Source organism: Pisolithus orientalis (genome assembly GCF_024613125.1).
Source record: "Pisolithus orientalis strain OTSU chromosome Unknown F5J12scaffold_32, whole genome shotgun sequence".
In the NCBI taxonomy this organism is placed as follows: Eukaryota; Fungi; Basidiomycota; class Agaricomycetes; order Boletales; family Pisolithaceae; genus Pisolithus; species Pisolithus orientalis.
In genome coordinates, this window is record NW_026260813.1 from 31921 (window position 1) to 164818 (window position 132898).

The 132898-nt window shown below is 48.3% G+C and overlaps 34 protein-coding genes across 34 annotated transcripts; 20 read left to right on the plus strand and 14 right to left on the minus strand.

Moving 5' to 3' along the window:
- Positions 1–26805: 26805 nt before the first annotated feature.
- Positions 26806–27063, minus strand: F5J12DRAFT_725063 (uncharacterized protein; the record flags this gene model as incomplete). Its single annotated transcript, XM_051741589.1, has 1 exon — positions 26806–27063. A coding segment is annotated over one exon (258 nt), but the record flags the coding sequence as incomplete, so codon positions are not given.
- A 1476-nt stretch (positions 27064–28539) lies between these two features.
- Positions 28540–32977, minus strand: F5J12DRAFT_785008 (uncharacterized protein; the record flags this gene model as incomplete). The annotated part of the gene is made up of 19 exons (XM_051743154.1): positions 28540–28590; positions 28663–28689; positions 28937–29239; positions 29286–29387; positions 29440–29463; positions 29579–29644; positions 29775–29884; positions 29942–30222; positions 30430–30727; positions 30755–30950; positions 31046–31182; positions 31285–31388; positions 31440–31585; positions 31636–31798; positions 31849–32024; positions 32081–32491; positions 32537–32614; positions 32693–32777; positions 32841–32977. 19 exons carry the CDS (start codon positions 32975–32977, stop codon positions 28540–28542), a joined length of 2895 nt encoding a protein of 964 aa, XP_051597068.1.
- Positions 32978–39034: 6057 nt separating this feature from the next.
- Positions 39035–41792, plus strand: F5J12DRAFT_785009 (uncharacterized protein; the record flags this gene model as incomplete). Its single annotated transcript, XM_051743155.1, has 13 exons — positions 39035–39058; positions 39108–39194; positions 39232–39386; positions 39431–39542; positions 39595–39804; positions 40029–40293; positions 40768–40803; positions 40840–40867; positions 41069–41143; positions 41271–41392; positions 41453–41650; positions 41708–41743; positions 41764–41792. 13 exons carry the CDS (start codon positions 39035–39037, stop codon positions 41790–41792), a joined length of 1377 nt encoding a protein of 458 aa, XP_051597069.1.
- A 106-nt stretch (positions 41793–41898) lies between these two features.
- Positions 41899–43322, minus strand: F5J12DRAFT_785010 (uncharacterized protein; the record flags this gene model as incomplete). Its single annotated transcript, XM_051743156.1, has 5 exons — positions 41899–42161; positions 42207–42302; positions 42335–42850; positions 42895–42956; positions 43120–43322. The coding sequence occupies 5 exons, from the start codon at positions 43320–43322 to the stop codon at positions 41899–41901; spliced, it is 1140 nt and encodes a 379-aa protein (XP_051597070.1).
- A 134-nt stretch (positions 43323–43456) lies between these two features.
- F5J12DRAFT_785011 (uncharacterized protein) lies at positions 43457–44951 on the plus strand (the record flags this gene model as incomplete). Its single annotated transcript, XM_051743157.1, has 4 exons — positions 43457–43625; positions 43709–43740; positions 44139–44226; positions 44278–44951. 4 exons carry the CDS (start codon positions 43457–43459, stop codon positions 44949–44951), a joined length of 963 nt encoding a protein of 320 aa, XP_051597071.1.
- Positions 44952–48542: 3591 nt separating this feature from the next.
- On the plus strand, positions 48543–49697 carry F5J12DRAFT_906895 (NAD(P)-binding protein; the record flags this gene model as incomplete). The annotated part of the gene is made up of 3 exons (XM_051748837.1): positions 48543–48939; positions 49003–49205; positions 49263–49697. 3 exons carry the CDS (start codon positions 48543–48545, stop codon positions 49695–49697), a joined length of 1035 nt encoding a protein of 344 aa, XP_051597072.1.
- Positions 49698–49903: 206 nt separating this feature from the next.
- F5J12DRAFT_725118 (ChaC-like protein) lies at positions 49904–51375 on the plus strand (the record flags this gene model as incomplete). Its single annotated transcript, XM_051741594.1, has 11 exons — positions 49904–49957; positions 50008–50032; positions 50110–50180; positions 50275–50334; positions 50486–50520; positions 50559–50656; positions 50739–50752; positions 50809–50880; positions 51018–51051; positions 51108–51178; positions 51238–51375. The coding sequence occupies 11 exons, from the start codon at positions 49904–49906 to the stop codon at positions 51373–51375; spliced, it is 672 nt and encodes a 223-aa protein (XP_051597073.1).
- Positions 51107–53830, minus strand: F5J12DRAFT_850317 (uncharacterized protein). Its single transcript, XM_051746502.1, has 16 exons — positions 53613–53830; positions 53461–53555; positions 53369–53409; positions 53294–53314; positions 53202–53240; positions 53107–53152; positions 53046–53055; positions 52829–52917; positions 52570–52775; positions 52458–52513; positions 52317–52398; positions 52159–52265; positions 52021–52103; positions 51949–51959; positions 51798–51898; positions 51107–51730 (listed from the first exon to the last, which is right to left on the minus strand). The coding sequence occupies exons 1-16, from the start codon at positions 53747–53749 to the stop codon at positions 51595–51597; spliced, it is 1260 nt and encodes a 419-aa protein (XP_051597074.1). The 5' UTR covers positions 53750–53830; the 3' UTR covers positions 51107–51594.
- A 92-nt stretch (positions 53831–53922) lies between these two features.
- Positions 53923–56189, plus strand: F5J12DRAFT_850322 (tRNA methyltransferase). Its single transcript, XM_051746503.1, has 6 exons — positions 53923–54363; positions 54453–54670; positions 54718–54787; positions 54840–55045; positions 55094–55158; positions 55207–56189. Exons 1-6 carry the CDS (start codon positions 53940–53942, stop codon positions 55979–55981), a joined length of 1758 nt encoding a protein of 585 aa, XP_051597075.1. The 5' UTR covers positions 53923–53939; the 3' UTR covers positions 55982–56189.
- Positions 56190–56400: 211 nt separating this feature from the next.
- On the minus strand, positions 56401–58089 carry F5J12DRAFT_850326 (uncharacterized protein). Its single transcript, XM_051746504.1, has 7 exons — positions 57665–58089; positions 57536–57611; positions 57405–57479; positions 57302–57346; positions 57181–57245; positions 57072–57131; positions 56401–57019 (listed from the first exon to the last, which is right to left on the minus strand). Exons 1-7 carry the CDS (start codon positions 57903–57905, stop codon positions 56589–56591), a joined length of 993 nt encoding a protein of 330 aa, XP_051597076.1. The 5' UTR covers positions 57906–58089; the 3' UTR covers positions 56401–56588.
- An 857-nt stretch (positions 58090–58946) lies between these two features.
- F5J12DRAFT_785015 (uncharacterized protein) lies at positions 58947–60127 on the minus strand (the record flags this gene model as incomplete). Its single annotated transcript, XM_051743158.1, has 7 exons — positions 58947–59092; positions 59208–59267; positions 59317–59381; positions 59542–59622; positions 59679–59754; positions 59808–59954; positions 60013–60127. 7 exons carry the CDS (start codon positions 60125–60127, stop codon positions 58947–58949), a joined length of 690 nt encoding a protein of 229 aa, XP_051597077.1.
- Positions 60128–60800: 673 nt separating this feature from the next.
- Positions 60801–62074, plus strand: F5J12DRAFT_328266 (uncharacterized protein). The gene is made up of 7 exons (XM_051738919.1): positions 60801–61036; positions 61093–61174; positions 61233–61298; positions 61350–61397; positions 61460–61530; positions 61591–61650; positions 61701–62074. The coding sequence occupies exons 1-7, from the start codon at positions 60922–60924 to the stop codon at positions 61964–61966; spliced, it is 708 nt and encodes a 235-aa protein (XP_051597078.1). The 5' UTR covers positions 60801–60921; the 3' UTR covers positions 61967–62074.
- Positions 62075–63100: 1026 nt separating this feature from the next.
- F5J12DRAFT_906899 (uncharacterized protein) lies at positions 63101–64355 on the minus strand (the record flags this gene model as incomplete). Its single annotated transcript, XM_051748838.1, has 5 exons — positions 63101–63364; positions 63394–63453; positions 63524–63678; positions 63742–63898; positions 63963–64355. 5 exons carry the CDS (start codon positions 64353–64355, stop codon positions 63101–63103), a joined length of 1029 nt encoding a protein of 342 aa, XP_051597079.1.
- Positions 64356–67240: 2885 nt separating this feature from the next.
- Positions 67241–71095, minus strand: F5J12DRAFT_850361 (uncharacterized protein). The gene is made up of 13 exons (XM_051746505.1): positions 70880–71095; positions 70615–70819; positions 70373–70537; positions 69792–70169; positions 69589–69638; positions 69457–69526; positions 69378–69404; positions 69193–69321; positions 68820–69121; positions 68700–68754; positions 68572–68623; positions 67824–68456; positions 67241–67771 (listed from the first exon to the last, which is right to left on the minus strand). The coding sequence occupies exons 2-13, from the start codon at positions 70756–70758 to the stop codon at positions 67428–67430; spliced, it is 2349 nt and encodes a 782-aa protein (XP_051597080.1). The 5' UTR covers positions 70759–70819; positions 70880–71095; the 3' UTR covers positions 67241–67427.
- Positions 71096–72296: 1201 nt separating this feature from the next.
- On the plus strand, positions 72297–73287 carry F5J12DRAFT_725053 (uncharacterized protein; the record flags this gene model as incomplete). Its single annotated transcript, XM_051741587.1, has 3 exons — positions 72297–72437; positions 72515–72542; positions 72626–73287. The coding sequence occupies 3 exons, from the start codon at positions 72297–72299 to the stop codon at positions 73285–73287; spliced, it is 831 nt and encodes a 276-aa protein (XP_051597081.1).
- Positions 73288–73405: 118 nt separating this feature from the next.
- Positions 73406–73813, plus strand: F5J12DRAFT_745872 (uncharacterized protein; the record flags this gene model as incomplete). The annotated part of the gene is made up of 2 exons (XM_051742076.1): positions 73406–73629; positions 73661–73813. Coding segments are annotated over 2 exons (344 nt in total), but the record flags the coding sequence as incomplete, so codon positions are not given.
- A 1742-nt stretch (positions 73814–75555) lies between these two features.
- On the minus strand, positions 75556–78478 carry F5J12DRAFT_328767 (uncharacterized protein). Its single transcript, XM_051738920.1, has 7 exons — positions 78282–78478; positions 78073–78213; positions 77676–78016; positions 77490–77620; positions 76275–77417; positions 75989–76213; positions 75556–75917 (listed from the first exon to the last, which is right to left on the minus strand). The coding sequence occupies exons 1-6, from the start codon at positions 78340–78342 to the stop codon at positions 76051–76053; spliced, it is 1980 nt and encodes a 659-aa protein (XP_051597083.1). The 5' UTR covers positions 78343–78478; the 3' UTR covers positions 75556–75917; positions 75989–76050.
- Positions 78479–84754: 6276 nt separating this feature from the next.
- On the plus strand, positions 84755–85764 carry F5J12DRAFT_850385 (P-loop containing nucleoside triphosphate hydrolase protein). Its single transcript, XM_051746506.1, has 2 exons — positions 84755–84862; positions 84926–85764. The coding sequence occupies exons 1-2, from the start codon at positions 84810–84812 to the stop codon at positions 85527–85529; spliced, it is 657 nt and encodes a 218-aa protein (XP_051597084.1). The 5' UTR covers positions 84755–84809; the 3' UTR covers positions 85530–85764.
- Positions 85765–85973: 209 nt separating this feature from the next.
- F5J12DRAFT_895653 (glycoside hydrolase family 55 protein) lies at positions 85974–89594 on the minus strand (the record flags this gene model as incomplete). Its single annotated transcript, XM_051747851.1, has 24 exons — positions 85974–86174; positions 86240–86265; positions 86315–86450; positions 86504–86580; positions 86688–86808; positions 86857–86969; positions 87022–87032; positions 87090–87174; positions 87227–87512; positions 87583–87822; positions 87884–88022; positions 88072–88101; positions 88151–88206; positions 88243–88266; positions 88327–88394; positions 88447–88464; positions 88512–88528; positions 88583–88604; positions 88657–88805; positions 88862–88916; positions 88963–89078; positions 89132–89164; positions 89220–89273; positions 89329–89594. The coding sequence occupies 24 exons, from the start codon at positions 89592–89594 to the stop codon at positions 85974–85976; spliced, it is 2343 nt and encodes a 780-aa protein (XP_051597085.1).
- Positions 89595–90287: 693 nt separating this feature from the next.
- Positions 90288–92493, plus strand: F5J12DRAFT_328825 (uncharacterized protein). Its single transcript, XM_051738921.1, has 3 exons — positions 90288–90341; positions 90409–90603; positions 90662–92493. The coding sequence occupies exons 2-3, from the start codon at positions 90483–90485 to the stop codon at positions 92443–92445; spliced, it is 1905 nt and encodes a 634-aa protein (XP_051597086.1). The 5' UTR covers positions 90288–90341; positions 90409–90482; the 3' UTR covers positions 92446–92493.
- Positions 92494–92766: 273 nt separating this feature from the next.
- On the plus strand, positions 92767–94053 carry F5J12DRAFT_850404 (uncharacterized protein). The gene has a single exon (XM_051746507.1). The coding sequence runs from the start codon at positions 92953–92955 to the stop codon at positions 93784–93786; it is 834 nt and encodes a 277-aa protein (XP_051597087.1). The 5' UTR covers positions 92767–92952; the 3' UTR covers positions 93787–94053.
- Positions 94054–95322: 1269 nt separating this feature from the next.
- On the plus strand, positions 95323–96607 carry F5J12DRAFT_772173 (phosphatidylserine decarboxylase-domain-containing protein; the record flags this gene model as incomplete). Its single annotated transcript, XM_051742261.1, has 2 exons — positions 95323–95533; positions 95581–96607. 2 exons carry the CDS (start codon positions 95323–95325, stop codon positions 96579–96581), a joined length of 1212 nt encoding a protein of 403 aa, XP_051597088.1. The 3' UTR covers positions 96582–96607.
- Positions 96608–98247: 1640 nt separating this feature from the next.
- On the plus strand, positions 98248–100603 carry F5J12DRAFT_850425 (kinase-like domain-containing protein). Its single transcript, XM_051746508.1, has 12 exons — positions 98248–98310; positions 98361–98403; positions 98457–98710; positions 98768–98832; positions 98884–99066; positions 99113–99194; positions 99245–99352; positions 99401–99482; positions 99534–99644; positions 99695–99761; positions 99815–100081; positions 100134–100603. The coding sequence occupies exons 1-12, from the start codon at positions 98289–98291 to the stop codon at positions 100245–100247; spliced, it is 1398 nt and encodes a 465-aa protein (XP_051597089.1). The 5' UTR covers positions 98248–98288; the 3' UTR covers positions 100248–100603.
- F5J12DRAFT_329138 (uncharacterized protein) lies at positions 100533–103386 on the plus strand. The gene is made up of 3 exons (XM_051738922.1): positions 100533–101110; positions 101183–102305; positions 102355–103386. The coding sequence occupies exons 1-3, from the start codon at positions 100726–100728 to the stop codon at positions 103118–103120; spliced, it is 2274 nt and encodes a 757-aa protein (XP_051597090.1). The 5' UTR covers positions 100533–100725; the 3' UTR covers positions 103121–103386.
- A 1232-nt stretch (positions 103387–104618) lies between these two features.
- F5J12DRAFT_329143 (uncharacterized protein) lies at positions 104619–107401 on the plus strand. Its single transcript, XM_051738923.1, has 4 exons — positions 104619–104730; positions 104802–105940; positions 105990–107274; positions 107330–107401. Exons 2-4 carry the CDS (start codon positions 104847–104849, stop codon positions 107330–107332), a joined length of 2382 nt encoding a protein of 793 aa, XP_051597091.1. The 5' UTR covers positions 104619–104730; positions 104802–104846; the 3' UTR covers positions 107333–107401.
- Positions 107402–107411: 10 nt separating this feature from the next.
- On the minus strand, positions 107412–108937 carry F5J12DRAFT_850436 (uncharacterized protein). Its single transcript, XM_051746509.1, has 4 exons — positions 108814–108937; positions 107948–108760; positions 107722–107891; positions 107412–107673 (listed from the first exon to the last, which is right to left on the minus strand). Exons 2-4 carry the CDS (start codon positions 108670–108672, stop codon positions 107612–107614), a joined length of 957 nt encoding a protein of 318 aa, XP_051597092.1. The 5' UTR covers positions 108673–108760; positions 108814–108937; the 3' UTR covers positions 107412–107611.
- F5J12DRAFT_850441 (uncharacterized protein) lies at positions 108938–110761 on the plus strand. The gene is made up of 8 exons (XM_051746510.1): positions 108938–109027; positions 109082–109341; positions 109393–109561; positions 109624–109724; positions 109778–109862; positions 109956–110269; positions 110328–110597; positions 110652–110761. Exons 2-7 carry the CDS (start codon positions 109317–109319, stop codon positions 110477–110479), a joined length of 846 nt encoding a protein of 281 aa, XP_051597093.1. The 5' UTR covers positions 108938–109027; positions 109082–109316; the 3' UTR covers positions 110480–110597; positions 110652–110761.
- Positions 110762–110953: 192 nt separating this feature from the next.
- F5J12DRAFT_725041 (phosphatidylethanolamine-binding protein) lies at positions 110954–111662 on the minus strand (the record flags this gene model as incomplete). Its single annotated transcript, XM_051741585.1, has 3 exons — positions 110954–111127; positions 111174–111317; positions 111366–111662. The coding sequence occupies 3 exons, from the start codon at positions 111660–111662 to the stop codon at positions 110954–110956; spliced, it is 615 nt and encodes a 204-aa protein (XP_051597094.1).
- Positions 111663–111827: 165 nt separating this feature from the next.
- Positions 111828–112459, minus strand: F5J12DRAFT_895663 (uncharacterized protein; the record flags this gene model as incomplete). The annotated part of the gene is made up of 4 exons (XM_051747852.1): positions 111828–111920; positions 111976–112270; positions 112317–112379; positions 112446–112459. The coding sequence occupies 4 exons, from the start codon at positions 112457–112459 to the stop codon at positions 111828–111830; spliced, it is 465 nt and encodes a 154-aa protein (XP_051597095.1).
- Positions 112460–118697: 6238 nt separating this feature from the next.
- On the plus strand, positions 118698–119835 carry F5J12DRAFT_906909 (uncharacterized protein; the record flags this gene model as incomplete). Its single annotated transcript, XM_051748839.1, has 4 exons — positions 118698–118713; positions 118819–118973; positions 119055–119478; positions 119543–119835. 4 exons carry the CDS (start codon positions 118698–118700, stop codon positions 119833–119835), a joined length of 888 nt encoding a protein of 295 aa, XP_051597096.1.
- Positions 119836–122182: 2347 nt separating this feature from the next.
- Positions 122183–122718, plus strand: F5J12DRAFT_906910 (uncharacterized protein; the record flags this gene model as incomplete). Its single annotated transcript, XM_051748840.1, has 3 exons — positions 122183–122308; positions 122330–122557; positions 122605–122718. The coding sequence occupies 3 exons, from the start codon at positions 122183–122185 to the stop codon at positions 122716–122718; spliced, it is 468 nt and encodes a 155-aa protein (XP_051597097.1).
- A 2878-nt stretch (positions 122719–125596) lies between these two features.
- On the plus strand, positions 125597–125983 carry F5J12DRAFT_895665 (uncharacterized protein; the record flags this gene model as incomplete). The annotated part of the gene is made up of 2 exons (XM_051747853.1): positions 125597–125688; positions 125743–125983. The coding sequence occupies 2 exons, from the start codon at positions 125597–125599 to the stop codon at positions 125981–125983; spliced, it is 333 nt and encodes a 110-aa protein (XP_051597098.1).
- A 1095-nt stretch (positions 125984–127078) lies between these two features.
- Positions 127079–129144, minus strand: F5J12DRAFT_785033 (uncharacterized protein; the record flags this gene model as incomplete). Its single annotated transcript, XM_051743159.1, has 11 exons — positions 127079–127301; positions 127356–127459; positions 127506–127613; positions 127706–127897; positions 127947–128014; positions 128045–128066; positions 128093–128260; positions 128295–128321; positions 128382–128541; positions 128598–128841; positions 128892–129144. The coding sequence occupies 11 exons, from the start codon at positions 129142–129144 to the stop codon at positions 127079–127081; spliced, it is 1569 nt and encodes a 522-aa protein (XP_051597099.1).
- A 501-nt stretch (positions 129145–129645) lies between these two features.
- On the plus strand, positions 129646–130473 carry F5J12DRAFT_725140 (uncharacterized protein; the record flags this gene model as incomplete). The annotated part of the gene is made up of 3 exons (XM_051741599.1): positions 129646–130086; positions 130137–130208; positions 130264–130473. Coding segments are annotated over 3 exons (723 nt in total), but the record flags the coding sequence as incomplete, so codon positions are not given.
- Positions 130474–132898: the final 2425 nt, after the last annotated feature.

Here is a 132898-nt window from a genome sequence, read left to right on the forward strand (position 1 = left end):
TGGTGGTCACCATGACCAGGCACCCCCCCTGCACTTGCTATGTAGCAAGCCTGACAGTGGGGCAGTGCAAGCCAGGACAAGGGAAGACCAGGGCCTGCATGCCCTGCCACAAGAAAAAAAAGGTGTGCAGTTGGACAAGGGAGGACATGGTGGCAGGACCATCACAGAAGAGAGTGGGGACAGGGAGTTCCCGAGGGGAGAAGAAGAAGAGACTATGGGGGAAGGGGAAAGAGAGAGCAACAGAGATGGAAGAGGCAGATGATGAGCAGGAGGCAGGTGGAGAGGAAGACAAACCAGTGACCCCACTCAAGGGTCCTCAGGTGTGGGAGTCCACATGTGGTGGGTGGAGTGGGAGTGGGAGTGGCAACTGCAGGCCATGGAGAAGCAGGCTGAAGTGCATGAGGCAACTGCACTGGCCTTTGAGAGGATGGCGGACACAGCAGAGCAGATGGTGGCGGCTGCAGAGTGGATGGCCAGTGAGTGGGCACTGTACTGCACCTGGGCAGAGTGGGCAGAGATGAGGAGGAGGGAGGATGCACAAGAGGCCAGGATGGCTGAGCTTGAGCACACAGGTGGTGGTTGGAAGAGGCCTCTGTCGGAGGTGGCAGAGGAGCAGTGCAAGGAAGTGGATGAAGGTGCAGAGGGGGATAATGAGGAAGAGGAAGAAGTCAGGGGAGAGCTGGAAGGTGGAGAAGGACAGGAGGGTGGCAGAGAGCAAGCAATGGAAGAGTAGTGTAGATCTCTTTCTTTTCTTTTCTTTTCTTTTCTTTTCTTTTCTTTTCTTTTCTTTTTGTCTCTTTTTTTAGTTTGTATATTTTGTACTACTATGAAATAGACTTGTGATTCTGAGAAGTGAAATGGATAAGCAGAGAAAATTCTAAAGTACTTAAGGTAGTTTGACAGGGGGTGGAGTTGGCCCATGGAGGAAGGTTATGTGGGCAGAGTACTATGGTGGAGGTTGATATGGGCCAGGTTTGTGCAGATAGCATTCATGGAAAGCAGAGACTATGTTGGAAGCATGACCTAGCTCAGTTGCAAGCAACCAAGAGGTTTCTTCATTGGTGTTCTCATAACCAGCCCAGTGGACTAGATACAAGAGTTGACAGTGGCAGTGATGGCGGTCCACCTTAGAGTCAAGTATCTCTGACACCTCATACTCAAGGTTGCCATCAACATCTACTGGTGGAGGCAGAGGTTGTTGTCAACTTGGGAAAGGGTTAGCTGCTGCAGCTTCTGGTTGTGAGACATGGAAGACCAGATGTACCAAGCACATAGAGTCAGGGAGCTTAAGGGTGATGGAGTGCATACCTGGCCTGGCCAAGATGGTGAACAGACCTAAGTACTTTTCAGAGTTTTTCTGAAGGATGAGTGGAGTGGAAGTAATTGGCTTTGACATAGGCCTGTTCTCCAACCTTGAACTCAGGCAGAGGTATGTGTTTGGCATCTGCTGGACCCTGGTAGTGCTGCTGAGCAGTGGACATTTCAGAGCAGAGGAAGTCATGAAGGGCAGAGAGCCCAATGACATAGTCATGAGCCCTTGGAGAGGTGAAGTTCTGGTCAGGGACCACAGACAGGTTTGGATGATATCCCTTGTTAGTGAAGAAGGGAGAAACTCCAGTCGTTGCACTTGGTGCATTGTTGAAAGTGAACTCTGCTAGAGGTAACAGCTCAGCCCAATTGTCTTGTTGGTAGTTACAGTAGACACAAAGGTACTGCTTGAGGGTCTGGTTCATTCACTTGGTCTGGCTGTCACCTTCTGGTGGTAACCCAAAGTGAAGTGAAGATGCATATCCAGGGCCTTTCCTAGAGAGTGGAAGAAGTGTGAGATGAACTCAGGACCTCTGTTGGAGGTGACATTAGCTGGTACTCCATGCTTGGAGAAGACATGGGTGAGGGAGAGCTTAGTGAGTTCAGTGGAGGTGATGGAGTTGTGGGTGGGGATGAACACCACTTGTTTTGAGAGGCAGTCCACTATCATGAGGATGGCAGAGTAGCCATTGGAGTTGGGGAGGTGCTTGATGAAGTCCATGGAGATGGAGTTCCAAGGTCTCTCTGGGATGGGGAGTTGCTTCAGTAGACCATAGGGGCAGTGCCATGAAGTTTTGTTCCATCCACAGGTGGTGCAGGACCTGATGTATTCTTTCATGTTGGAGTGGAGGTTAGGCCACACATAGTCCCTGTGGATGTGTTCTAGGGTGCAGTTTTGCCTGAAATGGCCTGCTAGAGGATGGTCATGCTTGAACCAAAGCACTTGAAGGTGGAGGTCATCAATGTGAGGGACAAAGATGCAACTGTCAAGGCAGAGTAGACCATCAGTGTCCAGGGACCACTGAGGCTTAGTCAGAGTTGGAAGATGGCTGGCAGAGACAGGGTCAGATGGTAGGGCAGAGATGATGTCAGAATGCAAGCACTCAATGTTGAAGACCATGGTGGCATGGAGCACAGGTGCCATGAGGGTGGTGGTATGGAGGGACGACATGAGTTATTCCTGTGTAAACACAGGGTGGAGATTGTGAGGATTTACCTGTGTGTAGTCCCTATCCCCCCCTTTTGGGTAGATGTCCCAATGTCATGTAAGTGTGTCAGGTTTGGCTCCCAGGCAGCCAGGTTGGAAGTGGATGGAAAGGTTAAACTGTGAAAGGTACTCCAACCAGTGGGCCTGTCAACAAGTGAGGACCTTAGAGGTGGAGAAATACTCAAGGTTTTTGTTGTCTGTCACCACATTGACAGGTAAGGCAGAACCTTCTAGGTAATGCTGCCAATGGCAGAAGGCCTTGAAGATAGCCAGCAGCTCCTTGTCATGGGGATCATAGTTGAGTTCTGGTGTGGTCATGGTGTGGGAGTAGAAAGTGACTGGGCAGAGTTCACTGTCAGAGCAGGTGATCGACAGAATACCAGCAATGGCATAGTCAGAGGCATCAGTTTCCACTGTAAGCAGAGCATCAGGAACCCAGTGAGTGAGGACAGGAGCAGAGCTGAAGGCATCCTTTATGTGGAGGAAAGCAGAGTGGCACTCCTTGGAAAAGTTCCAAGGAGCACCCTTTCATGTGAGGCAAGTGAGTGGAATGATGATGTCAGAGTAGTTATTAATGAATCGTCTGTAGAAATTCACAAAGCCAAGGAAAGACTGGATGTCTCGCACCTTCTGTGGCTCAGGCCAGTCATGGACTGCCTGAACCTTCTCAGCAGACATGGTGAGACTGGAGGGAGAAAGAACATAACTGAGGTACTCAATGGAGTTGGAGTGAAACTTGCACTTCTCTGGCTTGGCATAGAGACCATGCTTTCAAAGGCAGTGGAGTACCTCTTTTACATGTCCACAATGCAACTCCATGTCCTGCAAATAAATTAGGATGTCATCAAGGTATACCATGATGCAGATATTGAGCATGTCTGCAAAAATGCTATTAACAAATTGCTGGAAAGCTGCAGGCGCATTAGTCAGACCAAATGGCATTACCCACCACTCATAAGAACCATAATGAGTGTGGAAAGCCATTTTCCATTCACCTCCATCTGTGATGTGGACTAGATGATAGGCATGGCAGAGGTCAATCTTGGTGTATACTTTAGCATGGCTTGGAGAGTTGAGTAGGTCAGAGATGAGCTGCAGCAGATAGCAATCTTTTTTTGTGATTTTGTTGAGTCCTTGATAGTCTACATGGAGGTGGAGTGAACTGTTATGCCTCCATCAGGGGTCCTTCCTTTTTTGACTTCTTATGGTCACGTGTGTCACATGCCTCATCACATCTCTCATAATCGTCACCATCCTAGGGGCTCGAATGCTCCAGGGAACTTTCAGATCTCCCACTGTCAAGGTATTTCCAATACCTGTTGAGACCATGTCACCACTGTGATCCAGCATTCCACTGCCCTCTCTGATGGACGACTTGTTTACTTCATGTTCCACTGACTCATTCTGACTCATTTATATTGCTCACATGTTGTACTATAGGTCTGGTGTCAGGCTCCTCGCTGCACATTGATTGCGCCAGCCAGTACAGCCTTCGTTGCCTCCCTACCCCCATCTTTGACACCGTATGACTCCTTTCTATTTCATTGATGAACTCGTTGATTACTGCAGATATGCGTCACGATGCATCACTCGTGACTGCTACAGTACCTGTACTTAGGAGTATATAGTCCTACATACTTCATCCTGTATCTGCAGTTTTTCGATAGCTTGCAACTGAGCTTCATCCCTTCACTTCAATCCTTGTTCTCTCTCTGTGTGAACAACCTTAGGGACTTGCCAGTAGACAGAACCTCTGCCAGATTTTCGTGATAACTCAGCCATAGGGGTTATGACAAGTTCAGCCCGTAGTCTCCCACCTCACACACTTCGTGTCTATTCCATTTGAAGAAGCCACCGCACTCGGGCATAACAAAATCGAAAAACTCCATGCAGCTTTTTGGGACTCATTGACCTCTTCGCAAAAAAGTCTACTTGTCCCTGGTGTGAGTCAAAGTGAGGTTCAGTGGTGAAAACCAACCAAAACCAACACAAAAGACAATGAAAGCAAGTGGTGGTGTGCCTATGTGGTACCTAGATGGTAGAACCTGTTCTTTGGGAGGGTTTTTGCGAGCTACAACACTCAAAGATGAGTGCTGAGGGTTGGGGGTGCTCCTGATGAAGAGGGAGCAAGAATGTGATAGAAAGCGATAGGGTAGACTGCTGTCAGCCTACAGAAGGATGGATGGTGACTTAATTCGATGTCCTAAGCTGCACTGAGCTCAGGGAGGGCTTGGAGTGAAGTATATGGATGATAGATGATGATAAGCGAAGTAGATGATAGCTAGACCCTTAATAAAGTCTCAACTATCGAAGCTGATGAATGATTTACTGAGAGATGATAAATTGTGAGCAAGAGGGGCTCTCTGATGTCTTTTTTTTTTTTTTTGCTACCTAAGTACAGTGACTTATATACAGTACAGGGGTGTTGCCTATGGAAAACAAGGTGCAAACACTTGGTAAGTGATTGGTAACTGATGAGTAAGGAATGTAAGTGATGGGTAATCATCTTGGAAAGCATTGGTATGCATTGGTAAGGATAAGTAAGCCAAAAAGCAAAGAATCAGTAAGCAAACTCAAAAGATTGGTAAGTATTGGCAATAGGTGAGTCAAAGACAGTCAGAATGTCACAGTATGAGTCAAGCAATGTCAGGAACTGGGAAAGTGCACTGGAATCACATTAGGGGGAGGCCATGCATGTCACATCTCGAAGAGATCACTTCTAGGCCAAAGTGGGATGACAAAGAGGCAGTGCTGATCTGATGCCAATATAGTACATCCAAAAGCGGACAGGGTGAGTCAGATGTCAACAGGGGTCAAGCTTTGGGGGTCTGTGGGGTGACAGGAGCATAGGGGATCGCAACTTTCCCCCCCAAACCATCCTCTCAGTGAAGCAAATAAAAACCTCATGAACGAGGCTCTGTTGGAAGAGAGGATGAAGGGGGAGTGTCTTCTGCTGTATCTTGCAACAAGGAGGCAAGATGTGCATCATACTCGTCATGGATGCGATCAGGGAGAGTGGAGAACAGTAGATTATACTGTAGCTGTCGCAACTTTGGAAGAATGATGGATGAGACTGGTATGAAGAGGTTGCAGGGGGCAGGGAGGAAGGATCCATATGCTTCTTGGACCAGAGAGACTGAAATGACCACATAAGACCTTTCCAAGTGAATGACAGACCTGAGGCGACCAAAGAATGTCCTCCTGGAGGTCATACTGACAAAAAGAACATGCTGTCCAAGCTGGATGGGCTGAGAGGGGGCAGATGAGGGTGGGATGTACCAGGACACTTCAGGACAGAAGCTGGTAGGAACTCCTGGTAGATATATGTAGCCATGGTCCCTAGCAAAGGGGACAAGTGAAATGACTGATGTGGAGGCAGCCATATCAGAAGAATTAGCGAAATGAGTGTCTTTTGGAGGGAGTGCTGTAGAAACATGTGGAGTGCGCAAATCCTTTCCAATCTTGGAAGGTAGGATCACGTGGCTGAGCACTACAAGCGAGTGTGGGAATGGTTTCGGTGTCTGCAGAATTGGTGGAGATACGTTGAAAACCAGAATGCCATACACAGGTGCTTAAGAATTTTATTGGCACTTAACTTGCCTCCTCCTTTTTCCTTGGCATTGACAACTTGTTCTTGTGTGAGGGATGACTGCCGACATTGCTGGCTGTCCTTCTTCACATGAGGGCTATGGTCTTCACCTCCATTCATCAGCTACATCCATGTCCACCTCACCAAACACCTTTGGTGTGTGACACTGCCCACCCAATGGAGGAAGGGAGTTTAATGTCAGGCATCCTGGTGAATACGACAGAAGCCACAATGGGCTTCAGACCTGGGTTATGCAGGTCAAAGGTTATTTGAACCTGAACAAGCATGTGTACAACATGGAGTTGCTCAAGATTTCATTTGCCCTCACCTACATGACGAAAGGTGCAGCTGTTTCCTTCGCCGAAAACTACCAAAATGAAAATAAGCTTCTTGATGGGACAATCTACTACACGGACACCTTCCAGAGGTTCATAGAACATCTCAAAGCTACTTTCAAGTCCAGCAATCAAACCGCTCTCGCAATCCTGCGTCTTTCCAACATCTCTCAAGGCAAATGAGAACTTGAGGTGTACATTGCTGAGTTTACTGGGCTTGTCAACAAGGCTCAATTAAAAGAAGAATTGCGTGAAGCAGGGATCTTCTTCGGGAAAGGCTTAAATAAAGAATACTGCGATTGGGTTCTTAATTCTGGACGCACCCCTTCCATGGTCATTGAATGGATACAGTGCATGGGAGAAGCAAGAACAGCCATTGCTACGAAGCATATCCTGGAAGGGAAGGAATCTCAGTATGAACGTAAATTCATTCATTACCATGGAGGTTCCCAAGATCCTGATGCGATGGATGTCGACAAATGCAAATGGAACGTTAGACGTTCAAACTCCGAAATTACATGCTTCGAATGTGGAGCAAAGGGTCACTACAAGCGTGACTGCAAAGGAACCAAAACCAAGAGCCCGCCCAGTATTAGAGTTGTTCTTTCCGACGATGGAATGAAGACTGCTTATATGGGTGATCAGTTGGCAACAACCAAAGAAATGAGGGCATATGGGTTGAATTTTTAAATGGGACCACTGATACTCCTAAGGCAGGTCCTGCTTCCGTACTGTCTGCTAAATGTACTTCTATAGATGACGAATCTATGATGAGAGTCGGTTCCCCTCTTGGAAGAGCATGGTTGCCAGATTTTATGGCAGGAGTAATGGTCTGCATCGACTCTGGCACAGAGGTGTCACTCATTTCGGAGAAAATTGTTCAGCAACTTTGAATACTGACGTACCGTGTCAAATCGAAGTTCAAGACCACGTCCTTCACTGGAAAAGATGTCAAATGGGTCACAAGAAAAGTTTCCATCTGGCTAATCATCAAGAATTGCGTCGTTTGAATCAAGTGCTACGTTGGGCCTCTAATAGGAAAAGAACATATCCTTTTGGGGATGCCCTTCCTATGCCAGTTCAAGCCAAGAATGGACTGGGAGCAAAACAAAATCACTTGTTGGGATGATGGGTTTGTGCCTACTCGGGAAACTGACGTTTATATTAAAAACCAGGTACCATCTTATGAAGGATATGCCATCAGGTTTAATGAAGATGGTTCTGTAAAGGAACTGGTATGTATTAACAAAACCACTCTATCTACAGAACTCGAGGCTGCCCTATCCTCGACTAAGGAGGAAGTTAAACTTCCAAGGGAGTACCAGGAATTTGCCAAGGTATTCTTGGAAGAAGATATCCCATTGCTGGTTCACTGCCCTGGGTTGGACCATGAAATCTGGTTGAAGGACGACTTCAAACCCAAGAAAGCAACCGTATATCCGATGTCTCCAGAAGAACTAAAAGTCCTCGACGAGTTCCTGGACGAAAACCTTAAATGCAAGAAGGTTCGGCCATCGACCTTGCCACAAGCAGCACCAGTGTTCTTCGTCACCAAGAAGGATGGAAAGAAGCGACTTATCCAAGATTATCGCTATCTCAACTCGTTTACCATCCCAGATGCACACCCTTTGCCAAATGCCCAGGCATTGTTTGATGAGCTCGTCGAATCAAAATACTATGCCAAGTTTGACATTTGCTGGGGGTTTACTAACCTACATGTCAAAGAAGGAGATGAATGGAAAGGGGCATTTATAATGCCTTGAGGACTATTTGAGCCAATGGTAATGTTCTTTGGCCAATGTAATTCACCCCCTTCTTTTCAGCAATATATGGACCAAACCTTCATGTCCCAAAGAGGAAAGCAGGTTGGGTACATGGATGACGTGGCGATCCATGCCAAGACAAAGGAAGAACTTTGGATTCACATAAAGGAATTTTTGAGGATCTGCAAAAAAGAAGGCTTATGCCTCAAGATCAGCAAATGCGTCTTCAAAGCTGAAGAAATTGAATTCCTAGGAATGATCATCGGAAAGGGGCGTATGGAGACTTCACCGACAAAGACTTGCACCATTAGTACTTGGGAAGCCCCTGACAATCTTACAGGGCTTCAAAGATTCCTTGGATTCTGCAACTTTTACCAAAAGTTTATCCCTTCCTTTTCAAGCATCGCTCATCCTCTTCATGACCTAACAAAGAAAGGGGCACCTTATCGGTGGACTCCAGAACACGATGCCACATTCGAGAAGCTCAAGAGTTTGTTATGCTCCTCTCCAGTCCTCACCATTCCTGACTTCGCTAAACCCTTCACGCTCTTCACCGACACGTCGAAACTCGGAACTGGTGCAGTACTCACACAAAAGGGGTCTGACAATGAATGGCATCCCTGTTCCTACCTGTCACAGTCTCTCGTGGGTGCTGAGCAGTGCTATCAGGTCTACGACCTGGAAATGCTCGCTGTCATTAGGGCTTTGAAGGCCTTCCGACCGTATCTCCTGTCCCCCATCAAACCGACTGTGGTCTTTACTGACCACAAGAACTTGGAGTACTATCGCGAGCCTCAACAGCTCACTCCTCATCAAGCTCACTGGGCTGCCACTGTGCAGTCCTACCCCATTCATTTTTCATGGCAGGCTGGCCACTTGCAGGTCCCAGCTGACACACTTTCTCACAAGAGTGAAACCATGGAGCCCGCCCCAGTGGCCACAGTCCTTCCCCCAGACCTTTGGCTTTCGGAGGGGGTGGGTCCCCAAATTCGTCTAGTTTCACCCTCTTTTTCAAATACAAAAATACAAAAACAACTTAAAATCAACCATCTATGCCATATTGGAGGACTACTGGCAAGAATATCGCAGTCAAAACCTACCCCACAGCCATATTCCCACCCTTCTGAGGAAAAGTCAAAGGGGAATCGGCTGCCTGACACTCGCCCTTCTGAGGAACTAACCAAAGGAGCCAGAGGGGTTTATGCAATATCTGCGGATCTTTACGAGCGCACTAAAAATGATGCGTCAAAGGCCTCGAAAGGTCTGGAGCCACAAGATAACATAACAACGGCAGAGGATGGTACTAAATGGTTTGGAATGACACATCTCTACATTCCCCCCAACCACTGCTGACACTGCATGTGGACGTATCATGACCACGAGTCCTCTGGTCACCCAGGACAAAAGGCAATGTTCACAAAAATGAAAAAAGAAGTGTGGTGGGAAGGCATGGGAAAGGACATTAAGGCTTACATTGCAGGATGCCCAGTGTGCCAAACCACTAAAGTGGTAACCCACCTGCCTACACCACCAGTAACCCCACACGAAACTCCGAAGACCACATTCCCATTCCAGCAAATATCAATGGACCTTATCATGGATCTCCCTGTCTCAGGAGAGGCCCATTATGATTCTATTCTCATGGTTGTCAATCAAGGACTCACAAAGGCTGCCCTGTTCATACTGTGTCACAAAACTATTGACTCCGTCGGACTCGCCTGACTGTTCCATCAGTTCATCTATTCCCGGTATGGTGTCCCAGAGTCAGTAATCTCAGATCGCAGACCACAGTTCACGTCATCATTCACCAAGGAGCTATACAAATTGATAGGGGTCAAAACAAAACTTTCCTCTGGATATCACCCACAGACTAACAGAGAAAGCGAACGTGTCAATCAAGAGGTAGAAGGATACTTATGGCTTTATTGCTCGGAGTTCCTGAACTCCTGGAGCTCGAAGCTGTCAACTGCTGAGTTCACTCACAACGCCCAGGTACATTCGGTTCATCAAATGACTCCCTTCTCGCTTCTCCTTGGATACGACACATCACCTTACCCAGAGGTCTGGCTCACCCCAGTACCTTCCGTAGATGAAAGGCTAGAACAACTGGCTTCCAGCTGGGATGTCACAATCCTTGCCCACAAGAAAGCACAGGATCAAATGCGCTCTTGCTCGAAAGGGCATTATGTTGCACTGAAAGTTGGAGATATGGTGCTCCTGGATACCAGACATCTCCGCATCAAGAACCAGTGTGACAAGATTGTGCCCCAATGTCTCAGCCCTTTCAAAGTGACTCAGAATGTGTCACCAGTTGCCTTCTGATTGGACCTTCCACCAACGTGGAAGGTACATCCTGTGTTCCACACCTCCTGCATCTTCCCTTTTGTCAAAAATGAAATGTATGGAGCTGTGCCCACAACCCCATTACCTGAGTTGGTGGATGACAAGATTGAATGGGAAGTTGAATCTATCTTTAACCATAAAACTGATGGTCGTAGGGGAAAGCGGCAATATCTGGTCAAATGGAAGGGTTTCCCACATTCATCAAATACGTGGGAACCCGAAGAACACATAAAAGAGCACACCTCAGACGTGCTTGACCAATACAAGCTTGCCTGACACCTCAGAAATTAAATGGACTCCCCTTGCTCTGTCAACACTGAAAATGACTACACCGACCTCCCCCTTGCCTCAGAATCCTTTCACGACTCCAACAACGATGGGCTCATACCCTCCATTGCTGTCTATGCCCCAACCTCACCTCTGATGTCCCCCGCCGGCTTTTATGTCTCCGGATTCTCCTCGCCCGTCTCTCAACCCTGTCTGCTATCACCCCCTGTCTCCCAAGTGTGTGGACCATGTCCACTTGTGGGGATCTCGATCAGACGTGCCCCCACCCTGAAGGCCAGAGTCCCCCTCCGTGAGGACAGTAGCCACAAGGGAAAGGGTAAGGCACAAACTGACGATGACCCCAATAGCCCAACAGCCCCCTCCGGTAGCTCCCATGCTACCGAATCTGCCAACTTATGCACCACCTTTACCACCTATTCTGATGGCGCTCAACATGCAGCCCTCGACCTCCTCGCAACTGCCGCCTCTGCCAGGCTTGACCAGCAAAGACTACCAGTCTCAGCAGCTGACTACCTGGACATTGTTAGGGCACTTGATGTCTTCCACAACGGGGACAACATTGACAGGTGCTCACCAGAACAGGTTGCATATTTTGGGTTGTTGTCTGAAATTTACAGAGTGTCAGACATGATCAATGGGTTAGTTTTGAAGATCTGAACTTGGAAGCTCACCAGAACAGTGCCACTGTTGGAAGTTATCATGATCGACATGTTGGAGAAGGCTTCCTCGGATCTTACTGAGGCTATTATGGGTGGTGCTTATCATCACTTATGACAGCAACAGATAGGGGAGTTCTTAGCCCCACTGGCTTCTTGACTTCTTGATCGTATTAAACCAAAACAAGAGGAATCATCAGCTTCAAAATTGGAAGAAGATATCACCAATCAGGAGAAGGAGAAGCAGTGGAGAGCCGTCGAGTTAAGCTATGTTGACTCTGGAGAGTTGTTTAAAGAGGTTGGTGCACAACTCGGAATGGGAACTCACAATTCCTCTTGGGAGGTCTTGTTGCAGTATGCATCCTGGGCTGGTATGCATAAAAACTACCATAACGCTGTCCACACTGCCGACCCTCTCCCTGTGTCTCCCTTCGTCCCTGTCCCTGTTGATCAACTTTGGTTCTATCTCAGAGGCCAGTCTCCTGTCCCTGCTGACCATGTCCTGTACCAACATGCATGCTTCCAATGCCATTACCTGGGACATTGGTCGTGCTGTAATGGATGTGGATCCCGCTATACTCTGGCCCTCAAAGAACTGCCGTCTCCATCACCATCATTGCCCATTGCCACTCGGACGTGTTCCTGCATCTATACTACTCGCCAACCCCTATCCACTCGCCCAGTTAATGCGGCTTCCGGCCTGTCCTCAAGGGTCTGAGGACCTTAGAGGGAGGGTGATGTTACGCCTCCATCAGGGGTCCTTCCTTTTTCGACTTCTTACGGTCATGTGTGTCACGTGCCTCGTTGCATCTCTCATAATCGTTGCCATCCTAGGGGCTCGAATGCTCCAGGGAACTTTCGGATCTCCTGCTGTCAAGGTATTTCCAATACCTGTTGAGACCGTGTCGCCACTGTGATCCAGCATTCCACTGCCCTCTCTGATGGATGACTTGTTTACTTCATGTTCCACTGACTCATTCTGACTCGTTTATATTGCTCACATGTTGTACTATAGTTCTGGTGTCAGGCTCCTCGCTGTGCATTGATTGCGCCAGCTGGTACAGCCTTCGTTGCCTCCCTACCCCCATCTTTGACACTGTATGACTCCTTTCTATTTCATTGATGAACTCGTTGATTACTGCGGATACGTGTCGCGATGCGTCACTCATGACTGCTACGGTACTCATACTTAGGAGTATATAGTCCTACGTACTTCATCCTGTATCTGCAGTTTTTCAATAGCTTGCAACTGAGCTTCATCCCTTCGCTTCAATCCTTGTTCTCTCTCTGTGTGAACAACCTTAGGGACTCGCCAGTAGACAGAACCTCTGCCAGATTTTCGCAATAACTCAGCCATAGGGGTTACGACAAGTTTGGCCCATAGTCTCCCACCTTGCGCGCTTTGTGTCTGTTCCATTTGAAGAAGCCACTGTGCTCGGGCATAACATGAACCATCCTTCTTCTTTATGAAGAGGACAGGGGCACTGTGAGTGGAGGTGGACTGCTTGATGAAACTGTAGCCAAGATGCTCATCAATGAAGGTGCAGAGAGCTTCAAGCTCTGGCAGAGACAGAGAGTAAATTGTGCCAATGGGTGGAGAGGCTCCTTCCTTGAGGTCATTCTTGAGATCAAACAAGCAGTGTGGCAGAAGTTCAGTAGCCTTGTCTTTACTAAAGATGTCAGCAAACTCATGATACTCAGGAGGGACTGAGGAGAGGTCAGGAGGTGGAGAAGAAGCAGAGGATGCACAAAGCTTCACATCATCAGTGGAGAGCTGCAGGCAGAACTGTCTAGAGCCAGGGAGTCTGTCAGAGGTGCAGTTGGAGCTGCAGATGGAGTGGAGGGTGTCAGATCCAGAGTGGAGGTCACAGTGGAAGGTGACCAAGGTGCCTGGGGTGTCGGCATTCCCTGTAGTGATGGTTTGAACAATAGACTGCCCAGTACCCAGTCAATTGACAGATTGAAGTGGGTGAGCCAGTTGTGTCCTAATACCAGCAAACATGAAGAATCCAATGGAGTAACATAGAATGAAATGAAGTTGACATTGCCAGAAGGAAAGCAGAGGGAAAGATCTACTTCTTGGGAAATGACAGCATTTGTACTACCATCAAACAAGCAGAGCAGAATTGGCAGAGAAATGGAGGAAACAGGAATAGCATATTTTTTGATTATGGATGGGTCTATGAAACAATGAGAAGAGCCAGAATTGATCAATGCAGAAACAGTATCAACAGAATAATCAAGAAGAGTTACAGATGGAAGTAAAGAATTGGGACTAGAGAGAGCAGACACATTGAGTCAGATGTCCAGTTGTGCACAGTTGGGATCAACACTTCCTCCAGGCTGTGTGAGCTCCCTGGAGGAGCAGACTAATTTTTTGGCTCTGCCTTCTCTGCAGGTGGAGGAGGCAGAGTTCCAGCCATAGCTGCATGGGCTTTGGCTGCATGAGAGGTAGACTTGGGACAGTCCTTGGCAGAGTGGCCAGCCTCACTACAGAAGAGGCAGAGGTTGTTTCTCATCCTGCACTGTCATTCAGTGGAGGTGAGTTTGCCATCCTTGCCCAGAAGATGGGCAATATTGGACTTGGATGTGTTGGACTTGGGCAGGTCTTTCTGTTTGCCCTTGCCCTTGGCATCAGACCTTGGAGCAGAGGCAGAGGATGACAATTTAGGCTTGTTGTCAGAGTTGGAGGACTGTGACTTGTTGGTGGCAGACTTGGTGGTGTGTGAGACCTCCACTTTATGCTCCCAGTAGTGCACATTGATGGTCTGAGTGAGTTCATGCAGTTGTGCAAGGGTAGAAGGTTTTCTGATGTGAGCAATCTCATCCTTGATGCAGTCTGGAAGTCCACTATAAAAGTGGTGGTGGAGTGCACCAACACCATAGTCTTTGACCTGTGAAGCCCAGTGATTGGACTCCATGACATATTTAGTAATTCTAGAGCCATCCTTTGTAGTAAGGTTCTTGAGTTGTTGGATGGCATCATGTGGACCAAAACTAGTTGTGAGCTCTTGTAAGAACTCATGATAGTCGTCCATCCAGAGTGGATGGTCATAATTGTCAGGGTTTAGTAGGTCTGGCTTGAACCAAGCCAGAGCCATACCCTTAAGATAAGACTGAGTGAAGGTAACCTTCACCCTGTCAGAGCAGAATGCGCAAGGGTGGTCTTGAAAGTTTAGCTTGCATTGTACAAGGAATTTGTGGAGTTTCTTAGAGTCAGAGCCATTGAAGGTGTCAGGCTTGCAGACTTTGGTATTTGGAGCAGAGTCCCCAGTGCATGAACTGGACTGTGCAAGCACATGGACAGCTCTAGCAAGAGCTACAAGGGGATCCTCTGGCAGCTCAGCCAGGTCTTCAGGGATATCCCTGTCACTGCTGCCCCCACCATTGGGATCACCATCAGGATAATCAGGGTCAGAGTTGGGTCCATCATCTTGGTTATGAGGAGACAGAGTATAGAAGTTTGTTGGATGGAGGTTGGAGCAACCAGCCTGTGAAGTGCTTTCACCTTCAGTGTGAGAGCAGCATCGAGTGGAGAAGGATTGGAATTGTTCAACAACAGAAGGGAGTTGACATGGATTAGCTAGCACTGTAGAAAGGTTCTCAATGACCTCTCTCTGGGATTGAGCTCGAGTTCTCATAACAGTGTAAGTTTCTTGGGAGACAGAGAATGAGATTATACAAGTGTGAGTATGAATATACTGTCAAGTCCAGGCCTACTACAACCAACTCCAACACTAGACAAGGTCTGGGGAGAGGTTCAGAAGCAAGTCTGACAGAAAGAGCAGAACTCCAACTGGTGGAGTGTTGGTAGGAATGAAGTCCACTGAGATAAAGGTGGAGTGAAGTGAGGGCATCAGGTTTAGCTCATGTGCTACCCCCTTGCATGATCTCAGCCCTTGTATTTCAGAGGGGGAGTACAGATGGACAGTCAGAGGTAACTCCAACAGGCAGAAGATGGAGACAGAGGGAGTAGGAACTAAGTCGATATTTGTACTGAAGAACAGCAGAGCATGGTACACACTTTTATACTACTATGGAGGTACAGTAATTGGAATTGGCACTGACATATGGAGACTCATAAAATTTCAAGTAAAACTTCCTAGATGATGAATGAAGGGTAGATGGAGGACATATGAATGGGTAACATAGAACATCCAGAAAAGGAAACAGTCCAGGCACTGGACCATGCAGTGCATGTGCTGCAGAGTACCTGACTGTGAGCTGTCAGGGAGGAGTCCAAAGGTAGTCACATGACTCCTCAGAGAACAGTCTGTTTAGTCCAGTAGGAGAGCAGTACAAGTCTGACAGCAGTCAGAGCAGAGATGGTTCATAACCAACAGAAGTTGGGCAGAGTTGGTGTGGAGTGAGTGAACAACTGGCAGAAGAGGGTGCAGAGTGAGTAAGGACCTAGAGTGAATGCACAGTTATGACATTGCCCTTGGAAAACAAGGTGCAAACACTTGGTAAGTGATTGGTAACTGATGAGTGAGGAATGTAAGTGATGGGTAATCGTCTTGGAAAGCATTGGTAAGCATTGGTAAGGATTAGCAAGCCAAAAAGTGAAGAATCAGTAAGCAAAGTCAAAAGATTGGTAAGTATTGGCAATAGGCGAGTCAAAGACAGTTAGAATGTCAAAGTATGAGTCAAGTAATGTCAGGAACTGGGAAAGTACACTGGAATTGCATTAGGGGGAGGCTGTGCATGTCACATCTCGAAGAGATCACTTCTAGGCCAAGGTGGGATGACAGAGAGGCAGCACTGATCTGATGCCAATATAGTACATCCAAAATTGGACAGGGTGAGTCAGATGTCAACAGGGGTCAAGCTTTGGGGGTCTGTGGGGTGACAGGAGCATAGGGGATCACAACTTTCCCCCCCAAACCATCCTCTCAGTGAAGCAAATAAAAACTTCATGAATGAGGCTCTGTTGGAAGAGAGGATGAAGGGGGAGTGTCTTCTGCTGTATCTTGCAACAAGGAGGCAAGATGTGCATCACACTCATCATGGATGTGATCAGGGAGAGTGGAGAACAGTAGATTATACTGTAGCTGTTGCAATCTTGGAAGAATGATGGACAAGACTGGTATGGAGACATTGCAGGGAGCAGGGAGGAAGGATCCATATGCTTCTTAGACTGGAGAGACTGAAACAACCACATAAGACCTTTCCAAGTGAATGACAGACCTGAGGCAACCAAAGAATGTCCTCCTAGAGGTCATACTGATGAAAAGAACATGCTGTCCAAGCTGGATGAGCTGAGAGGGCACAGATGAGGGTGGGATGTACCAGGATGCTTCAGGACAGAAGCTGGTAGGAACTCCTGGCAGATATATGTAGCCATGGTCCCTAGCAAAGGGGACAAGTGAAATGATTGATGTGGATGTGGCCATATCAGGAGAATTTAGCGAAATGAGTGTCTTTTGGAGGGAGTGCTGTAGAAACATGTATCCTTTCCAATTTTGGAAGGTAGTATTGCATGGCTGAGCACTACAAGCAAGTGTGGGAATGGTCTCAGTATCTGCAGAAATGGCAGAGATATGTCAAAAACCAGAATGCCATACATGGGTGCTTAAGAATTTTAACCAGCACTTACCTTGCTCCCTTTCTTTTTCTTTGGCACTGATGACTCATTCTTGTGTGAGGGATGACTGCTGACATTTCTGGCTGTCCCTCTTCACATGAGGGCTATGGTCTTCATCTCCATTCATCAGCTGTATCCATGTCCACCTCACCAAACACCTTTGGTGTGTGACACCACATGGTCTGGTAGGAGAGCAGTACAAGTCTGACAGCAGTCAGAGTGGAGATGACTCATAAACATCAGGGGCCAGGCAGAGTTGGTGCAGAGTGAGCAAATGACCAGCAGAAAAGGGGTGTGGAGTGAGTGAGGACCTAGGATGAATGCATGGTCATGACACATGCCTAATGTGATCCTCCAGGGTTTCAGAATAGATGATTATATCATCCAAGTATATGTCCATGAATGTTCCAACATATTCCCCAAAAATGTGGTTCATTAGGGCTTGGTACATTGCTGGGGCATTACAGTTGCCTTGCTGGACCACAAGACTGACCATGTTTCCATCTGGGGTCATAACAGCTGTTCTCTTGACATGCTCAGGGATCACCCAGATTTGCTTGTATGTATTGGCCCCATCAATAATTGACCTATATGGCTTTTTGGCCACATGTCATAGGATGCCAGATGCCATCCATATCAGGCATCAGGGATGATAACTTACATGTGTTTTTGTTTCACTCACACAGGTTGACCACCACACAGAGTCACAGAGGGTTTCCTGCCTTTGGTATCAGCAACATTGGGCAAGTATTCCTTGCCACAGTTAGTTCCCAGCAGCTGGTTTTCAAGTAAGCATTTTTCTTTTCTGCCCAAAGAGGTCATAATGCCTCTGGACATCTAGATGGCTGCCATGGATATATTTTCTTTTCATCTATCAGTGGGATTTCATGATTTATGGCTCAGAACAGGGGAAGGGCCATCACTCCTACTTGGGAGCATAGAGGCTTTGCTAATTCCTGTAAGTACTTCCTTGCCTTCTCAAGGTTCTCATGGTAAACATCTGTTGCACATGATTCCAGGGTTGAGACCTGTGCTCCCTTCATCTCAGTGGGCATAACACTTCATACAACAACTCTATGTGAGTGTAACCCTACCATCACTTCATGCTGATAGAGGAATGGTGTCCCTAGGATCAGATCATAATTCTGCAAGTTCATGACATTGAAGTACCATTCACAGTTGATCCCCTGGTATTGAAAGTGGGCCTTAGAGCCAGTTTGGAAACAAAGTCTCACCAAGAATCCAACTAAAATAGACCCAGAAAAAAGTCCCAGGCTTCATCACATAAGCATCCAATATTCAAGTGGAGCTTGAATTCAAGAGGAGATGCTTGGTGGACAGCCGAGATGCCATGCTAGGGGCAGGGGTTATGAGCCTGACATTCCACAGTCGATTGATCTTCCTTCATCCTTCCATCATCATGCACCCCCATAAAACAGCAAAATCACCCTCCAAGGGTAAATCACATACTTCACAGTCCCCAGAAGGCAAGCCGGTGTTGTGGTCAGATAATGATGTCAAGGCCCTTCTTAATTTCATTGCTTCCCACAAGGCAACTGCTGGCAATGGTTTAAATTTTAAGGACACATTTTGGAATGCAGCTGCTGAAGCCCTTCCTGAGCCTGTCAAAGGGGGTATCAAGACCCCTAAAGCATGTAAACAGAAATGGAAAAGGGTGCATGGCCTATCAGTCAAACGACAGAATAACCAGCTGATATCATGCAGCTATGAACTACATATGCAGCTGTTGATCATCTCTGCCATGCATCTGGGTTCACATATTCCCTGGAGGCAGGGGGTGATATCAGTGTCATGAGCAAGGATACATGGAACAACTATCTGAAGGTATGGGTATGATTCAGTTAGCATGGAATTTCCTGTGCTAATGGCAACATCAACAGATCCACAAGGATGCAGGCCCTTATAAAAACAAGGGTTGGGTGCACTACAAACAGATGAGAGACCTCATGCCCTCCAAGGGCAAGGGCTTGAATTGCTTTTCAGCATTGACCATCAATGATTCTACTGGAGGCACATCAAATGCTGGGTTGGGTCCTTCCAACAGTGAGAGTGAGAGCATGGGGGAAGTACACCATCCCAGGACCATGCTGCACCAGCATTGCCATCTCTGAACCACACCACATTCTGCTCACTGGTAGTCAGAAACCCAGCTCCCCTGTTCCAACAGTTTCCCAATACCTGGCACCCTCCACCATCGCTTCAGTTCACAGTGGATCTGTTTTTGATTGGCAATCAGGCCAGTCTGCTGGTGTTCCTGGCACACTGTCAAGTTTCCCCCCCCCCCCATCTGCCCATTAAATGGTTTGTCTACCAGCTCTGTCAAGCCATCCTCCAGCATCCCAGCTTGTATGGAGCACTCTCAAAAGTGGAAGGCAGATGATGATGATGGCCTGTCTGTTGTATTGGGTGCCCAGTCATCCACTGCAGCTTCATCCACCTCATTGGCTCAAAAGCAATGTGGAGTAGATGTGACACTTGAGCATGTAGGGGAGGATTTAGGAGAATTCCACAGTTCAATGCATAACCAGATGAACACCATCACTGATGTGATCACAACAATGGCAGGCTCACCTGCGCCTTATCGAACCACATCCCAGTCCAAGCCCAACTTCTTGCAAGATCCAGTTCATCCACTGGTCCACAAGGCAACAGAGACACTTCTTGCAATAGATGTAGATCAGTTCTTGCCAATTGATATCACCCAGATTGCAGACCAGTTCCAGGCAAATGCTGCATATGCTAGCTTATACTTATCATTCACAAGCAATCCCAATCATTTCACTGCGGTTCAGTGTGCTTGGCTCGAGAAGAGGCTCGATGAGATCAGGGCACATACACAGTGATCATATTGTATGTCATACTTGTACCTTGTAGTTTTAAATCCATCTTTACATCGGCTTGCAATACATCTCTCTCTGATTTGAACACTGCACTCATCAACTTGCATTCAAAAAAATGATGTCTAGGAATTGAGGGAAAACAAATGATATATGTAGCTAGTTGGCAACTGGATCCCCCCTTCACACTCATTCTGCAGCATAACTAGCCCATATGCTTTGTGCAATCACACCCCACTTCTCTGTCATCTGTAGGCAGTCTGCGTCAGTTGGAACAGCATTGGCAATTGAGCCAATCACATGTGCTGATCCATCTGGTGGTGGAGGAGATACGAAGCCTTCAATATCTTCTAATTCCAGTGGATCGTACTTGTGAATGATATTGTGGATGCAGCAAAGTGCCAGCAGGATATGGGATTGAATGCTCATATCAAATTCTGGGGGTACAACAAGAATTCAGAAGTGCCGCTTGACAACACTGATTATGCACTTGACCACATTGCGAAGCTGAGCATGGCAGAGGTTATAACACTCCTCAGCATTTACTGGCCTAGAAATCCATGTGAATCAGAGAAAAAGACAGCAGTGAAAATCACCTACCATAATTGCATGCAGCCCCATTCCACTAAGTGATACCACTGTCCTTGGAAGGGAATCAAAAGCTGTGGGCAGTTTGGGAACCCTGCATTGGCAAGGTAGTACTTGCCATCCAGAATGGCTAAATCACTCAGCCAAGCATCATGGTAGATCGATGCATCAGCCACAGATCCCTCCCACCTGCTAAGCACATATGTGAAGCACATATCAAAGTCACAGCAAACAAGACAGTTCTGGAATGTAATGCCTTTGCAGTTTTGCATGGCATCCCTTTCTTCCATGCTTGGAGTGCACACAATGTGCATGCTGTCAATCACACCAATCACATCTGCAAAAAATGGGTAGAACTTGGGATTATCTAAAATTGTGGGGTGGACAGGGTTGTCACTGCATGGTAATTGTATGAACTTGCTGTATATATCATGAGATGAAAATGCGAACAAAATTCTTTTGAAGTACCTACAATGGTGATCAGTATATCAGAAGGAATGTGAATCAGAAATGCACTTGGAAACCATACTATTCGACCTTTGGAAATGTTCCCCTATATGTCTGACTGACAAGCCAGTTATGGAGGTGTAGAGGAAGATTGTGAGTTGTTCTTCAAGCATAATGTACTTGGAATGGGTGTAGCTGTGTTCTTGAAGCAGCAGTATCAGTATCTTGAAGATGTGCTTATGCACCACAAGTTCTGTGCAAATCCTCTCAGGGTGGCCATTCAAAAGTTCAGTAACCCACCCTGCCCCAATTAGAGCAGAAGTATGGTATGGGATTGGCTCAGCATGCTGTGTTGCTTCAGCAATTGCAGCTAGAGTGTTTGTCAATAGAGCATCTGCAGAAAACAGTTGAAGTTGATAATAGAATAGAAGAAGAATGATAATTTGGCAGTGTCAATGGTAGTCCTCATTGATATCCTCGTCATCAGTTTCTTCATCTACAGGTTGGCCTGCATCAACAGAGGACAACTCATCAGTGATATCAGCCATGTGTTGTGTTGCAATATCACATATGTCACACCAAGCATACTCCTCCCAAATTCAAGCTCCACTTGAATGTTGGACACTTATGTGATGAAGCCTGGGACTTTTTTCTGGGTTTTTTTTAGTTGGATTCTTGGTGGGACTTTGTTTCCAAACTGGCTCTTAGTGCCAAAATTCACCTTAGATTGTGAGCCCTGAATGGAAAGCTGAATGGTGAGTTTTTCAAGTGAGATACATTTCACTTTCAATTGCTCTGCAAGTGTCACTGACATGAAGTCAGCCAGTGATCCTGTATCAATCAGTGCACACACAGGATGGCCATTTACATGCATGATGACCACCAGGGGCTTAGGTATTTTTCATGTGAAGTCTTTGGTGATCAAGGAATTTCTCTGTAGGGTCAACTTATCCTCATTGTGGACCTTAATGCTGTTCAAATGGATCATGTCATATGGTCCATCTTCCAACTTGTCTGCAATCTCATTAATCTCATCATTTCCAGTGCCCTTGAATAGTGCATAGATTCCCAAGTTGTTGTCCTCCAGGGGGTCGCTGCTCATTAAAGCTACACACATGTGAAACAGCCTCTTAGCATGCCAATGCATGATGTCAAAGTCCGGCCTAGGCACCCTCTCCAGCAGGAGGACCAGGCAGACTGCCAGGTGATAGTCAAGTACATTTATGGTCATCTTATCTTCCCTAACACATGCAAACCATCCTGAGTTTCCCCCTTCCAGGGTTTGGAGGCTATGTTCCTTGAGCTTAGTGATGATTCGGTCCTCAATGGGACATCCCATGGAGTTTGACCTCCAGGTCCATGCGCATTCTTGGCATCTCAGCTCTGCCTTGGGGATACCAGCACATTCTCCCTTTTGAAACCAGTACCAACTATCAAGTTGGAAAGCAGGGTTCATTAGCAGGTGTGTTTCAACTGTAATCTCGTCTCCTGGGCCTAATACATCTTGTTCACTTTCCACAATCATGTGTCAGCCATCCATCAGATCATAGATCAGGAATCAGGAGTTCATATAAGTGTGCAACAAGTTTGGGTCATCGCCAGGGTAGCAGATCCCAGATAGTGATTCCATGGCCCTGTCCTCCCAGGGGTGCCCTAGTTTTGTACCCACCCACCAGATTCCACAAACCTGGTCACTCCTATAGGTGTAGATATGCATTCCATCATTTGGGTCTTCCTCTTTGGGAGTGGTACTATCGCTAATCCTGTAGTCTTCATTGTCTGAGACACTCTCCAGATCTGGGAGGTCCTTGTCAGGTAAGCCATCATCTCCTACTTGGATCATAAGCCCTCGAGTCTGAATTTCAAGGATACCTCAGGGCCATGCCTAGATGAACTTGCCAACTGATGCTGACACTCAATATCTCCAAAGTCAATGCCCACACCAAAGCTTGTTATGCCTGAAGTCTTGCCAGCATTGGACACAACCTGGTGATCAGGGCAGTTCCTTGAGAAGTGTCCTGACTTATGGCAGATGAAACACAGGCCCTCCACCTTATGTCGTTCTTGCTCCTCTTTGCTCAGTTTAGGAGCATCACACTTCCACTTATCCTGTCATCTGGTGTGCTTTCCTCCCAGGTTGTGATTATCAGGCATAGCAGCTTCCTTTTGATAGCCCTCACTCTTAAATTTTCTCTTCTGTTCACACCTTCGCTTGTGTCCCAGCCTTTGAGGTTTGGGACTCTCTGGTGCTGCAGCAGCGCTTCCCACCACCTGGTGTTTACTCCTTCATTGTTTAGACCTATGAGTATAGTCACTGGTGACAGTTTGGGTGATTTCAAGGATCTCTGCAGATGCCGAGATCTTCTTTAGCAATGAGATCTCCAGGTTCAATTTCTCTTTCCATAGGTCTCATTGGAGCTCCTTTCAGTGCCCTGACCAGAACTTGTGGACCTTTGTGCATTTGTTGGTTGCTCCAATCATGTTCCACAGCTCATTGAGCTCATACAGGTAGTTCTTTACCATTTTAGAGTTCTGATAACATGATTGCAGTTTCTCTCTTTGCTGCATTTGGAAATCAATGAGGAAACAATAGTTGAATAGTTGCATAAAGGAATCCAAGAGCCTCCACTTGTAAGGGTCTCCTGAGACTTCCCACACATAAAACTCATGCACTTTGCCCATTAGGTAGTGGGATAGGATGAATGTGCATTTCTTAGGCTCGACCTGGCTGTCTGTAATGTATGTGGCCCCTTTGGTCACAAACCATTGAAAGGCATGGACATCATCAGATCTGTCATATTTATTTGGCAGGATGGGTTTGAGAGCTGTCTTGCAATGTGATTTTGAACACTTCTTAGACTTGCATTTCTTTCCTTTACCACCCTTATGGCATCAAGGTCTACTGTGTCAGTGGCTCGAGCCACTTGATGACCCACCTGAGCTTGATGATGATTTACTGGTTGTTGAAGAAGAGTCATCATTGCTCAAGCTGGAAGGGCTGGACAAATCACTACTAGAGTCTGATGCCATGGAGTCATCACTAGACGAGTCTGAGGTGCGTCTAGTCTTCCTTTTACTTTTTAATTTTCTGGAGCACTTTTCATCCTTTTCAAGATGCTTGAAGGCGAGTCCAATGTAGCTCTTTGGATTGATCTGTTTTACAGGTTCCATGGCTCTCAGCATTTTCTGCCATTCATGTCTTTTGTAATCTTGATGGACAACTTTATCAACCATCTCCTTTATTGGGTTTGGGGGTTCCCTTGAAGGTTTAGTCACCTTCTTCTTGTTTTTCTTTGAACACTTTGACTTACTCCTCTTAGGGATCTGCTCATCTCCCCCACCATGTGGCTCCAGGAGTTCATCCTCAGTGGGTTGTGCAGTGCTTTCCAGATCATTCCCCTTTGATGGTCCAGGCTGGTTTTCATCACTTTCATTTGCCAATCTATTAGCAGCATTCCATGATGCAAAGGCCATTGTTGCACATCTGGATCTATCTCACTCTCGCTGAGTTTTAGGTTCCCCCAATTCCTAGGATCAGGTCCCTTTCCCTTGCAATCACCCTTGACAGAGGGCTCATCACTTTTGGACAAGGTTGCATCAGAGTTATCCCTTGTCATTGACAATGACCTCCTCTGGATTTTCTCTCATTCATCCAGGGTCAGTTGCTGTTCCACCCTTTGGATGGCATTTGTCTGGTCTGGCCTTAACATGCTGTAGGCTCATTGCTCATGCAACTTCTTACACACCACTTCTGTCCAGTTGTTCTGCTCCACTTCCATATCACTCATTGGGAAGATGGATAGAGTCGCAGTGGACGTTATCAGGTAAGACATCATTCATACTATGAGTTTCTACTAGGACTCTAATGGTATGAGCCTGTGAGGCCTCCAGAACTCCAATGTCACCAAGATACACCAGTGAGCTAGTCCTCAAGCCACATAATGTACCTACATTGTACCATATGACAGGGCCAGCAGAGGCTGACAATTTGCCATGTCCCACAGGCCAGCAGAGGTCAAGCCCTACAATGAGACATCCCCCTGCTGTATGGACCAGCCCAGCTTCTATTATCAAATAACACATGAGTAGGCCACAATCAAATTGTCCCTGTAGTACCTGGAGTAGCCTAGTGTAGGATGTCACCTATCCAGTGGCATGCTGCAGCATGTGTAGATCAGCACTGGAAGTTGGCCCAAGACCTCAGCATGCTTCAGGATAGCTCAGCAGTGTAATGTTGTAAGATTTTGGAGCACTCCAGGGCATACCATGGCCCTCTGGGGTGAGCTGTGGCATATGTTCCTAAGTGAGCTGTGGCAAGCCAGCCACTCTGGAGCAAATAGTGGAGCATGCCATTGTCCTCCAGGGTAAACTGTGGCATGCCAACCACTCCAGAGCAAATTCCAGAGCACACTGCAGCACATGTGCCAGAGTATACCATAGCATGTGCCACAGCATGCCAGCCACTCCAGAGCAAATTCTGGAACACACTACAGCACATGTGCCAGAGCATACCATAGCATTCCAGAGAACTCTGGAGCAGGTCATGGCCCTCTGGGATAAGCTGTGGCATTCCAGCCACTCCAGAGCAAATTCTGGAGTAAACTGTGGGACATGTGCTGGAGCATGCCATGGCCCTCTGGGATAAGCTGTGGCATTCCAGCCACTCCATAGCAAATTCCAGAGTAAACTGTGGGACATGTGTTGGAGCATACTATAGCATTCCAGAGAACTCCAGAGCAGGAAATGGCCCTCTGGAATAAGCTGCAGCATATGTTCCAAACCAAGGTGTGGCATGGCAGACACTCTAGAGCAAATTGCGAAACAAACTGTGGCACATGTGCCAGAGCATACCATAGCATTTCAGAGCACTCAGGAGCATGCAATGGCCCTCCAGGGTAAGCTTTTGGCATATGTTCTGAAGCAAACTGTGGCATGCCAGCCACTCTGGAGCAAATATTACCAGCATACCCTGCATGCCTACCCCTTGCAGATACTACCAGAATTGGCATAGCTTAAAAGGTTGGCATTCAGTACCACAAACTAGGATGCAGCACTGTGTATTTGGAAGCAGTAGCAGCTGGCAGATATGGCATTCTGCATTATGGCACATTGCAGCATGCAGCATAATTCATGGGGAAGTTGTGGCAACATGTACTGCAGCACCTGGTGGCACCTGCTCTGTAAGTCTCTGGATGGTCACAGCAGCCAGCAGATATTGCTCAGCACATGCCAGTAATGTGGCCAAGTCAGCTAGACTTGGCAGGGATGCCTGGCAGCTGGTGGCATGGGCATGGCATACAGTAGCAAACACCTGACTGGCTTAGGATCCACATCAAGGCTTGATGTGTGGCATGGATGGTTCTGCATACAGCAGCACATGGTTGGATGCAGAGGAATAAACTGGCAGTTCTTGGCAGCTGATGGCATTGACCCAACATACCACAGCACACATCAGGATTGAGTAGGATTCATGTCAGTGCATGGCATCCAGCATGGATAGTTCTGTATACAGCAGCACACAGCTAGGGTACTATAGATATGGACATGAAGCATAGCATGAATTGTCTGTATACTGCATATCTTACCACCAGTATAAGATCATAACCTATACTTCATATGATCACAGAAGGGTGGCTAGTAATATTGCATTGATTTCATAGATTTCATTCAAACCAGGATTGTGCCAATCAAATACTGGATGCCTGAGGCATTAAATAAGGACCAATACAATACAATACAGGGTGCCATGGGTGATTTACATGCCTGTGAGAGCCTGCCACACCAATGGAATGTGCATCCAATCACTTTGAGGGACTCCAAGCCAGTTGTGAATATTGTCCTACATGTAGAATGCTAGTGAGCAATGGTTGCCACTCACATCATTCACACCATGCCACAAAAGCTGGCCAGAAAAGGCTACAACAGTGCCAGGCCAGTAATCACATTGAAGACCAAGAGAGGGAATGTCAAGAGCACATTCAGAATAATTGCCAACACTAATGAGCATGTCATACCAGTTGGCATGGGACTGTGGGTTACAATGGAGGGGAGCTGACCAGTTAGCAATCATGGAGATGTTGGTATAAACTGTTGGCCAGTGTCAGAGCACTGCTGACATTTTGGGATCATTCATGGTAGACCACTCAGTCAGCTGCTGCATGGCTTGGCAACTGGCATTGTACAAAGGAGGGTGCATAATTGAAAGTGTTGCAGAGAGAATTGCTAATGGCATTTGGACAGCATGGATCCATTTCCAAGCAGCTGGAGCCACAAGGTCAGCAGATATGGAAGGCTGGTGTGCCAGTGTCTACAATGTTAGCAATGAGTATTTTGAGATAAAGCATGAGGATGACCCTCACAGCATGACCAAGTTGATGCCAGGCCAGTGAAAGCTCTAAGCAGCCTGCCAGCAAACAGTGATCCACTGGAAAGTAATCAGGTGATGTTTGCCAGGAACCATTGGATATACTTTGAGCCAACATATTGGAAAGTGGGGGAATAGCTCCCACCATCTGGTCCTTGGTAGGGTTGTGAACTGAGGACAGGAGGATACATCACAATGCCTACCTGCATTGATTGGGACATTGCACTGGGTAGACACCACAAAGCAATTGCATCCCCTTCACCCAGAATGATTGCAGGAATGTCCAAATACCCACTCAGATATGGTGGGTGAGTGGAAAGGATGTGGGCCTCCCAGTTCAAATTGAAACCTGTTTCTCAAGGTGATAGGCTTTCCAACAGCCTGATTAATTCAATGCTGGAGGGAACTGCAATGAATGTTAGCGAGACATGTGGCAGCACTCTTAAAATGGCATACAGGGATTATGATAGGCCTGGGCCAGTGTTGCTGCCATTTGATTGAGTGCAATACATGTCTGGACCTTGAGTTTGAGAGGTTGTGGTGGGACAGCAGCAGTGCAAGGATGTGTCTCATGGAGAACTCAGCAGCACATGTACTCTGCAAGCTGGTCAGAAAGTAGATAGTTGGATGGGAATGTACCAGTACCAGACATTTCTAATGTGATCAGGTTGGGGAAGTTAAGGGAATCCACTGGCAACAAGCGGCATATCATCCAGAGATGCAAGGAACACATGTGGCACAGATCCCTCTGGCCATGGCAATTGTGTGGCCAATGTTGTCAGCAATTGTAGTGACTAATGTGGCAACATTGAACTAAATGCAGCATAGAAGCTCTCTGCAGCAATGAGACCACAGCCTCATCAGCATTTTGGAATGCAGCCCAGCCAGAACACAACCTTGAATAGCTGTGAATGCTGCTGAAGTATACATTACAGAAGATATTAGCCCCTTCCACACATTCCAATTGGGGGTTGCACATTTCTGATACTGCCAGCAACATGAATCAAGGTCCAGATTACCAGCTTGTTTTGCTAGCAGCATCATTGAATGGGCAGTTTTGGAGCACTGTGCCAGAGATGGTTCAATGGTGCTGGCACATCACAGATATCTGACTGTGAACCTCGTGGATGGCTTTATAGACTGCCAGCCTAAGAATGATGTTGACATGATTGGGGCTGTGGGGAGAGGAGTACACAAACGACCCAGTGATCATGGGAATGCCCCTATACATTTACTGGCATTGATTCTGATAAAGTAAAGCTACCAGCCCCAAAGGAAACTCATTATAGATGGTTGATAATATGTACAGTGGCTGTATGAACATTCCCACACCTTTGACACTGACTCCACCCACACAACCTGTAAAGCAAGTTTAGATTGGGTAATGGCTTCCAGTGATGACATCTGCTCCTATGAATGTAAGATTAACTTGGAAAGATATGATAACTCCTGATTGATATCCTTCAAGCCTTCTGTGCACATTGCATGTAGTGCAGTGTGTTTGGCAGTGGGTGATGGATGTGAATTAATAAGCAGGGGTAGTGAAATGCCACTGTTCTGATACCACAGGTGAGTTGGAAGTGAGCAAAAGTGTGCCACCACTTACTGATACTCCTGTGAAAAATTCTGCAGCTTCTGCAATTACATCCTGCAGCAGTCTCCTCTCATATCCCAATTCCACTTCACCACTGTCATTCTGCCACCATGCATGGGCCATGGTAGTGGCCAGTTTGACATGGCACTCCTTAATCCTTGTCAGGTGGGGATTCAAGCTTTTGATGAAAGCTAAAATGTCACAGGGACTCTGATCACCATCATTCAGGTATGTTAACAGCCTGTTGGCTGTGAGTGGCTCGATCAGGGTAATGGGATGGCAAGATGCCATGCCCATCAGATGCTCCATTGTACCCTGTACCACTATCAACCATTGCACCACCACAGGAACAGTGGCTTACTGCTTCTGCCAGGAAATGTTGATACCAACTAGTGTGCCAGTATTCAGACCAATCCAGCTTCTTCATGGTGGCAACAAGGCAATGAAACCTCATTCCCAAGTACTGTATGGCCATGGAGAGTTTGGCCACAGTGAACATTGATGACATGACTTACCAGCATGAAAGATGAGATGTCATACTATATAAGCATTGGCCAACTTTCCCATGACTTTGTGTGGTGGCATGCATCTGCTGTTAAAGCAGTACTCATTAGCAAATGCTTAGCTTGCATTTAACTACACCAACCAATATACAATTGAGAACCCTGGCATCATTTGGGAGATCTCAAGAATGATGTCATTGCAGATAGCTAGTGGTCTCTAGATGGAAATGGTTCACAGAAGACATGCTAATCTGCCATACATCTGGCATTGCCATGCAGCATAGCATGCTGGCCCAGCCTGTCCCTTTGCCAATGTGGCAGCCTTTCTGCTGGTCCAAAAATCTTACCTTGTTTTCAAAGAAGTTTTTAGTCCACTCCTGCTTGCATTTCAACAGCTGAACCTCCTCCTTCCATCTGTCCCACAGTGCTCTCATCCAGAGCCAATTGACCCTGTAAACTAGAGAAGATGATAAGTAATTCTCAAATGCTGCTGCCATGTGATTGCTCCTCTCACATTCTGATATCCAATCATTAGTGGCCATGTCCCTTGGTACATCCATTGTCCAGATCCAAGGTAGGGTATTGTCCCTGTGACCTCTGGCATTTGGGTCAGATACTGCCATGCTGATAGTTAGGTTGGAGTCATTCAACTCTTTGTATTGCTCCAGGATATCCAGCCCAGCCCCTAACCTGCTCATTTGAATGTGGCACTGGTGGTACACAGCAGCATGATGTTGCATGGCTGCTTCAGCATTGGCCACCCTTCCCCAGGCATGTGTGGCCATGTGGTAATTACTTCCATGGCAAATGTCAGTTCAAAAGATGACCACCTTCTCTGCAAGCACAAGCCACAGTTCATGAAGACAATCATTGGCCTGTCCTTGCCACAGTTGCAGCTCCATTAGTGTCACATACCCCAGGCCAGATCATTCAAAATGATCTTTGCCAACATTGGATGGCAGTGGCAATGCAATGGTTTCTGGATCATGCAGGTTAGATGACTGGAACAGCTCAGAATCCTCAAATCTGTCCCCAAATAGTTTTTCAGCAGTGTCAAAAATGCCATGTATATGGGACTGGAGATGATCATGGCAATGTGCAATGGTGAGATTTTGAGCTTCTGTTGCTCTTGAGCTGATGTGCCAGCATGCCACTGCAAGCTGGATTTGTGCTTCCTCTATCTTCAATGCCTTTGCAATCCAGGTCACCATACCCTGTGAATGCCCTGGCTGAGGGATGGCCAGTAAATCTATCTCAATTGCCTTTGCAGAGGGAGCTTCTATACCACTCAGCCCAAATCCTGTCCAGGATAACCTTCAATACCTACCTTTCTGCAGCCTGACCTCATATATATCCATGGCCTGTGGCCTTGACAGCCAGTTGTCCAATGCCGCCACTTCTTCCCCCCATGATTGGCTGATTGCTGGTGGGACATTACCATTCAAATCAGCAAACCTGCCTTCAACCACTAAATAAGATTCCTCAGCAACCTTGAGTTTCCACTTGAGTCTCATTGCTGTAGCCTGTTAGCCATGCAACTATGTCTGATACAAGCACTAGACTTATGCATTCTGACCATTTTCAGGAAATTGCTATCATTCATTTGGAAATTAAGTACCTCCTGCTGATGGGGAGTAGCCATGCCTCTAGCAGATGGGGAAATGATATTCAGGGAGGACCACAAGGTTTCCATGATCTCCCCATCCACCTGGCCAGCGCCCACAATGAAATTGGGAGCATATCGTGCAAAGCATTCTGTGTGGGGGCCATGAACATGCCACAACCCAGTGCCAGGGCAGATCTGCATCCCATCCAGCATGAATATATAGGCATTGGCATGTAGCCATCATTCTAAACCTTTGCTATACTGGCAGTTAATATCATAGAAATGTATCACTTGCTGGCCAGGGACTGTGCCATGCCTGACAGCATGCACAAGTGCATAGTCCATGTTAACCTGCCTGTGATGTCAATGTCAATATTGTCATACATTGTTACAAGGTTATTCATACTGTTCACCCTTCTGGAAGTCAACCATTTCATGCAGCACAAAACAGCCATGCCACACACAGGCATATCCACCTATTCCCATAGATGCAAGCTGCTGCCAGTTGGCATTTGCTTGATTAACTGCCCAATGATTGCTGCAATCCAAGATCTTGTAGTGTGATCAGTCCATTGGGTAATACATTCCTACACATCACCCACCTCAACCACATTTTTAGTGTGACTCAAATATTCCTTGTATGGCTGTGATGCAACCATGTACCCCTTTCCATCCATCAACCAGGCTTTGCTGCCAGTGTCCTTTGGATGCATATGCTCTGCCTTGAAATTCCCATCCATGACCAAGCTTTGTGCCAGTGTCCAACTGGATTACACAGTGTATAAATGGCTAGCAGTGTTCATGGTATCACTCACTGGGAATAATCTGTTGCATCTTCAGGAATGTTGATGCCAGGTTGGGGACATGCCAGACAGAATAACACTAATTCCCCAGGGCCAGCATCTTCTGTGCTCATGTGGGATCCCTGCCATTTCAGTAGTTTCAGGAGCCGCCACATCCTAGCAACTCTCAGCAGTTCCCTGTACCTATCCTATCATCCAGCTAAGAGTTGTGTTGCAGTGATACAATTCAACAAATAGGATGTACTGGCATTAGATGAGGAAAGGCATTGGAGGTTATGTGGTGAAGTTTGCTGTAGAAATTCATTGCTGAGGTACCACATTCCACATTGTCCTGAACAAAGTCATCAAGTACTTGGAAGGTAAATGCAGTCCTTGTGGCCTTTGTGGTAGCAGGAAACATCCCAGCCTGCATCAGCTGTATGTGTGAATCCTCTGCCCCAGGGCATCTATAATACTGCACATTGCAGTAGTGTATTCCATTGGTGTGCATGACAATTAGACAGCTTTGGTTCCTGAGGGCCTGCAGATTTGGTGGACAACCATCTTGATCCACATCCTCCCAATCATCTTCCTCCTCAGTTGTGACTTCATCATTTGAACAACCACTGGCTGGGCAGTGCTGCCCACCATGCCCAACATGCAGTACCAAACCAGCCTGAATGGTAAATACAGGAACAACCATCATGATTCAGCTGCTTACCAGCTGCAGGGATGATTCCTCAAAGAATGTTCCATTCCATTGTTCCACCCTGTGGAATGGCTGGTGCCTGTGTTCTGCCTGGCAACACATGGTGCAGAAGACCAGCTGATGGGCACACTCAGTGCACCAGAAAATTCAATCTGCTCCACACAGGACACAATCCCTTGGCTCAGGTGGGGCCTCCATGTCCAACAGGATGGCTAGATAATGCCATTGGTGTGGCAACCACTGCTGCAGATAACTATTCTACAATTGTGTGACACTGTCATTGCAGGTTTGTTGGGCAATGCAGCATTCCACACACCTGACTTTTCTGAGGTTTAGAAGGTGTTGCAGGCAATACATCATTATTGGAAGGCAGTTGTTCACCCACATCATCCAACAGGCAGTCCAGGTGATCCAGGATAACAGAGCCAGGCCACACAGGAGGCTGAGTTGCATGGCCTGGCACCTGCTTTCTGGGTGCTACTTTTACCATCTTATCCCTATATCCTCGGGTGGTTTTCACTCTTTGCCAGGTCACCTGGGTCACTCTTGTAGCAGGTCACACTGGTGCAATCTTTGACTTCCCCATGATGAATGTTGCAATGCAGAAGGGTTTTGATCACAACAAATACATGCAGCCAACATGTGCTAGCAAGGTCTGACCACTGACTATGGTAATGCTGTCTTAGGATCTGGCACATCATTTCAGTGCTGGCACCTGCACATTGCCTAGAGATCAATGAAATGAATGAGCACTTGCAAAAAGCCTTGTCCTACATCATGCCCATAGTGCCTATACCATCCATAGCATCTCAACACACATTGCCCAATTACCAAAGATCTCAGATCCATGAAGTCTGAGAGGCACTACCTTTGCACATGGCTCAGGGATGGAAATCTCATGATTGACTAACAACCTTGGCCATCTTGGGAAACTGTCCAATCAACTGGCATGCAAGAATGGACTAGACACTGAAATGTAACCTTCATTGACATGGGAGAATGCTGGAGAAGTCTATTCTCCTCAAGAGACATTGTACTAGCTGTCCCCTGAAAATTTGTGCACAAGCACCTCCATCCTCAATGGCATCCAGTGACTATGAAAGTGACTCTTTCTCCAACAACACTGACCCCTCCCTGCCACAAAAGGGGACTGGTCTTCAGCCAGCCAAAATTGAGATTCTTGAGGCTGAGCTAGAGTCTGTTATGCCCAAGTGTGGTGACTTCTTCAAATGGAATAGGCACAAAGTGCACAAGGGGGAGACTACAGGCCAAATGTGTTGTAACCCCTATGGCTCAGTTATTGCTGAAGTCCGACAGAAGTTTGCTCTTCTGGTGATCTGCTGGGGTAGTCACATGGAGAGGGAATGAGGACAAAAGCAAAGGGATGAAGCTGAGTTGCAAGCTATTGAAAAACTGAGGATACAAGGTAAAGTATGCAGGATTATATACTCCTAAGTACAAGTACTGTACCAGTCATGACAGAATGCATCGCAATGTGTATCCACAGTAATCAACAAGACAATCAGATAAATAGATAAGTAGGAAAGAGTCATACAGTGTCATATGATGGGGATAGGCAAGGGAATGAAGGCTATACTGGCTGCACAATCAATGTGCAGCAAGGAGCCAGACACCAGAACTATAGTACAACATCTGAGCAATATAGATGAGTCAGAAAAGAGGAAATGTAACATGTTGTCCATCAGAGAAGGTGCAGAACACTGGATCAAGCACAGGCACAGTCTCAACAGGTATTGGAAATACCTTGACAGCAGGAGATCCGAGTGACCCTTGCAGCATCCAAACCCCTAGGATGGTGACAACTACAAGAGATGCGACAAGACACATGATGCACATGACCACAAGGAGTCGGAAAAGGAAAGTCCCCTGACATGGGCATAACATCACCCCCCCTCTAAGGTCCTCAGACCCTTGAGGACAATCCAGACACATTAGCAGGGCATGAGGAAAGGGGTCTGTGAGTAGTGTAAATGTGGGAGCAAGTACGTGAGGAGATGGGCGATGAAGGCGATGGAGTTGGTGGTTCCTTGAGGGCTGGAGTAAAGCAGGAGCCATGTTCATTGTGGCATGACCAATGTCCCAAGTAACAACACTGGAAGCATGCATGCTGATAGAGGACATGGTCCATGGGGACCAGGGTCTGGCCTCCAAGGTAAAAATGAAGCTGGTCGAGAGGGTCAGGAATGAAGGGAGCCACAGGCAGAGGGTCAGTGAAGTGGACAGCATTATGATAGTGCTTGTGGAGTCTGGCCCATAATGCATCCTGTAACAGCACCTCCGAAGCGGAATTATGAGTCCCTGTTCCAAGTCAAGCACCAACCTCTTTATACAAGTCTCCAGAGTTGACATGAGTCAACTCTAGTGCCTTCCAGGGATCCTGTGTCCTCTGATCCATCACAACTTCTTTCTCCAGATTGCAGGAAGCTGATGATTCCTCTTGCTTCAGGCGAATCTGATCAAGAAGTCAAGAAGCTGGGGGATCAAGGAACTCACTGATCTGTTGATGGAGAAGGTGATGGTAGGCACCACCAGTGATGGCTTCTAAAAGTCCTGACAAGCTTCTTTCCAGCATGTTGATCATGATTACCTCTGACAGGGGGGTGGTGCCACTGAGCTTTTGAGTGCATATCTTCAAGACAGCAGAATTGATCATGTCTGTTGCTCTGTAGATTTCAGACAGCAACCCAAAATTCATAACCTGTTCTGGTGAGCACCTGTCAATGTTGTCCCCATCATGGAAGACATCAAGTGCCCTAACAACGTCCAGGTAGTCAGCTGCTGCGATTGGTAATTGAGGCTTGTCATCCCTGGCAAGGGCTGCTGAAGCAAGGAGGTCAAGGGCTGCACAGTGTGCACCATTGGAGTAGGTGGCGAAGGTGGTGCATAAGTGGGGAGATTGGGGAGCATCGGGGGCATCAGCCTGGGCTGCTCAACCACTGGTGTCATTGTCAACTCGTGCCTTACCCTTTCCCTTTCCCTGCTGGTTACTGTCCCCACTGGGGAGGACTCTGGCCTAGGGGGTGGGGACCCTCTTAACTGAGAAGGACATGTGTGGATGCAGTCGGAGAGGGCAGGCGACAGGGGGTGATGTTGCATGAAGCTGTGAGATGGGGGATGAGGGGTACAAGTCAGAAAGGCCAGTGGCAGTCATTGGAGGTGAGGTTGGGGCATAGACAGTGATGGGGGGGATGAAGAGGTCATCCCTGTCAGCTGTGGGGTCATAAACAGATTCTGCAAGGGGGAGGTCAGCATAGTCATTCTCAGTATTGACAGAGTGAGGGGAGTCCATTAGTTCCTGAGGTGTCAAGCGAGTTTGTACTGGTCGAGTGCATTGGAGGCATGATCTTTTATATGTTCCTCCAGTTCCCAGGTATTTGATGAATGAGGGAACCCTTTCCACTTGACCAAGTACTTTCATTTACCTCTGTGCCCATCAACCTTGTGATTGATTATTGACTTGACCTCCCATTCAATTTCATCATCAACAAGCTCCAGAAGCAGTGCAGGTGGAGCTCAACCATATGTGTCATTTTCCTGGTAAGGGTAGATTTGAGAGGCATGGAACACAGGATGTACCTTCCAAGTTGCTGGAAGGTCCAATCGGAAGGCGACCAGGGAGACAACCTGAGTCACTTTGCACAGCCTGAGTCTTCTGGGTGCAATCTTGTCACACTGGTCTTTGATACACAGATGTCCAGTATCCAGGAGGACTTGCTCTCCAACCTTGGGCAGTACGTAGGACCCTTTTGAATGCAAACACATCAGGTCCTGTGCTTTCTTGTGTGCAAGAATGGTGACATCTCAGTTCAAGGCCAGCCTTTCTAACCTTTCATCAACTGAGGGAACTGCAGTTAGCCAAACTTCCAGATAGGGTGATGGGTCATAACCCAGGAGGAGTGAAAATGGTGTCATTTGATGGACTGAGTGGACTTGGGAGTTGTGGGCAAACTCCACAGACAGAAGCTTTGCAGCCCACAAGTTTGGCACCTTGGCACAGTATAGCCAAAGATACCCCTCCACTTCTTGGTTGACACATTCACTTTCTCTGTTGGTTTGCAGGTGGTAACCTGTCGAAGTTTAGGAGTTACCCCTATCACCTTGTAAAGTTCTTTTGTAAATGAAGAAGCAAACTGCAGTCCTTGATCAGAGATCACCAACTTGGGAATGCCAAAACAGGAATAGATGTATTGATGGAAGAGTCAGGCAATCCCGATGAAGTCAATTGTTTTATGACATGGCACAAACAGGGTGGCTTTCATAAGACCCTGATCGACAACCGTGAGAATTGAGTCATATTTTTGTTCTCCAAACACTGGGAGATCCATGATGAGATCCATTGATATCTGCTGGAATGGGAACATGGTCTTGGGCATATCATGTGGGACAACTGGCAGTGTGGGTGGGTGAGTCACTACCTTGGTGGTTTGACATGTTGGACATCCTGCCATGTAAGCTTGTATATCCTTTCCCATACCTTCCCACCATACTTCCTTTCACATCTTTGCAAACATAGCCTTTTGGCCCAGATGCCCCACTGACTTGTGATCATGATATGAGTGCATACAGTGTCAGCAGTCTTCTGGGGGAATGTAGAGACATGTAGTTCCAAACTGTTTTGTTCCATCTTCCACAATAGTGATGTTGTCCTTAGGTTCTGAACCTGTCAAATCCTTTGGTGTGTTGTTCTTGATGCATTCATACAGGTCCTCGGATATAGCATAAACTCCACATGCTCCTTTTACAGGTTTCCTCAAAGGGCGAGCATCAGGCAGCCTATTCTCCTTTGACTTTTCCTCAGGCAGGCAAGAATACAGCTTGGAGTTACTTTTTGATCACTGTATCTGGGCAGGAAGACATCCTACTCTTGTGAGGCAGTTTATTTTTAGTTGTTTTTGTATTTTTGTAATGGAAAAAGAGGGCAAAACAAGAGGAATTTGGGAACCCACCCCCTCCAAAAGCCAAAGGTCTGAGGGCAGGACCATGGCAACCGGGGCAGGTTTGGAAGACTTGTTTTTGCCGGAAAGAGTGTTGGCTGGGACCTGTAGGTGACCAGCCTGCCAGGAGAACTGGATAGGATATGACTGGACAGTGGTGGCCCACTGGGCTTGGCATGGGGTGAGCTGTTGAGGCTCACAGTAGTACTCCAAGTTCTTATGGTCAGTGAAGACCACAGTTGGTTCAACAGGGGAGAGGAGGTAGGGGTGGAAGGCTTTGAGGGTGCAAATGACAGCCAACATTTCCAAGTCATAGACTTGGTACCATTGTTCGGCACCAACCAGAGACTGAGAGAGGTAAGAACATGGATGCCACTCCTTGTCATCTCCTTTCTGGGCAAGAATGGCCCCAGTACCGAGCTTCGAAGCATCCATGAAAAGAGCAAAGGGCTTCGAGAAGTCTGGAATAGTGAGGACCAGAGAGGAGCATAACAAAGCTTTTAGTTGTTTGAACACAGCACTGCATTCTGGAGTCCACTGGTAGGACACCCCTTTCTTGGTAAGGTCATGAAGGGGTCATGCAATGCTTGAGAAGGAGGGGATGAACTTGCAATAGAAATTACAGAATCCAAGGAATCCACGAAGCCCAGTAAGATTGTCAGGGGCTTCCCAAGTACTAATGGTGTCGGTCTTCATTGGCGAAGTCTCCATACACCCTTTTCTGATAATCATTCTGAAGAATTCTATTTCTTCAGCCTCGAACATGCATTTGCTGATTTTGAGGTGAAGTCCCTCTTTCTGGCAGATCTTCAGGAACTCATGAACACGTCCTCAAAGTTCTTCCTTTGTCTTGGCATGGATGGCAATGTCATCCATATATCCTACTTGTTTTCCTCATTGAGAGTCAAAGGTTTTATCCATATATCTCTGGAAGGAAGGAGGTGAGTTACATTGCCCAAAGAACATTACTGTGGGTTCGAACAACCCTCTCAGCATGATAAACACTCCTTTCCACTTGTCTCCTTCTTTTACCCTAAGGTTGGTAAAGCCCCAACAAATGTCAAACTTGGCATAATATTTTGACTTGACAAGCTCATCAAACAGAGCTTGTGCATTTGGCAATGGGTGAGCATCCAGGATGGTAAAGGAATTGAGATAGTGGTAATCTTGAATTAGTCACTTTTTACCATCCTCCTTTGCTACAAAGAACACCAGTGGAGATGAGTCAGCAAAGAGGAAATGTAACATGTTGTCCATCAGAGAAGGCAGTGGAACACTGGATCAAGCACAGGTGCAGTCTTGACAGGTATTGGAAATACCTTGACAGTGGGAGATCCAAGTGACCCTTGCAGCATCCAAACCCCTAGGATGGCAACAACTACAAGAGACATGACAAGACATGTGACACACATGACTGTGAGGAGTTGGAAAAGGAAAGTCCCCTGATGTGGGCATAACAGAGTCATGGAAAAATGCTGACCGAAATAAGAGGAGCTCCATCATGTTAACCCTCAGAAACAAGATAAAGAACCTTGATGCTAATGTGATGCTGAAAATGCATGAATGGGTTCAGAAGAAGGTGTGCCACACCTGCCATTGATTACCTGGCATGTCCTTACCATTTCCAGGAAATTCAGACTTGGTTGTACAACCATGGCCAGAGCCATAGTCAACAGGCTCTGATCAAATATGGTGGCAGTTGGACACTGAGGAAGGTGGTCATGCACCATCAAAAGAAATCAATCAACAAAGTGTTGGAAGAAGCCAGGATCCACAGAAATGATCAAGTCTTATTGGAAGGCCATCAACACCATCATGAGGTCCCTTACTGCCAAGGAGATACAGGAGGCCAAGGCATTGGCCAAAGAATGGAATGAGTGGCAGCCACCTTGGGATGTTCAGTCAGAGTACATACCATTTGGCAATGCTGCCCATCACTCACAAGAAACAGAACCACAGAGAAGAAAGGCTGTAAATATGCTGAGGAATTTGCTAAGGAAATGTGGAAGCAGTGTGGTGCCAGGGTGGTAGTGATGGCAGCATGGGAAGATGCTGATGGAGAGGTGATAGTTGGAGCATGAGGAATTTGTTCTTTGTGCAGATGAGTACTGCCAGATTTTGACCAACTTGTCCAGACATGATTTCAATGATGAATTGGGTAATGGCAAATTATTTGAGGAGTTGGACAAGTGCCAGAATATATTCATAAAGTATGCACAAATGGCATTTGGGAATGGTGGCACCGATGCCAAGTCACCAGACAAAGATGCCACTCCATGGTCAAGGCAGAGAAAGAGCAATGGGAAACCTAAAACCATCCTGCCAGTCAGTGAAAACAGCACACCATACATCCCAAACATATTGGACATGCAGGCACCAAAGTTGAAGGATATCATGCAGACATTTGTGACATTTCACTATCATATGTATAACAATAGGAGAAATACTGTTCATTGACATGCATTACAGGGAAGGCCTGTGGGAATTCACAGGTGACTGTTCCATGGAGTGCAATAATGACCAACACTGCACTTTATATTGCACCACAGTTTCTGCCACCTGAGGTTCCCTTCAAAGAGCTGAGTCAACTTACCCAGGACAAGTTGACAGCAATCTTGGAATGGTGGCAAGAGCAAAAAGAGGGACATCCCAACAATATATTTGGCTTCAAGAAGTGGAGAGATGCTGGAGGGTCCCTCCAAATGCTGGTAGCAGTGGCTGACAGCAGTGGAGTGAGGATGGGTGTGAAGCAGGATTTGGATGGGAGCCCAGACCACTTGGCAGGCAAAAGGACAATGGATAGAATGATGCAGTGTGAGTCAAAGTGTGGTTCAGTGGTGAAAACCAACCAAAACCAACACAAAAGACAAAAAGAGCGAGTGGTGGTGTGCCTATGCAGTACCTAGATGGTAGAACCTGTTCTTTGGGAGGGTTTTTGCAAGCTACAACACTCAAAGACAAGTGCTGAGGGTTGGGGGTGCTTCTGATGAAGAAGAAGCAGGAATGCAAGAGAATGTGATAGGGTAGACTGCTGTCAGCCTACAGAAAGATGGATGACAACTTAATTCAATGTCCTAAGCTGCACTGAGCTCAGGGAGGGCTTGGAGCAAAGTATATTGATGATAAACAAGGATAAGCAAAGTAGACAATAGTTAGACCCTTAATAAAGTCTCAACTATTGAAGCTGCTGAATGAATTACTGAGTGATGATAAAATGCAAGCAAAAGGGGCTCTCTCTGACATCTTCTTTTTTTGCTATCTAAGTACAGTGATTTATATACAGTACAGGGGTGTTGCCCTTTGAAAACAAGGTGCAAACACTTGGTAAGTGATTGGTAACTGATGAGTAAGGAATGTAAGTGATGGGTAATCATCTTGGAAAGCATTGGTAAGCATTGGTAAGGATTAGCAAGCCAAAAAGCAAAGAATCAGTAAGCAAAGTCAAAAGATTGGTAAGTATCCAGTGCTTAACTCACTCACTTTCTTTTTCTCTGGCACTGATGACTTGTTCTTGTGCGAGGGATGACTGCCAACATTCCTGGCTGTCCTTCTTCACATGAGGGCTATGGTCTTCATCTCCATTCATCAGCTGTATCCATGTCCACCTCACCAAACACCTTTGGTGTGTGACAGCAGGGCAGGAGGAAGCAGTGACAGCAAACAGGTATGAAGGAATGCATCTGGAACTTAAATGTGTGGCAATATTATCTAATGGGGGACAAAGTTATAGGGTCTGATTCTGACAATGAATCCAATCTCTGTCAAATACCACCAACATTGCTGTCAAACAGAAATGATGGTACAGGCACAAGCATGGTGGATGAAGATGCCACAGAGGCAGTACCATTGCTGGATTCCCAGTGGCAGATTGCCAGATGCCAAGTGGCTGAGGGTGACACCTGCCAGCCAATTGGTAAGCCAGCAGGATCACAACAGCCAAATATTGTTAACATTAATGGCTGACATGTTTCAGCCATTGGCAAGGAACCACCAAATGCCTGGCAGCAGGTTGTGGGCAGCAATACAAGCCCTGTGCAACCAATGCCAGAAGGCTGCTGCATTGATTCACCTGATTCTCTCTGCCCAGCAGATCCTTTGGCAGTGCCAACAACTATCAAGAGAGGCCATAAACAGGAAGATTCAAAGTGCAAGTTGCCCATTCCATCAATGAGTCAGTACTTGTGCCACAGTCACTGAATTGTTGATTCAATTTTTCTCTCAATCCTAGTACCCATGCACTGGACTGGCATAGACAATGCAAGGGGTATGCAGCAATCAAAACAGGTGCAGAAGGCACCAAAGTGGCCCAATGACAATGTTCCTACTCCTACTCCCTCCAAGAAATGTAGGCAATGTTAGCATTTGTATTTTACATGGCCATGGAATGTGATACTACATTTTGACAATCAATAGCTACAATTACAATAAATCCTCATCCAGTTCCAATTCATCCTTGCCATCCCAATCACTGGTCATCAAATCTTGTATATATTGCTGAGTCCTTGCCAGCTGTGCTCTCCTTGCAAGCAACAGGTGAAACCAGATGCTTGATTCCACCAATATATTGCTGTAGTGGTTGTAGGCCACAATGATTTGCCCATCAGTGGTGGTGTTAAGATGGGGCAGGTGCTCATCAGCTGGTCCCATGAGAAGAACCACAAGCCACTGTGCTTTTTCCACTGCTGGATGATTGATATATATGCAAGGGATATCATAAAACAACTTACATGTTGTAATTGGCCCTTCATCATGAATTCCTTCCTTGTATACCAAGTCACTGGCAAAACGTTGCAATGCCAAAAAGCAAGCTAATACACTTAATACTGGCAGCAACAAGAGATGACATGGCACTCACCAGCAGTGGCATTGGTGGCCATAGGCTGTGGAGATGGTTGCTGTGATGTAGCTGGGATGGGCTGTGGCTCAGAGGCTGCCACACCATCTAACTGCTCATCCATATATGCATGATCCAGGGGAGATGGTGCAGTTTGTGGAATTTGTGTGGATGCTGGCAATGATCTAGGTGGGGGTGAGACTGCTGGGGAAGATGTTGGCAAATCCCAGCTAGGTGCAATGGCAGCCAAGGATGGCATGGAGTGACTTGCTTGCCATGCCTCCCATTGTTGATCAGCAGCAGATGGCTGCACCTCCAGTGAAAGTGGTGGGGAATCCCAAGATGGTGCAAGCATGCTGAGCAATGGCTGGGAAGGGCAGGCATTCAGCAGCATGGAGGATGATGGCAATCCTAGCTGATGGCCCCAAGCTGTGGCATTCATGGCCACTCCAAATGGTAGAAATTGTGGTTCATCTACAACCATATCTGTATTGTCAGTGCCTGGCAATACCCAAGGTTTATTGTGTGGGGAGATGACTGGCAAAGGTTATTGACAGTTGTATGTTATAATGACTACTTACATTGAGTGTCTGGACTGCCCAGCCTCCACCTTACTGACTTTTGCTCCATGATATTCAGTGATCTGTAGAATGTTGATAAGTTGATTGAAATATTGTTCAATTGTGTCACAATGTCAGATTTGGCTATTTGGGCTTGTTTGTCTACCAGCCAGTGTTGATGCTGGCACAATGGTTCATGAAAATACAAAATGCAGCTGTGCTGTCAACACAATTGTCAACTATCACTTGACTGCACCACTCTCACACCAGTACCCCACTTCCACAAAAATGTCCCAACATGCTGAAGCATCCCAAACTGCTGCCACCACTCCCTCTGTTGCTCTCCTGCATGAAATAGTCACTAATTCTGCAGACATAGTCATGGCAGAGCTCTTGACACTCCATGACCACAGGAACAAGCAATACTGGAAAAGAGCTATGCATGTCATTTGGGAACAATTGGTTCATGGCATGCCGATCTATTTATCCTGCAATATTTACAACATTCCAGACCTGTGTGTGCCCTTTGGTTGAGGAACTGCCCTCAAAATTCACCATCCCCACCCACATCATTGCCACTGAAATGATTATGAGAGATCTGGTGGTGCTTACAGCATTGAAGGAGTGGCCAAACTTTGACAAGATCAGAGATGCAATGGATGCCGATGTTGCAGACAATCTGTGGTACCAGATTGGAAGGCCTGTCAATAAGGGTAAAGGGAATGCAGTTCCATTAGACCCACTTCAGATAAGTGACAATGCTGCCACCATCACTGACACTTTGGAAGAACCCTGTGGCCAATCAACCAGTTGCGCTGCTCCTACTGGCACTCAGCCCGGAAGTTGAAGGCTGCAGAAGCATACAAGGTCAGTGGCAGCAAGTGATGCTGACATTTTGATGGCAATTGCTGGAGCATCCACTGGTCACAGCTGCTCAGTTGCAGCTCTTGCAACCCCTGCCACTGGCTATATGCCTGTTGCTGAAGAAGACTGATGCAATAGGTGCATGGAGAAAAATCTGCCATGCATGGTCAAGCCAGGTTCTGCATGTTGGCAGTGTAGCTGCCAGAAGTACAGGTACAGTATCTTTGCTGGAGTGAAGGCCACACAGTCACAGTCATGCTGTAACTGAGGTGCCTGATGCAGCAGTGGACTGTCCCCAAACTGTCACAGCCACCTGTCCCCCCAGCTGATGCCATCCTCAAAGCCCTTCACCAGGGCCATCAGCTGCAATATCCTTGGAACCCACCACTCCTGCATGGCAGACCTGGAAGCAGCAGGCAGCCACTAGAAGTATGACACCCACCACTGGCAAGACAACTACCTTGGCCACTCCAAGCTCCTGCAGGCAAAGTAAGTCCTCCATTTCTTTCATTCCACTATTCTTATTTGAGCCTAACATAGTTTTTGATGGAGTGGTCATCATCACTCCATCCTGGCAGCAGTCAGGTCAGCAGACATCAAGCCTGGCATCCCAGGGGGTGGCAACATCCCAAAGCTGTCTCACTACCCCATCCCACCCAGTGACCCCCAATGCCACCCCCATGGAGTGTATGGAAGAGGAGATCACAGCATTGTGGCAGCAGCATATGGAGACAGCACAAGATCTCTTAGATACCTGCCATGAGCTTGCTGATACCCAGCAGGCCCTTGCAGATACCCAGACCAAGTTGCAGACACTCTGCGATCTTGTCAAGGCCTTATGCCAGCACCTGTACCCATTGCCACACTCCTCACCTGATGCACCTGGACCCTCCTGCCCCTCCCCCATCGGCTTTGCAATTACAAGTCATCAAGCAGTTGTTCCCACTGATGGTGCAAGGATACTTGACCTTGCACCCACTATGATGGTCCAGGAGGTTGCAATTGATACCAGCATTCTCCAGAACCTCCCAGGTGATATGCTTTTAGCCCCTTCTACTTTCCTGATGCCCCCCCACCGTTTTGCATACTCATCCACCCCTGGTGTAGGAGAAGCCCAGCCCCCTATCTATGTCTCTTTGGGGGCAGTTGCTGACCATGCCAGTGGGGACAATGCCAATGATGAGGATGCCACTAATTGGATGGACACAGATTAACATGTCCATAGAATGTACTATTACTGTTTCATTGTTGCTATTCCTGAGAATCATCATCCCTGCCCACTTTTGCTTTACATGGTGCAGATATGGTCTCTCTGGTGTGTGCCATCCCATTTGAGTCTGTCCAGGCAACTGGCCTTGCAATTTATAAATCCACTGGTACAGCTTAGCTAGTGCACACTGGCAGCACCCTCAAATCATGCATGGTACTTGCCACATATGTCCTGCACAATTGCAAGGGTTTAACCCTCTGACCCAGGTTGTGGCCATGCAATCATGGCCTATGCTGCTTAATGCTGATGCTGCCAGTGAATAGCACTTGATGTTGCCCATTCCTGTCTATGCCACTCAATGCTGGTGACACCCACCCCTGCCACTACCATTCCCATGTATGCTGCCACTCATTCCCCTCTATGCCACCTGATGCCATCAACACCCACCCCTGCTGGCACCTCACATCCATGCCACCAGCCCATTCCTGACTACGCTGCTGCTCATCACTGTCTATGCTGCTCAATGCTGTCAACTTCTGCCCCCTGCCACTACCTCATATCCATACTGCTACCCCATTCCTGCATATGCTGCCTGATGCCATCGACCCCTGCCAGTACCTCATATCCATGCTGCCACCCCATTCCCCTCTATGCCACGTGATCCCACCAGCTTCTGCTCTGCACTAGTGATTATTGCTCCCTGCTTGCTACTGCTGTGTCATGCCAATGAGTTCTGCTGGCAATGCATCTTGCACTCTCCTCACTACCCCACCCTGTCATAACCATGCATTCACTCTAAGTCCTTACTCACTCCACACCCTCTTCCACTGGTCATTCACTCACTCCGCACCAACTCTGCCCAACTTCTGTCAGTTATGAACCATCTCTGCTCCAATGGCTGTTGGACTTGTGTTGCTCTCTTACCAGACCAAACAGACCATTCTCTGAGGGGTCATGTGACTACCTTTGGACTCCTCCCTGACAGCTCACAGTCAGGTACTCTGCAGCACATGCACCACATGGTCCAGCACCTGGACTGCTTCCTTTTCTGGATGTTCTATGCTACCCATTCATATGTCCTCCATCTACCCTTCATTCATTGTCTAGGAAGTTTTACTTGAAAATTTCTGGGTCTCCATATGTCAGTTCCGATTCCAGTTACTGTACCTCTGTAGTAGTATAAAAGCATGTATCATACTCCACCATTCCTCAGTATGAATATTGACTTAGTTCCTACTCCCTCTGTCTCCATCTTCTGCCTGTCAGAGTTACCTCTGACTGTCCATCTGTACTCCCCCTCTGAAATACGAGGGCTGAGATCATGCAAGGGGGTAGTGCATGAGCTAAACCTGACACCCTCACTTCGCTCTGCCCTTACCTTGGTGGACTTCATTCTTGCCAACACTCTGCCAGTCAGAGTTCTGCTCTTTCTGTCAGACTTGCTTCTGAACCTCTCCCCAGACCTCATCCAGCATTGGAGTTGGCTGGAGTGGGCCTGGACTTGACACACCCTGTCTCTATATGCAAAACTATGCTGATGCATACTAGTGTATGTGGCCATATGCTTTTGCATCTTCACCAGCTTACCACTTACCACACTGTCAGATGCAAGAAAATGCCACTTTTGCCTCAGTCATGCTCAGATGGTCCTTGCCACTGGTACTTGCCACTCCAGTAATCCACTTGGCATTTGGTGCAATGGCATATCATGTTTCCACCATGTGCCAAGAGTTGCTGCTGTGTGCTGCTGTATGCCTGGACATACTGTGTTGTCATGTTGGGCCACCCTATATACACAATGCAGATCTAGTCTGGGCTATGCTATATATGTCCCTATGACATGATGATATTCTATTTAAAGCCTCTCCATGTGACACCTAAAAATATAATTGTAGCTGATTCTGCTGTCATGCATGACAATACAATTGTAGCTGATCCTGAATGACACATGACAACATAATCATAGCCAATCCCTATGTTACAGTGACAACTTGTAGGTCAGCTCAACCTCTGCTGGCCCATGTCACACAACCAATTGTCAACCTCTGCTGGCCATGTCACACAGCCTAACTAGGTACATGGGCTCCTCAAGCTGGGAATGTCAATGGTAGCACCTTGGGACACTGGACTAGAGCTCCTCAATCCAGACCTTACCACATTGCTATAACTCTGGATATTATCAGTGATGGGCTTTTCAATTGGGGTAGAGTACTGACTCCTGAGCAGGGTCAGCTTCAGTAGAGGGGACACACCAATGATCTCAGCACCAGGCTGAGTTGTTGGGCCTTGGGGTAGGGATGATGCTCAAGTGCAGGTGCCTCAGCATGTAGTAGAATGGGTATTAACCATTTCTTTTGTTAGGTGTTTTTGGATACTTACTCGAGTGCCAACAGGGGATCAGCCTGTGGATGGTTGAGAAGGTATTGAAGGGGTTTGTTTAGAGTTTGAGTTTTTTGACCATTTGGGACAGGAAAACAATATGTAATGGCGATGCGAAGTTATAGGACTTGCAATGACACCACACCAGGGTTCTTCTTAAGTACTACTCATTTCCAGAGTGAAAGGTCTGTTTGATTCGAGGTAGAAAAGAGAATCCCCATACAGTATGCTACATAGGCCATTTTATAGGCTAGAGAACAGGCACGAAATATGTCAGAGTACTGCTACAGGTAAAGTAGGATCAAGAAACCAATGAGACAATAAGTAAGACTGTCATAGAGAATTCACCATCTGAACATGCAGTCGACAGCGTCGGACCGAGTCCTTACACTACCTTTTAGGTACTGCTTGATTCATGACGAGCAATATGTCAACCGTTACAGAACAGGTGCTCCTGGACGCTACAATATAAACAAGAGCAGGTTCTTCTGATGTGATGGATTTTAGCAACCAGGGGTTAGTACGACGAGTACATGTATAGATAATAATGCATGAAATAGAGAATCTATACATTGCATGGATGGTTGTTCTTTTCTGACGCTGACAGACTCTGCCGAAGACAAACCTTGTCGAACACTCTGCTTGCATGTACAGTTGTCGCCGAAAGAGGGATCCCTAGTGTGCGGGAGGCAAAGGTCGCCACAAGGTTAAGCCGACCAAGTTGGCTTTTCCACGCAGCGACATGCTCACCGCCAGTAAGAGTAACCGTTGGTGCAGCGTACTTCGCTCTGCTGTTCTCGACTCTGACAGATAGGAAGAGGTATCAACGTTCAAATAACCACGAAACGAGCGCAATGGAGGAACACGCCTGTCCCGGTTTCAAACCTTTCCAGGAAGAAGTGTTCAATAAAACGTAAATACGGACAGAGATAGGGTAAACGGTGAACGATGGATCGACATTAGGTGATATTTTATAGACCAGCAAATGACAACGAGATTTCTTATCACAGTTAACGCGATCGCGGGCCACCGCCGCGTACGGCGAGGCGAGTCGGAGAGGTGGGGAACCATTCCCAAGTACTGCTGGTAATCAGCGATGTTGGTACGAGACTGTATAAGAGGGCTTTTGGTATCCTGGCTAGGAAGTAACTGACACAAGCGAGCTGCCTACGTTCGAATTACGTAATTGCACTCTACATCCGACCACATTCACAGTATGGCGAGTGAGAAGGTATGCACGGTATTGTCGAGGTTGGCTGAGAGGGTGCCCCAAGTACCGCTCTACATCGCTGGCGCTGTGTCTCTTTCAGTCGTCACATGTTTACTTTTCCGTAGTCGGCCGCCACGACGAACCCAAGCCATCGCTGTCAGCAAGGAAAAAGTCCTCGTTCTCGGCGCCACGAGTGGTGTTGGACGTGTCATTGCTCAGCAGTATGCTCTTCGAGGTGCATATGTCTGTGTGGTGGGTCGCCGAGAGGACAAACTCAACGAGGTTGTGCAGGAATGTGTCGAGCTTGCTGCTCGGAATGGGTTCGAGGGTAGAGGGCTAGGAGTGAGAGCCGATATCTCCGATGTCAACGACATGATCCGAGTGCGCGAAACGGTGGAAAAGGGTGTGTATTCCGTGCTGGTTCTGAGGTCAAAGAGGATGATGATACTCAAGCGGCCTTTTTCAGCATGGAGCGGCTTGGATACCGTCATTGTCGCTGCGGGAGTTTCGACTCTGCAGCCTCTCATGGCTGTCGCCGGAGTTGAGATGTCAACTCCGGATATCGTAGGATCTCAGGCGAGTCCGGAGGGCATTCAACACGCAGTTAACGCTGCTCAAGCTGCCGTCAATGGCAATTACCTCGGCTCCCTTGTCGCCGCAGTCACTTTGGTCAGCTAACACCCTTATCACCGCTGTTTTCTCGCTGCTGACCTGTTTCCTTAATAGATCCCTCTTTTGACCTACACATCCTCCTCTCCATCTATACTGTTGTTGTCTAGTGCTGCAGCAGTATTACCCCCACCTACCCGGTCCATCTATGCCTCAACGAAGTGTGCATCCCTTATGTTGTACCAAGCCCTTCAAATTGAACATCCTTCCATCAAATTTACATTTTTCTTTCCCGGCACTATCGAGGGTGACTTCCGTGCCTCTGCGGTGGACAACCCACCCGGTTGGACTACTCCGCCAAAAATTCACGAAGATGACCCAAACAAGAATGGTTTGAAGCGGGAAGTGGTGGCGAGAGGGTGTATACGCGCGATTGACAGAGGAGAGAGGAACGTGTATATTCCTCGCCATTACAGGGTTGCACACGTTCTCTATTGGTTCTGGCCTGCGTTCATCGAATGGAGGACCAGCGTGAAATATAACTTCAGGTGAGCAGGCTTGGCCACCTGTCAGACGTCCGTGTGTCCAAGCATTTTCTCTCTACAGTGCTAAGTAGTACTTGGGTGGCCGTGGATACGTCGATGATCGATTCAAAAAAACAGGGGCCATGCGGGTCACGTGTGCCGCGTTGTATGTGCTGTCGGATAAGCTCGTGTTGCGTTGTATTCTAGCCAGTAGTAGTGTAGCAATTTGCTTGGATGTCCTCGAAGACGCCGTACGTCGTATTTGGGTATGGGTCCCTCATATTCAAGGTACAGTGCAGGTGGCCAACGAAGGTGGAAAGTCTTGCTGATATCACTAGCCACCCCCATACATCATATCGGAAGGTAAAATCAGTCCACCACATATCGCTTTAGCGGACGAGTTTTCACGACCATCTTGCACTGATCGTCGCGATCGTCAGTGCCAGGATTTCTTAAAGGTTACGTGCGGCGGTTTGCGCAGAAATCGCATGATCATCGTGGAACGCCAGAGGTACGTACACTGATGTTGATGTTCTACACTCTACACACTTGATTGTCTGGTCCGTTCCCTTTGTTCTGTTGCTGTAAACGTACATACCTCAAAGAACCCAGGCCGAGTCGTTACCCTGGTCCACAAAGAAGACTGGGATCACTTTTCTGGATCTGTGCGTCCCTGTTACTATCCCTCATATACATATCGTTGGTGATACCATCATCCTGCATATCCCGCACGCACACACACACACACACACACACACGCACACACACGCTGCACACGCTATCGTACCGATCTTTTCGCCCGTTTTGCTATTGCAGGATGCCTTTCCCGATGAAGATGTCGTTTGGGGCAAGTCCGCTTATTCTGTTGTGAACCGAAACGCATGCTTAGTTCTGCTAACCTGGATATCGAACATGCGCTCTGCTGTTATACAGGTATCGCGTATACCGTAAATCCTCTCTACGAATCTGAAGTTCGCGATTATCTGGGTAAGTTCTCATGTGCTCAAACTTTCTTTGTAACAAGCATTCGGACGATTGGCGAACCAATGCATACATTTATCATGCGCAGATTACCGCGAAAAGGTAAACACCCTCTTTTAAAAAAAAAGAAAATAGAAGAGATATTTCATTCCCCCTAGGATGGGTATACCCTAGAGACACTCGATGTATATACCATAGAAGACGGGGTCGAAAAAGTGATCGTCCATAATGTACGTCGATGCTTCCTCTTACACCTGCATGCATCCCTTACTCCATTTTTTGTATTTTTCAAAATTAAAAGGCATATGTCGGTAGATTATCTGGACTCATGGCGTGGTCGGCATTGATTCTTTGGACTTTTCACTAGTGTTATGTCGGCCATCCAGATAACCCCTCATTCGGTGCGTGATTTTGTACAGTAACCTTACTTCCGAACTGTACATAACGGCATCTTCAGTGGGTTCAGAGCCTCTGGAGGCTCTCGCGGATCGCATCTGGAGATCGGTCGGACCGTCGGGGAGAAACAAGGTGGGTTCGGGACACTGGAAACTACCTATACATGCGAACGACCTCGTCTTTTCATACAGGACTACTTATACCAGCTGGCAGATTCTGTCAGGAAACTCGCACCTGCGTCCTTCGACTCTCATTTGTTTGCGTTAGAAGTAAGACTCGCATCACGCTCTCAGCTCTCAGCCCCTCTTACCACCCTCAACGTAGGATAGAGTTCGCGAATTGGATGATAAACGCGCCAACGAAACCCAAGAATAGCACCGACAGACTCGATAGCTAGAAACATGCGTAGGCTGTGAAAACAGTAAAGCGACACAACGGATATGTGACACGACAACTTCTATGCGTTAGATATTACAACCCCAACCCAACTTTGCAGTTCGAAAGATGATTCGCGACCGTATTGTCAACGGAGACGTGTAGATAATAGGTCAACGTTTGAGAGATGCACTGAGCGTCCCGTAACCGCTACGCGGGGGCGTTCCGGCCTGAGGAGAGATAGGAAGTAGGGGTGTGCGCAGTTCTGCTGGTGTCGAGCGCGCCAGGCTACGGTCTCGTTCTACGATACTGGTGATAGTGGGGCAGAAATTAGGCGCACCCGAACACGACATTCGTTTACATTCATGTCACTCACCCTCGCATCACTGCGGCGGTGGTCAAGCGCTTGGCTTGCCTCTTGCTTTGGTTGTCTTCATATCGATCTGTCTCGTCCACGATCTCTTCGGATATGATTTCCTACGAAAAGTGTCAGTTCTTGAAACAGTGCACAACGAGCAGTTGCTAACTTCGATGACGTCTGCGTTGTGGTGTATGATGTCAGAATTGCCGGAGTAGGGTAAGGTTGTGGGACCACGGACCTTCGAGTGTGATCACACCGATAGCACCACCCGCTATGCCTGGCGTATGACTGATCAAGAGCAAGTGCGCGCGCCCGGTTTGGCTGCGGGAAAATGTTCGTACACAGCGCCACGACCAGAATGAGAACGAGATCTCACAAGTAATCCAACGCTTGAAAACAATTTATAGAAGGATGTGCTTCGGGAAGAATGGAGAGCTTAAAGTGGGATACTGGTAAACATTTCGACGGGTCATAGGTAAGGAGCTAGATCGTAGAGTTAAGCACCGTTTTGTCAAGGAAAGAAAGACATTCTACCTTCTTGACGAGAAGCAAACCTTGGAAGGCTAGTGGATCAGCTGGTTCATGAATCGGGATTCGAGAATATCCACTCGTGAGTCTGCAAATGAACGGATTAGAAAAAAGGTGCGTATATGGGGTTCGGACGAATGAAATTACATTGCTTCCACTGTTGCGTGGTCCAAGATAGTATCCGAGCTCAGAGTCACCACATCCTGGGGAAATGTTTGCGTAAGCGTAATTGGACAAGGACACTGAAACGAAAACGGACACAAATTGGCGTCATGATGCTCTCCACATTCTTGTTGTTGAGCTCCAGTACCCCGTTGAGTATGCAGATTTCGTCGTCTCTCAGAGGTTCTTCTCCTGTGCGATGGAACTGAAGGAAAGATTTCAATTCCGCTTTCTTGTAGGTGTGCGTCTCGCTCTTTCCCAACACGCGATCAAGAAGCTTGGCAATGGGATAAGCGACGGGAGCTGTAGCCAAAATGCAATGCAGTCAACAAATTGGAGTTAATGATTACACTCACATAGTATATACATTAGGAAAAGCACGAAAGGCGCGCACCTCGCGCCGATAGCGAGTCCGTGTCGTACGCAGACCGCTTGTGGAATAATTCTAGAATTTGCGGAGAACCCCTCATGAGATGACAGGCACAGACTGATAGCGTGACCCTCTTACTCGCTACAGGACATGCGTCGTTTTCTCGGTGTTCAGTTGACCCCGGTGTAAACGTGTCTACGCACCCGAAAATGACTGACGTACTGGTTAGCGGGTCGTATGGTGTGCGAGGATGTTAGGACTTACCAATGGCTGTAGTAGAGATAACCACAGCTGCTATACCCCCACCGATCTGAAATGTGGGCTGAGCATGTGGGTCACACGACCAGATGTATGCTTACGGCACTATCAAGGAAGATAGGTAAACTCTCGTTGATGACCTGAGCATGTGATGTCGGTTAAAAGTGTTCGGGACACAACGGTTCGGACATACGACGTTGCTAAGGAGCAGGACCTGGCACGCGAGTGATAAGTAGAAATGCAAGGGTGAGCACGGTGCACCACTCACGACCAGCACCCAATGGCGTCCCTTTTGCAAGAGCTTGTGAACTACAATGGATATGAGAAGGAATTGCATTGCGAAAGCGACATTCCACGCGCCTTTCTGAGCGTTTTCCCGTTCGGCGATGTCATCAGAGGAAGTTGCGAGGACGCGGAGATGAAGCTCATCAAGACCCATAAGCCCGAGTGTAAGCCTGACGAAAAGTGAGCCTCGTCACGCGAACGATACAGAGAACATATTCGAGACATACCCGGAGAACACTCCACCTGCGAGGACGAGAATCGCACTGATAGCAATCTTGCACCAGAATTCTGGTGAGTCTACGGGCTCATGATGTGTAACCTTGGGAGACTGAACCAGCAGTGAGCGAGCTGCGTCGATGAACATGAAAATTGGTGAATGTCGGTCTGGATTCCCGATCGGCTTTTTATACGTTGATTGATGGGAAAACAGGAGTCGAGGACCGGTTCGGGTGAGCAAAACGACTAGGTTCCGAATTACGTAACTCGAGGAGGAGGGTCAACCCTTATGATTACCACATCGGGTAGTCAACCCCTTCCCATCGCCTTTTTCTTGTATGACCACCTTCTTGAGGGCACTGAGGGCCTGTCACTACAGACCACACAGGCTGACGAGGGGTGTGGTCATTGCGATGTCTGGGCAAGTGAGACACCACTCGGTATCGGACCAAGAGGACACTGCACCGGCTGAGAAACGACCGCGAGTGGATGTCAGTGAAGCCAATTTAACACCTGCGTCTACCAGGGCTACTTCTTCTATTGGTCAGGGGCAGAAGAAACAGCATGCACGAAAGGAGAAGAAAAGAAAAAAGCACGCGATTCCGGAGCCGTGCTCGACTGAAGACGTGCTCTGGCATGACGTCGTCTCTCTGTTGGGATCAGAAACCGTCGATCAGAAAATTGCGCAGGGTGTTGAGTGGGAATCGCCATTCGACTTCAGGGAGGAGCTTGAAGTAACCGTGTCCGCGCTGTCATCCAATGGTGCGTATATATATTGTACCTTTGACCAAGCCGTTGACGGTCACGTTGAATCTGCTGCTGACGACGGCCGACTGTCTTGCATACCGCAGGTGACGCGTTGGCAATCGGACCGGACCCGCGCAACTCATGGGTGATTGTAGTCCCGTTCGCGCTGCCAGGGGAGAGGGTACGCGTGCGGGTATATCGTAGTTCGCGGCTACACTCCTTCGCAGATTTACTCGAAGTGGTATCCCCGAATCTCGAGTTGCGGGGCAACAGCCGGGTCAGGTGTAAATATTTTGGCAAGTGCTCGGGATGTCAGTATCAGGTTTGTCCGTTTTTTCCTCTTCTTGAGTTTGGTATTCAAGTGAACAGATGTTATCATACGAGAGTCAACTCGACATCAAGCGCAATGTAGTCATCAAGGCGTATCAGAACTTTTCCGGTGTGTCTCAGTTAATTTATACTCTTTTCCGCTCTTAGATACGAACTACTAGGACTAATCGAATCCTCAATACCAACTGTTCTTCCGACAATCGGCTCGCCCCTACAGTACAATTATCGTACTAAGATTACTCCACATTTCGAAGCGGCTCCAAAACGAGCCCGACAAACAGAATCCGCGGACGCCAGCACTTCCAAACCAGATTGGTTGAAGATCGGATTCAACGAAATCGGCAAGAGGACTGTCATGGATATCGAGGTCAGACCTCTTTCGCGGTGTCTTTGCATGTTGCCTGACATGTTTCAGGAATGCCCAATCGCTACCCCTGTCTTGAACGAGGCTCTTGGTCGAATACGGAAAGATATCATCGGGTGGGTGGCCACGTTCTGTCACTGCAGCGCTGTCTCATCGGCGAACAGAAATATATGGTCATACAAGAAGGGCGTTTCGTTACTGTTGCGGGATTCAATAAAGGCGAACCCAGCGAACGAGAAAGCTATGTCGAGTGACACAGACAGCCAATCGCAAGAAGAGGAAAGTCATATTTGCATAACCGATCCCAAAGCGATAGTTCGGGAAAAGGTCGGGGAAAAGTATTTTGAGTTCCCCGGTCACTCGTTCTTCCAGAACAACAACTCAATCCTTGTTCCCCTCACTGACTACGTCCGAGATGCAATCTTCCCAACAAGCCTGAAACATTCCCCCGACCACCAGCATCCCACGCATCTAGTAGATGCCTATTGCGGGAGCGGTCTTTTTTCCATCATGTTGTGTTCACATTTCCAAACAGTCGCGGGTATCGAACTATCTGCTGACTCGATCAAATTTGCTACTCATAACGCGCATCTCAATGATATTCCTGAAGGGCGATGCACGTTCCGCGCCGGCGATGCTGCCAACATTTTTTCTGTCGTATCCGAATTTCCGCGGGAGAAGACTGCGTTGATCATCGACCCGCCACGGAAGGGATGCGATGAGAACTTTATCGATCAGCTCGTTGCGTTCCGTTGCAAAACTGTCGTCTATGTCAGTTGTAACGTTCATACACAAGCGAGGGACGTTGGGATGATTCTTGACAAGATGGGGAAAAGTGCAGACGAGAAGGCAAGGTATGTAGTGGAGAGTCTGAGGGGATTTGATTTGTTCCCCCAGACAGCACATGTAGAGTCTGTCGCTGTGCTTCGACTGATTTAGATGCGATTCTGCTTCGTGTCCTAAATGGATTGTGCGATAAAGAGCTCGCAGCGCTCGCGTTTGATTGGTCGGGCTAGCGATGAAATTTAACTCATAGCAAATTAACGTGACATGCCAAGTTCATATGGCAGACTTGGTCGCAAGAAGCTTCCGCAGCACTGCAACTTAACGTACACAGAGACAATCAAGTTCATGAATCATCATCCCGCTGTACGGCGCAAAGCTCGGGCCGGCGGTTTGTGCACTGGAATCTATTGGAATTTTGGAGGGCTATGGCAATGTTGTGATCCAATGCGGGAAATACCTACGATAGGCAACCAATCTGCACTCACCCGGCGTCCTGATAAATCTACCCCACACTTCTTCACGCAACTGAAACCCCCTGTATTGATGTGGGGGTGTATTAACAAACCATTATACCCGAGAAAATCGAAGTTCATAGAGGCACATACATTTGTCCGAAGAGAAGTGTACACCAGTAGAAAGGATATTACATTGGAAGACAGGAAGACAGGGAAGTATACAATAATATACATCTGCAGGATAGATAGCAGGCTCGAGTCCAGTCTCACATCTTTCTTGTCCCAAGACCACGTAAAGAGCGACCCTACACCATTGGAATGGGAGGACGCGACTGTGCGCCACTCGTATTATATGAAGTGGTATCCCTTCCGGGGGTAAAACTCGTCAGCGGGAGAGACGAGTGTATTGACGGAACCGTTTGCGAGCCAGCACCAGTATAGTACGTCATGGGAGACACAGTTCTCGGTTGCAAACCGGTCGTCGTAGACTGATCAGATAGTTGGCGATTGTGGGTCTGCCAAATCGGGTTCTGCCCTCCATTTACTTCTGCCACCGGAGGAGTTCGGACGCGGCGATATCGCCGGCGTTTACATAGGATGTAGGTCCCAAAACCTAGGAGAAGAAGGAATGCAGCACCACCCACAGTGCCTCCAACGATGGCACCTAGGTTACTGGATTGAGATCCAGTGGATCCAGTGGATGAAGTAGGCGCATTCGGGTTCAGGTCCGTCTTGTCTGATTACATTCACCTAAATGACAGAAGACGAAGGTGATATGGATATCTCACTTTCTTGGTAGTATTGATAAGCTTGCTGCTCATTCCAGATTTGCGCTTCCCAAGTCGTTGCTTTCGAGAGTGTGGGTGAGCAGGTCTGCGTTGTGAAGTATCCACGTACGATCGATCGAGGCCCAGTAAGGAATAGTTTCGTTTCCCTCTATAGAATAACTGGAAGGGAAGTACCTAGTGAATTGTGTATCAGAAGCAAGATAGCACATAGATGAAATACCAAAACTGACACATCCGTCTCGCTGGACGTGCAATTCTGGACAAATGTTGGCCATCTGAATTAGCGGAATTAGGCTCGGAAGAACGTATTAAAGGTACTGCGAAATTGCTCACGTCTGCAAACTGTCCGTATTGTTGGCGCCCTGGCAAAACGTGCACGCCATCATCAGGTTATAGCAGGACCAAGAACTTGAAAGCTCGATAAGTCGGTGGTTATGATGTTAGGCGACCAAGTCAAATCATACCAATAGCAGGGCGTGACTGTTTGTCCAGAGGGTCCGTCGTAATGAGATCCTGGAGGTAAAGCAGGTTGCGTCCAAGCTACAAAGAACTTATCAACGCAACACCTCAGCAGTGGCAAGGGGGGAACCTACTGTTTCCGACACAGGCCGCTATAACATAGGCAACGAGCAGACAAGGAGGCATGGTTTCCTGGTTGTCCATCCATTCATACCCGCTCTCACATTGAGCTAAGGAGGTGATGCTGCGCAGATACGGGTGGAGTAGCATCGTTGACGCTGTAGTATGCGGGTACGACGCTACAATAAGAAACAACAACTGGAAGATAATTGTCGCCACTCTGCCCAGGGTGGAGGTTGGCCACGGCAGCCTCATGACGGACCTCACTGCCTTCAAAACATGAGGTAACGCCGAAGTAGCTCAGATCACAGTACCCACGCCATGTACTTTGATATCTGCCACAAGACATAGTGCAGTGCCGGCTATCGCCGCGGCCGGGGCGATGATGAGAAGCCGCTAAGGTTTACTTGGCTGGCCATCCAAGTAAGTTCCAAGTATGTGTGAGAAAAGACATAGAAACTTGCAGGTTTCCAACTTCCCTAGTTGCTTACATAATGGGAGGCCTTCCAGTCATGTGGCACTACCACAATGGAGGACTTTCATCAAGTCCAGCAATAAAGTTTCACAGAGCATTACAATTTATATAAAGCATTTACAATGGTGAACCCAAGCATGACCAATGGTAAATTAAGGAATATCAAGGTGTAAGGCTAGTAGTGATGTTACATAGATGGGCAATTGAATTGTCACTAAAGTCCAGTGACCAGTCTATTAGCCACTTGGCCAGCTGGACACCTGTCCCAGGTTTTGCTGATATGGCATGCCAAGTCCATCCAGCAAACTTGAGTATAAGAAGCTTCTGCAGCACTACAGCTTACCATGCACAAAGATAATCAAGTTTCATGAATCATCCGCTGTATGACACAAAGCTCGGGCCTGCAGTTTATGCACTGGAATCTATTGGAATTCTGGAGGGTTATGGCAATGCTGTGATCCAATGTGGGAAATACCTACAATAGACAGCCAATCTGCACTCGCCGATGACAAGGACGCATATACAAATAATCTACATCCGCAGGACAGATAGCGAGCTCGAGTGTAATCTTACATCTTTCTTGTCCAAAGACCACGTAAAGAATGACACTACACCATTGGAGCGGGAGGACGCAGCTGTGTGCCACTCGTATTATATGAAGCGGTATCCGCTCCGAGGGTGAAACTCGTCAGCGGGAGAGACGAGCGCAACGACGGAACCGTTTGCGAGCCAGTACCAGTATGGTACGTCATGGAAGACACAGTCATCGGTTGCAAACCGGTCGCCGTAGACTGGTCGGATAGTTGGCAAATGTGCATCTGCTAGTTCGGGTTCTGCCCTCCATTTACTTCTGCCACCGGAGGAGTTCGGACGCGGCGATACTGCTGGCGTTTACACAGGATGTAGGTCCCAGAACCTAGGAGAAGAACAAATGCAGCACTGCCCACAGTGCCTCCAACGATGGCACCTAGGTTCCTGGATTGAGATCCAGTGGACGCAGTAGACACATTTGGGTTTAGATCCGTCTTGTCTGATTGCATTCACCTAAATGAGAGAAGCCAAAGGTGATGTGGATGTCTCACTTTCTTGGTAGTACTGATAAGCTTCTTGTTCATTCCAGATTTGCCCTTCCCAATTCGTTGCTTTTGAGAGTGTGGGTTAGCAAGTCTTTGTTGTGATGTATCGACGCACGATTGATGGCGGCCCAGTAGGGAATAGTTTGGTTTCCCGCTATAGAATAGCCGGAGGGGAAGTACCTAGTGAATCACGTATCAGACGCAAGATAGCATAAAGACTGAAAAACCGAAACTAACACATTCGTCTCACCGGACGTGCAATTCTCGACGAATGTTGGCCACCTGAATTAGCGGGGTTAGGCTTGGAAGAACGTATTAAGGGTAATGTAAGGTTACTCACGTCTGCAAGTTATAACCGTCTGAACTGTTGGTGCTCTGGCAAAGCGTGCACGCCATCATCAGGTTATAGCAGGACCAAGAACTTAAAAGCTCGATAAGTCGGTGGTTATGATGTTAGGCGACCAAGTCAACTCATACCAAGAGCAGGGCGTGACCGTTTGTCCAGCGGGGCCGTCGTATTGAGATCCCGGTAGTAAGACAGGCAGCGTCCAATCTACAAAGAACTTATCAACGCAATGTCTGAGCGGTAGCAAAGGGAGAACCTACTGGTTCCGGCACAGGTCGATATAACGTAGGCAACGAGCAGACAAGGACTGGTGGTTTCCTGGTTCTGCATCCATTCATAGTCGCTCGAGCAATGAGCTTGGGAGCTGATGTCGGCGCGCGGATACGGGTGGAGTAGAATCGTTGACGCTGTAGAATGCGGGTACGGCGCTACAATAAGAAGCAAAAACTGGAGGATAATGGTCACCCGTCTGCTCAAGGCGGACGTTGGCCATGGCAGCCTCATGGTAGACCTCACTGCCTTCAAAACGTGAGGTGACGTTGAAGTTGCTAGCCCAGATCATAGTACCCACGCCATGCATTTTGATATCTATCACAAGACACAGTCTAGTGGCTATCACCGCTGCGGGGGCGATGATGAAAATCCACTAGGGTTTACTTGGTTGGCCATTCAGGTAAGTCCCAAGTAATGTGTGAGCAAAGGTGGAAACTTGCAGCTAGCTGCTTATATAACAGGAGGTCTCCCAGTCTTGCCACTACTTCAACTTGTGGCCCTAGTTAATCCTATCATAAGTGGGACCACTGCGACGGAGGACGCTTTACATAGATGGGAAATTGAATTGTCACTCATCGAAACCTTCCGATGGCGGTTTAGTGCATTTGAAACTTCCCTACACGTCCACGGTGGCTGCACACTATCTCAACGTGGCAAGCGTCAAGATAGCCGAATCGATAGCTCTTTCCAAAGCTGGGTGCCATTTGAACCTGGCCATCCATACCCGTGTTCCGCTGCGTTCCTGAGCGAAGACGCATTTTGGGACGATGACGCGAAAAACTGGGTTTTTTTGTTCTTGAGTTATTAAGGCCATAACATCCGCTGATATTCCAATTCTCCGGCCCAGGCTTCGCGACATACACGCAGTGACTTCGAGCCACGTTCACGGGGTTCTTCTACCCGGACTGTTCCAGAGAGCGCCGCCATCGACTGTCAAAGGAGGTATAGTCAGTGCCTCAGGCCAACGTCCCGTGTGACATATTTGCGCCTCCACACCTTACTTTTGCCGCGCGGGCCTTCCTTCCTCCCATCCTTGGTCTGTTCCGCTCCGGTCAAAGCAAGCTTCAGGGTCGAGCCGTCGAGGCTTTTGTCTTGGACGCTATGGCTTACAGCTGCCCTTCGGTTTCTGTACAATGTGCCTCGTACTTCACAAGCCAGTCCGGACTAGATCCATGTTGTGCCGCCCAGATGGTCGACCAATCCTGTGGGCTGAGCTGTTGGTCGTGGTTCAGACGTCCCTTGTAGACAGTTTCTGACATCTCATTCTGACAGACACGATATCGGCGAAGTCAAACTCAACCTTCAAAGAGAGTTTGTACATTCCTAATGCAACGACGGCTAGCTACACCACCTGGTCAATGCGCACAAGCCAACTGTATTCTATCCTCAATACTGACGATCGATATACACAGTTCATGGGCAAGCTACAACCTCCTCAGTGCTTGCGCTATTTGCACGCAGCAGTCTACCTGGGCAAGGTGCGCCTCTCGACCGCTCTGAAACCGCCGCTTTCGCTGACTCTGGCACAGCTGGGCCACATACAGCGCAAGTTGCGGAAACTACGTGTCTTCGACTACGTACGGCGTCCTTAGTACCTAATCGTAGGATTCTCACGGGGGAGCTAACAAGAAGTCTGTAGGTACTATCCTTGGGATCAAGGCTGCAGACTTCCGGAAAATGAAAAAATCCCATTCTTCGCGGCTACTAATCGTACGCACCGGAGTTAGCGCTGCAATTATGTCAATTATCAAACTAATGCACCTCCCACAGCAATATATTGGACAAATGGTACATTCAACGAGAATGAAGCAGCTGTGAATGGATCATCAGGTATGTATGACCGGTACGTAAACGCATGACGGAATCTCACCTTGCGCTAGGGACGCCTGATGTCACCGGACAACCACTTGCAAGCTCTTCACCAAGTGCGACGTCCACTTCATCTAGTTCTTCATCTGGTGCGATCATTGGTGGGATCGTCGGGGCCCTTGCCGTAGTTCGGTTTGGCAGGTTTCATACTCTGGTACATCGTTCGCCGGCGTCGACACCAAGCTCGACTTCAACCAGCCTCCCAGCAATCTTCATCTTCCCCGCCGCTGCCGCACCCTTCAATGGCCCAGACGGTAACTTCCCCATTACAAAGTGACCTCAACCCTGTCTTCGCAGGAGTTTCCTAATGCCAGCCAACACTTTGCTTCCCCCATGTCACCCATGATCACCTCACCACTCTCCGCCCCCATCACAGACGCCGCCGATATGATCTCTCCATTCTTCTCACCTATACGTTCAGTACCCACCTACGACCAAATCTGCAGAGGCACTCGTAGGAAGGAACGAATCTCCGCCACCACGGCGAGGGCGTATGAACCCCCCACCTTACTCACCTACTGCTCCGGCCGGATCATCATCATCATCATCCCCCTCACCACCACCTCCCAGGCATCCCTATCACTCGGAAAAGCGCATCAAACGTGTTGCAAACTGCTCCGTTGACACGGCGACCACAACCGCTGAGGCTGATTCGGCACCGCTGCAGGGGCCGCCATCAGCCAAGCCAATCTGTCATGCGGAAGCGAGGCCACAAGCCACGAGGATGCGCTCCGGAGAGAGTGAAGACAGCACTAGGAGTGCTGGCACAGTACTCACGAGTGTGGGAGTTGGTTCTGCTCACCAGCGCGATGCAAGGACGGATCCGAGAACTTCACGAAAGCGCCCACCCGTTGTCTGATTGGTTAGGTTCCTTTTGTCTGGGCTATGTATGAGGAAGATGGGTCGTTTCACTGTTACCGTAGCCAAAACGACGACCGTTTATGTTCTAGTTCGTTTGATCATCTCTAGGTAGAGATGGACGGATTGTAGTAATATACTAAACTTTATTCATGTGTATCACGAGGTGTTCGAGTGTCATCCGGGCTCGGGCTGTGGCAAGGGGTCACAAGATTAGTGGGTACGTAAATGCCGACTGGATCGGAATCAGAGATAAGATGAGATTAGTGTACATGCAATATGCATGTCCGGTTTGAGGACCGTGAAGAAAAATCAAAGGAAATGTTCCGATGAAAGCTTTGTGTATGGTTTAATGTTCCAAGGTTTATGAATGGCAAGAAAGGGAACTCACTGACCTCCCTTCTTCTCTCTAATCTCGGCGACCTTCATTTTCCCCTCATCAAGGACGTTTGTTTGCGTAGATGATTGTGTTTGATAGCACGGCAAACAAGTTTTGGTGCATAGTTTAATGCTTTGGAATTATGAAAGTGGCAAAGAAGATAACTCGCTAACCTCATTTCCTTTCTCTGATTCCGACTAATTTAACTTTCCGTTCTTCAGGACGTTTCATTCTCTCTGCGGCAGTCTGCGCCTGAACGATCTCGCCCTCTCTCCTCCACTCTTTTTTCTCATACGCATCGTATTCCTCTCTAGCATCTATCCAGCGCTCCTGAACATCTTGCACGTCTCCAGGAAGTAGTCTTGCTGCAGTCGAGAAGAGGGAGAATGCATTGGGCCGAGCGGACGCAGGAATCCGCAGAACTATCGATAGTGCCCTCTGGTGCGGGAGCTTCCCTTTGGAGGAACGAATATATATCCAGTTGCACGATCAATGGCTCGCGCGAGGTGGAGCATGGAAGCTTTGTCCTTTTTGACCCAACGTATGTCAACCTTACACAGCGAACGGCGACGAAAAAAGCAGGAAGCTGCTGCATACCTCAACAGCCAGCGTCTCGAATCCTACGAGACCAAAATCTTCGATGACGGATATCAATGCCATGTTAAGTGCTGTGAACCGTGGGGAGATTGTGGTGAGGACATTCTCAAGGTGTGACAGATCCTGGACTTCAGTGTAGAAGTCAAGGTTAAAGTCTATACGATTTCAAGAGGGCTGGTCAAACTTGTGTGGGGGTGGTATCACAATCTATCATATACCTAGATCACCATAGTGCGACAGGAGGTCGATCTTTGACAAAACGTTGATGTGAGGTAGTTCCAGCTGAAGCATCGTTCGAAGGGACAGTAGAAGAACGGATACATACTTGGCGGCGTCGGTGACGTAGTGTGCGTCACACAAGTGCACGGCGGCTAGCTGATTACGATGGCGAGTGAGCTCCGCCCCATGGATATACGGTTCGATTAGCAGAAGAACGCACTCGGAACCCAATCTTCAATAGCCGTTGTATGATACGCTTTAGCGATTCGTGGTTCGTCCCGACCTCCACCTGACCCGGAATATCGAACAGCACATAGGCATCTTTGCCGAGCTCGTTAAGATGAGACTCGAGCCAATCAAAGTTCGCCTCTAGATATTCCATGCAGTAGAGCATCCCGCCGTTCGGACCAAGACCATGTGCATCCATCGCATCCTGGAGGGTGATGAGAGAGGATATATCGATCGCACATGGATATGGAATGTTCTCGTTGGCGGGGTCGAGGTTGACAATGGAAATGGGGCGTTGGAGTGCTGAGAAGAGCTGGTGTTTTCCATAGCAATACGTGGATTTTCCACTCCCAGGTGCACCACAGACCACCTCACCAAACGGCATCCTTGCAGTAGTTGAAGACAAAAGAACTCGATGATGTAATGCGTTGTTTCCAACACACGGTTACCTGTCTTGGATGTTGGCCCCTGTCGCGTGGTATATTACTTCTTTCTTTCCTCTCTTTTTCTCGCATTTCTTGTATCGCTTCTCGCGTATTCGCTTGATATCACACGCCGATCTACGCTCTGAGGTCGGATCTTGAGCGTTTCTCACCTACAAGTGAGTATTTCAGTCACATCCGCCAGTAACTAGTGACTAAGGATTCAGAGAACAGATAGACAGAATAAGCGCCATAGAGCCCCGTCAGTTTCACCGACCCTCGTGGGTGCCTCCGCCGCAGGTTCGCAGGTTGCGCAGGGCTCAACAGGACCTGCAACTGGCAAGGGCCGTAGGGGGGCTTTGGAAGCAGTTACCAGGTCGTAAGGTGGCTTTCCGTCCACCAATAGGGGTGACTGCGGATGGCAGCGATACAGACAGCGATGCAAGCAGACGGATACCGGCTGTTATCACCCAGTGTATTGATCAGGACAAGAATTGGTACACCAAACCTCTTGGCACGCATCAGCAAAACTACAGCCATCTTAATTTTACTTGATTACAACCGGCGTAAACACCTGTTTTTGCTCGCAGGTATGAAGTCCAGGAAGACAGACAACCTGGCTAACCAGTAAGAAGTATCTCTACTCTTGCGTACCATTGCTCACGCTACATAAGTGAAGGCGTTATATTACCACACTATGAGCGTTCATTCCAATTCCGGACCCTAGCGTTCCGCCAAACAGCCCAGCCCATCCAAACGCCTATGAAGAATCCCCAGCAGGGTCAACAGTGATGGCTCTATATCCAGACACCAGTTTCTTTTACCCTGAAAAAGTGATAGCAGCTTCCAGTAACTCTCACCCCCCCCCTTGTCAGGTGAGTTTTCTCCGTGGAGAGACACTTCCGAATTTCACGGGATTTGTGTGCTAGAGTGTTTCGTCCAAATATTAGTATGACGATGTATAGGCTCAAGTTCGAGGAGGACGATGATCAAGAACATTCTGTATCAGCACGGTCTCGTTTTAGGGTATCTAATATCTGGCCCTTAACTGCTATGTAAGACTCCAACTTCACTGGCTTCAGGAATGCACCACTGCGAACGCGACCCACGAAATGAACGTTGTCCGTATACAGGCCAATGGAATATAGTATATCATACGGATGTATTATGCACCACTGGCCAGAGTATTGTGACGCCTACTCATCGCATTGCCCAATTGAAATCCATCGCGTCCTGGAGGGTAGGATACATCAATCACACATGTTCATGGAATGTTCTTGATGGCGGGGGGTCGAGGTTGACGATGGAGATCGGGCGTTGGAGTGCTGTAAAGAGCCAATGCCCTCCATAGCAATACGGCGCCCGGATGCACTGGCACAGACTACTTCACTAACCAATGGCGTATTCGATCAATGGAAGCACTTACATGGATGGTGGTGCCAACGCGTTGTCTCCAGCCAATCAGAACGCGTCAGTGGAATACTCCGACTATCGACTCAGCTTCAGCGAATGCATCACAACTGCCAGTGCGATCCATGTTGTCCACAGACAGGACAGTGGAACATAGTAATACATCATTCAGATGGACTCTTAATATGCTCCATTGGCACCACTGTGACGCCTAGTACTCACGCTCATAGATCACACTGCCCAAACTAAACAGAAACAGAAACAGAAATGCAACACCAACGGCCGCAGGCCCAGTAGATAAGGTCTCTTTAGTCTTACCAACTACTACTTTCCATCGATCGTTTTCACTCGCCACATTGCGGCTGCGCGATCGCCTCGACACATAGCATTCCAACATTCCGTTGAACCACGGGCGTAGATTCAACATTGAAGCTCAGGCTTGTAGCCCTACCTCAATTTTCAGCGCCACCTCTCTTGCCATCTCACATGGGTCATTTACACACTGACCTACCAACCCCTCGCCCAATAATTACCGGATATTTCGGAAGGCCAACACTTCGCAGCCCCCAGAACTTGAGCAATATACGAGCCACTTACTTTTTTTGTGGAAGGAGTGAGATAGGGATAACGTACCACTGGACCATGGACTCCGACGCTGCACTTGTTCAATTGCGCATATCCATCGGTCCTAGGCCATCGAGATCCCCAAAATTCCGCGTTAAACCGGGACCCGCCAGCTTTCACCGCGGAGCCGTCTTCTTCTCCACGGTGTGGTTGAAGAACCATACCCCATGGACGGACTGACGACGCACATATATATATGATCGACGACATGCACAATAAAGGCGATTCCGACTCGGTGGAAGCGCTCGGCGTCTAGTACGTACTACCCAGCGCCACCACCAGCTGTCCAACGTCCGACCCCCGTGTATACGTATATGCATATGCTCAACATACTACGCAATACACGGCATCGTGTACACGCTCATCTCCCACGCACGTACTTCGCAGACGCGTGTCTTGCAGTGTATAGGTGTGGGCGGTGCAACGGAGTTTGCGCCGCGGAGATATATCTGCCGCTATGATGTACCAACCTTTGAAAGCGAACTGGCAAAGTCGAGCTCATTAAATTATTAGTAAGTGAATTAAGCAAGCGACGCGTCCGGCCAACCGATACATACACGCAGGTGAGGCCATGATATCTACACGTTTCGTTCGTGCACCGGCCGAACCAGTTTGTGACAAATAAGGGCTAAGAGAATTCGAAGGTTCGCTATCTTCAGTATTGTGGTATTGTAAGGCCTTCGGAAGCAAACTTTGAATAAATAGTCTTCCGCTTCTCTCCTCGTTATAGTTTGAGGACTGATGGACGAAGGAATAGTACTTATCCACCAAATTCGAGCTGCTGCATTAATCAATTACTGCTCACACAGACAAACTGGCTTATTAGATAGAGAGGAACGGGACTTCCTTCTGTCTTGGAAACGTCGATAGAATTAATTCTTCTACAATATGGAAATAAGTAGAGGAAGAGTCAACCTGGGCATGGGGGATAACACAACAGCAGGAACCGGATCAGGAGAGAGAGGGAGACCTTCGAATAACACGACTAGGGCGAAAAGGCTTCATTGTTCAAGCTGTCCCGATACAGCATCCAAAGCCGTCTTCATCATCTCCGTCACTGTGGGCGGCACAGTCCCACGCAGTCTCTTCGCCGTCGCTCGGTGGGGACCACCACGACTACTACCCTCTGCCCCATTATTGTCACTATGGTCCACATCCATTATAGCATTGTCCGCAGCATCCGTATCCGCGCTCGACTCCGATTTATCCATTTCTTTTCGTTTCCGGGCTAAGAAATGTAGGTAGGTCAGGCTGTGTTTGACCGCCGGCGGCCGTGCCACGTTCAGAGGCGGGGCGCCGAACCAAAGTAGCTCATTTGTCTCGGGTGACCGATCGAAGTATTTCGCTGTTGAATCGGGTAGTCTTATCATGGCATTTAGAACTCGAATACGACTCACTGGTTTCTGGAGGGAGCTTATCCACCACAGGCGGCACGGTCAAGTTGCCAGCGGCCGTCAACATAGTGCGATCTTTGGCATCTGTGCCCGTAGCGGCTCCATGAGCTTTCTGTGCTTGTCCGGCCTGCTGCGAGTAATACGATGGAAGAGCACTAGACGTGCCTGCAAGAGTGGCAGCGGGCCTTATCAAAGTTGCGCTTGAACTGGTACCCGCAACCGCAGTGCCCTCTGCCGTAGTAGCGTTGTTCCGTTTCGCCCGCTTCCTCCCGGTTCCCCCACCCTCGATCTTCTCCCCTTCTGCCCTCTCAACTGGTTCACCGATACCTCCAGGACCCTTCACAGCATTCTTACCACCCACAAACGGACTGCCGACTTTCGGAGGGTACACTAACCGCTCGAAGGCATAGATAGGCATAAATTCTTCCTTCTTGCGCACTTCTTCGGGGATACATGAGCTCCAGTTTTTGATCTTGACGAAGAGGCGTTCCCGATCGTTGTATCGCGAGTGGCAGACGTACAACGGCCAGCCAGGATACCAGAACGGAGGCCGGGGTCGGCCGCGGATGTGTCGGGCCGTGAATTGGCATGCGATCTTCTCGATTACGTCTTCGACGGGGTGGTCTGCGAAGTGGCCTATTGGGAATATCGGAATATGGTAGATACCATAAAAGAGAGGAACCCAGGGCCAAGAAGAAAAGAAGAGAGTCAATAAATCAATACATGCGTACTCGAGCAGGGCTTGACGTACTTGTCTTGAAGACTTCCTTCTCCATGAACATGGTGTGCGCCGGGTGAAACGTCTGAGGGAGGGGTTCTTCGTAAGCCAGATGCGCGCGGGTACGAGCGCTTGAAAAGTAGTCAAGTTGGGAAATTTACCTGTTCGGGTCGATAATACCAGCAAACAGTCACACCAGGCTGTCCTTTTTTTGCGCTTTTGGCCGTACCAACCAGGGATAAGAACAACAATGAATAAAGTAAAAATGTACAGATACGAACGGGTCTTCAGAGAGCCAAGGCTTGAAAACCTGACCAACGATGGGCCGGCTCGGGTCGTCCGGATTGCTGAGGTGGAGCCAGTCCGCGAGACGGATGCTCCATCCCTTGTAATGGACCTCCTCCACGAACGTCCTGTCTTTGTTTGACACCCGGAAGGTAGTCACACCAGGGACACCTTCGGAATCTGTGGAGTGGAGAGGACGAGCGGTCCCCGGGCCAGCACGGATGGAAGCAAAATTGGTCGTGGTGGTGTAGGGTGGACCAGAAGGTGGAGAAGACGACGTGAGTGCATGGTATAACCGCTTTAATCGATCATTTCCGACGAACGAGCATCAGTCATGACAAGCGAGTCATTAGACGGATATATATCTACCTGTAAGAGTAAAACATGCCCGTATGGTTCTGTACAAGGCTCGTGCCAACGTCGTGCCTTTTCGAACAGACGGGCCATGTCCAAATCAAATGCCTTCGCAGATTCATAACTTCCAGATCGGACACGTCCCTAAGGCAAGGTCTGGGTGAGAATGTGGCACGGTGCGAAGACGAAGATGGGCTGACCTCTATGATCTTAAGGGACAGATGTGACTTTTTGGAATAATATGAGCCAGTTAGGGATGGGATCATATGGCTACGTTACCTGATAGGACAAAAGTGGAGATGTTGGTTCCTCGGGAACGGCCTCAAGAGCAACAGCCAAACGATTTCCGCTGCAGTGAAGTATTCATCTTACGGCTCACGTAATGGAAGAGGGGGAGGATCGGGTACGCACACGACGTCTTTATGGCTCTTGATCGCCACCACAAGGTCCAACAAACGGTCCTGTACAACGCAACAATATTACTCGTCCAATATACATGGGATTGAGGGACGCCAATTAAAGGCGGCGAGGGTGGTGGTGTCGACAATCACAATGGCGATTATGATACGCGCGGCGCCCACACTGCCAGAACGAACGTAGGAGGACCTGCTTACCTTGTTGATCTCGGACATCCAACCCGAATCACCGAATCCGTCCCAACGGGGTAGACTCTGTTCGAGCTGACGAATGATTGTTTCGCTATCACCGTCGCCGTCTCCAGCTACGGAGCCCATGCCAGCCTCCTCGGACTGACCTTCTGGTTCTGGGGACATGCCGTTGACGTCGACATCCATTTCTGGGGAGGACGCCAATTGCGAGGGGGCCAATTTCGAATTGGAGGGATCTGGTTTGATGGCAGCAGCAGCAGGCTGGCCTAGCTGTGGCTGAGCAGAAGCGAGTGCTTTGTGAACTTTTTGAGGCGATGCCGGTGGAGGGGAGAGGCGTGGAGAGGGAAGCACGGTCCGTTTTTGCCATTCGGTCACGAGAATGTTCTGGAGGACGCGTCGGCAAACTGAACTGATTCGTGCATTATAGATAATATAATATAATATATATTTTTCCCTTCCTTGCGCCGCGGATGAAAGGGGAGTCGAGACCATCGTCACATGGGGGAGGAGAACGTGCGAGAAGGACAAGCGAAGGGGGACGGAGAGAACGGAGGTGATCGTATTCAAGAGGAACATCAGTGACTCACCTTGAGAGTTTCTGCGTCCGTTGCAATTTGACTGCCTGGTTCGTTGTAGAACAACGCGTTCCAAAACACGAGTGACAAGTCAGTGTACGCGTTGAGAGGGTCCTTGTATCTGTTTTTCTCCACGTTTGCGCGTATGCCGTTGATACAGCGTGGTTCTGGGATGACCTGTACACGATTGGATCGTATTTTGGTATCATACCTCGCGATGATCACATCTGGTGAATAGGGGAATGAATGGATACCTCGTAATATTCTGGCCAATCACTTCTGTCGACTAATTCCAAGAACATGTCAGCCATTTTGCGTTTTCCACGGGAAGGCGTTGCTGCGACGAGAATGTTGATGATGTCTTCAATGGCAGACTTCTGTGTGGACGTGATGGCCATCTTGCAAAGTCTGATGCCAGTCTCGATGACGCGCTACCGTCGAAGGGAACCTCCAGGGCGTCTGTTTGTTGGTGTTTGGTCAACACAATAAACACTACATAATAATAAAAATAAAAACTACACGCATGACAACGCACCAGCAGCCCCGTCGTGAGGTGAGGAGGGGCTGGGTCGAGGATCGTCGGGCCCACACTCCGTCGCGGTGCACGCAGCAGAGAAAAAGAAGGACAGCGTGTTAGAACGGAAAGGGCATTGTCAACGGTGGCAAACGGGGTTTGCAACGAGGCCATATTGTGTGACATTTGTACCCAATCCCGAGGGCATAATGAATAATGGAACACAGCTTGGTATTCCCCGATCTGCCGTCGATGATCTCGAAATACTTTTCGGGCGTACGACCCCCATCACCACCATCAATAGTATATTATCAGTTTTCGACGGATGGCACTCGGGATGGTAGTGGGACCACCCTGAACGCGTTATCAGAAGAGGATGTCCGCGTAGACGAGGACGATGGACAGAGCCGCTGAAGTTAAATGTTAAATTCGCTGTCGTAACAAGGAACCCAGCCTCTCATAGATGCCGTCCACGTTGTGGGTATGTATGGATATTGTATCTGGACAAATTCGATCTGGCTGCTGCTGGGTGACAGACACAGGAACGGCCAGTTGCCAGTAGTCGTCCGATGATGTCGATTTTAACAGTTCCACGAGTTTGATCTCGCTGTCGGTGGTGCCAAGCTGCTGCTGCTGCTGGCGTGTCCCCTCCCCCCGGTCTGATACATATATATACAATAGCCCAGCACCCTCCTCGTCCATCCCGTCGTCGATTAACTAGTGTATCCATCCTACAGAGATGCAGCCCATCCAGTTGCCTGCCCTCCGGCCATCACAGGTCTATCAGGGCTCTCCCCTCCACAGCGGCTCGATGCCACGCTTCATGGGCAACTCGTCCCCGCCCACCTACGCCAATTTCGATACCCCCTCTGGCACTACCAGTTGTACCAGTTACCTTCCGGCGTGTAACTACGGCAATAACACTACCAGCGCTCGGAGGGCCACCATTAATAGCGGACCGTCTTCATCGACATCTTCCATCATCGCCACTCCGCCAGCGCTCCGTTCAATAACCACGGGAAGCACCTATTTCCGTCACGGACATCCCCCCCTCCTTGTCCAGTTTCAAAACCATCACCGGCGGCTCCAGCATCCACGCGCCACCGCCATGTGAATGGACCTGCGACACTACTGCCATCCCCTTCTTATCTGGGCTGCACTACGACTACTATCCGCTCGCCGATAAAAGCGCAAGCGGTTCTACCGCGTCTTCCCCTTCATTGCCGACTCTCCCGTCCACTTCATTCTGTCCCGATCTGTTTGACCCGTCGTCCACCATGTCGTACCCCCAATTAAACTCGGGAGCTGTCGACATCCTTTCCTGGCATGATGACCCTGTCAGGATCATCCCAATTCGCACCAGCGGACATCACGCAATCACTTCGAAGCGCCCGCAGTGCTAATCCTCCTGCCCGAGAAATAATGACGAGGACGACCCCGGCGACGACGGCAAGCATCACCACACGTGCCTCAAAGTCTGAGAGCCAGTCGCGTGCCCGCGAGAAAAGACACGGTTGTTGGATGTGTGAAAAGTCATTTGATAGACCATCTACCCTCAGAAAGGTCAATATCCTTTTTCTCTCATTTTCTCGTCCCTATTATGAGGCATTCATGAACTCGTGACTTACGGCCGCTTCCAGCACCTTCTCGTTCATACAGGTGTAAAAGGTGTGTACCGCCGGTCTTGCTGCTTTTCATTTGTATCGCTTTTCACATACACGTTGCACTCATTTTTCTCCGCTAAAATACAGCATTTGTCTGCGAGACATGTGGCCGTCGCTTTGGCGTGGCATCTAATCTCAATCGTCACATCAAACGATGCGTGCTTAAACCCGTCAATCTTGCTAACAGAGCCAGTCAGTCCAACGTCGTTGACCGCCACCCGTCATCCAACGGCGGATCTTCCGTCGAGTCGCCTTCCACTTCCGCGGGTGGCACAAATGTCCCAGAATCGTCGACCTCCCCTGCCCCTTTGCAACAATCTATCAAGCGCGCCCGCGTCCTCGAGCCCGAGGCTCCCGAGGCATCCGAGGCATCTACTCACTCCTCTACGCCCTCTTCGTCTGCCGCAGGCACTGCCCCCCAAAAACCCCCCACCAAACGTCGTCGTCGAGCGCCTTCTCCGTCCCTATGGGTCCCTCAGTCCCTTGCCCGATACAACATCCTTCCAATCGATTATCCACCGACCTCCGTTCCCCTACCTCCTGTGAGCCCTGCCAGAGACCCACTATCCAACGACTGGATCGAGGAGCGCAACTCATGGGACGAAGACGTTGCTGCTGCGCCATATCATCCTTGCGGGTGGAAAGGTGTGCTTCCCGGTCCCAGATTTGCGAGTGGAGTCAAGGATAGCAGCGATGGTGGGCTCGTCAACAACGGTGCCTATGTCATGGGGAGGCTCGTGATGGTCTGATGATTACATCCGACGGCAGCGACAACGCGATTTGGCGAAGTAGCGCCGATCGGATGGTGTTTAAACCCACGTTGTGGTTCTTGTTCGTGAGTTTGTGGAGACGCTATCCGGCCCTTTTTTTTTTTTCATTCTTGCTGGGCGCTTCTGCAGTGTTCTTCTCCGGCGTCGCGGCAGGGCCTCCGAAAGTTCTTGTTTGTCTTGGTATTTCATACTTGTTCCCTTCGCTGTTGCCGTGACGAGTCGTCAGCTCGACAAGACCGCGAGGGGGCGTTCCGATCTGAATCGTATCACACATATTATAATTGGTTTCGCATCGTAGTCTTTCGTCTTCTTCTTGGACACGCACTTTTTCTTCAGTCGGTTCATACACTACATACGACCCACGCATCCACATCTTTCTCTGCATACCTTACAGACTCAGTCGACTCGCACAGGACGTGTGATAGGGCCCATCCCTTATCCCGCGTGGTTTATCATAGACTCGCATTGGTGACAGACATACACGATAGCACACCCGCCAGCATGTACACTAATTATGTACCGTACGGTTAGCACAACCTGTAGTATTCTTTTGCATCTCTCCGGAGGTACTTTATACTATTTTCTGACTAGTCGTTCCGTGTTTTGGGACTGCCCTAGCAAATAAGTAATATTGCGTTGTTTCTTTCTTTCTTTGTGGGTATGCCGTGTCTTCGTGCGGAGGGAGAGGGAAAGAACAGCGGAGCGGAGGAGAAGATACTTCGATCGATCCGATCCGGTGCGGGACTTGCCGTTATACGCTGCCGTCACAGACTTGGAGACCGATGCAGAGGCAACTTTCCACCCTGCAGGAGAGCGTCTGTTTCGAGTGAGTCTTTCTTAACTGTAACTTCATAGCAGGCCCCAGGATCACCCGTGTGATGACATCACTTGCACGACACAGAATAGTCAGTCAAGGTGCCATCGAGGAGTTCCATGCATTCCACCGCCCTTCGATCGCTTTGTGCACATATTATACGTACTCCCACGCTAGCTCCTCTACCTCGGGTTCCGTCGCTGTGTATCGTAACAGGTCATTACGGAGAACGTGTTTTCATGGTTTGAGAATGGCTGAGCATCGGACAAGTAATGATGCGGCCCTTGCTATATTAGCGTGAGATACCATAGGCGCGCGATGTGGAGTCCTATCTTCTGTTTTGTACACTTATTTTTAGTACATAGTAAGAACCTCATCCGGCCTAAAAATTAGCACGTTTATATGTGGTTAGGACACAAAATTGAACAAGGATAGTCGTGTTTTTCGATCGAGGCGATACGCAGCTTCTTTAAAGGGGGAGGAAAGCTTGCCCTATTCAGCGTGGTTCAAATCAGTAGTGACTGGAACACCGACACCTGAAGGCCGTCTTCACTGCTGAAACTTGGACTATGCGGGCTTTGAATCAGTGCTGAGCATCTCCATCCCGAAGTTCGATCGCCGGTGGCACTGAGAGCAATTCTTCACTAGTCAGTTGTTACCAGATGTGTGGTAGCTGAGTGCGCCGGTTGCACGCAAGCCAGCAGTCAAAGGTGAAGGCTTCGCAAAAATTATCTGATATCCAGTGAGGTCGTACCGGGGAGTCGGAAAGCCGTCATGCCCAATTGTCCCTGCTGGTTCCGAGGTCCATTAAGAACCCCGCCTCCGGGATTCTTAAGAAGGCTTCTGAAGGTGTTATCGCATGAAATTATACCCGAAACTTTGAGGCTTGAACATGGGGATTCGGAAGGACTGGCTTTACGTGAATCGAATACCTATCCACTGGCACTAAACATTCTCTATTAGGTTCGCGCCTATCACGAAGGAAGAAGTGGTGACGGCTCCTCGTCTGTTCTGACTCGTCAGCGCCTTTTTGTGTGTGTTGTAGAGTGCAATTACTTAACCTAATCTTCCGCTATAGAGTTTACGTGCAGATGCTTCATCCGGAGGCAGAACTGCCAGAGGATGTAGACAGTAGGCGCTTCGGTCACTAAATGTTACGAGGAAGTGTATGATCCCCTATAACGCTCCGCAGTATGATCGAGTACCGCGAGCGGCGTGCGTACAAGTTTCAGCACATTTTACGGCATCAGTGCGAACGCGCTATCGTATGCATATCGACGTGTGTAGCTTGAACAGAGGTTTGCAGGACACGGAGCCGGGATGATATTGCAGAGTCACGAGCTCCAGATGATGATCATTGATCGATCATCTATGTAAGATGACGGCGCAGAAGTATGCCATCCACCCTACGCTGAACTCATGCTGTGACACATTGACATCAGTACTCCTATCGGACTAGTTGGACAGAATGTGCGCGCTCGCCAACCTTCAGGTCCCAAACTCGTCCAGTCCTAGTTGAGATCTATCAGGCTACGCCACCCAGAATGTGTCCACCTGAAAGTCAAGGTTAAGTGTCCCCAAACAGCTTTTGGTTAATAGTGCGATGCACAAGAGGACTAGTGTATAGTCACATCCTACGTCGATACGTTTGTCCGTAAGTTTTGAATAACAGGTTTGTATGGAACACACGAATATTGCAGCCATCTATCATTCAGTCCTGGTACACATGATGGTTTTCAAAGTTCTCTCGGGAGCGTTTCCCCTCACTTCAGCTTGTTCAATATCGAGGATCCCTCTGGAAAGGTTGTTGAGTGTTACAGTTTGTTACCATAGTTTTAGGTTCAAATACAAACGAGGAATACTCACTGTTCGCTATTGTTTTTACCCCTCTTTCAACTTGGGCTCTCGCATCCCTGCCTGCGACATTCTCAACGACGCTCAGAGCTCTTCCTGCAAGAGTCCCTCCTCTCATGTTTCCGTCGTTCTGATCGTTCGGATTGTAGTTGTAGTTGCCATACGTGGTGCCACCATAGGAAGAGTCCTGCGCATAAGGCGCATAGTACCCCGACGACTGAGGACGGGCCGCTGGGCCTTGATATAAAGGAAGTGAGAATGGCATGTCAGCACCAGGAAGAAAGGGACAGATACAGACACAGTGGACAAATACCCACGAGGTGGAATTGGTGGTGGTGGTGAGCTAGGCTCTGGTAGATTTGTATAGCAAGAATACCGATGGGGATGAATCGGTGGGGCTGGCGAGCTCCCATAGCGATGAGGCAAGTGCGGCCCCATCGGAGGTGGACTGCTTTGGTTCGGATAATAGTGTTCAGGGACGGGCATCGGTGCAGAAAAGTCTACGTGGCTTTGACCATGTCCACTACTCCATCCACCTGACGGTGAGTAGGGTACAAAGTAGGGGTCTTGTGGTGGTCCAGTTGTAGGGTTGTACGGAAGTCCAGCTGGCGGGGAGACGGGTCTTCCCACTATTTGGGAAGATGCGGTGGACGGACGGGGTGAGTGCGCCTGTGACTGTGAGACAGGCGGTACCGTAGAGCTAGGCATAGGCATCCTCAGTGGGCCACCATCAGGAGAGTGATGCAAGTGAGGCTTTGTCGAAGGTGGCGGGGGTGCAGGTGGGCGCGAAGACAAATCCACAGAAGGTAAACGTGCAGACGCGGTAGAAGGTGTGGGTCGACTGGATACATTGGGAGGAGGCTGCGGTGAAACTATCGGACGAGTGGACATGTTGACCGGAACCGGATGTGCAGAGATTGACTGGGGTGATGGAAGGCTGCCACTCACAGCCATTGACATTGAGGCAGGGATGGACGATACGGAAATAGAAGGATTCCTGGCTGGGACAGGGGGTGGCGGACCAGATGGAAGCGGTGCGTTCATGCCACTCCTGCCAGTAGCGAGTGACATATGTTGCGTCTGTTGAACGACGTCCTCAATTGAGTAAGGAGGAGGTGCATCCTCGATAGCACCGCTCGTTTCTGCGCCCTGCCACTTGTGATACGCTTGGCCAGCTTCTAATGTTGTATGCATTTGAACGCCGAGGTCTTCATAGTGTGGTCTTGTCGACCAATAATCTTGCAATTCCTTGACAGGGAAGGTCTCCATGAGGACCCTATCTCCGTGAAAACCCTCGGCAGCGAACCCAGCAATGCGCATGTACCAATCCGAGGGAAGGTCACGTCCATCTACATCGAGCGCTATGAAGTTGAAATTGGGGTGCACGGGCAGCTGTGAAGATTTGGACACGACGGGCATAAACACTGTGCCTTCATCATACCTGCAAATAAGGCAAGGCAAAGGCACCGGCTCGTCATGCAGACGTTGGTAGCACCAAGCGAGAAGAACGTACTCATCCCACATGGCTCCATAGATCGTGCGCACTCCTGCACGACGAGCATTGTAAATTTGCTTCCATAGGAATCTGCCACCATTACGCTTAATGCCATTTAGGCCCCATTTTCCCTGGGAGAGGTTGTATCCCTGCACGAATGAGCTTCATACTTGGAAAATACACCAGCAAGGAAAGGACACGTACACTTCCTCCAGGCAAGACGACAGGGACGTAGTCTACTTTCTTACCTGTCTCCTCCGAGAACTTTCTGAGGTAATCCGCATCCGCCTTGACGCGCTCTTCTCCCCATCGGTCTGCATCTTGCTCGTTGCCATACCTTCCGACGGTCCACGGACTGATAGCATCAAAAACATCTGTCCACATACTCACGAAGTCGGGATTGCGATCGGCGTCGGATGTTGATGTCCTCCAATGCCCTGGAACGCCAGCCATAAGGTATATCCCACCAGGAGTATTGGAGCGGAAGAATGTCCCTATCGAGCGTACGAGCTCAGGAGTGTGGTTACGGTCGTTGAAACCGAAGCCTATATAGCGCAACAGCTGTTTACCACAATTCAACAAGTCCGAGAGAGGAACCAACCCCATAAAGCGACCAGCAGGTCGTCCATTTTCGCGTAAGTAGTTTGGACTGTCAAGAATGCGCTGATCGCGAAGAAGGTGGATCCAATCTTGTTCCAGAACATGTTGGATGCGGTCAGGGGATACGCCTGAGACATCATACCTGCAACAGGCCACGCCCAGCACAAGTCAAGTGAGAAGTAAATGGGCGCATAGATTGTCCAAACGGACATGATAGCAAAGACTCTCCCCTCCGCTTCAGCGGCTTCCCTGACGCGTTCCCCAACTTCATCCCTGACACGCCGTATTCCCTGACTCCCCCTCTCTACTATCACATTCGCCGGCGAAGCGCTGCAGAAACGCGCCATCGACACCATGAAGAGCCATCCAATGGAAATGACGCCTGACTGTCTTTGGGTGACGCGATGAGAACACGAAGGCCGGTTGGCCATCTGCCATGTTGAGCCCTTGGAGAGGAAACAGCTCCGAGGGGGAGTATTCGGACGTGTCTGGCCATAGGTCGACATTGGGGCGGCCGCCTTGGGAGATGATGCCGCTTGTCCAATGAAGCCATCCGTGGTGCCCTGTTTGAACGGGCGATAAGGTGCATCAGCACGGAACTGGAAACCAACTGGATGAATGTATACCTGGATAGATGGGTTCTCCATCACCTGCACAAGTGAACCTAGCGAAATAGCGATCAGTGATTGGTGAAATACTGCGTTTTGGCACCTGGGTGCGATGGGTTTTGGACCGCCACCTCAACCAGACTCCAATGTACCATCAGTTGGATTGAGGTGTAAACACTTACCACCCCTGATATCCAACGAGGACCTTGTCCTGTATAGTTTTTGGGTTCGCTCTGCCCGATAACGAAGTGAAGTCAGTTACCCTCTGTCGAGCCTGGCGTCGTGGCCAAGTTACCTTCTCAATGTTCGCCTTTGGTGCTCACTTCCGTGCATGATTGGGTTGTTCGAGTGGCCGTAGTCACACCACGGCTGAACTGGTTGCGGAGGCTGGCATAGCCATGGAGTCGGACTCAGTAACAAAAGCTTACACAACGTCACCAACTAGGCACGTCGCAGCCCTGATGGCCTGATGATTGTCAAGCAATTGATTCCCCTGGTTGTGCAGTTCGTGGGGTGTGGGCTGGTGTAGGCACCAGTTTGATCCGGAAGGATACGTATATCGCTGGCATCTGCCCTTCTCCCAACGGACACTCTCAGTGCAGACTCTTGCCAGCCAAGGCGGACGAATAATGGGACAAGAAACACCTACAGAGAAGCATCATTTTTTCGGTTTTCGAAAACATGGGGCATGCCGATCGTCTCGATCGCTTTCCAGTCGCTCATATTTCTTCGCAGAAAGACAGTGCCGATTCGCACGAAGCTCAGTCCAATCAGGCTCCTCACGATAAGGAAAGGTCTCCAGCGTGGCCAAGTTGGCTTGGAGGGGTACGTGTCCTGTTCATTGGGGAATGCATTATGCTGATGTAGTTAAAGCATTCGCGATCTTCCACTAGTCATTCAAAGGACGGTCAGAAGGCGAGAGCTGAGGTGAAAGAAAGTGAGGGTGGTCGTGTGGCTTTAACAACTGTTCAGGTGTCCATACAAAAGGATGAACATAAAACAGAATCTCAAGGCAGTCAGCCGCCAGCGCCTGTACTTCGTGAGGACCCGAAGGCACGTTCCAGCCCCAAGAAGAGGTATCGCGATCGTTGACTATGTGTACTATCAGGATGAATCTGCGAACACCTCAAAACGTGCGGATGCCGTGACCATGGACCAAGCGATCGGCAACGCTCAGAAGGGCGTGGACAAGTTGAATCTTATCCCGGGTCTTGCACAAGGCGCCGCCAACACCGTCGGGATGGCAAGCACCGCGATGAATAAGATAGATTCCGTCGACTCCTACCTAGCGCCCTTGAAAATCTTCAACTCGGTCATTACCACCATCGCTGGGGTGAGCTGGGTTCAAAACATGTTAACTGTCCAGATTTGTCTGAAGTGTCTATAGCTCCATCCGTATGCTGCTATTGCGTTGGCAGCTTTGACGACCGCCTCCAATGTAGGTGCTAGTTCATGGTCTCTTCTGCATACCGATTCTGGGTCTTATATCTTGGTAGCTGATACTTGCACAAGCAAATCTCGATGCTGCCATACATGACCTTCTTGCCAAAGTCTCAAATGTTTATCAGTTCCTCTTGGGAGATGGAGTGCTTGCTAGAGTGACCTCAATGAAGGATACGTTAGCACAGACTGCGCAGATAATGCACGAGTGCTCTCAGTTCATTAGCAACTATTCAGAGACGAAGAATTTTTGTATGTTGATCGCTCGCACCTGTTCCCGATCTCCATCTCTGACAGCGCTGTAACAGGGATCAGACTAGGAAAGAATGTTCTTACCGAAACGACAACTGCAGTCACCCGTTATAACGATGCGCTGGATGGCGTGATGCAGCGATTTCGCGATGTTGCTGTACGGGATATTCTTGAAGACGTTGGTCCGCATCGGTAAGCTTTCAATTCGTCCATTTCCGTTGCGCTCTGAACTCGCTATGCCTGTTTTCTAGGAGACGATTTACAACTGGATGGTCTGGCCTACGCAGCAGGCGCCGGGCTAAACACCACTAAGAAATGCCTCGAAGGCACGAGAACGGAAATTCTTTCGGAGATCGTAGACTGGATCAATAGTCCTGAAGTTGACTCTCCCCGCGTGTTTTGGCTTTTTGGCCAAGCGGGCACAGGCAAATCAAGCATCGCTCATACCGTTGCCATGAGATTCAAGGACTTGGGGAGACTCGGCTCGTGCTTCTGCTTCGCTCGCGATCGCCAGACGGAAGCGCCGCCACGAGAAGATGTTCACCACTATTGCACGCGACATGGCCGGTCGCGATTTACTGTTTAGAGCAGCACTGGCCGGAGCGATTGTCAGTGACCCCTCGCTCAGGACTACCCCTGACGTCACCCAACAGTGGGAGAAGTTGATTCGAGAGCCTCTGTCGAAAGTTACAGACACTGCGTTAGGAAATGTCTTGATCGTCATCGATGGGTTAGATGAGAGTGGTGGGGAGGCAAGCCGGGAGTACATTCTTAAGATTCTTGCGTCAGCGCAGGCTGAAGGGTTCCCTTCAAGTATCCGCATTTTCATCTCATCTCGCCCGCTGCCTGACATCCAAACCGCGCTCTCTGGTTCTTCGCATGTGAAACTCAGGCCTATGGATACTATTCCTCCCGAGTCAACAGAACGCGACATACGCATGTATATCTCGGAAAAGCTACGCAACTTGGGCGATGACTTTCAACGACGAGGACGTCACTCACCTTGCGCAGAAATCCGATGGCTTATTTGAATGGTCTCGTCTCGCTTGCGAGTTCATCAGATCCTACAAAGCAGGTGTCACTCCCAAGGAGAGGTTTGAGGACCTCATCTCGCTCACACCCGGAGCTGGTAAACCTCTTCTGGATGAGATGTACCGTGTTATTCTGGCAGATATCATGGACGACTCTCCGAAAGCATTGGCTCGCTTCCACTCCGTCATGCGACAAATCATGTGGACGTTGGAACCCCTTTCTCTGGCGTCCCTTAATACAATGCGTCGCGCTTTCATCGATCGCACAGACCGCTTCAAGGTGGAAGTCATTCTTACTTCCATGGCGTCCCTGTTCAGCGGCATCGCTGACACGTCGATTCCTGTTCGGCCCCTGCACTCATCTTTCTATGACTTCCTGACAGATGAGAAGCGAAGTGAGAAATTCCATGTTGATGCTTCGAATGTGCACGCAAACCTAGCGACCGGGTCGCTTCACGTCATGCAGGAAGGCTTGCGGTTCAATATCTGCAAGTTGGAAAGTTCGTACAAGCGCAACTCTGAGATCAGTCATCTGGCCGAGCGCATAAAAGAGTGCATCCCAGACCATTTGTCGTATTCCTGTCGATTCTGGCACACCCACGTTAAGGAAACGAAGTTCGATGCACACCTAGCCGCAGAGGTGAAGGCGTTACTCGCTAACGAGCGAATACTGTTTTGGCTGGAGGCACTAGGTCTTCTCGACGCGCTTAGCAACGTCCCTGAAGCTCTAACCGCTGTGCTTGGTTGGCTAGATGTGAGTGACCGATTTCTCTGCAAAACGCGTGCTAACTTCAACCTCGCTAGGGTCACGATGGCTACGAAGACGCCGTAGCAGTTGCGAGAGACACCATTAAATTTGTGAGGCGCTTCAGCAGCACCATTGTGCAGAGCACTCCACATCTGTACCTATCTGCACTTCCGTTCTCGCCTGCCAATTCTGTTTTGGCCACACGATTTGCCAAGAAGTTTACCCGACTTCCTCATCTCGCCCGAGGGCGTGACCTAGACTGGTCAAATGTTCAGATCGTTATGGAAGGACACACATCCTATGTGTGGTGCGTCGCGTTCTCGCCTGATGGGAAGCGGATTGTATCGGGCTCGGATGACCTCACTGTCCGGATATGGGATGCTGAGACTGGACTACAAGTAGGGAAGGACTTAGACGGGCATACCGATACTGTCCTCTGTGTCGCTTTTTCACCCGATGGCAAACTCCTTGCCTCATCTTCTGACGACAAAACGATCCGTCTTTGGGATGCAGCCACAGGCGACCAGCGTGGTAAACCCTTCGAGGGACACAAGGGTGGTGTCATGTGGGTTTCGTTTTCTCCTGACGGTCGCTTGTTGGCATCCGCGTCATCGGATAAGACTGTCTGCGTCTGGGATTTGGAAGCCGGCACCCGACTCGGTCCTCCCTATGAGGGACACACGGAAGATATATACTCAGCCATTTTCTCTCCCGATGGAAAACGGATTTTATCGGGCTCAGATGATAGCACCATCCGTATATGGGACGTGGAAAATGGTTCACATGTCGCAACGCTTGAAGGACATACCGGCGGTGTCTATGGCGTGGCATTCTCCCTCGACGGGAAGCTCATTGCATCGGCTTCTGAGGATGAGACCATACGCTTGTGGAATGGAGAGACGTATGCACAAGTGGGTGAACCTTTGGAAGGTCACACTGACGCAGTCCAGTGTATCACTTTCTCACCGGGCAACAGACGGATAGCTTCAGGGTTCCGAAGACGGAACTATTCGTCTTTGGGATACAGAAACCGGGAAACAGGTCGGCAATTCCTTTGTGGGACATACAGACGCCGTTCAATCGGTTGCGTTCTCGCCCGATGGCAAACGCATTGTGTCTGGTTCGGACGATTTCACGATACGTGTGTGGGACGTGGAAAGCGGACTGCAAGTCGGAAGCTTCACTGAAGGACATTCTGGTGTTTCTTTCCCGGTCACTGTTTCCCCGGATGGTCTGCAAATTCTATCAACGCCAGGCGACGACACGATATGCCTGTGGGACTCGAAGACAGGTGTTCAAATTGGCAGTGCTTTCCGAGGGCACACCGAACCGGTCAACGCCATCGCCTTCTCACCAGACGGAAATCCAGATTGCCTCAGGTTCAGCAGATGGAACTGTCCGTTTATGGAATGTGAAGGATGGAACGTCGATTGGTGCGCCCTTCGAAGGGCACACCGATGGAGTGCGTTGTGTTGTCTTTTCGCCTGACGGGACTCGCCTTGCTTCCAGCTCGTTTGACTCCACCATTCGTATGTGGGATGTAGCAACAGGCAAAGCGATAGGTACACCGTTCAAGGGCCACACTGAATGCGTGTGCGGGGTTGCTTTCTCACCAGACGGAAAGCGACTGGTTTCATGTGCCCATGATTCCACTCTCCGTATATGGGATGTAGAAACTGGTTCACAAGTAGGCAGCCCACTCAAATCTGATGGATGGAACTGTGGGGTTGCATTCGCTCCGGACGGCAAGACGATCGCGTCAGGCAGTGACGACGATTATGTCTTTATATGGGATGCAGAAACGCAAACGAAACTTCGGGCTCTCGAAGGGCATATCCACTGGGTGAAGACGGTTGCCTTCTCACCTGACGGCACTCAAATCGCGTCAGGCTCCGATGATCACACCATTCGCCTTTGGGACTCCCAAACGGGTGCGTCTATTGGGGATCCTCTGAAGGGACATACCAGTGGGGTCGAGTCAGTTGTCTTCTCTCCGGACGGCAAGCACATCATATCTAGTGCCCGGGACTGTACGGTACGCGTATGGGACTTGGAAGACTGTCCCGTCCACGGACCCACGGAACTCATATCTTTCCCTCCAGAAAGTGAGTATACTGTGTCGTTCTCATTCAAGCTTTTCTTGATATGCAACTCAGACATGGACACGACTCATAAACTTCACCCCGATCCTTTGAACGCAATTTCCCCCGACAATTCATGCAATGATACCAAGCACGTTAAAAAATACCCAGTATACTTCTCCTTTACCCCAGATCATGCATTGCGCGATGCCGAGAAACTTTTTGACGGTGTCGGTGACGTCAAGGACTGGCGAGATATGATTCGAGTAGAGCCCGATGGGTGGATTGTGGGGCCTCAGAAACGTTTGCTGTTATGGGTACCCCTGACATACCGGTCATCACTTCGGTTGTTGCGGAACACGCTGATGATCCCAAAAGGTGGAATGGAGTTGGATCTAAGTGATATGGCTCACGGGGATGTATGGCAGGAATGCTTCGTGGAGTGATACCAGACTCAGCATTACCGCGGTTTTGATACCCTCTGTGTAGTACTTCTATCAAATGTATAATTAGTTCGAAGTTTCACTGGAACTAACCTGAGTTCTGTTACTGTAATACAATCTTGGGGCGTACCGACCATGGACGAGACGGCCAGGGAACTTGCAGCAGTTGTCGTCAGCAAGCTAGATTCGTAAGTCAAAAGCTTCCAAACTTTCACCGTGCGATATCGATGGCATTTCACCCCGACCTCCAGAATACCGCCAAACGCCCGACTACTCATTGCAATCGCTGGGTTCCCTGCGTCTGGGAAATCTACGCTAGCTGTCTTGGTTGTCGACCACGTCAATGCGCTGTTAGCAAACGCAAACACCGAGCACCGAAGTGATGCGACTCCACTCCCCCAGGCTATCATGATCGGTCTCGACGGCTGGCATCTGACCCGCGCACAGCTCGATACCATGGAAAATCCGAAATTAGCCTACGATCGTCGTGGAGCACATTGGACGTTTGATGGTCAATCCTACGTCTCGTTCGTTCACCTCTTGCGTGCCCCTGTCTGTGAGAGCACTATAGTTATCACCGCTCCCTCGTTCGATCATGCACTCAAAGACCCAACGCCCGATGCAGTGGTTATTTATCCTCATCACCGCATCGTAATCATCGAAGGTCTGTACACGATGCTTGACGTTGACGTGTGGAGAGTGGCTGCTGAGGCGATGGATGAGCGGTGGTGGGTTGACGTTGATTGGGAAATCGCAAGAGAAAGATTGGTCAAGAGACATGTCCTCACTGGTGTCGCAAAGGACATGCAAGATGCCAATTGGCGAGCTGATGAGAATGATGGACCAAGTGAGTGACGTCACGATGACATTGGCATTCGATCTTCTTCCATCTCTACACAGTTGCAAGTTTGCTGACCTCTTGAATAGATGGAAAGTTTATAGTTGACAATTTGTACAAGCCAACACGGAATGTTAGAAGCATTGATGACCCTTTGTATACCCTTCCGTGAAAGTGGTCGTGTGAGCTACGTTGATCGCACTCGGTTTTCCTACTCGATTGAACGTAGATACAATCCGTATGATGCCGTCCCTAAGTATCTTGCTGCCTCCGATTATTGGAACGAGCCATGCTTCTCTAATTTCAACAACTACGTATCGATGTATATTATATCTCGTGACACATACAGAACGAAAAAGGAGCCAAGTTTAACAAACGAGTGGGAATCAGACTACCTAACCCTCGGTTCGATCGTAAAAATTCAAGAAAAAAAAAAAACCAATACTCTGAATATCAACTGATCACCAGCGAGTCCAAGCGGCGAACGACTGCTGGAATCCAGTCGGGTTGCTAGCCTCGTCAATGATACCCTTCTGATCAATGCTCAATTGATAATCTGTGCCGACCGTCGAGAACCCGTAGACTTGGATCGTAGAGGCATCGTCCACATTGAAAATCTGGGCTTGACAACTCACGTTTGTAAGGCAAGCGGTGGAGTAATTCTGAAACGCAGAAAAAAGTTACATCGTCAATCGAAATAAGGGTGGCAAGGCTGGGGAGTACATACCTGGAAGAAGCTGTAGAATCCGCCACCTAAGATGATGTTAGAAACAGTGCGGGAAAAACCGTACTGCCAACTCACCGAACAGAGTTATGCTCCAAGACCTCTGGACATACATAGCCCACGCCGTACCGACTGTTCCCTCAAAGGTTGGGTCGGCATACTTTTTGTTGATGGTGTAAGGTGCAGGGGCTTGTGGAACCGGTTGGTAGTAAGGCTAACACAGGAATGACTCAGACGATTTTTGGGAAACCAGTCAAAGGGTCTCACCGTCTCTGTCTGTGCGAGCCCGATCCAGTGACTTTCGGCACCGTTCAAATTATACTGATAGAGTGCAGCGTGTTCCGCTGTTGTACACATGAGACATCACCAAGCGCATAAAATGACCAAACTCACAAGCTAGAAATAATCGTTCAGTATTCCATGGGGGCATTGGTAAAAATAACGAGCATACCTGTTCCAATTAACCACACAGGGCCAAGCGACTCGGAAAGGACACCTCGTCCGGTGAACACGTTGATTTGACGGAGCTGGGGATCCTCCATGTCGTGGTCGGCGGTCCATGCCCACGTACCCTATCAAAGACTCAGTATTCATAATTGGTGAACAGAGCGGTCGATTACCTCGAGATAGGCGCTAGAACCTTGCGTGAGGTGCAACGACATGAACGCTGCCATGCAATTGGGACTTTGGGACCCCGCAGGGCACTCGGCGAGTTGTAAGTCAGTCCCCGCAGCTAGGACGAGGATCATGTCAGTAAAAGGAGGACCCCGGCCAAGTATACATACCTCCTCCAATCCTGGTTTCGTATGTAGGTGATCAGTTTGTGCTGGGTATTTCAGATGGCATAACATACCGGATATAACTGTCCCACATTCCTGCGCCACCTTGAACGCCCACAGGCTCGTGCACGTTCCACTCCACAACAATGGCACCGGGAGCTTCGAGACTCAGTAAAACAGAGTGTGTACAAAAAGCAAAAAGATATCTCACCGGGTCCACGAGTGGTGAAGACGATGTCAGTGATCTCAAGGATCCCGCTTGGTGTAAAGATACTATTCGCACCGAACAGGCAGTCAGGTCCTCCTACGCCATTGACTCCGAGGAAGTTGCTAGGACAAGCCTCGCCAACTTGTACCACAGCCTTTGGTTTGCTCTCGTCTTGGAACTTCGAGCCTCCACCCATGATGACGGACCAAGCCTCGCCTGCGACCTGAGAGCCGGCGGGAATAATAAGTGTATCGGTGATGTAGTAGGTTCCAGCATCGAAGAATATGAGCTTGCAACCCGCAGTACTGCAAGTGACTCAGCTTCGAGTGAATATAAGCAGCAGAAGTCCTAGTATATACCTCGTCGAACACCTTTTGAAGGGCAGTGGTATCATCCGTGACACCGTCACCAGTTGCACCCATGGATCTAACGCTCACTATTTGATCAAGAGCGTAATCTGCGTACTGGGGATGAGATTTGCCGAAGATTCTGCCCTCAGAGTCAAGGAGGTTTCCTGGTTTCACCGGGCCTGGTATCGACCCCTGGGTGAAAACTGGCTGGCCATCAGTGCCGTGGTAAACGTTGCCTTGGGCCCAAGACTGGATGCAAGTAGTATCGTTGGTACCCTTGAGCACTACCTCGCCAGTCTTGGACGCCGACCGCGACGGGGACATTGTGGAGCACGATGTTATTCAATATAAGGGAACCTCCGAGGGAGCTGTTGACAGGGGTCGTTGTTGAGACGAATATTTCGGTGTCCATAACTACGGCAGTCAATGATTGCTTCCGAACCGACACCCTAGTCCTAACATTGAGCGCAAAGAAATCCATAGAAACTGCTAACTTACCCCAGTGCCAGAGGTAATGTTGAAGCCAACCTTTTGATTGCAAGTGAGCGGGTCCTGGTAAGGCGAGAGGGATACGTACCGTGCAGTTGTTGATTGAAACCCCTTGCCATGTCCAACCTGCTCCGCAGTAAGGAACTGTCACTCGGTCATATGGCGTGTGCGGAAACTTACCCCAATTCCACGGGACAGCAATAGCTTTTAAGGCTCAAAGTCAGAGCGCCCCAGCGAAAAAAATTCAAAAGCATACTTACCGACTACCGCATCATTTACGGTGATGTTCCGGACAGTAAACTGTTGATTGCCAACGTAAATGCCGTTCATGCCTAAGTTGCATTATGTTGACTAAGAGCTGAAACTCTGGTCCTTCCGACTTACCTCCATTGAATATGATATCTAATAATTCATCAGGCACAACACTCGCGTGTCTACGAACAACTTACCACCCATAAAGCCACCACTGCGGGAAGTATGTAATCAGCTGACTTGCATGTTGCCCAGGCGTGTAACTTACCTGCCATTTTCCATGTAAAGACCTGACGACAAGCAGTTAGCCACTACTACACTGCCGAAGGAATGGTATCAAACCTTGGTGCTGCGTGCCATTTTCTTTTGACATTTCTACGACGACATTGATTAATGAGGTGGCTTGGGAAACTTGCCAGTGAAGACCGATGGCAGGGGCTGTGGTAGGCATTTGGCGGAGGTCGATGATCAAGTTACGCACTGATCGATAGCTGTACACATCGAGAGGGCGCGTTGAGATCAGCTGTTGGTCATCCCCTAAACTCACAAGTTGTTCTGGTTGATAAACCACTGCGAGCCATTGGACATGTACGGATCCGCATCTAGCTAGGCGTCAGAAAAGATTTTAACGCGTATTTTGCTTCTTACCAATAACAGCTTTTCCTTCGAAACTGGAGTCTGCAAGGAGCGTAGGGGGACGCTTCGCGTCTCCAATCATTTGTGTGTAGTAATACGTGTTGATTGGAGCGGAAACGAGATATGTACTATAAGTATGGAATTAACACCGCAGAACGCGTCTTGATCGGCTATTGCTTACCCAGGCGGGAAATAGACGATAGCAGGCGTAATACTGAAGTTTCCTAAACTGTCATCGACTGGTAGCTAAGGGGAAATGCACGACGTACGTCGAAGAGCCGCAGGTACCTCCACCGCAGCGATCACCGGTCGACATGGCGGCGCTGAAAAACAAAGCTCAGTTGAGGCACGAACGCGAATGATGCATAAGAAAATTACTTGATTGCATCTGTGTCGTCTGTTACACCGTCGCCCGTTGCCCCAAAGTCTTTTACATTCCGGAAAACTTGGTAGGTAGAGGGATCGGGGTTGAACGCGGATATTCCTTGGTGTTTTATGGTCTCCAGCCAGTAGGGGTCCTGCGGAGCTGCTGTGCCCGTGGTCAGAGGGGCGGTACAAGAGGTACCAAGTGCGCTAGTGAATGATGGCGCCGCTAGTAGCAAAATGTGGATGGACGAAACAAGTAAAGACAGACGGCTAAACATGCTGGCAAGCACGAAAGCCTAGATAACGAACGACAGGGGGTCGGACGGGGGAAAGGAGATTATGTATGGGGAATGAGAAACAAAAAAACGGGACCAAGCTGCACTGGGCCGTCCCAAAGCGTCAGCCAGCTTTGGCCCAGCGCCGGCCTTGTTCGGTTCGCCAGTAGAACCACCCACCTCATCCAATCACGTCCCCCCGATCGCATCACAGTTCGTCCAGGTTACGCACCGTTGATTGGTAGGTGTCTATAGAAATGCTGCGTTTTGCGCGCTGGGCTTTCACGGACGTATGTAGTCTAATTAATTTAGGAGTTCGGCGTACTTTAAAGCTAATTAGGCTACTGTAGGGTTCACAGCTGTTGGATAACCCTAGTTGGTTCAAGTCCAGCACTTACACTGGTATGTCTTCGGACAAATATTGCTTCTGTTCGATGTGAGTCCGCCAAAATAGGGTGCCACTACCGAGACCAATGCAGTTCGTTCCGTTGAAGTCCAGGTGTATGTATTAGCTTTCATCTGATTTGGTATTTGTCCTACAGGATTGAGGTCCGCCGTGGAATTCATGATCGAAACTTGTCTTCAACCCCAAATTTCCTGAGGAGTTTCTCGACTATCGTGTCTGCGACACACAGTATCGGGCGTGGGCGACCTACTGCAGCGCAGATGCACTGAGGCACGGGGCTTTATAATGCTGAAGCTGTACTAGCATTATGTGAACTGAACGGTCCACCTGGGACAATGGTGCAGGTGAGTTGTGTCCCCATGCGTACTAGAAACTCCTTCCACCATTTCAATTGACATCGTTTATTTCAAGTCTTTCGCCACGAGTAGAGTCGCGGCAATACTCCATTGTCCACCGTGTCAACTTGCCATTATCTAGTCCACACCATGATCTCCTTGCGGTGGACGTCTGACCCGCTATGCACATATAAACCACAGCCCCGGGCTCCTCCCATCAACATCACCCCCTTACTTCTTCCCAGGCTTAGTCTCAGACCAATTTCTCCAGGTGCGACACCATCTTAATCGACGTCGACATCGGTGTTCCCTTACATAAATTTCGAAAGATATCATGGCGTCGTACGACATGGCTCCAGTCTTTCACGGTGACTACGTGATGAGGTTCCCAGCGCCGGTCACGCTGCGTCCTCCCTCTGAACACGCTGTGGCACCGGCGAAAGTCCTCCCTGCCCCTAACAACGCTAATTGCGCCATTCAACGCCTGCCATCTGATATCCTGTACTATATCTTCAAGTTGGGACTACACAACGAGAAAGCTGGCGGAAAGTTCCCCGTCGTGGTTTCGCAAGTGTGCACGTTTTGGCGGATGGTCGCTATTCAATGTCCCCTCTTGTGGACAAACATTCATATCTCCTCGACCTGTGCCTCCGCGCTTATGCGATCCGGTGGCGAAGTTCTGCCGTGGGCATCAGTTTTCGGCGCGCGTTCCGCTTCGTGTCCATTGGACATCAAGCTTGACCTCAGGAAGCCAAATACTATGTTGATCGAGACCCAGGAAATTCTCCTCATGCATGTCCACTTGGTCATCTCTTCCGCCGTTGATTTTCTTGCTTCCGTTCGCGACCGCGTTAGATCGCTCGACGTCGAAACGGACTTTAAAGAGGTCCCGTTTTTAATGTCCTACAAATTGGTTCCCCGGGGTATGCCACTCCTAGAGAGTTGGAATATTAAGTTTGGCAACAATTCGTTTTGGGGCTTGACGGGTCATACATTCTTTCACGTCTACCCGGATTTTGACGCTGCGGGCCAGCGAGGCCGATCCGCCCACGATATTGAACAACGATCGATCACCGACCTGTTACCGCGTCTGCGCAATCTTCGGATGTCTCAGGTCATCGCTAATTGGAGCACCTGGCACATTGGGGGGTTGACTTCCCTGACCATCGGTCATGTCCACCAAACCCAGCGCCCTACTGTGGTCGAGTTGAGGAACATGCTAAGGGCGAACAGCTCCTCGTTGGAGTCACTCGAACTCCAAGGATGCCTTCCGGTTCAGCAAGGTCTTGGCCTCCTTCAACCTATAACCCTGCCGAAGCTTAGTGCGCTTCGAATCGGTTACTTCGGACAAGAAGAAGCTATATGTTTCCTGCCTCACACCGATGCGCCCGCCCTGAAATCGCTGGGGTTGTGCGACATTTCTACTGCGATATATCGACACGACCGTAGAACGGCCTGCTGCATGACCGATGCAACGTTGTTTCCCTCGCGTTCCGTTTACCTTGAAATCGATTCTTCCAGGCTCTTGCATGCACTCTACACAACTCGTTTGTCCCTGTTGGCTCAGCTGGAATCCCTCGAGCTAATCCATGTTCACGTTTACGACACCCCTGATGACGTTTCTGAGGATTGGCTATGCGATCAAGTACGGCCGCACCGAGTTTGTGCTGTCCGATTCCTGCTTAGTATGGCTTCCTTGAAGTCATTGACTCTAATCGGACCGGATATCGGGTTCCTGGATGGCTTGAATGAGCCTCTTTTCTCAACCGACCTGCAGTCGGGAAAGTCGGCCTATTTCTTTCCTGGTTGCCGGCTTGCGACGCTGCGTATCATCGACGCCGAATATGACGACCTCGTTGATTTCCTTGTAAATCGCGCAGACCGGACGCACAATCCAGGAGATGCGGTCGCGGAGTTACCGATCTTCGAAACACTGGAGTTCACACTGGAGGCCGGCGTGATACCATTGTTCAGGGCAGAATGTTACGAGCGGGACTCTGGAAGGGACAAGATCGACATACATGGGTTTGCCAAGAAGATGGCGTGCAGTATCTATCGGGACAACTTCAATCCTTTCATGTCTTCTGTGGAACGACTTGGAAACGTGCTGTGAGCACTGAGGTAGTTTACCTATCGTTTTTGCGGTTCAGATTTCAGGGGGCATCAGCATTTCCTATCATTCTCAATACACCGGTGCTGTCCGGACATGCTAAACACACTCCTTCACGACGCATATCAGTTGTATAGATACCAGTATTAGCATGACATCGCAGTTATGTACATATATATGTTGTGTAGTGCCAGCAGTCAGCGGGGCAGTGTCTTCAATATTATTATTGTTTCCCACGAATGGCAACGCTTGTTCCGATTTCCTAATTGGACATAATTGAGTCCGCATAAATGAGGGAAGTTGAACTTCCGGGAATGCTGCACACATCATCCTATTGTTCTCTTCACTCCAGGTGGACACCGCGTGTCCAGGTTTTATTATATCTACATATCTCGAGAAGTCGATACCCCTTCCTCGTCCCACCCACCACAGACAAGTACTGGTTACTTAGTCCTACTTCTCCGTCTGTCGCTGCGCAGCTTTCTTCCTCACCACATTCTTCGCTTTACAATGTCCTCGGCGGCGGTTTCTATCTTCACATACCCCTTCCCTCCGCCAACTACCAATACCCTTGATTCCCATCAGCGTGCTCGCCTTATTCGCTCGACACGCAAACTTGGGTCACTTCTGGGCACAACGCCGTTCCTCCTCGAGGGCGACGCCACTACGGTGCTTCCTGCCGCGGGAAACACGAGACACACCTCGAAGGCACTTAAGCGCCAAGGCTCTATTTTCAACTCTCGTCGAGCAGACCTGGCATACGTGGCTTCCCACAGCCCGACGTCATCTGCGGCATCTTCGGTATCTTCGCTCGTTTCCTGTGCTCCGGACAGCGCATCAGGAAGACAGAGCTTGGAGCTACCGTCGTCTGGTGTATCTAAAAAACTCACTCGTCAATTATCTACCAAGTCCCGTCCGCTATACTTGCGCTTAAACGTTGTCCCTGTCTCACCGTCAGACACGCGCTCCGTTCCCCCTTCTCCCATCACTTGTCCATCAACTGGTGACTCCCCACTTTCACCATGCTCACCTGCTGCCTCCGTTCCCGACCCCGCGGAGATGCGGCGGAAACGTGTGGCTAAGCTCTCTCGCCACCTTGGCGAGAATATCCCCCCGGAATTGGTCCCTGCTCCTGAGGCGCACCCGATACCCAGGTCTTCTCACACCCAGTCACCACCTAAAAAAAGCGCGTCTACTAGCTGTGTTATCCCAAAGGACGTACCGTTTGCACCCGTTGAGGTGTTGCCCTCTCAACACGTGTGGAACCAAGATTGGGTTGGCCAGTGGAACCGTTCGGATATGCAAGAAGTGCAGAGGGAGCTTCGCAATCTGAAGGCGCAGTAAAGGTTATCTGGCTTAAACGTTTTAGTTGCTTCACTTGGTTCCGACATTTTCAACTTTCGTGATGATTTTATGACTTGCCGATTTTGCGCAAGACCTCGCACTCACTAGACCCCTGTAACATGTGTACTTTTACAATAGGTTTCTGAGTTGATACATGCCTACATACATATGCGATACCATGCTAATCTGTTCAATACGACTCTTCTGGACTACGAATACCGTACATATATCGTGGTATATAATGGATGTGCGAGGCAATGCCAGCACTGCCTCACTTCCGCACATAAACTATTCAAGCGGTTGCGAGCAACGGTATTACACGGAATAGACCCGTATACAATGCTGCTACTTCAATTCTTGATCCACTGCCTACCTCATCTCGTTTGCTATCACGACGCCAGCCCTGGCACCGGCGGCCCCTGACATTAATTCCAATTAACACGAGTCTGAACCGAATATAATTCCACTACTTCAGTTCTCACGGCGATCCACTTTCTATGCTGATCTTCGTTTGCCATTACAACGCCAGGGACCTTGTTATGACACCGACATTAATTCAAAGGTTTGTCCCATCACAGCTGGTATTCTCCGCGGTACTCTGCAAAGGTGTAGGTTCGATGACCCAAATCATTGACAGACGGAGTCGACAGGAGTCGACCTGTATCATTTTCTCTTCGGTCCGCGTTGCTGAACTGGCGTTCAGACTTAATTTGTGTCGTCGTGAATCGGTCAAGCATGTATAAGCTTCGTTTGACTCTACAAGGCCTAATGAGTTGGTGAGGGCGCGACACATTCCCCCTACGCGAAGCGTGCTGGTGTTGTACATGCTATCTGGTTATTCATACTTACATTGTGCCTTGTCTCACAGCTCGAGTGCCCTAGCTCATTAGACCGAGGTAGCAGAAGGTATCATAGCCTATCGTAGCACGACCCAAACAATAAGATATGGCCAATAACCCAAGGAAAAGGCCAGATGCCTACGGGGCATACAGGAATCGGATCGTGCCGGTGAGTCGTTTTACAAGTCGAGCCCGGCCCTGACTTGGATGATATCATCTATAATTCCGACTCCAGGCCATTTGCATGGACCCACTGTCAATAAATCCAAGTGACCTGGGTGATTATTTGCCCCGAGTACGTCATCTCTGTATGTATGTACATACACAAGGGACTAACTAATTTTCTTCCACTATTTTATGTCCCTCCACTTCAGTTCGAATCGCCATGCTAACACGGGCGGGAACCTAGCTGCCACGTCAACGCAAATGTTGATCTTATATACTCCATTCCGAAGGACGGTGATCAGAGTCAATGAATACATATTGTCATGGAGACCGATTGCGGAAAGAGGTTATCTTTGCGTTCTGGGTATACGGTGCTAGCGTTCCACTCGGCCCCACCAGATAAGCCCACTCCTCAATGTGACAATAACAGCTTTTCCTCGCTTCGTGCATTTACCCTCGACTTCCTTGAAGCTCAGAAACCATGTTGCCTCGCGTATGCGTCCCGGTCCACTTCAATATATGGGACGCGCACATGCCAGCAGCCTTCAGAGGCTGGACCCATCATCTATTCACTCTACCACGCGCTCGACCGTCTCGAGACAAGAAGTGTTCTGATGATCGGCCACTCGCCCCAGTCATCCAGGAGTTCCAGCAACTCATAGAGGATGATCCAGAACTCTTCATGTACTTCCACACGATGTTTGATGAAGTGCGCCGACCAAACGGTGACATAGGTTATGTAAGTGGCCATTTACTTGGTATCCAAAAGCTTTCGCTAACGGTGATACAGGTTGGCGATTACAAGGAGTTAATGAAAGGCGCTCGACCGCATTATCACTCAGGCACCCAGATTCGGTGGTGTCAATAACCTTGTCACGGGTGTTCCCTATGTACGCCGTGCTCGCTCCGTTTTGCAACACCCCATCTGGTTACAGTATCTTCACCAATCCGAAAGTGAACGCCCAACTCCACAAGATTTTCGACGTCTGGGCTGCATTTCTCGTCTCCCCCGAGTCGCGTTATGTTCTTACTACGAACGAGAAATGCTGGTTTAGCCCCGTAGCCATAGACGTCATGTCTCAAAGACTTGGGACGAGCTTCTATGATGCATGGGTTTGCAGAGACAGCGACCCCGACAAACACTACGGCTTCACGTCCTGGGACGATTTTTTTACCAGGCGTTTCCGGCCTCACCTCCGCGAAGTCATCGATCCTGATAATCCGGATTTAATTACTGCGCCTTGCGAGGCATACTTTCACACAATCCGGTCTAACGTCCGCGCTGTGGACAAGTTTTGGATCAAGGGGAATTCGTATTCGCTCTCCCACGTGTTTAACCACGACCCCTTTACACCCCTGTTCGTAGGCGGCACGGTTTATCAGGGAATTTTAAGCTCTCTCGATTATCACCGTTGGCACAGTCCCGTGGATGGAGTGGTTCGAAAAACTCGCCTCATCCCGGGCACGTATTACGCCGCACGTTTGGACAATAACCGTGATCCAGACATCGTCTCTCGCTCCCAAGACTTCGTGACAGCCATTGCTGCCCGTGCATTGATCTTTATTGAATCGGACAATCCAATGATTGGTCTGATGTGCTTCGTCGCAGTTGGGCTTGGGGAGGTATCGACGTGCGAGATTACGGTGAAGGAGGGGGACAGACTGAAGAAGGGGGATGAGCTTGGGTCATTCCATTTTGGTGGCTCCACCCACTGTCTCGTCTTTCGTCCACAGGTGTCTTTGAAACCGTTTCCCTCATGTCCAGCTGGGGACACTGCAGAACGTCAATAGCAATATTTTCTATATTGAGAACGGAACTGACAGTAACTAACTACTCCATTCCAATGTGGTCACCTTCTAATTTGAATTTCTCTTGGACTCGCGCTAATTGAGATTATACCGTATAATATCTCTTTCCAGTATATTCAATTCACAATCATTAGCACGGATTACAGACCCACTTCGAGAACGCGTCCTGCCTGCACCCAACCCGGAAACGGGCTAAAGATTCTTCAAGCTTCAACCGCGAACTTCTATTGCAACACATACAAAGTGACGACTGCCTAGTGACAAGCAAACATAGTAGTATAATATGTAAATGATGGGATCCAACCCATTCTCGTATGGAAGCCACTAGCTGAAGCCCGCAGCTTCGCTGCTCATCAATGAATGCTAGAGCACATTGTGACCTCTGTCACAAAAAAAAGAATCCCTTAAGCCGGCTGAAGGATCGTAGTTGGGGCTCACTATGCTTGTCCCTACTTCCCTCCCCCTCCTGGTTCGAGTGGACTAGTGTGCAAAAGACGGTCTGAACCGTTGATAGAATTCTCTTCGGTGCTTTTCATTTTTCGAATCAGGTGCCCCGAAGGATTTCGGTCATAGCACCGTTGCTGAGGTGGCGTTCGAATCTAATCTGTATTGCAGTGAATCGGAGCAAGGGAAACAAAAGGTAGACCGCAGCAGGGTTGCTACGATAATATATAACCAATATCACCCACCATTTCCAGGAGAAAACCAGGATCAGTGCCTCGGTAATGGCAGCATACGGAAACTGGATCATACTGGTGAACCGTTTCGAACCCAGTAGTCTGGTCGAGGCTGGATGATATCGTCTACGAGCTATCACCTCCGAGGCCTACCTTGAGTTGTAGCCACGCATGATAGAACTTGCCTCGTTGGAGGTCTCACTAAGACATTCTTATTCCAGTGCATCGGCCAAAGCACGGCAAAAAGAACGTATTATGCAGACCATGCACCTATATCCCGCGTTCCGAATATGAACATTTGACTCAAGAAACTGATCCTACCTGTCTTGGATAAGCTGAACTACGTCACTGACATCACGCACAATGGTCATTACCTCGAGCATGGCGGTAGCGAAAGCATCCCTACATATACTTACGGGGGCCTTCGGATTCGGTCTGGCCCGTCGTACCTATACAGGGCAAGACAGTAGAGGTGCCAGTGTTCTGAGCTCGACGTTATCGATGACTATGGATAGCCCTGGCTTTGGAAGAAAGCTGGATGGTCAATATGCTTGTCCACCGCTATTTAGAGTAATGAGGTCGTAACGATTCGGAGGAGTCCCGCTCATGTATTTCTGATTCAACGACTACCCAACCATGGTCTGTAAAGCTCTACGTAGTCTGCTTGTAACTCACCTGAGGAAGCTGCTTGCCTTTGTATACAACAACTGATTCCCAGACGTGCGGATAATAGGTCTTTCCCTGTGCATGCCAAAAAGAATGTAGTCAGAAACGAGGGTGTCTATTTCAGTGAAATCAACATTTCGAGTGGGTGAGGATTGTACCATGTATTGATGCATTCAATAACTCAGCCTCATTCCAAACTTGAATGAAGACAAGTTGATGAACGGATGGCCTTGCTGCCAGGGCATTTCAGCAGGGCAAGGTACAGGAGTCACATGTCACACCGTGTCAGTCACAAGATTAGTGCTATTTTAACCCTTTGTCCCCCCGTACCGTATGCACGATATCCATGAAGTACCCAAAGGTCCTAGGTATGGTGTGACTTGTGTTCCTCGCTGTATGTCTTCTTACTGTCCATTAGGGTATGAGCTTATCCAGCAGATTGGTGGCGGGGGATACTCAAGGCGAGATGCCACTCATGCCTACAATGACTCTACATTTCCTAATTCATGTACAGAGTGTTCCGCGCAGTCAACGTTGAACAGCACTCTGTAGCCGCGTGCAAATTAATGCACATAGACGAAAATACCACGGAGAAAGAACGGAAGACCATGGACAAGGAAATGCAGATTCACTTAGCTTTGAAACATAAGAACGTACTCGAGTTTTTGAATGCCGTTGTGGTCGAACCAAAATTCAAAGCTCACTATGTGCCTGGAGTTTACATGCTTTTGGAGTTTGCAGCGGGAGGCGATTTGTTTGATAAGATCGGTGCGTGCATCCTCTAGCAATGCTTGGTGAAAACAGTGGATCCAACAATCATTCCAGTCCCCGACGTTGGCGTAGGCGATGAGGTGGCACATCTGTACTTTAAGCAGCTCCTTGCAGGCATGGCAAGTTCTACGATCGCGTCAGTGTCCGTTTTTGACGCCGACGTCACGTAGAGCTACATCCATGGTCAAGGTGTCTGTCACCGCGATTTGAAACCGGAAAATTTACTTCTGGATGCGGCCGGAACGCTCAAAATTTCCGATTTCGGGTTATCTGCAGTTTACAAGTTGACAGGGACAGGAAAAACTCGCCTTCTCAGCGAACGTTGCGGCAGTATGCCGTACATCGCTCCAGAGGTATGCACATTCCCTATTCCCATACACTGCTGTTTGACTGTGTCAGGTGAACGCCAACCAACCATATCAAGCTGAGCCCATTGATGCGTGGGGGATTGGCGTCATCCTATTCACCCTCCTTGCGGGAAGTGAGTGATCTCGCGTACTTCCAGGGTGATTATTTTGATGTCTCTGATAGATACACCATGGGATGAGCCAACGGAACGCAGTCCAGAATTTTGCAGGTATCTTTCTGGGGAAATATTCAACGAGGATCCATGGAACCGTCTCGGGGAGAGCGCTCTTTGTAGGTTTGCTCCCGTCGCTCTGAATCTGAGCCCTTACATGCATCCAGCCCTTATATGTGGCCTCTTAACAATTGAGCCTTCAAACCGCATGTCACTCCCTGACGTTCACGCCCATCCGTGGTGTATGCGGTGAGCTGCAACACTCTCACCTTTGTCATTTATGGCTAAGCAGCAGTGTAGACCAAGTCAACTTGCTTCCCGAGGTGTCCAGGCACTAGCTGAGCAACTCACACAAGCCCTACGTGATAGTGGTGACCTGACATTCGTGGAGCCTACTGTTCCGGATTCAGGGTGAGTGTGCCAACTACACGAAGGAGAGACGCCACTCAAAGGCACGGAAGAAGCGCAGATGAGGATGCAATAATGCTATCCGCCCAATCTCAGTTCACACAGACTCTGTTGCTCTTCGTACGTCCAGGCGAATCCTTTTGCCAGTCACACCTGCTGACAACAATGCGTAGTCACAAACACAGAGGGGAAGGCGGTATACTCCACATCTCACGCGTTTTTATGCGCGGAAGAGTCCCGATGTTTTATTGGAGCGCATTAAAACCGGTTTGGATTCGATGAGGGTTCAACACAAGCTTGCCCCTGACGCAGAAGGACAAACTCACCTTCGTGTCGCTGGAAGGGATGCGCGCAAGCAGGTGTTCAAAGGCTGGATAGACCTCGAGCATTATACATATGACGGGTGCTCTGCGTCCTTCTGCATCATGCGAAGAGATGTCGTAAGTCCTTTTTTCGTGGCGACCGCAGTCACATATTGATTTTTTGACACAGGGTTGTCCGATCTCTTGGCGAAGGTTTTGGAAGGAGCTGATTAAGTCCCCCGCTGTTTGGGACTATGTTCTAAAGAAGGAAAATGCCGACAGCTACCGGATGTCTATCACCTGAGATGTACAAGAAGAGCGCACCCATGCTTCCCGAATTCTTAGGCGCTGAGTAGCATTGGCTTGGATTCCAGCATGTATCTTCGGATATTTCATACCTGCATTTATTTCATTCACCTGTTCATGATATTTTCAATTGGAAGGTTCGCTCATTTACGCACCTCTTGATACCTGTGACGTGCCAAGTTTACTGGTAGTTCAATAGTCCGTGATGTAATTCTATCCTAGTGGTATGCGTATGGCTTGCTCATAAGTTATCAGTTTAATGTGAGCGAGGACGGAAGTATCTTCCGAATGCCTTGTTTGCGCCATGTTGGGAAGACTGAGTTGGATTCTGAGGCGTGCCGCCAGATTAAGCTCATGGCGAAGATGCCCGGCCTAAAGTTCAACATCCTGCTCTTGCTCCGGCCTCCCTTCCAAAACGTCTGGTCGGGACTAGCAAGACTCCTACACACCAGATCTGGTGTTGCTTACTCACACCAATGACAAGCAGCGCATTTCGCTGGGAAAACGCAGGGGAATTCACTAGCCTTGCGAACCTGCTCTCTCTACGCAAGGGAGCTTGTGTGGGGCCGGCGGAAAGGGGAGATGATATGAACAGTGCACATGTCTGTGCTGGAGATGATCTTAAGCGGCGTTTCTTAGACAGATTCGCCAAAGTGATGTCACGAAGCAGGGGCGGAGAATGTGTCGCTTGCGTCGCACTCCGCGAGTCCAGAAACATCACCCTGGAAGAGCCAGATGGCGTCAAAGTTATCTTACTGGTCGCTCGTAACGAAACGTTCGGGAATGTCGATTTTAGTTTCTGCGACAAAGTTGAGAGGCTGCTAGCGGCCCTCGGTGCCTCAGCACGCAAAAACGCCGAAAGTAAATATGGCTTGGTGGCTTCCTGTCTAATATTTCCACTGCACGAAAGGAGACTTACATTAACGTTCGCAGATCCTACGGTGGAAAAGGCGCTCTGGGAAGCGATGCTCGACTATAATGAGCCTCGGATTGAGCAGTATATATCAAATTTCGAAGAGAGCTTGCGTGCTTTTGCGGACAACGGGTATCTGGACAGCATTCCATCTTTTTCTCTGGAGCAGGCTTTAAGGGTTGGGACCTTCTGTGACAGTAACGATATCGGTTTATACTCTAAGGCAACCCACGATGCTTACATGCAGATTGCTCAAACCCAATTACGAAAGCTTCTTGGCATCCTCTCCCTCGGTGACAGAGTGATGCAGAAGGATCTTCTCGCTGAGAAAGCCTATTCCGTCCGCCATATGGATTCCGTACGAATATTCATCAATGCATCACGCAGCAATTTGGGCTCAAAACTACTTTCCGACATTGATTTCCTGGGAAGACTTAGGTCTTGCTATTATACTCTCGTCGAGGCTGCGGAAACCATCCCCGGATTTGCTGATCTTTCCATAATGCTTGTCGACAAACCTGCGTCCCATAACCTCCTGCCAGCCTTGCCCTCCATGGACGACCTATTCAAACGGCTGGAGTTGCCTTTGAATCTGGACACAGTTCAGAAGTTTGTGGGAGATACGACAATCGCGACGGTATGGCAAGACTTTTTGAAGCTTCAAGAAAAAACATATTCCCAGACTCTCGCTACCCATGCCGAGATCCAGCTCGTTTTCTACATCGCCCAGAGAATGGACCTGGAAACCATGACCAAGGAACTTTACCCGTACATTGGCTGCAGCAAACTATGCTGCTTCCTATGTTTTACGTTCCTTCGATTCTTTGGGCAACGTGATCCCTTTTTCAACATTCGGGGATGCCACGGGAGGGTTTATCCGCTATGGTCCTTGCCTGACGCTAGTGGGCTTCATGTAGATATGTGCATGGAACTCTCTTTAGCGTTGCAGAGGACCCTCGACCACATGTTCCGAGAGATGACTAGGGCTGTTGCAACAAGTCCCCATCACAAGGTGGAGTCCTCTGTTGGGATTACCGACGACTACCCCGACCCACCATCAAACATCCGCGATTACCACCCGCAGCTTACGATCCAGTCCGAATTCCATCCTCCGCGTGCATCATGGGCCACAGTGTTTTTAAAGTGAGCACTTGTCCTTTTGCAGTGCCTATCTATTGATTGCTCGGCTCAGTAGCAAAGCTCGCGAGGTCGTTGCCAATTTCGAAACAAAAGACGATAAGGCCGAACTTACACGATCCCCACCGAGGTCGGGTAAATGTGCTCGTTGTGACAGAAAAACTTCGAGGAAATGTTCCAAGTGCACTGGTCCGTGGTTGTGCAGTAGAACATGCGAAGGAGCATATAACTTCCGTGATCATAACTCCAAATGCGCCATCCCTCAACCTTTCGATTCCGCAGATTACCTAGAAAGGGCTTGCTGGAAGAACGAGATTCCCGACAACGTAGAGACCCTGGAAGAATTTGGCTTCACCAAATTCCCATCAACGTTTGACCAGCGGAATTTGCTCGGCGTATTCATTGGCCTAACACGTATGGGGATTGGAAGTCGAGAGCTGCGAAAGTGGCAAGAGGATGGGATGCTACTAGCCAACATTATATTCACCTATGAGGGAAAGCCCGAGTACAGTTGCGGAGGATACTATAGATGGTTCCGGGAGAAGCTCTACATCCTCAGCCACACTCGAGCTAAATCCCAAACTCTAGATATGTTCACCGTAGCAAGACCTTACCTTGATGCCGGTGACCAGTCCAAGGATCTCCATGAACTTGTCCTCGACACCAAACGAAAGTCCTTCCTGCTATATGCGATCCTATTTAATGGCCAGCATCCCGATCCAGCCACTCGGAGAAATCCATTCAGGATCTCTACTACACGTTTGGCTTTTGCCTTTGCTGCGATGTCCGTGGTGAAGAAGTATTGGCCAGACTCTACATGATGCTCATCTGCAGGTGCTCCTTTCAAGACTTTTGGTTAGCATATCAAAACCACAGCCTCATAGCCTTGATGGACGCTAAGGGGCTTGCGAAAGCCCGCCAGGACATTCAACATCCTGGAAACTTTTTTGAAGATCAAGCCTAACGACTGGTGTCCAACCGTATGGCACCTTCGGCTATTCACTCGGTGCCAGGTCGTGCTTCCTGGCCCCTGTGTCGCAAGGGACTACGGATTTTTCAACTGTGAAACAGTTGAAGAGCACCTTGCTCTGAAAGCATACCTATACACGTCTCCTGGGGATTCCAGGAGGTTGACCCGATGAAATTACATGTCGCTTGCATCAAAGGAGAGCTATACGGCTTCGCAAGGAAGTATCTGCCAAACCTCCAGCGGAGGTTCAGAAAACTAATGAAGAATTCATACCCGGGTCACACAAACGTCGACAAGGCGGGAAAATGGCGGTGGACGTCTCCGGTACACTGCCAGTCAGGATGAACATCCGAAAATGAGGTCAATGCCCGAATTCCGTGGACTGCCACATGGGAGCTCACTATGTATATAGTACCGGCAGCAATTTGTTCTGGACTACATAGCTCCTGCGAGCGAATACCAGAAGTACCATCTTCTCTTAGAAGAGTTTGTCCATGCCTCTTTCTCACCCTGAATCAAAGAAGTCACCTGTATTCTGTAACTGCACAACCAAGCTAGAGGAGACATACCGCTATTGATGTAGCCCACATCATTCATGTACTTGTGTCGAGCAGTACTTGTAACCGGTTGCCTGATAATCTGGCTGGATGCGACCACAGAAGAATGAGTACCCAGAGAATCCTGGTTGCGTACTCAAGTACGACGTCCTTGGGACCTTCGGACTGCATTCGCCGACACTGGCTTGATACTATCAGTAAATATTGGACTATCTAGTACATAGTCCAATATTCAATGACCAATATAATTCTATTCCAGTGGGTTTATTCATAAGTCGACGGTTCAACGTGAACAAGGATAAACTTACTCTCAGGCGCTGTCACAGGGAAAACTTATTTTCCATTGCCTCGTTTGCGCCAAGATCCTGGGGCGTGCTGCCAGTTAAAGCTCGTGTACAAGGCGAGTCGGACGCGCGGCACAAAGACTACAAAGTTCAACGTCCTGCAAGATTCCTCCATTTTCGAACCCAACAGATCCGACTCCGCTCGCTCACACCAAGTGGCATGGCGAGTAGCACATTTCGCTGGGAAAATGCGGAAGTATTCACCAGCCTTGCGAACTTGCTATCGCTGCGCAAGGGGGCTTGCCTTGGACCAATGGAAAGGCGAGACGACGATACCGAGGACAACATGAACAGTGCACATGCCTGTGCTGGAGACGACCTCGAGCGGCGTTTCTTAGACGGATTTGCCAAGGTGATGTCGCGAAACAAGGGCGGAGAATGTGTCGCTTGCGTCGCACTCCGCGAGTCCAGAAACATCACCCTGGAAGAGCCAGATGGCGTCAAAGTTACCTTACTGGTCGCTCGTAACGAAGCGTTCGGGAATGAGGACTGTAATTTCTGTAACAAGGTTGAGAGGCTGCTGGCGGCCCTCGGTGCCTCAGCTCGCATAAACACCGAAAGTAAATATGGCCTAGTGGCTTCTTGTTCGATATCTCCGCCCCACTCAGGGTGCTTACAGCAACTTTCGCAGATCCTACAGTGGAACAGGCGCTCTGGGAAGCGATGCTCGACTACAATGAGCCCCGGATTGAGCAGTATACGACAAATTTCCAAAAGAATCTGCATGCCTTCGCACGTAGCGGATACCTGGACAGCATTCCGCTTTACTGTCTCGCGCAAGGCTCTGGACAGCTGCCAGGGAGCTGGAACTGCCTTTTGTGACAGCAACGAAATCGGTCCGTACTCCAAGGCAACCCATAACGCTTACATGCAGTTTGCTCAAGCTCACCTACGAGAACTTCTTGACGTCTTCTCCTTCGGTGACAGAGCAGTGCAGAGGTGTCTCCTCGCCGAGAGAGCCTACTTCATCCGCCATATGTATTCTGTACGAATTTTCATCAATGCATCTTGCAATGATTTGGGCTCGAGGCTGCTTTCCGACATTGATTTCCTGGGAAGACTTAGGTCTTGCTATTATACTCTCGTCGAGGCTGCGGAAACCATCCCTGGATTTGCTAATCTTTCCATAATGCTCGTCGACAAGCCTGCGTCCCATAACCTCCCGCCAGCCTTGCCCTCCTTGGACGACCTATTCAAATGGCTGGGGTTGCCTTTGAATCCGGCCACAGTTCAGAAGTTTGTGGGAGATATGACAATCGCGACGGTACGGCAAGACTTTTTGAAGCTCCAACGCAAGGCGTTTTTTCAGACTCTCGCTACCCATGCCGAGATCCAGCTCGTTTTCTACATTGCCCAGAGAATGCACCCGGAAACCGTGACCAAGGAATTCCATCCATACATCGGATGCAGCAAACTATGCTGCTTCCTATGTTTTACGTTCCTTCGATTCTTTGGGCAATATGGTCCCTTTTTCAAGGTTAGGGGATGCCACGGGAGGGTTTATCCGCTGTGGTCCTTGCCTGACGCTGATGGGCTTCATGTGGATATGTGCATGGAGCTCTATTTAGCGTTGCGGAAGACGCTCGGCCACATGTCCCGTGAAATGACTAGGGCTGTTGCAACAAGCCCCCATCACAAGGTGGAGTCCTCTGCTGGTATTACAGACGACTACTCCGTCCCATCATCATACATCCACGATTACCATGCGGAGCTTACTATCCAGTCCAAATTCCACGCTTTGCGCGCGGCGCTAGCTGCAAAGTCATCAAGGTAAGGACTTGTCATTTTACAGTGTTTATATGCTGATTGCTCGATTCAGTGACAAGGCTCACGAGGTCGTCGCAAATTCCGACTTAGAAGACGATAGGGCTGAACTTACACGATACACCTCCTTCCCGTTGAGGTCTGGTAAATGCGCTCATTGTGACAAGAAAACCTCAAGGAAATGCTCCAAGTGCACTGGCCCGTGGCTTTGCAGCAAAATGTGCGAGGGAATATATGACTTCTATGACCACAACTTCAAATGCGCCATTCGCCGACCTCTTGATTCTGCGGACTACCTAGAAAGGGCTTGCTGGGAGAATGAGATTCCGGACGACATAGACACCTTGGAAGAATATGGCTTCATCAAATTCCCATCAGCGTTTGACCGAAGGAATCTGCTTGGCGTATTCATTGGTCTAACGCATATGGGAATTGGAAGCCGGGAGTTGCGAAAGTGGCAAGAAGACGGGATGTTACTAGCCAATATTACATCCACCTATGAGGGCAAGCCCGAGTACGGTCGCGGAGAATGCTACGAATGGTTCCGGGAGAACATCTACATCCTCAACCGCACTGATGCTCAAACCTATATTCGAGATCAGTTCGCCATAGTACGACCCTACCTTGACGTCGGTGACCAGTCCAAGGATCCCCATGAACTTGTACCCAACGCCAAGCGAAAGTCCTTCTTGCTATATGCGATCCTATTCAATGGCTGGCATCCGGACCCAAGTCATTCGGAGAAATCCATTCAGGATCTCTACTACACATTTGGCTTTTGCCTTTGTTGCGACATCGGCAGTGAACAGGTATTAGCCAGACTCTACATGATGCTCATCTGCAGGTGTTCTTTTCAAGAATTCTGGTTAGCATATCAAAACCACAGTCTCGTAGCGTTGATGGACGCCAAGGGGCTTGAAAAAGCCCGCCAGAACATCCAACATCTGGAAGGCTTTCTGAAGATCAAGCCCAACGACTGGTGCCCGACCGTATGGCACCTCCGGCTATTCACTCAGTCCCGTGCTGCGCTTCCTGGACGCTACGTCGCAAGGGACTACGGATTTTTCAACTGCGAAACGGTTGAAGAGCAGTTCGCACTGAAGGAGACCTATAAACGTCTCCTTGAGATTCCGAAGGTTGACCCGATGGAATTACATGTCGCATGCATCCAAGGGGAGCTGTACGGCTTCGCGAGGACGCATCTCCCAGACCTCCAGTGGAGGTTCGGAAAGATAATGAAGAATTCATACCCGACTCACGCCGATGTCGAAGGAGCGGGAGAATGGAGGTGGGCATCTCCAGTACATTGCCAGTCAGGATGGTCATGTGAAAATAGCGTGGTAATGTTCGAACCCGTGTGATGTTATACGAGAACTCACCATACAATGCCGGCAGTAAATCATTCTGCGCTGCGGGCGCATACCAGAAGTATTATCTTCCCTTAGAAGAGTCGGGGAGATTGACCATCCTCGATTACTCCAGATCAAGAGGTCACCTGTATTCTGTAATTATACGACCAGTGGAAACATACCATCATTGATGTCGCTCACATCATCCGTGTATTTGTATTGAGTACATCCAGCTGCCGCCCCATGATAACATACATGATTCGTTAAGAATGGCTCTCTGTCATGATTACCTCGAAAACATGAGAGAATGTCGACACGTCCGCGTGCATTAAGCAGCACCTCTGCAAAAGGCTGTTGGTGCTCCATCTGGCTTCATCGCACCGACATTGGCTAAACACCGGTTAGATAACCTGACAAACATCGCGTCAAAAAACGTACCAGGTCGTCTCTCCCATCCCTTTTTTTTCGCCTTCAACATAGCAGTCTTACCTCCCCCGAGCGCCAGATTACTGTCGGCAAACTTCCGAACACGCGCGGACGGCAGCGTGCGTACAGTAGCTTTACTCTTTGGATCCGATAATTTGGTTAGTGTTCGAAATGTGCGACCCCTACGAGATATGAGTGCTCGGAGGACACTGCGAGATATCGACTTCTGATTGCTTACCCCAATATAATGTCCTTAGGACCTTCGGGCAGCTTTCGTCGACGATTTCTGGAGGAAGGCTCGCTTTTGGTTGAGCGCTCTGCCTCAATGGAAACTGGATTCGATTTTTGTGATGCGAATGCGGCGGCGAACAACTCATCGGACAGGTACTGAGGCTCTTGAGCCCGAGGTCGGCGGCTCGATCTATCCAATCGTTCAGACCGCATCTCTTCGAAAATAGGTTCCTCCTCGTCTTCCTCCAGGTCAGCGATGCTCGTATCACTGCTCTCCTCCTCTAGATGCATGGCTGTATCTGGGTCATCTTCTACTTCGGAGTCCCCCGACATGGGTTCTCCAATACCTCCCTCGAGTTCTTCATCAGAATCCTCGGAATCGCCCTCTTCAGCAGCATCCTGCATTGCACGAAGCATCCTGTCCCTGACGTGTCCGTCGTCACGATTCCCACCCACGGGACTCGACCTGCCATCCCCCTCGCTCTCACTAGGTTCACCATCCGCAGTCTCCTGCAATTTGGTCGCAGGCCGTATTTTCTTTTTTGTAGAAATTTGCGCCTGTTCCTTTAATTTCCTGTCCCTCTCGCGATTCTGCGCTTTCTTTCGTGCGTTTTGCTCCGCCGTAAAATTTTGCAGCGTCTTTTGGTCGCGTCTGGCATTTGCCCTTGACGTCGATTTCGAAACGACTTCAGGAGCGTCGTCGTCGCTGGACAGTTCTGTGATTTTGGCCATACTAGTCGCCCCGTACAAGTGGAAAGTTTTGGACGAAGGTAGTTCGATCACGTGATTGAGAAGTCTGCTTGTACGAAGCCGTCGAAAGCTTTGATCCTACTAGTGATCCGACTTCTTAGTACTTAGAGGCTAACTACATACTTTTTGATTCCCAATCATTCAATCAACGGGTCCGTTTAGTGGTTGTTTTTAAAGTGGTTGGTGCGGCGACCAAGCGGCGTAATCACGAACGTATGAAGCCAACCTGCCTATTCGAGCTTAAGGCATTCCTTTGTTTTCTATTAAACTTTGCAACGTTGCAAGTCACGATTTCCGGCGTTCGAGAACAATGGAAGGGCGTAAAGGAAATCATGGTTGTCCAGGGAATTACTCAAGCACTGCAACCCCTTATCTCTTTTAACCGTCCCTGTGTCCAGGTCGACCTCGTGCCCGTACATTTTCCATGCGCCACTACTGACTCCCCCCTCCTTGAGCTGGTTCTCTTTCACGACCACTCCCTTCAGGTTTCTAGCTTCTCTTACCCGCTCTTTCGTCGTCGGGTTTAGCCTATCTATCGTCATTCTCTGCCTCTAGCTGGCTCGTCATCACTCGGACGCAGGTTCGTTGGCAGAAGCCTTTGCAAGCAAAGCAGCAGTATCCAAGTCATGAAGACTTCCCCGACTTCCGCTTGTGAGTAGACGTCTTGTTGGTTAGTACCAATGTCAGCTCACTCTCGGGTAGTCCTTTTTGTCGCTCTCAATATTGTGCGCGCATTAAGCATCGTTGCACTTCTTCTTGTGTTTTCCAGCAGTATCGTCGTCCTGGTTGACGACATTGAAGCTGTCAATCAGTTCGTGAATGGTTCAACGAATACAACCTCGTTTGACTCTGGTAATGTCGACTATATTCCGTACGCCATTTCGCCTATGTGGTTGTACCGGGTTTCTTTGTTGAAGGACAACCCTAATGTAGGAGTAGCACCGTGCCGAATCAATCTGCAGGAGTGTTCTGGGCGGTGCTCAACAGGCTCTTAATTATTGCACAAACTGTTATACTCGTTCTGTCTGAGATCGGTACGTCTCAGCATTGTTTTGGCTGGTGTCGTTTACGATGTAAGTTTTCGCAGGATGGCCTGCCGCGTTCTTCGATCGCTTCTTCCCAGTTCTTGGGAGAGAATTTGGAGTCGGTGCCCTTGGTGTGATGCAGTGTCTGTAAGTAAGACGTTGTGCAGGACACCAGCAAAGCTGTGTTCACGCGGCTCCTTCCATAACACGTTTTGATCGGTACTCACCACATCTGCTTAGAATTGGTGCATCAGTGCTCTCCCACTATGTTAGAATGTTCCCTCTGGTCACTGCCTTCTTCCTGTTCTCTGTCGGCTGTCTTAACATTCTCGTCGGACTCATGTTCCGTGAAAAGGTGAAGGATAAGCGAAACATCCTGGGCTGGCGCGAGCGTCGCAAGGATGTTCTTCCAACGGTTGCGCCGGGAGGACTCACGAGTCGTGATCGAGAGGATAAAGGCACCGTATGTACGTCGCCGGTTCCATCACATTCCGCCTCTAGCAGGCCTGGGATGGGGTTCGGGCGGCAAGCTGAGAAGGCAGCGGAAATGAAAGGTACGCCGGACTCATTGCGTTGTTTTAAGTACGGCGGTAACGGAATATGCATGGATAGGGTTTCTACTTACTAAACCAGTTGCATCCCTACCTAAACGTCAGGGAGGTGACCAAAACGGCGTGCTACCCCCAGGCCTCGTGCAACCCTGGGTTACCACGGATTCACCGAGTGGCTCAGCTGTATCAATGCCAGCGCCATTGCCCGTCTGATGGTGTACCGGATACACTCTCTTTGTACTATCACCGGCCTTCTCACAGTTTTCTTGAGGATTTACTCACATTCCCTATCTGGATATATACTTGTCTATGTATCAGTCATCGTGCTGTTGTATGTGTAAAAAATGTATTTGTTACGGTCCACATACCAATACTTTTTTCGCAGGTATCTGGAACGACTGCCAGTCTTTGGTGGTGCACAGTGCTCTCTCAGGCTTTGGCCGTTCTTCGCTCATACTCACGTTCTTTCCCCTTACGCAAAATGATGATCGAGATTAAATCTAATACGAAAGATAATAGGCGTGTTAGCACTATCAAGGAATAAGAGAAGATGTGACGAAAACTAAGATGTCGATGTACATAACTGCAGCCTTTCTCGTTCTCAGGACAAACTGATTCTGCGTGCAAAGACGGGTCCTTGCAGAAACTACTAAATATCGCAGTTGAGGTCAAACGTGCTGCGAATTTTTACGGCTCCGGCCCCGTGACGTAGAAAAAGTTGGCAGCAACTGGTTTGAGGCCGTACTCTTCCGCGAAGACTGCTGCGTCCCACCTGGCACGGTCGTCTGGCGAATTCCTCCGTTCGGGAGCATCAGGTGGAATCGTGAGTCCTGAAGCGGGTTCTCGGTAGAGCAGGCAGTACTGCCATGCACAACGGGCGTCGATCAATTGCCACAGAAAAGACCACGGAAAAGGACAAACCATAACGATGTGGACCAGTTCCAGGGGGTGGAGTGGGGCCATGATAGGGGGTGACTGGAAGTTCGGTGAAACGACCATTCAGGTGTCCCGTCATGGCCTCGCTTGGATGAGGTGCTTTAATACCAGTGACCTGTGGAGAAAGTAAAGAGTACTGTAACTGTAACACATTAACACTGACCACCCAGTGCCTCCATTGCGCTAACTTGGGATTCTTCCTCGATGGTGCGTCCGGATCGGTCATGACCAGCGTGTAGGACACCTCATCATACGGAGCCTGAGTGACCATGGGGGTGAATGATATAGTAGGAGCAAGTGCCGTGTCATAGGCCGTCAGGGTGTTCCCTAAGGTAGCTTCTTCTCCAGTGGGCCAGGAGACAACCAACAGCGCCTCCGGACCAAAGCGCGATGGTACGACTTCAGGAATGATGTCGGCTTCGATCAGAGCGTGCTCTACCTCGCCAAAGGAATCTACCATCAGTGCGAAGTTTCCGAAGGACAAGTGTTTCAATGGTGGTTGCGGTTCAAATCACTGAATTCTGTCAACAACGATGTCATACCACCTCTACGTCATAACTCGACACCGGTTTAGGCATCTCCACAGCGCCGAAAAAATTGGCAGTCACGGTACGTACTAGCTGCACTACCCGTAAGTAGAGTTGAGGAATTGAAGTAAATCCTGTCGATTAGCATCCATCTCCAAATCCTTTGAATCCTTGTGCACCTTCAATTTAATCTGTTCACATAGTGAGTTATCCAGTCGGATGAAGATGGCCACAGGTATAATGTACCTTTTTCCCAGTAAGGACACTGCGCCTTTCCTCTTTCTCCTTCCTCTTCTCCTTTTCTTTGCGCCGCCTCTCCTTGTCACGCTCCTTTTCCTTGCGCTTCGATTTATGTCGCTTCTTTCGACGGCTCGGCGACCTAGAACGGGAACGAGATCGTGACCTGGACCTGGAAGTACGACGGCTGCGTTTTGCGGAGCGCCTAGCACTCCCATGATCCGAATCAATAGAGGAAACGGATGAATCAGAGGACGGTGAACGACGGCGCCCGCTGGGAGTCTGATAAACATCATATATGCACCTTCGAATGTCAGTGTGGGGCAACAGACGTAAGCTCTTCGACGTACCATGCTGCGACTTCTGCCCCTGCCTCGCGCCTGGTGGTGACGTCGTTGATACTCAGTTCGATCCTATAGGTCTTCAAATTACAGTCCTACGAACCAAGATTGAAAACAAACCCTTTCAGGCTTCTCTACCCATTCATCGCCATTTCTGCGTGAACGAGGGCTTCGCGACCTGGAGTGCCTCTCGTGGCGCCTACCACGGTCGCCGTCTCTCTCACGGCGGCTACGCCACTCTGGCGAGCACGACCTACTGTAGCCCCGCTCGCGCCCTGCAAATCCGAAGGCGAGTTTTATATATTTGAGTTTACAAATTATCAAAGATGTGGGTCGTCCCCCAAGGTTGCCATGATTCATGCGTGGCAACCAGGAGAAAGAGATGGCAAGTCAGTTAGGAGATAGGAACTGTGCCAAAAGCCCTCACCATTTCGTCTATGATGATGCCGGCCGGATCGTTCTTCGCGCTCTTCAACAGCGGACTCAGTCATGGTGTGGAAGTGGGTAGCAGGCAATCCGAGTGCCGAAGGCTTCGCACGTCACAAACAATACAATACAATAGTGATTATGTCAGCGCCCCGATCCACCCGCTTCCGCCTGGAACCAATGTGCACCCAGGAACTGCGAGGGGTCTTGCAGTTGCTGGGTGTACACTGTCTATGTGTGTCGTGGGCCGGGGTGTACATTGTCTATATGTTTCGTGGGCCGAAACTAGCTGCAGTTGTGAGGTCGATAATTGAGTGCAGGTTAATTTTGCATATGTATAAGACACTAAAACAAGGGCTATGTACCATGTGTCCGCACTGCGAAGCATGGCCCTAGGCGCTCAGCTGCTTGCAACCGTCCTCTTCCTCGTCGAATTGAACAGCGTACAATCGAACTCACATACCATCTATATTTCTTTCTGAATGGCCCGCCAGCATTCAAAGAAGCACCATCTCTTCGAGTGTTGGAAGTCCCGTTCCACATCCTAACCTTTCTTCGGTACGCCAATTCGTTCTTTTCGACCGAAGGTGTTTGTCCATAGCAAAAAAATGGTTCCAGGCACCCGCTCAGGCCCCCACAGAGGGTAGTGTCTCCACGACTGAAACATCTGGCAATGGTTTTCGGGGGACGCTCGCCAGGATGAGGCGCCTCCATCAATCGAACCACAGTCAGTTGAGCTCCGTCACTCCAGCGGTAGTTGGCGCAAGCACGAGTGGGGAAACACAGGAGCAACAGGGAAAGTCCCAGGCAGTTCCATCTAAGGACATATGTGACTTGCTATGTCTGACGGCAAGTGCGCTAACCAGGCCCATCGGACAGAATCAAAAAGCAACCAATAGGACGGAACTAGAACCTGCCCCAGAAAAGGACATCAATGATGCTGTACGAGCGTTCGACAATATGGATCCCATGTCGCGTCTCGGGGAAGGAGCTGGAAACATCGTTACCGACGCCAACATTGCTTTCACTGATATCCAAAACTTCACGGCTACATATCTTCAACCCTTCCAAGTTTTCAATGAAGTCGTCACGACTCTCTCCAAGGTAATCATATCCATTTTTCGGCTCATTCAATTCGCTGATGGAATGTATGCCCTAGGTCCACCCTTATGCCCAGATTGCACTGGGGATTTTGACGGCCGCTTCTCAGGTACGTTCCAGGTCTTACATTTGTCGCCCATCTCACGCGGGGTGGATTGTAGTTGCTCATGAAACAAGCGAATCTAGACAAAGCGGTGTCTGGTCTCCTGCAAACGATCCGAAGCGTTTACGAATTCCTTACCGAAGAAGATACCATCAACAATATTGACAACATGAAAGATACCCTTGCGAAGATTGCGCGGGTAATAAGCGACTCCGCACAGTTCATCAAAGACTATTCTGAAACAAAGAGTTTCTGTGAGTCTTAATGTGTCTCTCTTGGCACTACAAATTGATGCAATTCATTCTCAGGGAAAAGGACAGGGAAGAACATCGGCTCCAAAACGCAGGCCATCATTGACGACTACACCACAGCGCTGAATGATCTAATGCAGCAGTACCGCGACCGTGCGGTCCGGGATATTCAGATCAATGTGCACCGCGTATTGGAGGACCTGAACCTCGAAGGGATGACCTATGCTGGTGGCGCAGGCCTCGACATGGCTAAGATATGCCTCGATGGCACGCGGACAGAGATTTTGCGGGAGATCATTAGCTGGATCGCTGATCCTCGCATCGACGCCCCCCGTATCATGTGGCTCCAGGGGCAGGCTGGAAGAGGGAAGTCGGCCATTGCACATACGATTGCTGCATGGATCAAGGACGCGGGCGGACTCGGGTCCTGCTTTTGCTTCGCACGTGACAGGCTGGCGGAACACCGCGAGGAGAAGATTTTAACGACCATCGCTCGTGACCTGGCAGATCGTGACTCGGCGTTTCGGCGAGCACTGGCTGATGTCGTTTCAAAGGACCATTCTCTCAAAGCGACGAGCGACGCGACGTAGCAGTGGCAACGACTCATCTTGGAACCGCTGTCCAAGGTTAATAGAGAAATCGTTGGGAATGTAGTCGTGGTGATTGACGCATTAGATGAAAGCGGGACGGACGCGTCAAGGAGTCGTATCCTGTCCCTTCTCGCGTCTGAGGAAGCCGCACATCTGCCCGCTAATTTCCGTATTCTTCTAACATCCAGGCTGTTGCCGGATATCGAGGAGGCCTTCAACGATTGCCAACATGTAACAGTAACTTCTCTCGATGGGGTCCCTCTGGCGTCTGCTAAGCGTGATATCCATCTATTCGTTTCTAACGAACTCTGTCACCCCCGCTTCAAGGATACTATTGGGCCCGAGGAGATAGATCAGATTACTCAGAAGTCCGATGGCCTGTTTCAATGGGCAAGGTTGGCTTGTGAGTTCATCAAGCGGAAAAGCGCCGGACGAACTCTGAGGGAGCGCTTCGACGATATAATTGCTCTTCGGTCTGGAGAGGGGGGAACACTTTTGGACAAAACTTATACCACGATATTGGAGAGTGCTATACCACCGACGAACCGGATATCCCTGGCTCGGTTCCGTTCCGTGATGCGACAAATACTGACTACATTGGTGCCGCTGCCTATGTCGACTTTGCAATTCATGCGCAAGCACTTTCCCAACGAGGAGGATCACTATAATGTTGTCATCCTGGAGTTCATGGCGCCAGTGTTGAGTGGCATCACTGACTCTTCCCCCGTTCGCCCTCTCCATGCATCTTTTCCTGATTTCCTGATGGATCAGTCACGGAGTGGGGACTACTTCATCGACACCTCTGGGGCATATGACCTAGCCCTTGCCTCCCTGCAGATTCTGTGTAAGGAGCTGCAATTCAACATTTGCAGATTAGAAAGCTCCTACTTCGGCAACTCTGAAGTCCCTGATCTACAACAAAAAATAGACAAATTTATCACACCCCATCTATCCTATTCATGTCAATTCTGGGCCCAACATCTGCAGAGGACTACCTTTGACTTGGATCTTGCAAAGTTAGTGGCAATTATTATGGGGAGTGAAAAAATTCTGTTCTGGTTTGAGACACTGAGTATTATTGGGGAGTTGGGAAAAGCAGTTGATGCTCTGATCTGCACTGCAACATGGCTACTGGTGAGTAATCTACACTTGGATTTGCATATCATGCCCTAACATCAAATCAAAAGGACCAGCCAGGGTTTGAAGATACATTAGAAATGGTACAAGATGGGATCAAGTTGATTCAGAGCTTTGGTGCTGCAATCTCACACAGTGCTCCACATCTCTACATTTCTGCATTGCCATTCACTCCTTTAAACACAAGACTATCAAAAATTCTCTTGCCAAAATTCTGCCAACTGCTTGGAGTTTCTGTGGGAGGGCTAAAGGTGTGGCCAGCTGCCCAGCTAGCCTTGGAGCATGCTGGTGTAGTTAATTCAGTTGCATTCTCCCCTGATGGCAAGAGGGTTGTCTCAGGGTCAGATGACCAGACTGTGAGGATCTGGGATGCTGAGAGGGGTGTGCAGATTGGCAGCCCACTTCAGGGGCATACTGATTGGGTCCAGTCAGTTGCATTCTCCCCTGATGGCAAGATGATTGTCTCAGGGTCAGATGACAAGACTGTGAGGATCTGGGATGCTGAGGGAGGTGTGCAGATTGGTGGCCCTTTGCATGGACATACCAACATTGTCAAGTCTGCTGCATTCTCCCCTGATGGCAAGATGATTGTCTCAGGGTCATATGATGAAACTGTGAGGATCTGGGATGCTGAGAGGGGTGTGCAGATTGGCAGCCCTTCTCAATGGCATGCTGGTCATGTTGAATCAGTTGCATTTTCCCCTGATGGGCAGAAGATTGTCTCAGGGTCAGATGATATGACTGTGAGGATCTGGGATGCTGAGAGGGGTGTGCAGATTGGAAGCCCACTTCAGGGGCATACTGAATTGGTAGTGTCAGTTGCATTTTCCCCTGATGGTGAGAGGATTGTTTCAGGGTCAAATGATAGGAGGGTGAGGATTTGGGATGCTGTCAGAGGGGTTCAGATCTACTGTCTTCCCCAGGGGCATACTGGTTTAGTGACCACAGTTGCATTCTTTCCTGATGGAAAGAGGGTTATCTCAGCATCATCAGATCATACCATGAGGATATGGGATAGCCAGATATATGAGGATATGATCACTGGCCATGAAAAGATGAAGTTGTCTGCATACAATCCAGAGGGTGTGAACTACACAACTGTTATGTACTGTGCTGTTACTCACATAATTTCAAGGCTTTAAACCCCAGTCCATTTGCTTTTCATCAGTACCTTTACATGCACTGCATGACAGTGAACAGCTCCTTGATGGGTTCCAGCCAGAAGATGCTGATAGCTGGATTGAGCCAGTCAAGCTTCATCCTGATGGATGGTTCAGGGGTCCAAAGGGAAGGTTGCTGCTTTGGTTACCACCAACATTGTGGAGGCCATTTTATTCAAGTTGCAGCAAAGCTGTGATCCCAAGTGATTGTTGCACAGAGATGGACTTGAGTCACATGGTTCATGGAGATAAGTGGACAAGTGTTGGAAAGTGGTTGCCTGGATCTATGATGAACATATTGTAGTCTAGCCACATATTGTATCATATTGTTAAAACTTTTTCCCATGAAGGTTGCAAATTCATTGTTTCAATAGCCTTTCCTCTTAAAAAACAGTCCTCTGATCATCAGGTGCTGAATGTCTTGTGCAACAAAAATGGATTTTAAAAGGAATTCAGTTGTATATCATTCAAGGCAATGGCAGGCAGCATAGAGAATACCTGGAATACAACTCTACACATTTCAGGGGGGCCAGCCATTCACTGTTACTCCACAACATAGTTGATGATGTTCATAGCCAAGTCATAGGAATTAGCCCAATGAATACAAGCAACAATGATTGGGAGTAAGTCTAAGGTCATACCCAGCTGCTCAAAAATGTCAACTACATGGCCACAGCTGAGATCTAAATGGGCCTATGGGAAATAAGATGTAACATGGGTTTGGCACATTCCAGATTAGGCTGGGCAGCATTTACACTATTGGTTGTGGTAGACACAGTCCTAGGGTCCCATTTTTTTGGAAACTGCTCTGGATGTGAACAAAAATATGTCTGGATGTTTGGAAGCAGTGCTCAAATTTTACAGAGTTGAATGTTCAACATTGTCAACTCTTGCTGCTGTATTGCAATGATTGAAGAGCTTGGGAATCCCCAGTGTAAGTCTTGGATCTGATCCCTATCTCCATGTCATGTTACACTCAACTTTGCTGCATTCACATTGCCAAAATGTTCAATTCACAAAATACAAAGTCTGGGAAGTGGGCTCTGGTCACAATGACTACAAGTGGACTTGCCTGGCCTGCAGGGACAACAAATGGTGAGATGGGCACAGTGCTCAATGATATGAGAAGACAACCATGCATGAAGAGAACATCCAGAACCTCCTCTCCCCCCAACTTTGACCTCAAGCTCCCCAGTCAGACCTGATGTGACTCCTCCATTACTGGAAGTGTTAACAGAACTCACAGAACTGGCATCTCCTTCACTCAACCTGCAAAGCACACCACTTCCCCATGAGGACTCAGAACAATTTTAGCTTGACTGGGATGCAATCAACCATAATAAACTGTATTTTCCATCTTTACATGATGAGATGCTGACTATGATGGCCAGCACATTGGCTGTGTAGTTAGCATGCAGCAATGATCTGATTTCCTCAGGTGAAGACAGATCAAGCAGCTTTGATGTTCCAGACAAGAGTGTTGAACCAGGTGAATGGTCTCATGCAGTATACCTTGAGATCATACTGATCATATCTAGTGGTTTCCCAGAGCCACTTCAGCCTGGTACAGCATGCCTGTCCCAGCATAATGGTACCATGCCACCAAACCCTATATAGTTTCCATGGCCAGACAAGCAGGTGTGTAGACATGTTTTAACAACTTGAACACTGGCAGCCTCATACATACATATTAGACATGCATACTCAACATTCTGTGGCACCTCCCTCAATTGTTATTTTCAGATTTGCAGCTACAGGTCATCCTCTGGGGACTTTCTGTCCTTGGTGTTGACAATATTCCACTCACCAGGACACTCAAGGATCTCAACAACTTCCTCCAGTCCCAATATGGGATTCCATCTGTCTGTTATCAAGGGTTGCTGAGGCAGGTTTACTATGTAAATAATTTCCCATCCATTATCACACAACTACATTCTAAAAGCTCACATTTGACAGTCAGAGAATGCTGACCCATACAGGAAATGGCTAATCCATGGATCCACCCACACATATGCCATTATCCTGAAGATGCAGGGGGCCAGCTTGAACAAGCATGGCAAGCATCAAGATGGTTGCATGAGATTGATCCCAACATTGCCATGCCCATGATTCACAAGGGCTGGCAAGACTTCTATGTTTTTGAGCTGACAAAGTGGACAGATGGCATGATGGCCATTCCAGAGCATTGGTATACAAAACCCTTGGTCTCACAAACATCTTTTGAGGTTGAGTATTGGGCTCTTGCATGGCAAGCTCATGCTGTTATGAATGGCTGCATGAGTGGATACATAGTTCATGCATACAATACTATCAAGGTTCCAGCAAGTGAACTTCTGCTCTCATTCCCCCACCTCCTCCAAACCTATGAAATCAACCATCAAGCAGATCCATGCAATATCATAGGTGAGTATATGTTTAATCTATTCTTTCTGGTGCTTATTACAATCCCATGTCACAGGTTTGATAGAAACAAGGGGCCATGGTGTCCTACCATGGAGATTGACTGACTCTACTGTTGGTGACAGGTGGCATGCACAGGTGCAGGGATGCCATGTCCTCAACTATATGATGTGGTGTTATTGTGACAACACATCTGGCAACATTTCAAAGAAATGGAACAAGCACAACTCATTTCTTATCACCACAGCCATACTCCCCCATGTTATAGTCCACAAGGAGGGCAACATTCATTTCCTTGTGACATGCAATATTGCACCCCCTTTGGAAATGTTTGATGGCATTGTGGATCAACTTGAGTAAGTGATCTATCATCTACTTGCACTCAGAAGTTCATATTGCATAAGCATAGATGTGCCAAAATGCATGGTGTTTGGGCTTGGGATGTACTGGTGGCTCACAAAATTGTCCCAATGTGTGCATGTTTGTCATTCAATCATGGTGTAGTGAGTGAACTATCATTATTGAGTCAAGGTGTTTGTGGATGGATCAAAGCAGCTGGTCATGGCTCTCTGATGAGCCATATTACATAATGTTTGGATAGAAACTGATGACAGAATACCCAAATGAAAATGAGAGCTCATCGGGACAATTATGTAACTTTGTGATATACTGGAGATGTAGTCCTTGGGAACACGTATAAAACATGGTGAGATGCTTACCAATGCTTAAATAATGTATTACATGGTCTACTGAATGATTTGTCAACAAAGAAACAATGCCAAACAGTGATTTTGCACCCCTAAGCCTCCTTGCTCTAACACAAGTCAAGAAATCACCATTCTGGCTCATCAGGGACATACTCTCAGGGCAACCTCAGCAAATGCTGGTGTACACTATAGTATAATCAATAGAATATGCTATCAGCACCATTGGTCTCTTCAGAAACCTGCTGGAAGTCATTTCCTGCACTGTTTCCCCACCAAAGCCCCATGTATCCTGGAATTAATCAGTACTGTGAGAGCTGAGAATAATGTGGAGGTCCAATCTGGCATTCATCCTATCATAAAGAAACCAATCACCCATTAACTAGTGCATTTATGTGAAGGGGAAACTGGTATGGAGGTCAGGGTGAAGCTAAACCCTCTCTCACTCCAGGTACCATGGGAGGGATATGCTACTGAGCTACCAGGTTGCACATTCCTGGCCTTCTATCTGGCACTGGATATTTCCTTTAGTCATATATCATCAAATAACTCCTTCCCAGTGATCCCCAATTCAGCTCAGAGTACAGTCTGGCCATCCTTCCTGTGATACTGGGGGAGTGCCCAGGAGGGTTGTGCTTCACCTGAGCATTCAGGCAGGCTTTTCTTCAGCTGTGATGTAGTAGTTAGTAGGTGATTGGTTTGTTCATGATAGGATGAATGCCAGATTGGACCTCCACATTATTCTCAGCTCTCACAGTACTGATTAATTCCAGGATACATGGGGCTTTGGTGGGGAAACAGTGCAGGAAATGACTTCCAGCAGGTTTCTGAAGAGACCAATGGTGCTGATAGCATATTCTATTGATTATACTATAGTGTACACCAGCATTTGCTGAGGTTGCCCTGAGAGTATGTCCCTGATGAGCCAGAATGGTGATTTCTTGACTTGTGTTAGAGCAAGGAGGCTTAGGGGTGCAAAATCACTGTTTGGCATTGTTTCTTTGTTGACAAATCATTCAGTAGACCATGTAATACATTATTTAAGCATTGGTAAGCATCTCACCATGTTTTATACGTGTTCCCAAGGACTACATCTCCAGTATATCACAAAGTTACATAATTGTCCCGATGAGCTCTCATTTTCATTTGGGTATTCTGTCATCAGTTTCTATCCAAACATTATGTAATATGGCTCATCAGAGAGCCATGACCAGCTGCTTTGATCCATCCACAAACACCTTGACTCAATAATGATAGTTCACTCACTACACCATGATTAATGACAAACATGCACACATTGGGACAATTTTGTGAGCCACTGTAGAAGCAAGGGAGGTGGTCCTTCTTATACTTGCTGTTCTGGAAATGCTCAATGACAATCCCATGCAGAGTGAATTTGCATGCCATGTGGACTTGCAGGATAAATTTTTCTGTTGTAATTGCTGGGTCAAAGGGGCAGACTTGGGTCCAGTGATGCAAGATCTTGCAGACAAGATGGTAACAAATCCTGTAGATGCCACTCACTCAGTTGAGACCAGATTACAAATGTCCAAGTCAGAAGTCTCTGTACATGAAGATTGTCCATCAAAAAGAAATGGTCATTGTTCAGAGACAATGCAGGACCTTGTGGATTGTGCATGGTGGTTTCTTGGGGTATGTTTACCATTTGCTAGCATACATATGTATGATAATATTTGATTTCCTTCAGACCAACACACCACACATGCATGCAGATGTGATGAATAGGCTCCACAGTATGTTCCACAACATTGCTTCTGGTATGAGCAAGACATGATATGCCAAAATGAAGGCCAAGACAGGCATCAAAGACACATATGGATGTTTTCATTGAGTGCATCATCAAGTGCATGAAACATATCTGTGCTGGGATGGTCAAATATACTGAGGTTGTTGATGCAATCCTTTGGGGCCATCCCCTCAAAGAGTTCATGAGTCCAGTCTGGAGAATCAAAGGTAAGAATGCTCCACAGTACAATCTTCCAATGCTGACATCAATTACTTGTTTATGGCTTGATCCTTATCAAGATACCCCAGTGGAAATCTTGCATGTCATATTGCTTGGATTTGTGGAGTATTTCTGGAGAGACACAATTTCCAGGCTGAATGATGTACAGAAGGCAGAACTCTAGGTTCAACTCACATCATTTGATGTCTCCAGACTTGGCATCCCTGATTTGGCAGGTCAAACGTTGGTTCAATATGTGGGCTCCCTCACCAGATGTGATTTTTGCACAATTTCTCAGCCTGCACCATTCATCCTCTATGATCTTGTTCCATGTGAATGTTACAAGGCCTTCCTTGCCCTGTCTTTGCTTGTCCCTCTGGTTTGGCATATTGACAACACCAAAGAGCACTTAGTACATATGTGATGTTGTCTCTCTGCTGTGACTAAAAATTGTTTTAGGGTATTTTTCAAGCAGCAATTGATTGCATCCTCAACTGCACAGCCTGCTGGACACCCCAATGGTTCAATAAACCCAAGTTTCACATTATTTGCCACCTGCCCCACCATATCTGACATTTTGGTCCTGCAATTCTTTTTGCTACAGAAAGCTTTAAATCTTACAATGCTGTCATCCATAACCACAGTATACACAGCAATAGACAAGCACCACAATGAGACATTGTCCATGGGATGGCCTGATGTCACCATGTCTGCCATTTTTTATCTGGTGGTAGATTTCATGCTCAAGGGCCCATAACCACTGAACTTCCCTATAGTAACAATGAACATGAATGGCTTGTACCTGGCTCTGGGGTGCATCATTGCTTAACATCAATGTGCCCTCTTTCACAATGTGATTGTTGATTTCTTCAGGTTGGCTGATGACAGAGTTCCTGCTGAAGCAGGTGAGCTAACCATGATATGTAACATTGTTGTATGAATGGACTCAGTGTCAAACCCATGCCAGGTTCATGTATGCCTGACAAAGTATGTCTGTGGCCACTTGAAAAGACAAGTACAGCTTTTTGAGTGCCACATGCACTACATCCCATTGAGTGCTGACTTTATCAAACTTGTCATTCTGTCATGGCATGAAATGGTGATATGTGCTGTCTTGGCAATTTTATACTTGCAAGAGACACTCACACAATCAGCTTGTTACTCCCCATCATTGGATGCCTTCATGAGATTCTTCAGATATATCACTCACCAACCCAGCAGCAGGATCAAGCTTCTTCATTGTTGGTTGAAATACTCTATGTCATTGGCTCTGCAGGCACCTATCACATGCTGTGTATACAACCATCTGGTTGGGTCATGCTACCAGCCATGGACAGCAACCTCTTTCATACATGATTCACCACTTCTCATCTGTATTTTTTCCCCCTGAAGGCAATTATTGTTGTGTCAATGTCCAGCATAATTGTGCTGGACAAGGATGTACTGGTTTGTCTTCATGACTTATGTGCAGGCCATGCAGATACTTAATGTCTGTGCATCACACATGATCTCATATCCTAATAGCAACAGTATTTGCTTTTTATTAATAGGTGACACCAATGACACTGTTTGGTCCCCCAACAGAGTAAAGATACAAAAGATGTGTTGCATCAGCTTTTTTTAATTCTGTCATTTGTTGCTATCTTCACTCCAACAATGTCACAGCAGCACAATAATTCATATGGCAATCATGCCACCTTTGAAGGTCTGGGCTCAGGTTTCTCTGCACCAGAGCTCAGGGTGCATCAAGGCACAACAGGCAAGTGATGTGTTGTCAATGCACAAGGAGAAAGGGACATTTCATCTGATGCATCTAAAGGGACTCTGCATGCTGTACAAGTGAATGTGACATGCATGATGATACCTGATATATCCTATGGCTCACCCAAGGCTGCAGGTTTTGATATGTGGCATCCAGCCTTACAGGTGAACATGATGTGTGGGCTAAGGATCCAGATTCTGAGGTGTTGCATCCTCCCTCAGCCTCATGTGCATTTTATGGCACTGGAGGTGATGAAGAGATAACATGCTTTGCTCCTGATTCGCAAGTCCTAGAATCCCTTGGGATATGTGTATGATGTTGTGGATGGTGCAGCAGCCACTGGGTACACCCTTATGTTCACCTTCTTCAAGGTGACACCCAGGGGGACTGAGGTCTCCAAAGATCTGAACAAGCACTTGAAGTTATGGGCTCAGAAGGTTGCAACCCAATTTGAACTCAAGACCCCTCAATGCTTGGAGCTTGGCATGCTCATGGATGTAAGTCACCCATGCCACACAACTCAGCTGTCCTTTTGACACTTCTCCACATGCACACATCAGCAACTTGACAAAATTTCTGAAGGGCTGATTTCCTTCTGACATGCTGAGGATCTGAGAAACTGAAGTTCTGAAATTCTGATTTCACATCTGATGTTCTTATGACCTGAGAAAATCTGATATCAGAAATTATCTGGAGTTCTCAGATTTTTCAGACCATCAAACCAAAATTCAGAACATCAGAAATAAAATCAGAACATTAGAGTTTCAGATATTTTGTCAAGTTGCTGATGGCTAGATAGGGAAAAATTTGGAGACTGAAGATCTTCATTTGCAAATCTGGTAGCAGGTAACCAGCTACAAGCTCTTAAATAGAGTAGACAAGATCAAGGCAGAGTCAATGACTATGATGGCTGTGGTGGATATGGCCACTGAAGGGCTCAGAAGGGCATGCCAGCTAACTGCAGACCAGATGGTAAGTTTTGTATGCATGATCATGTCTTACATGCTAAACATGACCACCAGATGCAAAACTGATTATGTCCAAAGACATGCTTGTGCAAGCAGGTCAAACAAAATACAAGTTGCTTCATGTAGATGTCAAGGCATGTTACTATTAACTCTGTTGGTTACATGTTCTTACACACCACTACCAGTGAAACAGGAACAACTTGAATTGTGCACAGATACATCAGGATTCCTGGATGTGTTTGGAAACCTTGCAAAGGAACAGCTACTGCATGCAGCCATTAGAAAGGAATGCAGCAACATTCAAAGTAAGTTCAAGTTCCACACACTGGTGAGTCCTAGGTGGCATTAATTCTTTGTGTATGCAGTAACTCTTTTGATATATATAGTTGCTTGACAGCATTGGGACAGATGGAAAGCAGCCCATGACACTGGAAGAATTGACATGGACAGCACTTGGACAATAGGTGGGTTTAGGTTCAAACTGAATATCAATTGCACAATGCATGTCTAGTATGGTCTGTAATATTTATCTGGTCACCAATATTGATAGAGCTCTCAGCAAATGTATGGGACAGCACATTGATACATCTGGGGGTGAGGCATAAATGATGAAAGTGGGGGCAAGAGTGGTGAAGAGGTAGGCACAGATGCTTCTACAAGTGAACTGCCTGCAAAACATGCTAAGTCAGTAAGTAACAAGCCTCCCCCTGGAAGAGTGGAGATGGGCCAGGACTTCTGGAGTGCAATGGACTATCTGTTGGCAAAGGATCTTGAATGGAATGGAAAAGACCTGAAGAACAAGAAATGGCATGAGTGAGTGGCCATGGGACAGTTCCATGCTGATCACTGATATGCATGGATGTACAGGTTTTTCAACAAAATTATCACTCAGGATCAAGAACAGTATGGCAAGAATGCTGGAACACTTTTGCCACCTCTCCTCAGCATGTACACTGAGTCATTTTGGGCCACACCCACTACCCCATTGCCTGTGCCCCACACATTCCATACCTTGTATCATGCCCCTTTGTGTGTGGTGTTGTACAGTAGCTTGGACCATCTGTCTGGCCCAGACAGTACTGGGAACCTTCTGGGCAAGGATTTTTAGAAGTTGTTCATCTATACTACACTGTGCTATGGTAACCTATGCATTGTCATATGTTCATATGTATGCATTCCATGTTTTTCAGATGAGGAGTACAAATGTGAATGAGCAGAAGAAATTAGAAGTCAGCAGGAAGTCCAAAATGATATAGATCCCAGATTTGTGTCTGTATCAAGTGGTGTTTGTGGCTGCCACAATTCCCATCAAATTCTGTCAGATACAAACTGCATGCCATAGTGCCTGGTCACAATCTGTCATTGCATCTGACATGCATCAGCATCATTGCTGTGTCTATGGGGTGGCCATGTACTGTTGAGGGAGAAACACTTGGTCTTTGACCTACAATGGCATTTGAAGGAATTGGAGCCACTGCAAAAGAGACTAATCAAAAAAGGTTCCTTGGTAATGGCAGATATGTGAATGGTTGTGCACTGTTGATGTGCTGCATTTGCATTTGATTGGCATTCTCCCCTTAAGATGATATCCTGAGAAACAACCACATGTATTCAAGGTAGGTGACAAATGAGTTGTATCCTCCAAGGGCACCAGAGAAGAAGAAAAACCATGTGCCATCATGATAAGAGTATATGTACAGACTGTGGATGAGCAATCAAACTCTAGGATTTGCACCTCCTGATATTGGATTCAAAGGGAGCCAGTACATAAGCCATGACAGAGACACAGCAATACTGCTCAGATTCCATACCTTCATGGATGCTGAAGTTGAATGTAAAATGAATGCCACCAGTCAGGCATTCTCTGGTCAAGGTTTGGTGTGGCACGGAATTGCCATTTCATAAGTGTTGGGGACAGCCCAAAATGCATCAGCAATTTGTTTCCCTGACTGTGACAACTGCATGGACTGTCAACAGATCCAACAGACTAACAGACATCATAGTAAAGTGACTGTGAAAAGGCATGTCATTTATGTACACAGTTTGTACACAGACTGGAAAGTTCACTCACAGTTGCACACAGTAAGCACACAGACAGATTAATTCAGACATAACAGTAGGACAAAGGGTATAGCAGGGCCAGACCTCTATCTACATGATCAGGTGCCTTTCTAGCTCTCTTGCCTACTGTGAATTATTTGCTTCATCTCCTCACACTGTCCAGTGTCCAGTGATTAGAGATCAGTACATCCAAGCCAGAACATTTAAAATGCTTGCCTTCAATGTCCAACTCAGCCTTGATGTCAGAGGACACTGTGATCAATGCCTGGTCATCAATCATGTTGCCTTTGCCTGCCACTGATACACTGTAAGGTACCTGGGCTTGCCTAGAATGGATGGCAGCACTGCAGTATTCCTTAGCCCCACTGACAATTTGGTCAAATTTTTGGTCTCCTGCTTTCATGATCAATCATGTGTACAATGAAGTCTTTGTGCCCCATCCAATGTCAGAGAAGCTTGCCTTGGACTGCTTGGTGGGCACCTCTTTGGCTCCAGTAGAATACAATGTTAATGCCTGCTCGACCTGTAATGATTGCAGCTCAGATGTTCACCTGAATAATGCCACATACTGATGTAACAGCTAAGACCAGTGCACCCCTTGGCATTTCATAGTCAATTGACTCATGATAAGTCTTGTTGTTGACCACTGAAATATCCCTGATGTGGGACACAAAGGTCTGCAGAACAAGTGGTGACAGAAATGACTTGGAGACCTAAACAATTTTATAACAGACTTTGATCTGTAAATGGATACTTGAATGGGACTTACACTATACTTGTTCCCTCCTAGATGTTCCACACTACCATACATGAATGGAAGGCTCAGACTGAGCACAAAGTCAACATATGCCTTCTGTTCCTCAGGATTTTTGTATTTCAGGTCTGAAGCCCACAGCACCTCAACAGCTTCAATCCCTGCCTTGCTGATGTGTGCATGCCACTCATAAGTCTTTTGCATGCACTAGCCAAGATTGTTAGTAAAGCCATTAATGTCAAGTGAAAGTCCTTACCAGACAATAGACATGATCATCCTCATCAAACCAGTGTGGCCAATCTAACATGACCTTATCCCATATTCCTGCAATTTGTCAATGAAGTGATCAGGTACCATCCAGGGATTCTCCAATGTCCTGCAATAGAGATGGAGCAAAGGAACCAAAAGCTTCATAAATTGGGCAGCAGATCCCTTTGGCAAGTTTTGATGACTAGGTTGATTCTTTGTAGCTGTTGCATTTGCGATAGGAGCACTGTGCTGTAAGCACTGTTGAGGAGTGTTAGCAATGATCTTGGTAACAGCAAGGGGACCCTTAAAATGTGTTAGCATCTGTATAGAAATTAGGGATGCTGTAACTACTTACCATGGTATCCTGTGCCCCAGCAGGTTTCTATTTCTTCTCTTGCTCATCAGGGAGGCCATTGAATTTATCCATCACACTGCCATTGACCTGGTTACCTCTATAAGTAATGTGCTCACCAGTTTGAGACTCTATGTGACATTCATGCTGGGCAGAGTCCACAGTTTTTCCTTCCTTGTGAGAGCATGAGAGGCCAGATGGGTGGTTGCATTTCTTCTTCTTCTGTGGTGGCCCCAAGGCAAAAATAACTCTAAAAGATAAACAAATATATTAGTTCAAATAGCTAGGTTATAAAAACATACTCACGCTGCATCACATTTGAGCTTGCACTTGCCTGTAGCTGCAATGACAGAAGGTTGGGAGGGAGCAGCCTTGGCCCCCAGTTTGGCCTTGGTAGTAGTGTGGGCAGCTTCAATGAGGTGGCATGTGATCTTGGCTGGCTTCCTGTGTATTCCCATGGTCTTTTCATCCTCACTCCCCTCTGCGGCAACATCAGGATTGGTGTGGTAGTCGTCCTCACCATGGATTGACTCAGACCCAGTCTCAGATCCTTACAAGCCAGGTAAGCATCATTTCCCCCATGTATTGGAGTACTTATACCTTTGGCAGTTTCAACCTCTTGGGCCTCACCATTGTCCTCATGACCTGGGGTGTGCTGCAAGGTCTGCATGCTTGAGATAGCATCATTGGATGTGGTCTTCAATGTTGGCTGTGACTTTGATGGCCTATTCACTGCTGATTTTGGATTTTGAAAGTTCATACATTGTGTTTTCATCTGTTCATGTAGCTGATCTTCAATTTCAGCCACTTGACAAATATTTGCCTGCTGCTGGAGTCTAGCAGCTGCATGCATTGCATTTTGTGTGGCATGCTCTTCTTGGATGACCTGGCTACTTCACCTTGGGGTGGGGAGGTCAGGTACTCCAGGGTGTTGGTCTTTGTTTTTTGCATGGGTGATGATGTGGTTTGGCATGACAAGGTAGTGGGTTAGGCAGGGACCTCTTACCATCTGGTCAGTCTTTTAACCTATCCCTTTTTTTGTAGAATGCTAACATTATGGTTTCCACTGATCACAGTTTTTATTTTATTTTATTTTATTTTAATAGAATGCAGAGGGCCCTGGATGTGTTGCTGTACTGACCTGAAATGACATGCTCACCTACACTGACAACGTGATATTCATCAAGTGCCTGTACTGGAACCACCAGAATGACATGGTTCCACAGCCAGTGGCTTGGGAGGCTACAGCTCTGAATTTTTGGGTGCTGAGCTCCCTGATCAACATAATCAGTGCATTAATTTCCATTCCATTCTAGATGGTACATATCATCCTCAACAATGCTGCTCATGCTGACACTGTGCAGGGTCACCTTGTGATCCATGTGGACAGGACCTCCTGCCTTCTGTGCCACCACTGCCCTTTGAACCATGCACCCAGGGTGACTGGATGCCTTTTACCAGTTGGGTGCAATTTGAACTTGCCAAATTTTTGTACAAGAGTGTACAGATGTCTGCTGGCAAGACAGATATGTTGATGGATATTTTGGCCTCACTGTATGATCACCAGGACCTGCCATTTGTGTCACATGATGAGTTATACAAGTCTATTGATGCTATACCATATGGTGACTGCCCTTGGCAGTTGTTTTCAGTGAAGTACTCAGGCCCATTGCCCAAGGACCCACCATCTTGGATGTTGGCAGACTATGATGTATGGTACCAAGATCCACTAAGTCTACTTGAACAACAATTCAGAAACCCAGAATTTGCTGATGCAATCGACTATGCTGCAAAAGTGAGTTTTACTGATGTACATTGAACAATATATTAACACTAGTATCACAGGTTGTAACAGATGAAAATGGCTGGCATGAGGTCTGTGACCTCATGTCAGGTCAGTGGGCATGGGATCAGTCTGTGAGTCTATGCATTCATGTTGTCTTCCTTCAGTGACAATATATATATTGTCCAGGAACTTATTGCCCAGGATCCAGATATGCATGGGGCCACATTTGCACCTATCATACTATGCAGTGACAAGATGATGGTCAGTGGAGGCACTGGAAACATGGAATATTACCCACTATACATATCCCTTGGAAATGTTCACAACTGTGTCCATCACTCTCACAGCAGTGCCCTGTCCATTTTGGCCTTTCTGTCCATCCCCAAAAGTAAGTGACCATCTTTTGACTAACTCTGAGGCTCATTCCAATTGCCAACACATAGCTGGTCCCACACACAAAGATGACATCAACTTCCACCACTTTTGCCACCAGTTATTCCACTCATCACTTGCTGCCATCCTTCAGCCAGTCAAGGACTCAATGAGCAAACCATGAGTGACACAATGTGTGGATGGCCACTTCTGCTGTGTCATATATGGCCTTGGCCCTGACCATATGCAGTTGCATGGCACAAAACAGCAGTCTTGATAGTGGCAGTGGACCACAGGCACATGCCCACAGCAAACAACTCCACATGACAATGGACCCATGAACCCTATGGAATGATTATGGGATTGTAGGCAGCATCAAGGTAAGCTTTATTGATATGTTTATTTGATATTAATGGCAACTTTTTAAAGCTGTTTACAGCCCATTTTCCTCATGCAGATATACATGAGTTGATTGCACCTGACCTCCTCCATCAATTAATTAAAGGGACATTCAAGGACCACCTTGTTACCTGGGTCAATGAGTATCTAGAGCAGAATTACCCCAGGCAGCAAGCCTTGGAAATTATAGCTGAGATTGACCACCAGTTTGTGTTTCACATCAGGACTTAGATCATTCACTGACTGGTAACCATTGCTCACAAAGCAGGCTTTCTGCCATACCACCATTCCCTGGACTACACTGATTCCCAGAAGGTCGAGGATTTAATAGGTGGACTGGGGACAATTCAAAGGCATTGATGAAGGTGAGTAACCTAAAATGTATTCTGATAATTGCAGGCTAAGTCAAAAACCATCATGATAGATTTATTTACCTGCCATCACCAGCTTGGTCCCAGATGCAATGGTCTGTGCTATTGCAGCCTTCCTCAAGTTTTTTTACATTGCATGAAAGTCTGTCATCACTGAAAGAGACCTTGATGCTATTGATGATGCAGTACACTGCTTCCATCTTGAATGGGAGATTTTCAAGGAGGTTGGAGTCCATGAACATTTCTCACTTCCTCGCCAACATGCCATGGTTCATTACCACACATTGATTGAAATGTTCAGCATACCCAATGGTATTTGTTCCTCAATAACTGAGTCTCAGCACATCAAAGCTGTGAAGGAACCATGGCACTGCTCAAATCAATATGAGGCACTCAGGCAAATGTTGCTCACAAATCAACAACTGGACAAACTGGCTGCAGCATGCTTAGTATACTCACAGAAGGGTATGTTGGACAGCACTTTGGTTCCAGCAGTGAGAAGAGAGGATATTGCCACAGAGGATGGCAAGGATGGAGAGGAGGAAGATGAGTCTCAGGTGGTTGAGGGAGACAAATTAGATTATGATGTCCAGTTAGCACAAAAGCCAGGTGAGTATGACTTGCAATGTCCATGTTGTGCTAGCTAACTGTCTGTGATTTCTTTTAGTGCAGAATATACCTCATGTGAGCAAGCTTGTGGCTGCACACTATGGTTATCCAGAACTTGTTGAGTGCACCCAGCACTATCTATATGACCAACTCAACCCCAATGCAGAGATGTCTGGAGACCATGTCAGTCTTTGTCAATGTCCATCCTTTGATGGTGACATCAAGGTGTTCAACTCTGTGTCAGCCACCTACTATCCACCCAGCAATCATTCAGGACATGGCAGAATGCACCACAATGTCATACACTGTACACCACAGTGGCAGGGTGGGCCAGCATGATATGATTGCATATTGGTAGACAATGGTGGTTCAGATAATGATCCACTCTGTGGTCTGCTCATCACTCATTGTTTACTCTTTTTCTCATTCAAGTTTCAGGGCCATTCACACTCCTGCATTCTGGTCAAATGGTTTCTACCATTTGGTGATGCACTGGACCCCTTGACAGGAATGTGGGTTGTAGTGCTGGAGGTAAATGCTGCTGGACACCATGTCTGAGCAGTCATTTCCATCAAATCTATTCTGCGAGGCATTCATCTAATTGGAGTGTTTGGTGCAGATTTTTTACCCATTACATTTCACTTCTCACAATCTCTCAACACATTTAATGCATACTATGTCAACAGGTATACTAGATCATCACTCATACACAATTTGTTAATTTGAATGAATACAATATCTGTCATGACATTCTGCAGACACTGAACAATTTATGGTGGTCTGTGGTAGCCTGTGTGTACTGAAGAAACTGTGGTGGTCTGCAGTGGTCTGTACAGAATATGTACACTGGCTGACAGGTCTGACAGTGTGGACAGTCAGTCAACAGTCCATGCAGATGTCACAGTCAGGGCAACAAGTTGCTGATGTGTCCACATCATGGAAAGTTCTTGCTGAAATATGCATATGAACTCGAAAAAGATGACCCACCCTTGAGTGCAGACCACAAACACAAAGATGTCACTTGATCTTTCCTGCTTTTTCCTGCAACCAATGCACACCCAGGAACTGTG

What these genes read in the sequence shown, in the direction of transcription:
- F5J12DRAFT_850361 (XM_051746505.1), bottom strand. Translation starts at nt 70,758, where the DNA reads ATGGCCATCACGTCCACACAGAAGTCTGCCATTGAAGACATCATCAAC. An exon ending in CCTTGGCTCTCTGAAGACCC is followed by an intron (nt 68,755 to 68,819) that starts GTTCGTATCTGT and finishes TACGGCCAAAAG; the next exon opens with CGCAAAAAAAGGACAGCCTG. An exon ending in TAAGCTCCCTCCAGAAACCA is followed by an intron (nt 67,772 to 67,823) that starts GTGAGTCGTATT and finishes CCGATTCAACAG; the next exon opens with CGAAATACTTCGATCGGTCA.
- F5J12DRAFT_328767 (XM_051738920.1), bottom strand. Translation starts at nt 78,342, where the DNA reads ATGAAGTTGGGGAACGCGTCAGGGAAGCCGCTGAAGCGGAGGGGAGAG. An exon ending in TATGGAGCCATGTGGGATGA is followed by an intron (nt 77,418 to 77,489) that starts GTACGTTCTTCT and finishes CCTTATTTGCAG; the next exon opens with GTATGATGAAGGCACAGTGT. An exon ending in CGTGGGTATTTGTCCACTGT is followed by an intron (nt 76,214 to 76,274) that starts GTCTGTATCTGT and finishes CTTTATATCAAG; the next exon opens with GCCCAGCGGCCCGTCCTCAG.
- F5J12DRAFT_850441 (XM_051746510.1), top strand. Translation starts at nt 109,317, where the DNA reads ATGAAGACTTCCCCGACTTCCGCTT. An exon ending in GGTAATGTCGACTATATTCC is followed by an intron (nt 109,562 to 109,623) that starts GTACGCCATTTC and finishes ACCCTAATGTAG; the next exon opens with GAGTAGCACCGTGCCGAATC. An exon ending in GAAGGCAGCGGAAATGAAAG is followed by an intron (nt 110,270 to 110,327) that starts GTACGCCGGACT and finishes ATGCATGGATAG; the next exon opens with GGTTTCTACTTACTAAACCA.
- F5J12DRAFT_329138 (XM_051738922.1), top strand. Translation starts at nt 100,726, where the DNA reads ATGACAAGCAGCGCATTTCGCTGGGAAAACGCAGGGGAATTCACTAGC. An exon ending in AGCACGCAAAAACGCCGAAA is followed by an intron (nt 101,111 to 101,182) that starts GTAAATATGGCT and finishes TAACGTTCGCAG; the next exon opens with ATCCTACGGTGGAAAAGGCG. An exon ending in TGGGCCACAGTGTTTTTAAA is followed by an intron (nt 102,306 to 102,354) that starts GTGAGCACTTGT and finishes TGCTCGGCTCAG; the next exon opens with TAGCAAAGCTCGCGAGGTCG.
- F5J12DRAFT_850317 (XM_051746502.1), bottom strand. Translation starts at nt 53,749, where the DNA reads ATGTTCATCGACGCAGCTCGCTCACTGCTGGTTCAGTCTCCCAAGGTT. An exon ending in CTATCTTCCTTGATAGTGCC is followed by an intron (nt 53,153 to 53,201) that starts GTAAGCATACAT and finishes CCCACATTTCAG; the next exon opens with ATCGGTGGGGGTATAGCAGC. An exon ending in ACCGCCGCAGTGATGCGAGG is followed by an intron (nt 51,731 to 51,797) that starts GTGAGTGACATG and finishes CACTATCACCAG; the next exon opens with TATCGTAGAACGAGACCGTA.
- F5J12DRAFT_328266 (XM_051738919.1), top strand. Translation starts at nt 60,922, where the DNA reads ATGGCTTACAGCTGCCCTTCGGTTTCTGTACAATGTGCCTCGTACTTC. An exon ending in CCAATCCTGTGGGCTGAGCT is followed by an intron (nt 61,037 to 61,092) that starts GTTGGTCGTGGT and finishes TCATTCTGACAG; the next exon opens with ACACGATATCGGCGAAGTCA. An exon ending in CAGCAGTCTACCTGGGCAAG is followed by an intron (nt 61,299 to 61,349) that starts GTGCGCCTCTCG and finishes ACTCTGGCACAG; the next exon opens with CTGGGCCACATACAGCGCAA.
- F5J12DRAFT_850404 (XM_051746507.1), top strand. Translation starts at nt 92,953, where the DNA reads ATGTCCTCGGCGGCGGTTTCTATCTTCACATACCCCTTCCCTCCGCCA.
- F5J12DRAFT_329143 (XM_051738923.1), top strand. Translation starts at nt 104,847, where the DNA reads ATGAGCCCCGGATTGAGCAGTATACGACAAATTTCCAAAAGAATCTGC. An exon ending in CTAGCTGCAAAGTCATCAAG is followed by an intron (nt 105,941 to 105,989) that starts GTAAGGACTTGT and finishes TGCTCGATTCAG; the next exon opens with TGACAAGGCTCACGAGGTCG.
- F5J12DRAFT_850322 (XM_051746503.1), top strand. Translation starts at nt 53,940, where the DNA reads ATGACCACCTTCTTGAGGGCACTGAGGGCCTGTCACTACAGACCACAC. An exon ending in GGCGTATCAGAACTTTTCCG is followed by an intron (nt 54,788 to 54,839) that starts GTGTGTCTCAGT and finishes ACGAACTACTAG; the next exon opens with GACTAATCGAATCCTCAATA. An exon ending in ATACGGAAAGATATCATCGG is followed by an intron (nt 55,159 to 55,206) that starts GTGGGTGGCCAC and finishes ATCGGCGAACAG; the next exon opens with AAATATATGGTCATACAAGA.
- F5J12DRAFT_328825 (XM_051738921.1), top strand. Translation starts at nt 90,483, where the DNA reads ATGATCTCCTTGCGGTGGACGTCTGACCCGCTATGCACATATAAACCA. An exon ending in TCTCAGACCAATTTCTCCAG is followed by an intron (nt 90,604 to 90,661) that starts GTGCGACACCAT and finishes AAATTTCGAAAG; the next exon opens with ATATCATGGCGTCGTACGAC.
- F5J12DRAFT_850425 (XM_051746508.1), top strand. Translation starts at nt 98,289, where the DNA reads ATGAAGTACCCAAAGGTCCTAG. An exon ending in TCTCGGGGAGAGCGCTCTTT is followed by an intron (nt 99,353 to 99,400) that starts GTAGGTTTGCTC and finishes ACATGCATCCAG; the next exon opens with CCCTTATATGTGGCCTCTTA. An exon ending in CACAGACTCTGTTGCTCTTC is followed by an intron (nt 99,762 to 99,814) that starts GTACGTCCAGGC and finishes AACAATGCGTAG; the next exon opens with TCACAAACACAGAGGGGAAG.
- F5J12DRAFT_850385 (XM_051746506.1), top strand. Translation starts at nt 84,810, where the DNA reads ATGGACGAGACGGCCAGGGAACTTGCAGCAGTTGTCGTCAGCAAGCTA. An exon ending in GTCGTCAGCAAGCTAGATTC is followed by an intron (nt 84,863 to 84,925) that starts GTAAGTCAAAAG and finishes CCCGACCTCCAG; the next exon opens with AATACCGCCAAACGCCCGAC.
- F5J12DRAFT_850326 (XM_051746504.1), bottom strand. Translation starts at nt 57,905, where the DNA reads ATGAGGCTGCCGTGGCCAACCTCCACCCTGGGCAGAGTGGCGACAATT. An exon ending in AGCGGCCTGTGTCGGAAACA is followed by an intron (nt 57,612 to 57,664) that starts GTAGGTTCCCCC and finishes AGTTCTTTGTAG; the next exon opens with CTTGGACGCAACCTGCTTTA. An exon ending in ACGTCCAGCGAGACGGATGT is followed by an intron (nt 57,246 to 57,301) that starts GTCAGTTTTGGT and finishes ACAATTCACTAG; the next exon opens with GTACTTCCCTTCCAGTTATT.
- F5J12DRAFT_850436 (XM_051746509.1), bottom strand. Translation starts at nt 108,672, where the DNA reads ATGGCCAAAATCACAGAACTGTCCAGCGACGACGACGCTCCTGAAGTC. An exon ending in CCTAAGGACATTATATTGGG is followed by an intron (nt 107,892 to 107,947) that starts GTAAGCAATCAG and finishes CATATCTCGTAG; the next exon opens with GGGTCGCACATTTCGAACAC. An exon ending in GGGATGGGAGAGACGACCTG is followed by an intron (nt 107,674 to 107,721) that starts GTACGTTTTTTG and finishes ACCGGTGTTTAG; the next exon opens with CCAATGTCGGTGCGATGAAG.